Consider the following 132,028-nt stretch of genomic DNA (forward strand, 5'->3'; position numbering starts at 1 on the left):
GGGGAGTGAGGGAAATTATCTTACCCAGGGGATGTCACAAGTTTTGTTGACTGAGAGAGAAAGTTTGCGAGATCCTTTTATTAAAATTTGGTTGGAGGGTCACCAAGATAGTTACATCAGTGTTTTAATTAACTTGGCCATTTCAATGATTTTCTCTTTGCAACACTGATTTGCTTTATAGATAAGATCTTTATTTGATGAAGATGTTCTTTGACTAACTTAGCTTTTGTTACATGTGACATATTTTGGATCAGTTAGTAACAATGGTGCTTTATTTTTCTTGGCTTCCATCTACAGATAGGCACAAGCTACAGAACCTGAATCTAGAGTTTGAAATCTGCCCCTGAACTTCACAGATGCTGGGATCTGTGGATTTGATTCAGAGCAATATAGAAAGGGAACTGAGACACAGAATCTGATTCTAGACTTTGAATTTGTGTAAAAGTTGTAGAAATTTTATTTCTGTGGTGTTTGTTTCGATTCACCTCTTCTGAAGCCACCACCATGACTCTCAGTTTTAACTTCCAATCTGATTGGGCAGATAGGGGACAACTTATACCACCAAAGATGCACTAAAGCTTTGGAGTCACAGACAAGCAAGGATCTTTGTCTGTGATCTCTGTGAACAGCACTGAACCTTATCCCTGTCATCCAGGGAGAAAAACAGCCTCCAAGAACTAAATGTCTCTCTGTCTAATTGCCTTTAGATAAATCACTGGGGGATAAAGTACATCAAATGTGTACACACAGCTATGTACATTCTGTCTAATTTTCTCATTAAACCTGATTAGCGATTTGATCGTTTTTCATTTCTTCACACAGAACAAGGAGAAGGCTGGGACTTAGTCTAATTAGAAAATTTCATCTAACAAATTCTCTGGGAAGTTCTGACTTGGAAGCCGCCATTTCCAGTAAGTGATTTTTATCAGCCCTGATTGACATTCAGCTCCTTGAGAGCTGTATAAAGCACCTTTTATATCGTCACCAATAGTATGCAGTAGTACTTGTTAAACGTTACCATCTAGATGTGTGGCATTTTAAAGATGCTGCTGTGCTCATTCATTATCAGTAGGGCTTCTGATTTTTGGTTTTAACTGGAACACAAATAAAGTCACCCCCAATTTAAAAAAATGTTTATCCAATAAACACTGGAAAAGTGCACTAATGTGTTGCATGTTAACTGGTCCATGTAGCACCTGCAGTGCATACTTAAAAATTCCCTCCTGCGCTTTAACATAGTACTATTTGAAACAATACAACAGTTAAACTGCACTGGGGAACTTTACAAAGAGATTACTCACTACAGTGTATACAAAGAGAAAGCCACATGTGGCAGATATAGCAATTTCCTGTAGTATTTTTGGGAGATGTGACTGTGTTAATTTAGGTATCATTGCGAGTCAGAGATTGTATGTAATCCCATTGGCACTGTTCCCTCTACACTGTGCGTGTGTGTGCGCACACAGATCCTAAACCCCACGCACACTGCGAGCACAAAGATTTGCACAGAAGCACAACAATTTGCACAGAAGAATTTTTTGCTCACACAGCCTGTCAAAAATTAGAGGGAACATTGCCCATGGGGGAGGCTGACCACAGTTCCTCCAGGAACTACAAATAGCGGGGAGGTGGGTGGGAAGGAGAAGCGGGGTAGCTAGGCAAATTCACTCAGGTTATAATTCCTCTCGAGAGGTACCACAGCCTGGAGAGACTCTCATATACTAGTTCAAACTGGGTTCTCCGGAGACCAACAGACCCCTCCCCCAAAATGGATTTTTGGTATAAATAGCCTGAGTTTAAACTGACTCGGGACCTTCTTTCTGATCCAGCACATGGATGGGGCCGTCTGTCCAAGAGAAGGCCCAATCCTTCCTGGGAAGGGTTGGAAGGACTTTCGCCGACTAAGGCCCCATAAGACGGATGAGTGACCTTGGGTAAGTTTTCAGCATATAGAGTCTTTCACTCTTTTATATGTTTTCTCTGTAGTGCTTTTGCCTTAAGAATACATGTGTTTGCTTATACAGAGCTGTTTGGTAACCTATATAACTTGCAATTACATTGTTCGTAATCCTTCAAAGAGGAAGAAAAGTGCAAATGCTGCTTTCTGGAAACCTTGTATAGGCAGGGAACCATGTAGCCTGGAAAAACCCCAGTCAGGAGGGAGAGAGACTTGGGTGCAGCCTAGAGAGATGTTGGCTGAGGAGATGGGCGCCTAGAGTGGGTGCCCTCAAGGGACCACAGTGGGAAAATACAGGTGTAGTTGCTCCAAACTGTAACACCCTCAAACCCCCAATTTTTGGACATCTACATAAATCTCAAAAATTGCTAAAAATTATCCCCCCCCCATGTTAATAAATCCCCCAACCAGAAGCTCTAATTGTCAGTAGAGTACATTAGCCATGCCCACTTAAAGCATTTGCCAGAAGCTGGGAATGAGTGACGGGGATGGATCACTTGACGATAACCTGTTCTGTTCATTCCCTCTGGAGCACCTGGCACTGGCCACTGTCTGAAGACAGGATACTGGACTAGATGGACCTTTGGTTTGACCCTGGCCATTCTTATGTATTTGGCCAAACAGGGAAGAACTAAATGCCAGCAGGAGACATCTCCTCTGAAACGTTATTCCTGTGAGCCCTGATTCCTTCAATATGGCAGTTAAGATGCAGAGTGGGTATCTCTCCTTGTGGGAAGTGGCCCCATGGTTTTGGAACTGGCATTACAATGCCATCACTGGCTGCCAGAAAGATGGAGAAAGTGCTGCAGAATTAGAAAGAGACTTTGGCATGGTACTCTTTCCCTCCTCCACCCTTAATTCCTGCATATGAGTTTTCTGTAAAGTGTATATTTCAAACAATTCAAAAAATAAGTTTTAAAACTTTATTTAGAAGATGCCGGGTGGCTCAAGAGAATGGCAGTGAGATGCAGAGTTTCTAACCTCTAGGTCACTGGTTCAAATGCAGCTCGGGTAGCTATTGAACAAAAGTTCTTACTATTTGATTGTTATTCATCAAAATGTGTGAACTGAGCCTGGTGGTTCTCAATCCAGTACATAGCAAACACATGCCTTCATCACCAGACCACTACCACCACCAAAACTGACATCTTTGTTTGCAGTCTCATCAGAAACACCAGTGATTGAATGGGCATGGAAAGTAAACTACCCTCTCCCTCCCTGGAGGTGTGTTATTATTGCATCATGTTTATAGTATGTCTACGTTTCGATTTAGAAAGTCACCAAAATACACACATGCCTTTACTGAATAACAACCTGATTGTATGCTGTAACCTTTATCCCAGTGGTTCTTAACCTTTCCTGACTACTTTACCCCTTTCAGGGGTCTGAAGCCTGAGTCCTCACTTGGGGCTCAAGCCTGAGCCCTACAACCTGAGGCTGAAGCCTGTAACTTAGCTTTGCGGGGCCCCCTGTGGTGTGGGGCCCCAGGCAATTGCCCTACTTGCCACCCCCTAACACCAGCTCTGCACTTATGACCCCCCCTTAAATCTGTCCTGCAACCCCCCTGGGGATTGTGACCCCTGGGTTGAGAAACATTGATCTAGATGAGTTGACGTATCACCAAGAAGACCTTTGCATACCCCCAGGAGTACACGTAACCCTGGTTGAGAACCTCTGCTTTATCCGTCCTCTTCCCATCCCTTCCCTGCCATTGGCCATGTCTGGAAAAAGTATCAGATTAGAAAAAGTATTAACTAATATAATTTAAAATGTGACTTAGCACTTGGATGCAGACAAGGGCAAGTTGTGAAAATGTGTTAGCTGGTTATGATTAATCAGCACCCTTTTTCAGTATATATAACCCCAAATAAATATAAGATAGATTGTAAAGTCTTTGGGATAGGTCACCCAAGATCCTATTAGCCAAATATACTTTAACTGGGACTTCAGCTGGATCAGAACAATGAGAAAATAAAGTGACAACAAAAATGCCTCAAGATAGCACAGTGAGAGAGCACCTTGTTAACAACCTGCATCCAGCCTCACTATATTCTCCATCTCCAACCAATTCCCAGCTGTAATTGTCACCAGCTGGCAAGTCTTTTCAATTCTGCCAGTACAGAATATTTCAGATCTTAAATGTGCAGTGACCACATGCTTTCACCATAATTCTCACAGCTCCAGACATTGAATGTTGGAAAGGAGTTAGTGCTCCCCAGTTACTAAGGTAGGGAGCTCCCCTAATTGTTAAAGGAAAATCCCTCAGGACCAGTATCTGGTTTGGAAACTGGAGGTGGTAGAGGGAGAAACAGGAGAAACCCTTCGTTCAGTGCATTAATCTCTCCTACCTCACTGAGCTCTAGAATACAGCATCAACCCAGGTAATGTCTTTGAATTACATGGTCCTTTAATGACAGGTTTCAGAGTAGCAGCCCTGTTAGTCTGTATCCGCAAAAAGAACAGGAGTACTTGTGGCACCTTAGAGACTAACAAATTTATTAGAGCATAAGCTTTTGTGGTATGTAGCCCATGAAAGCTTATGCTCTAATAAATTTGTTAGTCTTTAAGGTGCCACAAGTACTCCTGTTCTTTTTATGGTCCTTTACATTTTTTTTCCTAGTAACTATCAAACACCCACTGCAGAACCTTCCCCCACACCCAACAGGAGGAATGCACTGAGCATACTATCACTGTGTGAGACATAAGGCTAACTCAGAATTGTTTATGGAAAAACTCCAGCAGTAAATTGACATTAGATATTTTAAAATATAGACAAAGATTTTCAGATGATTTATACTTTCCTGAGAGCTCTGTTTTTGGAACTATAATTTTGCACATATGTTACATTAATTTAGTAAGGATATTCTCAGGTTATCAACTGCATGAATGTCCACAGGTTGTACATTTACCATTATATTTTTTATTTATCTTATTATGGTGACAAAGACCAGGGATCTCTCCAGCAGGAGTTTTAACATGTGACAGAACTAGTTATATAAAAAATAAAAATAAAATTGTAATAAAATTAAAGACAGAATGCTCAAAAGAACAATAAAAACTTGAATACTTGGATGAATTAAATGTCATGAAAGGGCAGGACGATCCAAAGCATTTTTTAAAAATAAAAAGCTTTGTGTCAAGACTGAAGAGGTCATTGTGTCAAGACTTGATCAGGCTGCGCTTCTGTATTAATGTGCTTTGCCTTGTGCATTACACAATTTGCAAAGTGGTTGAAGACATTAAACTATAACTGTTGAATGCAATTGTGCAGGGCAGCTACAGAACATAATCGGAATGCATCTGTTTTTAAAGGTCCTGTTAGATTGATAAAGCTAATTTATTCAAAATGTTACTCCTGAGGGATTCTACATCAAAATAAATAAAGATTCTGCACACAATATTTTCAAATTCTTCAAAATTCTGCAAATTTTTGTCAATAAATAAATATGGAGACTCCAACATGACAGTGGGGAGGACTGGCTGCACGGAGGTGGGAGATCACCCTGCAGACCTCCCCATGAGGCACAGACTTGGCAGTGAGGCTAAACCCAGCCCTGACACAGCACAAGGGCCAGGCCTGCCCCAGAAACACCCCTGCCGCTCTGTGACAGGTGCGCCAGGTATGGGCAGCAGGCTCAGCCTGACAGGATCCAAGTGTGGAAGGGCTTAGTGTGGGAGGATCCAGGTGTGGGGTGAGACAGTTCAGTGTGGGGAAATCTGGGTGCGGGTGGGTCAGTGCGGAGTTTGGGTGCAGGGAGATCTGGATGCACAGGGGTTTTTGGGGGGTTCTGGCTGCAGGGGAAATGAGACTCTGCAGGATAGTCCAGGTGAAGATGGTTAGGGCTCAGAGGGGGAGGTCTGGGTGTGGGGGACTAAGTGGGGGGGTGTCTGCATGCTGGGGGAGTGGTGATTGGCAGGGTGGGGGTTTGAGTGGCTGGGTGGCTCACCGGGGGGGCCTGAGTGCAAGGGCAGGGGGGTGTCAATGGGGGGATTCACCAGCTAGGGTATCCCTAGCCCTGCCCCCCACCCAGTGATTTACCTCTCCACTGACTGCTCCAGGTGCCTGAAACAATGTGCCTGAATTTATTTCAACAGCTTTCACAATCCTTTTATTCATTTTCAGGAACATCAGAGTGATAGTTCACCAGAATGTTTGTAGAAAAAAAATGTTGCAAATATGCATCTGGATGTGAAAACTTGGGCAAATCACCACCAGAGATGTTTAGGCAGATGTGTGAAAAGTGAACTCACCACTAGAAGAGCCTCTCATAGCTTGGCATGACATAGCAGGTTCCTTCCCAACATTACGGTGCCTCTTATAAACAGCCATTCTGGACCTGAGGTGGTCTCTCTTCCTGTAAGTCAGCTCTCCTGCCAGGTCATTATATAAGTCCACTCTTTCTGGAGTAACAGAGTCCCAGAAATAAAAGTCCAAATGTCCTTACAACAAGGTTTTTGGACCCATCTCTGGGCCTTGTGGTCCTCACACCCTTTTCTCAGGGCTCTCCAACCTCAAGCTACCTCATCAGTAGCTAGCAGGGGATCCTGGGCCTTCTCTCTACACCAGTTTCAAGCCTAGGGACCCTATAACCAGTAGCCAATGTCTGCTCCATAACATTTCTTGCTGCTGCTTCCCTGGACTTCTTCCTGCCCCGCCTTGCTCATCAGGCCTTCTTCCCCGCAACCACTCTAAATTCATCCCCCTTTCACGGCCAGAACCCTGGGAGCTGTTCCCTGGAATCCCCCAACAAAATCTCAAAACAAGAAGTATAAAATTAAACCAACTTCCACCCTCTCACGTTTCCCCCTGTTCTATCCCCCATTTAAATGCCTCCCAGGGCTTTCTACCTGGAAATCCAGTTTCTGCCCTTTTATCAGGGCTTCCCAAGAAAGCCTGCTCCATTCTGGTGGCTGCTCTCTATATCATTCCTGACCTCTTGCCAGACTTTCTGTTCCAGAGAGGATCCCAGGGACAACTCTCTTCCTAGGCTTCCTCACTGCCCCTCTTGGTCTCTCTACTCTCTAATCCCAGAGAGTGACTGAAGAGTTTTTCTCCCTGCAGCCCCCTTTCTGCTCCAGATTCCCTGCCTTTTAACTAACCACCCATCTCCTCTCCCAGCTGGGACTCATCTTTAATTAAGCCTGGCCCACCCTCAGGGTGCACCCCAGTATGTTAATTGGCTCTTGGGCCTAAATTAATCTATTTGTCACATGTGTGAGGTATACACCCCATCACAGTGGGTATCTGAGTTTGATATTGACACTGACAGGCCTTCTCTATACTTGGGATTAGCCTCTCTCCACTCCCCAGTGGCCAGCAATTTAAATATCTGCACTAGTGTAAATTCCACCCGTAGACAAGGATAGCTGTGATTTGCACCAATGCAGTTAATTCTCGTTTCAAAATGGGTTAAACTCAACCAATGTACAATTAAGATAGCACTGGCACAGCGGCACACTGGTTCCTGGCCACCAGTCTCAAATATAGACAAGGCGTGTAGAGTAGCACCTTAATCCACAAGTAGTGCCCTGGAAGTCAGTGGAACTATATGCACAATGAAGTGTTTCTCAAGGTGGATAAAGGTGACGGAATCAGTCTCTGTGGTTTTAAGAGCCATCCGGTCAAGGGAGCAGAAACAAGATGATGTGACCGATCACACAGAACAAGTAGCAAATTAGAAGTAAAGACATCAGGATTTGGCCCAATGTTTGTACCTAATGAACAAGTAAGATCCTTGTGCTCATTTGCATGTCAGTAGCCAGAAGACTCTTCTGACTCACTGCAGTTTCACAGCAATGCTGAGTCCAAACTTAGGGGCAAACCATGCAGTTGGACAAGAGCGAGTGCTAAGCTTTTTTCTACAATACGCTATATGGACAATAGTATTTTGCATGTGTAGAGCGCCCTCCATCTGATGAGTTCAGCGTACTTTATAAAAAGTTATTAACTTAGTTTCCCAACACACCTGTGAGGTACAGAAGTGATACCCAGGAAGAGATCCCTTCCCCTAACAATGAAATTGGAATCACCATGACCTGCAATGCAGTAGCTGTTCAATAGAATACAGCAACATTACACAATAATTTAGTATGCAAAGTAAAGAATACTATAGTCTGATGGAAATTATAGTGGAAATGTAGGGAAGCAGAATGGAATTATCAAAGATAAAATTGGGTCAAAACAGACATTAAAAGTGCCAGGAGATATATTATTATCAAAAGTGGTCAGGGTTTTGTCTTTACATCAATAAGAACTGCAGGACAATGGCCCTTAAAACATAGGTTTTAAGGCTGGAATGTTGCTTCAGAGGAAAGAGTGCCACCTTCTGACTCACCAACATCACTTCTTGCAGCACTTAAATATTCTTTGAAGGTTTCCCATACAAGGACTGAGGTAGTCTATCCCTGTTTAGTTTGAGATTTCTGAGGCTCACACCATAAGGTAGTAAATTCTTCAGCCTGGTCTATACTTGAAAGTTGTACAGTTATAACTATAGGTTTCAGAGTAGCAGCCATGTTAGTCTGTATTCACAAAAAGAAAAGGAGGACTTGTGGCACCTTAGAGACTAACCAATTTATTTGAGCATAAGCTTTCCTGAGCTACAGCTCACTTCATCGGATGCATAGTTATAACTATGTTCATTAGGGGTGTGGTTTTTTTACCCATCTAATTATACCAATACAAGTCCTAGCATGGATGCAGTTATCCCTGTATAAAGGTGCCTTACACTGGTATAGTTATTCCCCTTCCTGTACTGTATAATATAACTGCATCCAAACCAGGGGTTTTTAAAGTTTCATTATATCATTAATAGTGATACTGGTACAACTTTCTAGTGTTGACAAGGCCTTAGACTGTAAACTCCTTAGGGCAGAGACTGTCTCTTACTATGTGTTTATATGTGTTTAAGGTAATGGGGCCAAGATCCTGACTGGAGTTTATAGGCGCTTCTGCAGTGTAAGTGTTAAATGAAATAAAGCATGGATGCTCTGCATGTGAGAAACCCCACTTTTAGCGAAGAGAAATGCAAATAAACTTCTACACTTTCATCAGCTTTGACAATGTGTGCTGATTGTTTCATTGTTGTTGGGGAAGTGGCTGGTATTCTGATATTTTATTTGCAGGTCAAAGGGATAGAGTTTACTCAGCAGGTGAGTTTATTCAAGAGTTCTCATTTAGTTCTTCCTTGGGTCATTTTTGAGATCAGTCTCATTTCTCCTTAGCATTGTTCCAGCCTCAGATGACTCTGGGAACAATCCCAAGTTTTAACTGGCTGCCAGATTTAACTGGCTACATATAATTTCATGAAACATGGCTGTATAGCCAAAGATTTTTATGTCTGATAAGCATTTGTGATGCTAAGATGTTGTGCCTCACAGTCCTTGAGATAAGATGCCAAAAATTAATTTCATATCTTTCTGTGCAATTCAGAAATTTCATTTCACCCCAGAAATCCCTAGAAACTAACTGGCACATTATCAACAATTTACATTTACTGAGAATTACCCTTTAGCAGACTGAAATGTTGGTATACGAGTGACAGTGATTTCAGCGGCTAGCATCATTTAACTTTAAGAACATTGCTGGATTGTCACAATTTCATTGGCCTAACCGTAGAGGTTAGTATGATACTTTAATGAAATTTTTAATGTTGCTGATGGATGAATGTGGCTGGCGTTTTTTGCTAGGGTTTTTGTAACCAGCTATTTTTATAGAATTTGAGGCTCCACTTTCAGTAAATTGGGGACACATGTTAGCTTAAGAATTTCCCCCCAGATGGGGTTAGCTTCCTCATATCTGATTTTGTGTTCTTCATTTTTGATATTTTTGGGGTATCACAATTTTTTAGTGCATGTAGCATTCAACCCCACATATATGGGGGGGAAGTGAAGTTTTGGCATAAGTGGGACTTTTCCAAACTGATGCTAGCCTAAGGATTACCTAACTCCAACTGGGCCTTGCTGTCAGAACTATCATTATTATTTATTTATATTATCATGGCACCTAGGAACCCTAGTGTGGTGGGGTCTTATTGGAAACCTGGGAGGTGGGTGGGCGCAAGCCCACCCACTTCTAAAGGCCCCTAGCAGGAGGGACCACTGGACCCAGGGACCAACTAAATGCAGGGGACAACTAATGAAAACCAGGGATCGGAGTGAAGGTCATAGATTCAAAACAAGGGTACTGGATGGGGACACCGAGCAGAGAACCCTGGACAGCACCCACTGCTCCTCAAAGCTGTCAAGGGAGCCAGCTGACGCTGCCCATTGGAATTCTGCCCGGATGTGTGAAACTAGGGAGGAACAGAAATAGGTCCCACAGTCACAGAGCACCCCCTCATCCAACATCCTCCTCCTGGCATTATAGTTGGAAACTTTGGCCACGGCCAGGAGGAGGTTGACGAGGAGGTCTCCCGACTTCGTGGGGCCACGGATAGGGTGTGCAAAGAGGAACAAGTGTGGGGAGAAGTGCAGCCAGAACCTCAACAAGAAGTTCTGGAGGAGCCGGAATAGGAGCTGCAACCTGGCGCATTTGAGGTAGGCGTGCGCCAGGTTCTCCCTCACACCGCAAAAGGGGCAGGCCTCGGGTGTAGGGGTGAACCGTGCCAGGTGCATGCCCGTGCTCATGGCTCCAAGAAGGAGCCACCAACTGATGTCCCCGGCAGGCCGTGGGACCAAGTTGGAATGAAGGCTGGCCCACCGGGGCTCCTCACCCTCTTTAGGTGGAAGACAGTCCTGCCATTTGGTGTCGGGGTGGGACACAAGGGTGAGGAAGTGCAATGTGTGGAGCACAAGTGTGTACAGATGGTTTCTGGGCGTGGTTTGAAACCGGAGCGGCTGCAGGGTATGCAGCCGGCTCGGAGTGTGGGAGCGGGGAGGCTGAGGGGGTTTGTGGTACAGGGCCCAAGAAAAATGTCTGGAAGGCCAGGGGTGAGGGGTGCACGGGGAATGCCCTCTCTCAGGGCTCGCCACAGGAAAGCAAGAGAATTGGGTGACAAGGTGGACTTCACCTCCTGGAGTACGCGCCTAGGGGTCGGAAGGGTGGAAAGCCCCATGTGTCGTCCGAGTGCACGGGGCTCCACCCAGTCCCCCCGTCATAGTCCAGGAGGTCTCTGACTCTGGTGGTTTCTGCCAGGACCAACCTCCAACACACCGAGGGAGACTCCTCCACCTGCACACATAGATCGAGGTTGTGTAGCAGGGGCTCCGCGAGGAGGTCTGCCCCCTCAGTGGCCACAAAGGACCTGGTCACTGAAAAAAGCTTCCAGGTCTGGAGGAGGTCATGGTAGAAGACTGGCAACTCGGAGAGGTCTCGCAGAAGGCCTCTCGGCTGGAGAAAAAAGAGCTGCCGGTCATATCGAGCCCTCGGAGGAAGGCGTGCGCCAACGTGCTCCATGCCAGACTACCTGTACCATAAAGGAGCCTCTGCAGGGCCTGGAGGTGGAAGACATGGACCTGGCTGCGCAAGCAAACCACGCCCTGTCTTCCCTCCTCCAGAGGAAGACTCAGGATCCCTGCAGAGACACAGTGCAGCCCCGGCCAGAAGATCTCCAGAGCCATCCTCTGGAGCCTGGCCAGGATCCTCAGGGCCAGGCTCAGGGTGTTGAGCCGGTGCCAGAGCATGGATATGACTAGCTAGTTCAGCATCAGTGCTCTCCCTCGCAGGGAGAGACACCAGAACAGTCCTGTCCATCTCTGCAGCCGCTCACCCACCCTGGCCTCCAAATCCTGCCAGTTCTCTGGCGGAGAAGGATGCATGGCGGATAAATGCCAAGATAGAGCAGTGTACTCCCGCTCCACCGGATGGCTGCCACCCGTCCCCGACCACCAGGCCAGAGCTCTTGACCCAGTTGACCCGGGTAGAGGAGGCTGCCGAGTAAACGGCCTGGCAGGCCTCCACCCGCACCAGGTCATCTGGGTCCTGGACCACAAAGAGCACATCGTTGGCATACACCGACAGGACCAGCCGCAGCTCTGGCTCCCGAAGCACCAACCCTGTCAACCTCTGGCGGAGGAGATGGAGGAAGGGCTCGATTGCCAGAGCATACAGCTGGCCCGAGAGGGGGCACCCCTGCCGTACTCCCTGTCCAAAGCTGACTGGCTTGGTCAAGGTCCAGTTGAGCCTGACCAGACACTCCGTGTCAGCGTACAGCACCTGGAGAAAGCCCATGAACTGGGTCCTGAAGCCGAATGCCCGCAGCGTGCCCAGGAGATACTCGTGGTCCACCCTGTCGAACGCCTTCTCCTGGTCCAGGGACAGGAGGGCGAATGACAGACCGCCCCAGCTCCAAGAGGTCCCGGACCAGATACAAGTTATCAAATATGGTCCGGCCCTGGACGGTGTAGGTCTGGTCAGGATGGACCACGTCCGTCAGCACGGACCCCAGCCGCAGCGAGATGGCCTTCGCTGCGACCTTGTAGTCTGTGCTGAGGAGCGAGACGGGACGCCAATTCCATAGGCCGCAGAGGTCCCCCTTTTTCGGCAATAAGGCGAGCATGGCTCACCTGCATGAGAGAGGGAGGACCCCGCTTTGCAAGGTCTCGGCCCAGACGATGACAAGGCCTGGGCAAAGGACGTCCCAGAACACGCCGTAGAACTCCACTGTCAGCCCATCCATGCCTGGAGATTTATTGGTGGGCATGCGGCGGAGGGCTTCCGAGAGCTTGGCCAGAGAGAGAGACAGCTCCAGCCGGTCTCGGTCATCCACGCTGACGATTGGGAGTTCGGTCCAGAGCACCCTGTGGACTTCAGTGTTGGTCGGATCCGGGGAGAAAAGGCTAGCGTAGAAGGCCCTGGCCCTTCCACGCATCTTCTCTGGATCCGTGAGGGGGGTAACGTCCTCCACCAGGAGACAGGTGACGTGCTTTTTTGCCCCCTTCCTTTTCTCCACGGCATAATAGAAGCGGGAGCTGCAATCCATCTCCCGAAGGAGATGGATGCGAGATCGAATAAAGGCACCCCGGGCTCGATGGTCCTCCAGGGCCCAGAGCTCCTCCCACTTCTCCCGGTACGCTGCATGGCGGGGTGGATGCTCGGGGTCGGAGGCCAGACGCCTCTCTAGCTCTAAGACCTCCCGCTCCAACTGCCCTATCACCGCATCCCTCTGCCAGGTGGCGCCCCGGGTGTAGTCACAGAAGAAGAGCCATGCGTGCACCTTCCCCACATCCCACCACTGCCGCGCCAAGGGAAAGGCACGCCGCTGCCCCCGCCAGGCTAGCCAGAACTCCCAGAAGGATGCCACGAAGCCCACGTCTTCCAGCAAGCTGTTGTTAAAATGCTAATAGGCCAGCCCCAGCCTCTCCGAACTGAGAGAGACTGTCATGGTCACCAGGTGGTGATCTGAGAACGGAGCCAGCTGTACACTGGAAGCATGGGCTCGTGCCAGATGGAAACGTGAAATATAAATGCAGTCCAACTGGGAGTGGCGAGACCGATTCTCCTCCACCTGGACATAGGTAAATGTGATAGCATCGTCCGGGTGGTGGTCGCGCCAGACGTCCACCAGGGAGTGATGGTCCACGATCTCCCTGAGGACGCCCGCGGCTGCCTGGGATGTCTCGACTCCTGAGTGGTCCCAGTCCTCGAGGGTGGTATTGAAATCCCCACCCAGGAACATGCACTCATGAGGATCCAGGGTGCCAAGGAAGGCCGACGCCTGCCAATAGAAAAGCACTCGTTCCGGGCCCGCGTTCAGGTCGTAAATGTTGACCTGGTTTAATATCAGCCCCTCCACACAGGCCTGGATGTGCAGCAGGTGACCCGGCACAACCTTGGCTACCCCCAGTACCTTGGATCGTAGCTCGGGGGACAACAGGATGGCCACCCCAGCTGAACGAGCGCTGAGGTGGCTAAAGTAAACCTCGTCCCCCCACTCCAGCCGCCAGCTAGCCTCGACAGCTGGAGCCGTGTGGGTCTCCTGCAGGAAGATCACAGAGTGCCCCCCCACTCCCAAAGAAAGGAGAGCACCTGGCTCCTGCGGACACCCACGCTACAGCCCCTGGTGTTCAACATAGCAAAGATGGTGTCCTTCATAGGGAGGGCTGGGGCGAATCCTCACGGGCAGGGTGATCGACAGCCTCCAGCGGGCCCCGCAACAACCCATGTTCGACCCCAAATGTCATCAGGGAGTCGTGGAACTTGCGGGCTTGCCGGTAGGCCACAAGGTCCTGCCTCCCGGTCCCTCTCCTCTCCCCCAAAAGGCTCTTCACAGCCCAGAGGACACAATGGAATTCCCCCCAGCGCTGGAGGGTGAGCTGCACCTTACCCTTTGAGCCATGGGTGTCCAGTAGAAAACAGCGCAGCTCTTCCAGCAGTGCAGAGCGGGACACGGCAGCCAACCCGCTGCTGTCCTCCGTTGGGGCCCCCGAAAGATCCCCGCCTGCAGGGATGGGCAAGCAAGGAGTGGAACCCCGGCACGGTTGCGCCGGGCAGCCCATCCCCGGCACGGGAGGGGGTGGCAGAGGGAATAGTACAGTGCCCATAGTGTTGGGAAGAGGGGACATGAAAACCGCCCCCTGATGGTTGTCAGTAAGTAGCGGGAACGAGACAACCTCGGGGGTGGCAATAGCATGGGAGGTGGCGGGGAAGGGGGTGAGCGACTCATTCAGAATGGAAATAGGATCAGGGTGGGAACAGGGCCAGGGACTAGGGCAGAAGAAGGGGCAGGAGCAGGGACAAGGGCTGATATCGGGACTAGGACAGGAGAGGGGTCGGGAGCACGCATGGGGCAGGAGTGGGGACAGGGGTGGGTTCACGGTCCCTGGCAGTCAGGCTGCCGGGATGCGGCTCCTCTCGACCAGGATTAGGGGCCAAGTGGACGGGGGTCAGAGGAGGGCCTTTGCCGACACCAGGCACAGGAGCTGTGACAAACAAGTCACCTGCAGCCATGGCGTCAGGGAAAACAGAAGCTTCAGTGGGGCCCTCCTCCGGAGGGGAGATTAACCGCTCTGTCCGGGTGGTGGAGGGCGCGCCCACAGCCTCGGGGCCCAACCACTCGGCATTGGCCGTCGCCCTTAGGGGCTCAATGGCCTCAGGTGAGGTGCCATCCGTGGCCGGGCAGATGGGAAGGGCCAGGGGCACCCCCAGGACCAAAGCGGGGGTACAGTTGGAAGTGAGGAGTAGGGAGGAGGAGACGGCGGTGGAACTGAGCCACCGCTCAGATTGAGGCCTGCTGCCTGCGGGTCATCATCCCCCTGTGTGACCGGGGTGAGACCCAGGGCCTCAATCTCCTCAAATATGGACGTAAATTCAGTCCCCGCAGCCCCAGAGTCCTCCCTGCCAGCAACCGGGGCAGTAACAGCCCTGGTATCAATGGTGGCGGGGGGCACAGATGGCAAAGGGGCAGGGGGACTCCTACAGAGGCCTCCTCAGGAGGGGACTCAACAAGGGGGGCAGTGGCGTCTCCATCCGCTGCCATGGCTACCATGGCCGGCGTCTCCTGCTGGGCTCCATCTGGGGGCACAACAGAAGATGTAACAGCGTCAGCCTCCCCCAGCATCTTTTGGGGGGCCTCCTCTCCCTCTTCATCGGAGTAGAGGGATTGAGCCCGTGATTTACGGGCGCTGCGCTTGCCCCGGACGAGCACCCAGCCCTCCGAAGTGGAGGTGGAGGGCCGGTCAGCAGGGGCAGGGCCAGAGGGCAAGGGCGATGTTCCAGGGCTCGGGGCGGCAAGGGCGGGACAACGGGGGGAAGGGAAACCTCCCCCTGGGGTGGGCCCTCTCCCTCAGCTGGCAAAGGTCTTGGGAGGAGGGGCAGTGGCAGTGGCAGCCAGGCTGCCAGGGTCGCCGGCGGTGACAGGGCCGGCGCCCTCCCGGGTCCTGGGGGTCCCGGATGCTTCTCTGGGCCGGGCCAGGGGGCAGTGCCTCCGGACGTGTCCTGTCACTCAGCAGAGAAAGCACCGGGCCTCCCCCGTTGAATAATGGTCCTGGTAATGGGCCCCCTGATAGGGCACCAAGAAGGATCCCTCGAGTGCCACCACGCCACACGCCAACGGCGGCACTTGAATCTGCACCTGCTGGCAGAAGGACAGAACGTGGCAGAGGGTAGGCTCCTTGCAGCCCAGTGGGAGAGGGCTGATGATGGAGATGGGCTTCCCCAGGGTGGAGAGGGCAGGCAAAAGGGCAACGTAGGGCAGGAAGGGCGGGACGGAGGTCAATACCACCCGTACGCCCAAGTCCTCCAGGGGTTCTAGAGGGACGAACACAGCCACCAGGCCTTTCTCTACCACCTCCTGAGCGGTGGCCTCCGACGCTAGGAAGAACACAACTTTACCATACATCTTGGAGGCTGCCACGACGGCCGTGGGTCCTACCACCCTCGCCAGCACCTGCACGTACGTTTCAATGTGGGGCGAGGCAGGCACTAGGAAGCAGCGAACGCCGTGCCTCCAGGTCAGTGAGGGGAAGGGGCCCCGGCTACCAGGAATGGTACCTGAGGTGGCAGTCGGGGCAGATGGCACGGTGGCACGTGGAGGGGCGGCGGCCACCTGGGTGTACGCTCTGGGGGCTAGGGATGGAGCGCACCCAGAGCTGGTGAAGGGAACGGCTGGGGAGGAAGGAGCCGCAGCAGATGTCGGGACCATGGCAGGGAGGGCAGCCCCGCCCAACAGGAGGTTTTGTTTTCTGAGCAGGGCCTTTGCCCTTTTTATTCCCCTGGCCCTTTTTGCCGGTGGAAGGGGCAGCCATGGCAGTGGTGGAGTCTGGGCTAGTGGTGGCCGAGAGGGTATCCGCTGGGGCGGGCAGGGGCGGTGGCAAGGGAGGAACCATGGGATCAGCAGGGGTAGGAGCAAGAGCAGGGGCAGGAAGAGGGTCCTCCTCTATGATGGCAAGAAGCAGGAGGAAGCCCTAATTTGGGGGTGGGGGCGCGAAGGGCAGCCGCTCCTCCCCGCTTAAGCAATATGCGGGGGAGGAGGGTCCAGTGGGAAAGGCAGGGGAATGTGGGGGACGGAGCTAACCACTCCTCCCTGTTAAGCTGTAGGTAGGGAAGGAAGTGGTAAAAGGGGGGGAAACACAGTCCCAGGTGGTAAAAGGGGGGAAACAATCAGCCACGTCAAGGGGCGAAGAGCAGGTCCAGTTGGTATATGGGATGGTGGAGGGGACAATCGTGGTGGTGTTGGTGGGTGGTGGGGGGGAGCAGATGGGCAAGTGGGAGGGCTCCACGCCTCTCCTCCTTGTTCCCCACAACAGCAATAAGGTCACCCCCCGCCCAGGAGCAGAGATGTCAAAAGTCACTCAGTTTGTGAATAAACCCCCTCCACAATGTCCCTCTGCGGGAGTCCTCTTCTTCCTCCTCCTCGGCAGCAGCAGTTCCCACAGTGGCAGCAGCGAGCAGCAATCAATCAGCCGGCCAGGCAGGAGGGACCCATAGATGGTGGAGTCCCGGCTTCTCCCTCCGGAGGTGGGGGGGGGATGGCAGGCCAGCAATGCCCCCCCTCACTCAGCAGCCGTCCAAAGGGGAAACTCCAGCCAGCAGCAACAGCTCAGGGCGACCAGAAAAGGGAGAGAGCTCCAGCCAGCAAGGCAGCCCGAGCAGACTGACCATCCCTCCTGTCACAGGGGTCACCCGCTCCTACCGTGAAGGGCTGAAAACAGCCCAGGAGAGGGCTGTGGCTGGGAGCAAGCAGTTCCCAGGCTGATTGGGGAAGCAGGCTCAGCTGTGGCCTCACCCCAATCAGGCCTCAGCTGGCCCTTATAAGAGGGCAGGGGGCCAAGAGCGGACAGAGTCTCCTCTAGCTGCGGAGGGAGATGGGCCTGGCTGCTGGGGAGTGCACCTGAGGTGGAGCAGGGCTGGGGGAAGGCCAAAGGACCTGGGGAGCTCTGGCCTGGAAACCTCACAGGCTGCAGGCCTAGTGTAAGGCCGGATAGGTACTGGAGTTGTAGGGGGCAGCCCAAAGGTAGGCAGAGGCAGTAGGTCGAAACTCCCCTTGTCTGTGATGATTGGCTTATACACTGCAGTCTGCCGCAGTGTGCGGGGGCTCAGTGGTTGACTGGCAGTAGCCAAAGACTGAGGTGAGGTGGGGATAGTGGGTGGGGGGTTCCCTGGGGAGAGGAGACCCAGATCTGGTGGGGTACTGCAGGTGGCAGCACCTTGGTGTGAAAGGGGGCACCAGGGTCCAGGAGGGACTTGGGGACCCAGTGGCAAGCGGGACACTGGCCTGCAGAGGGCGCTCTGGAGGCTGGAACGCTAATTCCCTGGACAACAGCAGGAGGTGCCACAGCGGTGAGTCTCACACCGTGACACCTAGTCATGGACCAGGACCCTATTGTGGTAAGCACTGTACAAACAGAATAAAAAGACAGTCCCTGCCCCACAGAGCTTACAATTTAAGTATAAGACAAGAGACAACAAATGGATGTAGACAGACAGATGGGGGAGTTACATGGAAAGAATGAGTCAATATTGTGAACACGATAGTCTGTGGTCTCAGCCCACCAGCAGCCTAGCTGTTGTTAGATCAAATATGTTATTACAGACACATTTTATACCCGATTTGCCTGTAGGCCTTGGCAGAGTAAGTCGGGATCACAAGCCAGAAGAATCAAGCGTAAGGCCAAGGACCTTTGCCTTTCAGATCAACAAGCCTTTGGGGGGTGGAGGGAAGACTGACATTCCAGCACCCTGAGACTGATCAGCCCTGGAGCAAGAAGTCACAAATGAATGGGCTACACCAACCTTTTACCAGTCTCCCTATACCTAAAAAAGCCTGCTAGTGTGAAGCACTGTGCCGGGAATACCATCATCTGCCTCCTTGATTGCAGCAACAACTCCTGACCCGCAGGAGTCCCAAAGACGCTGAGAGCTGAAAGTTCATGAGCTCCAGTATCTCGAGTATCTAGTTTTTCCTAGTTATGACTAGACAACCTGGCTGGCTTATCTAAGGCAATCAAAAAGTGTATAAGGACAACCAAGGCACACATTACGGAATACATAACAGGGTTCCAAGAAGGAGGTGGAGTGCTACTAAAAGCTGCAAGAAGACAAAAACAAATGAATAGTTTGGAATACAGAAATTGCTGAGTTTTCCCAGTCACTGAACAGGTGAGTCAGAGGCACTAACCACTCCCAGTTTAGATTTTGTTCAGCGTAGATCTATTTTAAAATGACTATTGGGCACTCCTGTCTCACACAGAGAGATTGGGCCTGATCCTATTAAAGTCAATGGCAAAACTCAGAATGACTTCAACAGAAGCAGCATTATTGTAACGACTTAGGATCAGACTATCCAGGGTTCTATGTGCCTGCTGTAAGGTGCTGAGCTGGGCAAATCCTGTAAAACATCTACTCACAAACATTAGTGTAAATAAAACCAGTGAACGGTGTGTGACGGTATTCACAGCACCTTTTTAGCCATTGTTTGCAGAGACTTGGAGGGCTCTGTTTTGTTTACACTGTTGGTGCAGGGGAAACACTTATTCCCATGAGTATGTTTGTTCTTGAGCAAATATCAATAGTTATGTAGGAATAAGGATCAGCTCCAGAAACTGTAAAAAATATGGTCATCCAATCTTATTACTTTGGTGACCAATCACACAGCTCAGATAATGAATAGCACAGAAACAATCCACAGGCTGAAGCATATATCAAACAGTTGTGAATACTGAAAAGATCAACAAAAATCACAGTCTGTTTGTAGCTGCAGAGAGAGGGCTAAATTCCACAAATTATTTGCCCACTGAAAAATTTCAACTAATTTTACTGCTGTCTCTCCTTACCTCTCCTTGAAATCCATTGGTGCTGGAGGGCCCTCAGCATTTTGCTGCACCTACACCTTCTTGTTGCCAGACAGTTATGGTAGGGAGTTCAAGCTGCAGAAACAAATATGAGGGAAGGTGCTATCGGCAGTGAGCCATATATAAATTCTCCAGCACTGATTTGTAGATCTGAATACTTGAACTTTCTCTGTGTAAACTTGTTTGCCTTGTTTCTGTAAGTGTCTGTCCAAAAGCTTACATTATCTCTTACTATGCTTAGCACAATAGGGTCCCAGACTCAGTTGGGGCCTGTGGGTACTACCACAATACAAAAAATAAATACTAATAGATGACATTTTCAACTAAGTTCCTCAGGGCAGATACTATCTCTTAGTTATGTGTCTGTGCAGAAACTAGCCCAGTAGGTACCTGATCCATGAACGGAGCTTTTAGGCACGACCATAATAAAAACAAATAATAATAATGTTTCAGATCAAGTTCATAATGGAGCCAATCATACAACATCTGGTTTTACTCTATTATACTGCCTGCAAAAGTTATACTCTCCTTGCAATGCATGATGTGAGCCCTAATATGTACTGACTGTGTTCAGTAAAAATAAAAGACCAAGCAGTGATCAGTTGAAGTCAATGGAAGTTTTGCCACAGATTTCAATGAGAGTAGGACTGGTCCACTTCTCCTTTCACTTTGTCTCTACCCTGGGCTTATAACTATTGCATTGCTGCCCTGGAAAAACAGCACTGAGTCCAAACGTTTAAAACAAACTGATCTATGCACTATTTAACATTCAAGTGTCAAAACATAGTGGGGAAAACACCTCTGAGCAGCCACAAGACTATAGAAGAGAAAGAAGATAACATTTGAAAGGAATTTTTTTTTATAATGATGGTTTGTAATTAACCTATTTAAACAAACTGCAACAGCAGCTGTGTAAATGTTGAAATGGTTTCAACATTTCCATCTGATTAAATAAGGAGAAATAATGGTTTCTGAGCACATTCACTAATCAACAACAAAACCTCATTGGAAACTACTGACATGCCATAGTTGGTCTATTATTAATGTTAACTACATTTCAAGCCAGCAACCATGCAAACACTGCTTTGGATATTTATTTTACTTTAAAAAAACACTTATTTTCCTTGTGTAGCAGCTGTGTCAGTCTGTATCCACAGAAAGAAAAGGAAGACTTGTGGCACCTTAAAGACTAACAAATTTATTTGACGATAAGCTTTCGTGAGCTACAGCTCACTTCGTCGGATACATTCAGAGGAAAATACAGTGTGGAGATTTATAAACACAGAGAACATGAAACAATGGGCGTTACTATACACACTGTAACAAGAGTGATCAGGTAAGGTGAGCTATTACCAGCAGGAGAGCCGGGGTGGGGGGGAAACCTTTTGTAGTGATAATCAAGGTGGGCCATTTCCAGCAGTTGACAAGAACCTCTGAGGAACAGCGGGGCAGGCGGAGGGAAATAAACATGGGGAAATAGTTTTACTTTGTGTCATGACACATCCACTCCCAGTCTTTATTCAAGCCTAAGTTAATTGTATCCAATTTGCAAATTAAATCCAATTCAGCAGTCTCTCGTTGGAGTTTGTTTTTGAAGTTTTTTTTCCTTGTAACAAAGCCCATTGCCAACTGTGTCCACATATCTATTCAGGGGACACCATCATAGGGCCTAATCACATCAGCCACAATATCAGAGGCTCGTTCACCTTCACCTACCAATGTGATAGATGCCATCATGTGCCAGCAATGCTCCTGTGCCATGTACATTGGTCAAACTGGACAGTCTCTACATAAAAGAATAGATGGACACAAATCAGACGTCAAGAATTATAACATTCAAAAACCAGTCGGAAAACACTTCAATTTCTTTGGTCACTCGATTACAGACCTAAAAGTGGCAATTCTTCAACAAAAAAACCTTCAAAAACAGACTCCAATGAGAGACTGCTGAATTGGAATTAATTTGCAAACTGGATACAATTAACTTGAATGAAGACTGGGAGTGGATGTGTCATTACACAGAGTAAAACTATTTCTCAATGTTTATTCCCCACCACCATCCCCGTGCTGTTCTTCAGATGTTCTTGTCAACTGCTGGAAATGGCCCACCTTGATTATCACTACAAAAGTTTTTTCCCCCGCCACTCCTGCTGGTAATAGCTCACCTTACCTGATCACTCTCCTTATAGAGTGTATGGTAACACCCATTGTTTCATGTTCTCTGTGTATATAAATCTCCCCACTGTATTTTCCACTGAATGCATCCGATGAAGTGAGCTGTAGCTCACGAAAGCTTATGCTCAAATAAATTTGTTAGTCTCTAAGGTGCCACAAGTCCTCCTTTACTTATTTTCCTTGGCTGGCATTTTTTTCTGTACACAGAAGGGTAAGAGATATGGAGCCTAATTCTAATCTCTCTCACACCAGTGCAAACCTGTAATAACTCCCCTGAAGTCGGCATGTTCCACTGATGTAAAACTTACATAAATGAGATCAAAGTTACTGCCAGATCCTCATGGCTGATGCTCCCAATGAACATCAAGGCTGTGAGCTGTGACACAAACCAATGGAAAATCACAAAAGGTTAAAAAATGTCTTTTGCTCTTGCTTGCATGCTTTTTAAAAACATATTTATTTCCATGACTGTGTGAGGTCAGGATGGAAAGTCATGGGGCTCATTAAGGCTCCAATTCAGCAAAGCAGAGACGCAAATATGCATCTTCAAGTAAGCAGTAATTCCACTGAAGTCAATGGAAATACTTTGTGCGTAAAGTTACACATGCTTCAGTTCTTTGCTGCACTGGGCCCTAAATAGCACAAGATAGAGCCAGCCATGGTGCAGAAAAACTTTGCTGTATACTTACTTCTCAAACGTAGCATAAGCAATCCATAACAACCCTAACTTAAAATTCTTCTGATGTTGCAGACCTGGCTTTCTCCTGTGAAAAAAAATTGCCAAATTGTGAGATTTTTCTGGGTTACTCACTTCACATACAAGATAGGTACTCAGATCATCAGAATTTAAAGACTAGGCATTCAATCCCACTATTACGTCTATTAAAAATAGATAACAGAAAGAGATTAAATATTTATTTCCATTAGTTCAAAGAGTTGAACAGATAACATTAACTTATGCACTTTTTTACTGCTTTAAAAAAATCTAAAAATTGATTTAACACTATAATAATAAATATGAATATATGCTTAAGGCACCAGCAGAGTTAGGAGAACATAAGAAGAACATAAGAACAGCCATAGTGGGTCAGACCAAAGGTCCAACTACCCTCGTATCCTGTCTTCCGACAGTGACCAATGCCAGGTGCCCCAGAGGGAACGAACAAAACAGGTAATCATCGAGATCCATCCCCTGTCTCCCATTCCCAGCTTCTGGCAAACAGAGGCTAGGGACACCATTCCTGCCCATTCTGGCTAATAGGCATTGATGGACCTAGCCTCCATGTCTCCTTAGCAGGGTGTATACAATCTAACTATCCGACTACCAGAAAAAACTGGTTGGGTATTTTCCAGCTACATATTTTTTGTTGGAAAACATAGTTTTGATTTTGCTGAATATGTGGGGAAATGGCCATTTTGACAAATCTCCCAATTTTTAAAAAAGAGAGAAAAATTTAAGTTGTCAAAATATTTTCAAAATGAAACATTTCGTTTTCTGGTTTGAAATGACTTTTGGTTTACAAGTTTTACTTAATTTATAGTAATTTTTTTTTAAAAAGAAGTTAGAAATTAGGGCTGTCCATTAATTGCAGTTTTAATCACACTGTTAAACAATAGAATACCAATTGAAATGTATTAAATATTTTTTATGTTTTTCTACATTTTCAAATATATTGATTTCAATTACAACACAGAATACAAAGTGTGCAGTGCTCACTTTATGTTATTTTTATTATAAATATTTGAACTGTAAAAATGACTAAAGAAATAGTATTTTTAGTTCACCTTATACAAGTACCATCATGCAATCTCTTTATCATGAAAGCGCAACTTACAAATGATGATTTTTTTGTTACATAACTGCACTCAGAAACAAAACAATGTAAAACTTTAGAGCCTACAAGTCCACTCAGTCCTACATCTTGTGCAGCCAATCGCTAAGAGTGCTGTGCCCAGAAGAGGACGCCACGGTCCGGGGAGTGACGAGGTCACAGAGTGGTGGAGACAGCAAATCGGGAGTAACGGCAAGTGAGACACAGCTGGAGGAGGGTGCCCCGTGGAAGGACTTGAGCTAATTCCAGAACGGCCAGCAGGAGGCACCATGCTGGTGAGTCTCACACAGCTACAGTTATATTTACAGGACATAATGTTGCCTGCTTCTTATTTACAATGTCACCTGAAAATGAGAACTGGCGTTCACATGGCACTTTTGTAGCAGGCATTGCAAGGTATTTATGTGCCAGAAATGCCAAATATTCATATGCCCCTTCATGCTTTGGCCACCATTCCAGAGGACATGCTTCTATCCTAATGATGGGTTCTGCTCAATAACAATCCAAAGCAGTGCAGACCAACGCATGTTCATTTTCATCACCTGAGTCGGATGTCACCAGCAGAAGGTTGATTTTCTGTTTTGGTGGTTCAGATGGTTCTGTTTGGTGGTTCATTAAAAAAATAATGTGTTAATTAAATTTGTGACTGAACTCCTTGGGGGAGAATTGTATGTCTCCTGCTCTGTGTTTTACCCACATTCTGCCATATATGTCATGTTATAGCAGTCTTGGATGATGACCCAGCATGTTGTTTGTTTTAAGAACACTTTCACTGCAGATTTGACAAAACGCAAAGAAGGTACCAATGTGAGATTCTAAAGATAGTACAGCACTCGACCCAAGGTTTAAGAATCGGAAGTGCCTTCCAAACTCTGAGAGGGATGGGGTGTGGAGCATGCTTTCAGAAGTCTTAAAAGAGCAACACTCCAATGCGGAAACTACAGAACCCGAACCACCAAAACAGAAAATCAACCTTCTGCTGGTGACATCTGACTCAGATGATGAAAATGAACATGTGTTGGTCCACACTGCCTTGGATTGTTATTGAGCAGAACCCGGCATCAGCACGGACACATGTTCTCTGGAATGGTGGTTGAAGTATGAAGGGACATATGAATCTTTAGCATATCTGGCATGTAAATATATTGCAAAGCAGACTGCAGCAGTGCCATGCAAATGCCTGTTCTCGCTTTCAGGTGACATTTTAAACAAGAAGCAGGCAGCATTATCTCCTGCAAATGTAAACAAACTTGTTTGTCTGAGCGATTGGTTGAACAAGAAGTAGGACTGAGTGGATTTGCAGGCGTTAACATTTTACATTGTTTTATTTTTTAATGCAGTTTTTTTGTACATAATTCTATGTTTGTAAGTTCAACTGTCATAATACAGAGATTGCACTACAGTACTTGTATTAAGTGAATTGAAAAATACTATTTATTTTTATAGTGCAAATATTTATAATAAAAATAAATATAAAGTGATCACTGTACACTTTCAATTCTGTGCTGTAATTGAAATCAATATATTTGAAAATGTGCAAAACATCAAAAATATTTATATAAATGGTATTCTATTATTGTTTAACAGTATGATTAATCGTGATTACTGTTTCTAATTGTGCGATTAATCATGATTATTGTTTTTAATCACTTGACAGGCCTATTAGAAATAAAATGTTTTGAATTTATTGAAATGAAATATTTTGATTAACTGGATCTGATTTTTTTAAAATCATTTTAGGAGAATTTTTGAGATTTTGACTTTTTATCGTGATTTGGGATGGGAAATTTTTTTGAAATCTCATTCTCTCACTGTTTCCCAACCCACTCTGCAATTAAATACCATTGAAAAATGTGCATTTCTGAAAAGAGACATGTGTTCACAAAGTCCCAGAGCTTAGAGCTCATTTTCTACTGTAGGTCGCCAGTAAATAATTTTCAAATGTTCCTAACTTGGTTAACTTCCTGCATAATTTTTTCACATTTAGGGTCAGACACTGCACTTTTTTCTATGGCCCTGATTCAACAAAACTACTTAGCACATTGCCTAGGCAGCCAACATGCCAAACCCATGAAAAAAATGCAGAAATTGGGCTTGTTTTTTACTTAACTGGCTTGTTAGTTGCTTGTTGGCTAGTTTTTGACTTGTAGCTTGTTGCTTGTTGTAGCTTGTTGCTTCTCTTTTTGTTTGGCCCCCGGCATGTGCTTAATGTTAAGCACCCAATTAAATGTTCTGCTGAATTAGGGCCCATGTATGGAACTCCTATTAACTCCAATTGGGCATTGTGAGCATGCAAGGAAAGCAGAATGGAATCCTAAAGCAAAAAAAAAAAATGGTTAGAAATGAATAAAGTAATGATCACTTGGAAGCAGGACAGAATCTGGATAAGCAAAGAGGGTTAAATTCAGCGCCAATTTCCCTAGCCATAGGAATAGTTACAAGAAGTAGACTCCTTGTTAATACAATGTGAATGTTGCACATTTAAAATCACAAAAGATCAGGAAATGGAAATATTAGGGTACCCACAGAGATGTCATATTGAACAGGTTGCACGTTGCATTTTCTATTCCTATTTTTCTTCCTAAGTGTGTAGCTTAGTAGGCCATTGTATATAGCTTTGCATTTATAAGGCCTCCATCACCATAGTATCTACATGCTATTGCACTGATGGAGATTTGTGCATTTAATATGCATTGAGGTTCAATACATATCATTTATCCTTAGCTAGAACTGACTATGAGATAGTATATACAAGAAAAGTCTTATTTGTTGTTATGTTACAATAGTACCCAAAATGTGCTAAACCACTGTACAAACATACAGGAGATATTCTCCCTTCTCCAAGGAATCTTGACAGAAGTTAGGCTGCTGGTGTGCTGAGACCACTGCCTATCATGCTGACCAACACTGTCTCACTGTTTCCTTGTACTCCCTCGTCTGTGTCTCTTGTCTTACACTTAGCTTGTAAACTCTTTGTCTTTTTCTTTTGTGTTTGTAGAACACCTAGCTCAACAGGGTCCTGGACCATGACAGTGGCTCCTACACTACACTACAACCATACAAATATGAATAAATAATAATCTAAATAAAGACTAAGACACACTAAGGGGGGGGGGGGAACCCATTTGGATAGATAGCAGAAGAGAACAGTGTACACAAAATCACATCACTATTTATGCATGTCTGTCAATGGGGCATAGCTGGGATTTACTGGAAAATTGAGAACTATAGTATAATGATCAACATTTTAACCTTTGAGTTATAAATGTCCATCACAAAACAAATGTAGGCCTCAATCCAAAAAATATTTATGAATATGTTTAATTTTACACACTGTGGGAAGTCCCAATAGACTTTCCCATTCTTCACCAGGACTACTCACAGTACACAAAGTCTTTGGAGGACTGAGACCTAAATAATTACAGGTATGGCACCACACTGGGCCTCTCTTTTAGGATGTAAGTGGGAGATATTAAATAGTTTCCAACATAAGAGTTATTTTAGCATCTTGCCAAGCTTATGTGCATTAGTGTGATAGCTTTCCTAAAATAAAATATTGGTTATGTGGAAGATATAGTCCCAGAAGATGCAGGAAGTTTAAATTAGAATCCTGTGCTCTCTGCTTTCTCCCAGCAAAGGAACTGAGAGAGGTATGCAACCCATACGAAGAATGTTAACATAACACAACAAACAGCCAGCCATTCTCCCTGGGTGCTCATAAATGATCATGGGCAACATATGGGTATCCAATAAATTCTCTTTTGTTATTTTCAGGATTCATTACCCAGAGTAAGCAAACAGTGTTCAGCCTCTTCCACAGCTTGAAAGTGCATTGTTATAGTGTTATGGTGAATTCTGAGCTATGCTGGGAACAAGACAGCAGTTTGTACCCCTTTCCAGAAATGTATTCTCTCTCTGAATTCCTTTACTGAGTTCAAACATGTCTGTAAATATACAGAGGGAATGCTGTTCCCCAGGCTTCTTAGCACAAGCCTAAACGTTTCTCCTTGTTCTGAAATCTCAGCATTCACTATGGATACACATGGCATTGCCCCTTGTTTGGAGTTCTGCTGAAGAAATCTGTGCTGTCTCTATGGAGGCATTTTCCCCCCAGTTGGTTTTAGTTATGAGTTGGTTACAAATCCAAATCATGTCTTTGCCTTAAGATTTCCCTGTAATACTTATCCTTAGGTTTTGCTATTGTGACCACTTTTCCAGGACTTCATTTTCATAATCAAAATACTGGAATCTTTCAGATGCCCTTGAAAATCTGTTGGCAGAGGTCTTAAAATCTTCTGCAGAGGAGATTTTCTCCTCAGTCTCAGCCATTCTTAGAGTATATTTTTCTAGTGCAATAATATCTAAAGTTTTAACAAAAACGTACGTGATTTTCAGCACAAATCTCTGCAAGCAGCACCCATTGTTCTCTTGGCTTAGCTTTTCACTACCTTGTGTAGTCACTTACACCTGTGCAATCTGGATGTTAAATAGTACCCGGTTAGAACGGTAGCAGTTTACCTCCAGTTCTGCACAGGTGCAAATGACCACACAAAGCGCAAATCAGTCTGGAAAGCAGTCTCTCTTGCTTTGTTTGCAGTAAGGTGTCTTGTCTCCCTTAGACTACAACATGAAATGTCAGTATGTAAAAAATCTTAGTTATTTTTTCAGATTTAAGCAGAAATGAGGAGATTAGGACTGATGTCTGCTGGTGCATGTCTGTCTCCAGAAGAAACCCGCAGAAATAAGGAATAATTCACAAAGGTTTGTAGTGTTACCTTGAGACTATGAATGTGAGAACATGCCATCTCCTCAACAATAAGAATATGAAAACTGGGGTGGGGGTGAACATGTATTTACTAACTAAAACAGAGAACAATATAGTTGCTAGTTGCAATATGGCCACTTTAGGGCTGCAGCTTCTTGGCTTTGTCATATTTAAAGAGTCAGCCCCAGAAAGGTATGCTGGGAAAATATTCCCCTACAAGATGTTAACCTTATACTAGAGAGAATTATTAGGGACCAAAAAATCATCAAGGGAAGTGCTGGGTTTTGCATTGTGCCTGTAACTAATAAATCGCAAAAATGACAGAATAGTTTTGTATGTGACACTCTAATGGGAAAGAGAGCCAATTTCTTAGAAAGAGAAGGGTATTAACTCACAAATGAAATTGTATTCTGACCACAGCAAAGAGAAACTAACACCTATGACAGTAAAAGAATTTTTGAAATAATTTTAAGGCACATGAGATGGGAACCACCTGTCTACTCAGAAACCCCCCTCCCCCCAGCTCCATTTGATAGAAAATAAAATGGGAACATAAAATGGATACTGTGCCAGGGGGCTGAGGTCCTGACACAGTAATGTTACTTTAGCAAACTGCATTGTCAATATGCTAGGGAAAAATAACATCAGGACTAGAACATTAGTACAAGGGGCATGCTGACCTCAGCGAAAGAAACTCAGCTTGCCAGACAGAGAATAACAGCCAGACTTTAAAAAGTGTGGAGGAACAAACACAACCTATGGCGTCTGAAAATGAGCACATTTTATCATCTGACTTTCTCTCCTGTAACATCAAAGTTGTTCACCACACCTAGGTGAGCACAGGTGCAGTCTGTCGTTTTTTTACCTTTGTCATTCACTTTTTAAAGTGTTTTAAAAGATATTTTGGTTTTAGACTGTTCTTGGCATGATTTATTGTGGTATGCCTCAATTTTTTTGGCTTCTGTGGAAAGGGAGTCTGAACTGAAGTCCATCTTGGGTGCTCAGTCAAAGGCACAGACCAGGAACTCTAGTCTTATATGATGTGTCCATGTTCTGATTATGACTGGCCCAAAGCACAGGAAAAGCCTAGACCCTACACAAGAGACAAGTCTGATGAGCAAAAATGATGCTGGCCATTTACTAAGCACTGTAAGTCCACTTGTAAATATGGATTCGCAACATTTCCAACAAGAATCAAAAATCACTTATGCATGTATGATCATTGTCTTTCATTTTAGAAAACTAATAACTATTTATACAAAAAGAACATAATTTATGAAAAATAAAGTAATTTTTAAATTAGCAGAGGAAACAAGCAAACACTATTGGTTGTGAATCTTTTGAAGGGGATGGTGTCTTCCTTCAAGCTTTTAGAGTATCAGTCACAACCCACTCTAACACAGCATGTGTCACATCATCTTCTATTTGACTAGAGGATGACAGTCTGCTACTACTATCAGCTTGAGTAGTTGAACTCTAAACTGTGATGATTAAGGCCCAGGTCCCAACTCAGCTGATAACCTATGCTAGAGGTTGTTACACCAGCATGTTGTCAGACCTCAACAAATAAATAATAAAAAATGTAATGTTTGATTTTAAACAAAGATCACTGAAGAGATTTTTTTTTCACAAAGTTCAGACAGATACAAATAACCTATTACTCAGGGCTGAGGACTTGCAGGCTAATTTAAAAGCACATGACTTCAATGAGATGACTCGTGCTTAAAGTTAAGCGGATGCATAAATGTTTGCAGGATTGTGGCCTTAATTATAAAATACTGATAAAGAAAGCAAGAAAGACGTGAATATGATGCTAAAATGCAGTAGATCTGGGGATTTATTACAGTTTTTATTATATTATCATAGATTCCTAGCCTGGCTGCTATTTTTTTTAAAGTACTTTGAAACTATGGTATTTTGTTGTACGTTTCATAAGCAAAACAGGCTCAGAAAAACAAATTCAGTGTTGCGGATAGTTTCTGAAGGGAATCACAAACATTTCGATTTGCATTCTGATAACTATTTCAACTCAGAACAGGAATTATAAGGCAGGTCATAAACTATAACTAGTGGGAGAATAACATTTCAAAAGCACTTTAAATCAGGTGTCAGGTTTGCTCTCAAGCACCTCCAGTAAAGCAGTTAGGACAATGTTTTTGCAATTAAACTGCAGAGTGCCTATGAATCATCTTTCTCCGCACCTCCTCCGCAAAAGAGTTGTTCAGTAGGGGAAGAGGGAACCCAGTGGCTTACTACAGGGCAGCTCTATAAAAGGGAATAACTAAGCAGCATTTAGAATACACAAGAAAAACAAGTCTAGGATTTATAGTACGTGTAACTAACCTGGGTGAACATGTCCATGAACAAAGTTTGAACTGTAGTGTGAAGCAGAAAGAGCAGTAGTTCTCAATGATATATATACCAGCAGGCATTTGTGACTGCTGGTCTAAGCTACACTAAGCTAAGCTATGCTTACTGACCATACCTTCGCTATGAGTTTCTATGCAGGGCTTTGTGCACTCTGGAGACAAACGGTGTACGTGTCTGTCCCATGTGGTTTTAGGACCCACCAAAACATACCCTAGAAAAGTTGATTTGAATGCAAGGAGTTCTGTATAATAACATACAGTCTGAGACTGTGCAGCATTCTGTAGGTCAGTGATATATTTTATTTATAATCTCTGCAATGTCTGGCAGGAAAACAGTGCAATGAGTGAAGTACAGGAGTAATGTCAATCCAATTCAGGTCAATAATATTTCCTTGGCACCACAAGCTGTACATATGTTGCCAAAGAATAAGAGAGAGAGAGAGAGACAGAGAGAGAGCACCTCAGCTCTTTGTCAGAGGTACTAGCACGAACACTAGGAATGACACAAATGGCTGCAATCGTAAACAGATGGAGGCAACTTACTGAGTAGCTGTGAAGGCCTCCAAATAAAGACAGCAGGCCATTCACCAGAGCTCAAGGCATGGATGAAGGGGCTAACAACAGCTCAGGAGAAGATTGTCTCAAGTATCACCATACTCTGAAGATGGAAACATATTTTCACTAGTGTGTGTCAAAACTCATTGGTTGTCTCAACCCTCCACAGAAAGCATGGAGCCAATTCTAGGCTGCTCTGGGTATTAACGCAACCCTGAGAATAATGTAGGCAGTACAGGGTGCTACTCTGAGATACGATAGCCTCCCCAGTTATACATATAGCCTTTGGCACACGTTAGATGGCTGTAATGGGGGGTGCTATGGCCCCATCCCCGCCCCCTTTGGCTTCACCTCCAGAGTGCCCTCTATGTCAGGCTATGCAAGGCAGTGGGGACAGCATAGAGCTACTGTGGCCTAATGCAGCTCTGTGGAATTCTTATCCATTCCCTTGCAGGTTGTTTACAATCTCTATATCAGACAGGCCAACTCTCATGCATTTATTGTGAGAGGCGGGATTTCTAACTGACATTAAGCCTCACTCATGATCTCACAAGAGAGCTATCAAATCTTAGGATTTCTTTTCAGCCCTGTGAGGAAAGGCTCCCACTGTCAGCTGTCACGTCCCTCCTCACGGGGCTGACAGTGGGAACCTGGCTGCCTGGACCTGACAGCAGGAGCCCAGCCACCAGGAGCTGACAGTGGGAGCCCCTTCTTGTGGGTTCCTGCTGTCAGGCCCGGGCAGCACGGCTCTGGCTGTCAGCCCCATGAGGAGGGGCTCCTGCTGACAGCCATACATGGCTGCTCCCCTGGCAGCCTGAGATATGGGAGAGGGGACCCCATGGCAGCCCCAAGGTGAGGGGAGAGTGAAGAACCCTAAGAGGAGCAGAAGTGAGGCTGGAGGGCTGAACTGTGGCCCGGGGGCTGCAGTGAGGAGAGTGAGGGCTGATGGGGTGGGGGCACTGTATTGATGGTGGGTTCTGAGCAGACGGGGTGAGTGCTGGGAGGGTGAGCTGAGGGCAGTGGGGGTCGCTGGGGTAGGGGAGCTGAACTGATGGGGTGGTGATGATGGGGGCTATGGGACTGTGCTGATGGGTGGCTGAATTGAGAAGGATTGGGTGGGAAGAGAACTGATGGAGGACGGGGGATAGGGAGACTGGGCAGGAGATGGGCAGATGTGGGGGTGCGAGCTCCTTATCCAATACATGTGGGAGAATGAGCAACACTAATTGTCACATGCACACACCCTGGTAAAGGGCAGGGGGAGTTCAAAAATCAAGAGACTGACCTAAAAAACCCACAATATATTTTTTTTTAAATGTCATGATTTTTATGCCATTCTCATGGTTTTTGATCTCTTGAAGTTGGCATTACTGCTGTGTGCTGCCAGAACAACATATACGGGACAAAATAGGAGGGCAGGATCCTTCCAAGATACTCCAGAGGGGCAGAAGGAGAAGTACTGCACATCAAAAGAGAAGAGAGAGGGGTTTGGGAGGAGATAGGCTAGGGTGAGGGGCTTAGTGGAGACCGGAGGGAAGAGAGCGAGGAGGGAAGGAGGAGCAGGACAGAAGGAGAAAGAAGGGAGAAAATACCCAAATGGGGAAATAGGAAAGAGAGGAGAAGATTGGGAAAAGAAGAATGCCTTAAATCAGAAGAAAGGAAGAAAGGAACGACCTCTCTGTGACTGCAGAGGAGTAATGGAAGGCAGGTTGCAACAGGAAAGAGCAGGTGAGGGAGCAGTGCTGGAAATGGAGACGGCGGCAAGTGACAGGCCACAGTGGAAGGTGTAGCAGTTCTGGGGTTGGAAATAGATAGTATGAATCAGGACACAGAGAGCAGGAGCAGATGAGGGACAGTGCAGGCGCTGGGAAGGATGGTGTGATAGGAGCTGCAGTAGCAGGGACTGGGTGGCAGAACAGTGCTGAGGCTGAAAAAGGAGGGAGAAGTGTAGGAGTTAGGGAGGGTGGAACGAGGCAGGCTGCAGACAGAGGGAGTGAGAAGCAATGCCACAGTCAGGGGGACACCAGGCCATAGTCAGAGGGAAGAAAAGGATGGACAGATTGTTAAGGGGAAGAGAGAAGATGACAAAAATAAGAGATACACTGTACATTCATTTTAAAATTAGCAGCTAACAGGGGAGTTTTGCGAGGGAGGTCTCCAGGTGAAGGAGGAGACACTACATGAGCCTTTGGCAGAGCCATCCCTTAGGTATGACGAATCGGGGCGACCGCCCCGGGCCCCACGCTTTGGGGGGGCCCATGCTTCGGGCAGGGAGGTGAGGCGGGAGGTGGGTGAGCGAGCAGGGTGGGGAGGCGAATGGGGAGGCGAGCGGCAGGTGGGCAGGGGGGTGAGGAGCCTCCCCCTCCCCACAGCGCCTCCTGCCCAGTGGTGGGCCCTCCTGACCAGCGTCTCCCCGTCCCTCTCAGTGCCTACTGCCTGCTGCGGATCAGATGTTTCGCGGCGCCAGGAGGCGCTGTGTGGGGAGGGGAGAGGAGAGGAGCAAGGGCGCAGCGCACTTGGGGGAGGGGCGGAATTGGGCGGGGAAGAGGCGGGGCAGGGGCAGGAAGAGGCAGGACAAGGGTGGGAAGAAGCAGGGCGGGGGTGGGGCCTTGGGGGAAGGGGTGGAGTGGGGGCAAGGCCTGGGCGGAGCCGGGAGAAAGCACCCCCAGCAGATTAGAAACTCAGCACCTATGTCCCGGGCCCTATACCCCGCCCAGGGACCGCCCTGCCCTTTGGGTGAGTTTGTTGTCTGTTAATTAGTTTGTCGTTGTGTGCTTGGTGGCTTGCCGTGTGCCTGCTTGACTGAACTTCAGAGCGTGGGCTGTTTTGGGGGGGGCTGTGTGCTGAGCCTAGCGGCCTGTGAGATACGATTGAGAGCTTCCTAACAAAGCTCTAGCCTGCTATCCTGTGATCCCTACTCCCTTTCAGATCCCTTGACAAGGGGGTGTGGTGTGGGTGTGCTAACTCAGGGAGACAAGGGGTTTAAAAAGCCAGCTCGTAAGTGACCAGAGGAGCTAGTGAAGCGGGGAGTTTTGTGAGGGAGTTTAGAGAGGGAGCTGTGAGAGTCAGATACACCTAATAAACATTCTCTAAGCTGAAGCCAATAACTCTCCCTTCCCAGCGCTCCCCACTAAAAAAGCAACCCGCCCCCTCTGCCCCCACCGCCCCCCCCCCACACACAAAAAGATCCAGCAAAAGTAAAAAACAATTCAGGCAGAAGTCCAGTTGCAGAGTGGGGACTATCACATTTATTGCACTGAATGCCGCATGTATGATTACCTGCCTTGTGGCCATACATGTGCATTTGGTGCAGTCATCTCATGGCCTCCAGAGACCGAGCACAGGCTCTTGAGACCAGAGTGGCTGAGGAGCTAAGGGAGATAGAGAGGTACATAAACAAAACTTTCTGGGACATTGCAGAGTGGTCCCAGCCCCAGTCTGACAGTGCCTGTGCTGTTAAGGAGGATAAGAGTCTTGGGAAAGGAGAACAATAAGCTGGAGTGGAAGGAAATGATCCCATAGTTAGCAACCTCCTTTCAGATGATGTCATGATATCCTCTTGCGCTGAGGATACCCCTCCAGAGCAGGGGACCCTTGTTATTAGGAAGAAACAGGTAATAGTAATGGGGGTTCAATTATTAGAAATATGAATAGTTGGGTTTGTGATGACTGGGAGAACCACATGGTGAATTGCTGGCTGGGTACGAAGGTTGTGGACCTCTTGAGACATCAAGACAGGCTTATGTGCAGTGTTGGGGAAGAGCTGGTGGTCATTGTACATGCAGGGGTCTGTGCAGGAATTTAAATTTGAATACTTTTGGAGGGGCACTAAACACACACAAATGTAAAGTTCGAATGACCCCCCCCCAACCCATATCTCATGATGCCACTGGCAGGGATGCCCAGCAGTGAGGAGGCAGCAGCCCCCACCCTGGCAGTGACACTCTCCGTATCCCCGCAGCCAGAGCAGGGAGGAAGCAGCAGGGCGGCTGGCTGCAGGGTCCTCCCCCCACCCTTACAGCTGCTGCTGCTTCTTCGTCCCTGCTGCTGGAGTCTCAGCATGGCTGCCTGTTTTGTTGACACCCACAGAGGTGAGTCAGGGGCTGGAGGCAGAGGCAACACATTGGACTCTAAACAGCAGGGAAGGAGAAGCAGCAGGCTGCAGCTGTAGAGGTGGGAAGAGGAGGAGCTCAGCCAGCTGCCCTGCTGCTTCTTCCCTGCTCCGGTGGAGATTTGGGGCGGGGAAGGGGTGTCCCTGCTTGCCTCGCCACTTGTGCATTCCCCTTTGTACATGTAAGTACCAACAACATAGGGAAAGGTAGGAGAGAGGTCCTGGAGCCCAAATGTAAGTTGCTAGATAAGAGATTAAAGTCCAGGCCTTCCATGGTACTTGCATGGTACCACCATGGTAACTTCATGGAAGCATGGGACTGCCATGGTAGCATCCATGGAAGAGTTAATGGTGTTCAGAGGGATTTAGGTTTATTAGGAACTGGGAAACCTTTTGGGAAAGGAGGGGCCTATACAGGAAGCACTGGCTCCACCTAAAAGAAAATGGAACTAGATTGCTGGCATGTAAAATTAAAAAGGTCTAGAGGAGTTTTTAAACTAAGGGTTGGGAGAAAGCCGACAAATGCGGAGGAACACATCATTTGGACAGAGACCTCACTTAGAGGAGGATGTATTAAAGGGGATACTCTATATCCTAGTAAAGAGAAGAGGATAGAAGTTGATAAAGCACAGGTAGGAGCTGAAGAGAAAAAGTCAAATGAAAAAGGGTCCCATTCAATTACATCACATGAAAGAAAACAACTAAATATTGACAAATTTTATAAGTGCTTGTATACAAATGAAAGAAGTTTAAATACTAAGATGGGTGAACTTGAACACCGGGTATTAAATAAGGATATTGTTATAATAACAGGTTTCAGAGTAACAGCCGTGTTAGTCTGTATTCGCAAAAAGAAAAGGAGTACTTGTGGCACCTTAGAGACTAACGAATTTATTTGAGCATGAGCTTTCGTGAGCTACAGCTCACTTCATCAGATGCATATCGTGGAAACTGCAGCAGACTTTATATATACACAGAGAATATGAAACAATACCTCCTCCCACCCCACTGTCCTGCTGGTAATAGCTTATCTAAAAGCCATTTCCAGCACAAATCCAGGTTTTCTCACCCTCCACCCCCCCACACAAATTCACTCTCCTGCTGGTGATAGCCCATCCAAAGTGACAACTCTTTACACAATGTGCATGATAATGAAGTTAGGCCATTTCCTGCACAAATCCAGGTTCTCTCACTCCCTCACCCCCCTCCAAAAACCCACCCCCATACACACACAAACTCACTCTCCTGCTGGTAATAGCTCATCCAAACTGGCCACTCTCCAAGTTTAAATCCAAGTTAAACCAGAACATCGGCGGGGGGGGGTAGGAAAAAACAAGAGGAAATAGGCTACCTTGCATAATGACTTAGCCACTCCCAGTCTCTATTTAAGCCTAAATTAATAGTATCCAATTTGCAAATGAATTCCAATTCAGCAGTTTCTCGCTGGAGTCTGGATTTGAAGTTTTTTTGTTTTAAGATAGCGACCTTCATGTCTGTGATTGCGTGACCAGAGAGATTGAAGTGTTCTCCGACTGGTTTATGAATGTTATAATTCTTGACATCTGATTTGTGTCCATTTATTCTTTTACGTAGAGACTGTCCAGTTTGACCAATGTACATGGCAGAGGGGCATTGCTGGCACATGATGGCATAAATCACATTGGTGGATGTGCAGGTGAACGAGCCTCTGATAGTGTGGCTGATGTTATTAGGCCCTGTGATGGTGTCCCCTGAATAGATATGTGGGCACAATTGGCAACGGGCTTTGTTGCAAGGATAAGTTCCTGGGTTAGTGGTTCTGTTGTGTGGTATGTGGTTGTTGGTGAGTATTTGCTTCAGGTTGCGGGGCTGTCTGTAGGCAAGGACTGGCCTGTCTCCCAAGATTTGTGAGAGTGTTGGGTCATCCTTTAGGATAGGTTGTAGATCCTTAATAATGCGTTGGAGGGGTTTTAGTTGGGGGCTGAAGGTGACGGCTAGTGGCGTTCTGTTATTTTCTTTGTTAGGCCTGTCCTGTAGTAGGTAACTTCTGGGAACTCTTCTGGCTCTATCAATCTGTTTCTTTACTTCCGCAGGTGGGTATTGTAGTTGTAAGAAAGCTTGACAGAGATCTTGTAGGTGTTTGTCTCTGTCTGAGGGGTTGGAGCAAATGCGGTTGTATCGCAGAGCTTGGCTGTAGACGATGGATCGTGTGGTGTGGTCAGGGTGAAAGCTGGAGGCATGCAGGTAGGAATAGTGGTCAGTAGGTTTCCGGTATAGGGTGGTGTTTATGTGACCATTGTTTATTAGCACTGTAGTGTCCAGGAAGTGTATCTCTTGTGTGGACTGGACCAGGCTGAGGTTGGTGGTGGGATGGAAATTGTTGAAATCATGGTGGAATTCCTCAAGGGCTTCTTTTCCATGGGTCCAGATGATGAAGATGTCATCAATATAGCGCAAGTAGAGTAGGGGCTTTAGGGGACGAGAGCTGAGGAAGCGTTGTTCTAAATCAGCCATAAAAATGTTGGCATACTGTGGGGCCATGCGGGTACCCATAGCAGTGCCGCTGATCTGAAGGTATACATTGTCCCCAAATGTGAAATAGTTATGGGTAAGGACAAAGTCACAAAGTTCAGCCACCAGGTTAGCCGTAACATTATCGGGGATAGTGTTCCTGATGGCTTGTAGTCCATCTTTGTGTGGAATGTTGGTGTAGAGGGCTTCTACATCCATAGTGGCCAGGATGGTGTTATCAGGAAGATCACCGATGGATTGAAGTTTCCTCAGGAAGTCAGTGGTGTCTCGAAGGTAGCTGGGAGTGCTGGTAGCGTAGGGCCTGAGGAGGGAGTCTACATAGCCAGACAATCCTGCTGTCAGGGTGCCAATGCCTGAGATGATGGGGCGCCCAGGAGTTCCAGGTTTATGGATCTTGGGTAGTAGATAGAATATCCCAGGTCGGGGTTCCAGGGGTGTGTCTGTGCGGATTTGATCTTGTGCTTTTTCAGGAAGTTTCTTGAGCAAATGCTGTAGTTGCTTTTGGTAACTCTCAGTGGGATCATAGGGTAATGGCTTGTAGAAACTCGTGTTGGAGAGCTGCCGAGCAGCCTCTTGTTCATATTCCGACCTATTCATGATGACAACAGCACCTCCTTTGTCAGCCTTTTTGATTATGATATCAGAGTTGTTTCTGGAGTTTTGTTGTTTTTGGAGGGGGGTGAGGGAGTGAGAGAACCTGGATTTGTGCAGGAAATGGCCTAACTTCATTATCATGCACATTGTGTAAAGAGTTGTCACTTTGGATGGGCTATCACCAGCAGGAGAGTGAATTTGTGTGGGGGGGTGGAGGGTGAGAAAACCTGGATTTGTGCTGGTAATGGCTTTTAGATAAGCTATTACCAGCAGGACAGTGGGGTGGGAGGAGGTATTGTTTCATATTCTCTGTGTATATATAAAGTCTGCTGCAGTTTCCACGATATGCATCTGATGAAGTGAGCTGTAGCTCACGAAAGCTCATGCTCAAATAAATTCGTTAGTCTCTAAGGTGCCACAAGTACTCCTTTTCTTATTGTTATAATAGGCATCACAGAAAATTGGAACAATTATAATCAATGGAACGTGGTAATACCGGGTACAAAATATATAGGAATGACAGTAAGTCACACTGATGGGGGAGTGGCACTATATATGAAAGAAAGCATAAAGTCAGATAAAGTAAAAAGCTTAAAAAAATCTAACAGTATCATAGAATCTCTATGGATAGAAATCCCATGGTTGAATAATAAGAGTATAGCAGTAGGAATATACTACTGACCACATGAGCAGGATGGCAATGGTGATTATGAAATGCTCAATGAGATTAAATCGGCTATAAAAATAAAAAACTCAATAATAATGGGAGATTTCAACTATCCCCATATTGACTGGGTACATGTCACCTCAAGGCAGGATGCAGAGATAAAATTTCTATACACGATTAATGACTACTTCTTGGAGTAGCTTGCCCTGGAACCCACAAGGGGAGAGGCAATTCTTCATTTAGTCCTGAGTGGTGCACAGGAACTGGTCCAAGAGGTGAATACAGCTGAACAGCTTGGTGATAGTGACCATAATGTAATTAAATTTAACATCCTTGTAGTGGGGGAAATACCAAAGAAACCCATCACAGTAGCATTTAACTTCAAAAAGTGGAAATGCACAAAAATGAGGAGGTTAGTTAAACGGAAATTAAAAGTAACAGTTACAAGAGTGAAATGCCTGCTAGCTGCCTGGAAACTTTTTAAAACATCATAATAGAGGCTCATATTAAATATATACCCCAAATTAAAAAAAAAAGTAAAAAAAGAAAATGCCACCATATCTAAACAACAGAGTAAAATATGTGGTTAGAGACAAAAGGATATCTTTTAAAAGTTGGAAGTTAAATCCTACTGAGGAAAATAGAAATGAGCACAAACTCTGGCAAGTCAAGTGTAAAAGTATAATTAGGCAGGACAAAAAAGAATTTGAAGAGCAACTAGCAAAAGACACAGAAATTAATAGGATTTGTTTAAAGTAGATCAGAAACAGGAAGATTGCCAAACAATCAGTTGGGCCACTAGTAGATAGAGGTGCTAAAGGAGCACTCAAGGAAGATAAGGCCATTGCAGATAAACTAAATTAATTCTTTGCATAGGTCTTCATTGTAAAGGATGTCAGGGAGATTCCCACACTTGAGCCCTTCTTTTTAGGTGAAAAATCTGAGGAACTGCTCCAGATTAAGATGTCAATAAAAGAGATTTTGAAGCAAATTGATAAACTAAACATTAATAAATTACCAGCACCAGATGGTATTTACCCAAGAGTTCTGAAGGAACTCAAATTTCAAATTGCAGAACTACTAACTGTGTTATGTAACCTATCACTTAAATCAGCTTCTGTACCAGATGACAGGCAGATAACTAATGTAACAATGATTTTTAACAAAGATTCCAGAGGTGATTCTGGCAATTACAGGCCAGGAAGCCTAACTTCAGTACCAGGCAAATTGGTTGAAATGATAGTAAAGAACAGAATAATCAGACACATAGATGAACGTAATATGTGGGAGAAGAGTCAACAAAAATGATTAGGGGTATGGAACAGCTTCCGTATGAGGAGAGATTAAAAAGACAGGGACTGTTCATCTTAAAAAAAGAGATGACTAAGTGGGGATATGATCGAGGTTTATAAAATTGTGACTGGTGTGGGGAAACTGAATAGGGACGTGTTATTTACCCCTTCACATAACACAAGAACCAGGGGTCACCAATGAAATGAATAGGTAGCAGGTTTAAAACAAACATAAGGAAATACTTCTTCACACAACATATAGTCAACCTGTGGAATTTGTTGCCAGGGAATGTTGTGAAGTATGACTGGATTCAAAAAAGAATTAGATAAGGTCATGGAGGATGGGTTCATCAATGGCTATTAGCAAAGATGGTCAGGAACTCAACCCCATGCTCTGGGTGTCCCTAAATCTCTGACTGCCAGAAGTTGGGACTAGATGACAGGGAATGAATCGCTCAATAATTGCCCTCTTCTGGAGCATCTGGCATTGGCCACTGTTGGAAGACAGGATACTGGGCTAGAGGGTCCATTGGTCTGACCCAGTATGGCCATTCTTACGTTCTAAAATTTATAAATGTATGTTAAATCCTATGTCAAAATGATAATGAGATTGTTTAATGTTCTGTACCGTGTATATAATGTATGTGTCATAGTATTTTACAGTCAGTCTAAATATGTATGTACATCACAGTGCTACTCGGCTCTTTTGGGTCAAGATTACTCCACAGCTTGCCTACAATATCTGCCTTAGGCCTTGTCTACACTAAAGGGAAAAGTTGATCTAAGCTATGCATGAATAGCGTAACTCAAAATCAATGTAGCTTAGATCTACTTACTACGGGGTCCACATTACGCGACGTCGATGGGAGATGCTGTCCCGTCGACTGTCCTTACTGTTCTCGATCAGCTGGAGTACAGGAGCAGACAGGAGAGCAATCGGTGGTCAATTTAGCGGGTCTTCACTAATGCATTGCTCTCCACAGCGATGATCCTCTGGTAAGTGTAGACAAGTAGCCGCGTAGCAAGGTGGAGGGAACAGGGGGAGCGATCCAAAAAAAAAAGGCACCACCCGCTGTGGTGCTTTTACTCACCTGGCGGCTCTCCAGCGGCAGGCCCTCACTTGCTCCAGGTGCCTTTGGTGGCACTGAAGGTCCCGCTGTCGAGGTGCCGCCAAATTCCCGGAGCAAGTGAAGGTCCCGCTGCCGCCGTGCCGCCGAAGACCCGGCGGGTGAGTAAAAGCTCCGCAGCGGGTGGCGCCTTTTTTGGGGGGATCGCTCCCCCTGTTCCCTCAACAGGGGAAAATTTAAAAGACTCCAAGACATTGACAAGGCGCCACTTGTGCTCAGTGGGGGAGCGGCTGCTGCCCGGCCCCCCCCAGCTACGCTACTGTAGACAAGTCCTCCCTATCATGAAAACACTGTTCAGGATGGACAAGGTATAGCAGTGATCCTTGATGATGGTAGCAACAAACCTCAGTTGGGTTGAAAAAGTTGCTGGTGAGCTATCAAAAAAACCCAACAAACCCAATACAGCCAACAACTCCCACTGCTGCTCCCTTCCTAGATGATTCTGAACGTCTTCAGAGATGTAGGCTATTAGATTCTTTTAGACTGATCTCTTAGTGGCTTATGACTTCATATGAGATGTCATGGTCTACATTCCACATTTATTTTGTCCAATATCATAACCCTTTGCAGTTGTGCATTGTTTATAAAGATAGACTGCTTGAACCAAACACATGTGCAATTTCATTTTGGCACTAAAACCTGGATAAAGTCAGGTCACTACCTTCTCCTCATTCATCTCCCTGATTAAGCCCCATTTCTAATTCAATGCCTGTGAGGCAAAGTCAGCAAAAATATTTTTTTATGTATTTTAGGAGTGAGGTATTCATTTATAGGAGGGTGGCAGGGAGGCAGAGGGAGTGATGGACGATGTGCAGGATGGGGTGGTATTTAGTGCTGACTAGATCAGCAGGGGTTGAGGCTGTGGGAAGTCATGTGTATTGACTGAAGTAAAAGTTAGGAAGCCAAAATGAGAATCCAAAATGTTTGCTGTATATGATGTCAGTTCTTCAGTGTTGTGAAGATGAGGTCCTGACTTCCGGTCCTTATGACTATTGAGGCAACAGCTGACTTTCTGGATCAGAGTCTTTTAACAGGCAACATCGGGGCTCTTTTGGTTCAGGAGTGTCTTGGAGTGGTTGCTGTAACATCTGGATGGGCAAGTGTGTGTGGAAAGGGGGTAGCCGGGTAGGGGTTGGCATACCAGGAACTCACTCCCAGTTCTTGGCTCCTGGAGGCAGTGGCCTGTTTTATGTTAATTTTTAATATCTGCCTTCTTACGAAAAGGATCTTGCAGGAAATTACAAGAAACCCCAACAGTGAGCAGTAAATTGAGTCCAGTCCAAAGATAGTCACACAATCCCTCAGGTGCATATGCATGAATGACCTTGTTCAAACAGAGAGGGAGTAAAAAGGGGGAGTTGTATCCAGCCTTAGCCCTTTGGACCCAGTTTCACACATCTGAATCTGTTAACCACTGTTTTGGAACCGTTGCCTAGTTACCACAAGAGCCTGCCTTCAACCTCAGGCAAGTTAATTTGACATTAAAACTTAAAAATACCAGATGTACTCCAGTGTTGAGACATGCGTTTCAGATGAAAACCAAAACATTGGTAGACACCAGCATTAAATCTAATCCGTGTACATTTTTTTTTCTAACCACCATTTTGTATTGTCTGCTGGAAAAACACAATAAAGCAAGTGTTTTATATACCAATAGATGTTCAGTCGCCATTACTTTACTAATCTAAAAGATCACAGTATGAATGTTTACAGTATATGAACTATGGCTATGAGGGGTCTTGTCACATGGAGAATGCAGTGGGCAGCATGTCTGGCTAGCAAAACTATGCTAGTGTAAAACCATTTATATTGCATACATTCAATTTTTAGTTCAAGTCTACATAAAAGGAACACTCTTAGGGGAAAACCTCCACTCTACACATGAGGAGCACTGTTTGTCCAGTTACACTGAATTATAAATGTGAACTTATACATATACTTAAGGCTTCCCTGAATTTGCTGACATGAGACGTAGAAGGAGATAGAGCGAAGGCAGCTGATGTTCTCACCCTTGTTTTTCTTATATACAGACTACAAATAAATATTGTTATCTTGTCACTTGGAAACCCATGAAACACATTAACAATGCTGTTCAAAAATGCTTCTGGTGATTTTCCCATAAAACTAAATATGTCCACAGTTCCGTGGGAGTTGATTGTTGCAAGGCTCTCTATTGCTGCTTCTTGACATAATCCTCATGTTCCCTCAAGTATCTGTTGTTGTGAAGTATGGAATATCCTTGTTAGGGAGAAAATCACTGCCCTAAAAAAGTCAAAGAATACTCATATTGTCTTGCTACTTGGGCACCGTTCTTTATCTTCAGTGATATATCAGCAAATCAAAAAGAGTATGTCTGCACTGCATACTAAGCCCGGGCTCTGACTCAACTTTGAGCCCAAGCCCCTCTTCCGTCTGCACACAAATCATTCTAACTCGGGTCAACAAGCAATCAGGTCCTTGGACCCTACTAGGCAAGAGAGTCAGAACCAGACCTGACTCCTGCTGTGAATCAGGTCCAAGCCCTGTTGTTTTGCAGTGTGGATGGAGGTCAAGCCACAGACCTGAGTCAGAAGGTCTTCATAATGCAGTATGGTTGCAATACCTTTGCAAATCTGGCCCTTAGTTACCCCTCCAGAGGATGCTGTGTGTATGTGCTCCTTTATGAAAACTGGATAAGGCCCCACCCTTCTCTGTACCCCATTTCAGTAGCTAACACTGTTAGTCTCGTACAGTCTGTCTCCTCCAGGAAGTGCACGGATGATGCTCTTCTCCTGTAAGAAAGCACAAGACCCCTAAGGCCTCCCTTCCCTAAGGAGGAGGCACAGCCTACTCCTACAACTCTAACTGTGCTGATTTTTTATAAATGGACTGTATTTTGTTTGTTAGGATCCTTCCATATCAGTGTTCTCCTCAAGTGCACGAGTATATATTTTATTAATAATAATACCTAGCTTTATATACCCATCCCTAAATGTTGCCAGTGTTTAAAAAAAATCTGTTAATATATGTATTAGTTTATCAGGGTATGAGAATGTACTATGGTATTTGGTTTTGGTCTGATGTTGGGCCAAGGTGATAGGCACCAACACAGAACAAGGCTATTTCTTCATTTGATCAACTGAATTTACCCATTGGTGTCCAAAAATCATAGGCTTGATTAGGTTATTTCCTTCACAAGTATTTACTGAAGCCAATTTAGTTAGGCCAAATCCTGCAGTCTATGATCACGCATAACTCCCATTGAAATCAGTGTAAAGGGTCCTTAATGTAAATGAGAATCAGGCCAAGTATCTTGTGGTTTCTGATTAAATTTGAGTTTCCCTAATTTTGGGTCGTATGAACGATTCTCTTCCTAACTCCCACAAATACGGCCCTTATTTCAACTGTTCTAAATCTGGATTTGATTATTGATAAGCAGCCTAGCTTAGCTTCTGATAATGGGTAGCCTAAAGAAAGTGCTGCAAACAAAAATTTAATGAGATACCTCAGAAGATGAGAAATCTTACATTTATGCATGCTGTATCCCTGTGGGGTTGGCAGGGAGCCACGAATCTTGATTTTGAATGCTGCTATGATAGAGAACAAAGGCAAAACTGTAAAAGAGAGAGATTTTTTAAGCCACAGATTTCATCCCAGCAGGCTCCTGAATGTTACAGGCCTAATTCTCCTCTTGATAGAAACTGTCCATATCATACTGAGATATTCCTTCGACACTCATTACTGTAATACCTAAGCATTATATGATATAAGGAGATGTAACTACAAAGAAAGTTTTAAGGGGAAGTTACAAGCCGTATTGAGCTAGAGGAACAGTAAAACTTTAGACTCAAGTCACAATTTCAAATGTTAGTAAATTTGTTTTAAGTTGTTTTAAGTTCAAAAAGAGTCTGATCAATTTTATTGACACCTTGCAACAAGAAATCCCCATAACCATCTGAGTAGAAAGAGCATTTTTCAAGCCAAACTAATTACACTAGTTATAGGGAGCCTACAAATAGGTCTTATGATACCTGATTGCATCCTTCACTACAGAGTATATAACCCTTCATAATAATAGCTGTAAAAAAGGTGTTAAGGCCCACCAGCGGAAGAGGAGGAAGAGAAGTCAAAAAGTCCAGTCTCCCCACTCTGTATGCATTTCTCTAGGCCATTTCTAGGGAGACTCTCTCAGATTTTTGCACTTCCCATTGTAAATTCACACTAATAAACTTTGCCAAATTTTCACATACAGTGGCTTTCCAAGCTACCACATGCTTCACTTTGAAAGATTTTGGAGTGTTTGAATTTTGGAAATATAGAAGTGCTCAGGGTACAAAATCATGCAAAACAAACTGATGAAAAGTTTGGGGCTAATTACTGTAAAAAAAATCACCAATTTCACACAGTTCTATTTTGTTTAATAAATAAAGAAAAAGTTATATTAGCAAAATTCTTATTCCTATGTCTGCTAAATTTCAAAACCTTACTGATGGATGCATCTGTGAAAGCTGAGAAGCAAGCATGCAGGTTGCACATAGAAGTTAGTATACATGATGACATTTTAAAACTGGTTTCAAACAAGTACATATTTGTATACATGGCTACTTCTGCACCATGAAAAATGGTTTAAGTGTCAATTCTGTAGTCACACTTTTAAAAGTAAAATGTATGTACAGTTTTCATTATGCCCATGCAAATTTAGATAAAAAGCATGAACTGGATAACTTTTAATGGATGTATGCATAAAAGCTGGAAAGCATAAATTCATTCCGCTGCTCAAATGCCCTCAGGTGCTGCATCAAAAGGCAACATCCCAGAGGGGAAAATATAAGGCAATAGAATGCAGTTTCAATTCCTTGTCTGACCTCAGAGCAATATGCTTCAGATAAGGACATAACAAACAGACCATTTTAGGATTACTGTAAGTAGATTTGAAAAAACAAACTCACAGGAGCTGTGCTTTACCTGTAATGATAAACACTACATCTTCAATGACATTTTACCAACAGATCTATTTTCAATTATAACTAAGAGTCTTTTCTAAGAAAAGGCCAATATATTTTCCTCTTACAATTCAAGTGGCAAGAAAACACCTGAATGTTATGAAACCTTAACAAAGTAGTTTATCAGTTTTATGAACCCTAGATTTTACCAAGATAAGTACATAACTAAATCTAAAAAATGAAGTCATTTTTAAAAGGGAAAGGATTTCATTTCTTAGAAATGCTAATATGTGATGTAAAAAGGTCATATATTTTGCTGTGCTAGCAAAATTCCTGGAATCATTCTGGCAAAAACAAATGTTATTTAGAAGCAATCTGAAAGCATATAAATTGAACAACATTTTCTTTCCAAAGGAGGGGAGCTTTCTCGTGTCACTTACTTGTGTGGTGTTAACTCCGTGTATGTCAAATTTCTGTTTCAATAATCACAGCTATTTACACTATTTAAAGGAGTACTTGTGGCACCTTAGAGACTAACCAATTTATTTGAGCATAAGCTTTCGTGAGCTACAGCTCACTTCATTGGATGCATACTGTGGAAAGTATAGAAGATCTTTTTATACACACAAAGCATGAAAAAATGGGTGTTTACCACTACAAAAGGTTTTCTCTCCCTCCACCTCACTCTCCTGCTGGTAATAGCTTATCTAAAGTGATCACTCTCATTACAATGTGTATGATAACCTGGATTTGTGCTGGAAATGGCCCACCTTGATTATCATACACATTGTAAGGAGAGTGATCACTTTAGATAAGCTATTATCAACAGGAGAGTGGGTTTGTGGGGGGGAGGGGAGGGAAGAACACCTGGATTTGTGCTGGAAATGGCCCAACTTGATTATCATACACATTGTAAGGAGAGTGATCACTTTAGATAAGCTATTACCAGCAGGAGAGTGGGGTGGGAGGAGGTATTGTTTCATGGTCTCTGTGTATATAATGTCTTCTGCAGTTTCCACTGTATGCATCCGATGAAGTGAGCTGTAGCTCACGAAAGCTTATGCTCAAATAAATTGGTTAGTCTCTGAGGTGCCACAAGTACTCCTTTTCTTTTTGTGAATACAGACTAACACGGCTGTTACTATGAAACCTACACTATTTAAGAAACACAGATAAGCACAAACTAAAACTCTTGATCTAAACATCCTTAAATTTTGCAGAGAATGTTGCAGAATCCCATCCTGGATCCAAATTTCAACTAGAAAGATGAGCCATTGTCTCTCTAACGAGCCAAACATAAACCCTAGATCATAAGTCCATGTCCCTCGCCAAGATATAGGGAGGGAAAGGGAGTTCCAGCTCAATCTCCAAGTGTAAATTTCCAAAGTTCAGTCCCAACTGCACTTATGAGCAGTGGTTAAAATAGGAAGGGTTATACTCAGCAGGCAGTATTCTCTCTGTGCTGTAGTTCCCCAGGTGTAAAAGTGTGTTAACAGGACTTCCTCATCTCACAAGAGTATTGTTAGGATAAATACATTAAAGACTGTGAGATGCTTGCAGTCACATAATCAGGGCCATATAAGTACCTAGCTAGACAGTACAGATTACCAGACTAAACTTTATGGAGCGTGACTGCCTCTGTCTAGTCCCTCGGCAATGGAAACACTCCTGATGTCTACAGGAGTTTGATAAAGATGGTTACGTCTGGTTATTCATAATAGATTGCATGTGTAACCCTTCTTCAAGGTGGTGTCAGCAGCAACAATACAAAACAGAACTAGCTTGACCCCACCTCTAGGCTCTAAGAGGCAACATTTCCCCACTTGCAAGCACTGAGTGTATGCATAATAAAAGAAAACTTATTGAAAGGCAAAGGGAACCCATCACTAATTTGGAAAAACACCACAACCATGATTCAAAAGCACGTAGCCATAAGCAAACAACCACCCCACAGTACCTTGAGCAGTGTCCTTTGTCTTTGTTTCCCACCTCGCAGTGTAGTAGTCCAAGAAATGAACAGCCCTTTAAACACACCATTCCCTTTTCCCTTCACTCCACCCCACCCACATTTGGTTGTTCTTAGCAGCAAAGAGATAGAGTTCAGATGTGCATTCACATTCCATCCCTGAAAGGGGGCATCCAGGAATGTCTTTGCTACCACCATACTTCTCTGTGACTAGCTTATTGCTACTGCCTACCACTGCTTCTCTGCCACTACTGCTTGCTGTTACTTCTGTACTGCCACATCCTGAGGCTTCACCATTTAGCCCAGCTCTCAGCAATTTCACTAGGTAACAGGCAACCTCACTACGAGCACAATTTCTGCATTAGGTAAGAACACCTAACTCCATGCCCTTTTGTTGGGAGTTGGCATCCTTCCCCTTCTCAGCAAGTTAGATTCAGTTTAGGGTGACTCGCTCAGTCAGGGCAGGCTAAGTACAGTTCTGCTGCCCTTTACTCATACAATAAGGACAACATTTAATTACCCTTGCATTTAATACTAGAGGAAATTGTAACTCAAAACCAGCCAAAATTGGTTACTTTGGCAAAGGAGCTCCATTTGCTGATCCTCTAGGCAGAGTAAGTGTGTCTATGCAAATATAATCTGCTCCTAAAGTCTTCCCCCCCCCTCCCCCCCCCGTTCATCACTATATGTCAGGGGAGAGCTCATTGAGACTTTGATTATACCTGTAGATGAGCAGTGAGTGAACTTTGGTTTCCAGGGCCAATAACTTCTACTTGTACAAATATTCTACTGAAAACTTCAGAAAAACAAAAGTGAAATAGTTGCCAGCCCACCTAAAATGTGAATGCAAACAGTAAGATAAACTCTTTTGTGTGTGGGGGGAAGAACCACTGCCTATTCAATTTAATATTAAGACTATTAGTCATTCTTAATGCTTGATATCAGGGAAATAAAAAGGGTTTATTGTAGTGGAATGCTGCATAATCCCTCTAGTTTATTGACAGAACTCATGATATGTTCATTCCCCAAGCTTGGGGAGAACTCCATAGAGTCACCAGTGCATATTAGTGCCCAGAATGTGAGCATTACAGTCAGGGTAATTAAACACCAGAGCTTACCAGGCAAAGTGATGGACTCGCCATCGCTGGGAGTCTTTAAAATAACATAAAATGCTGTGATACACTGAGATAAGATATCACAGCATTCTAAAGAATAGGCTTTAATCCAGTTTCTGGGAGAAATTCCCTGGCTTGTGTGTGTGTGCGGTAGGGATGGATAGTTATGGTGGTCCCTTCTTTCTGTGAATATGCAAATCTATTAATTTCCCTCTTAATTCCCTCTCTTCATGGGCCACAGAGAGAACAGGAAGCGCTGCATTGCCCTCAACAGGCTCGTAACACCAGCAGCTCTGCATTATGACAATGACTATAATCAAATTCCATGCTTTAGGGCTGCAGCAGGTCACCTGCAAGGGCCAGGATGGATTTTTTCCCCCCTGATGGACAACTGCCCAGATGTATTATGTGAGGTGGCTGGAGAGGAACTAGAGGATGGGGAGGCTGGATTAGGGCTGTCGGGGAGTGTAAGGGGGAGGATTTTGGAATCGTGAAAGGGCCCCCTATTTATTCTTGCACCAAGACCCTCTGGGACCTTGTTACACCACTGCACCCTTAACTTCACCCACAAATCTATGGGCAGCTAGTATGGACTATAGACAAGTATAACATGCTTATGGAGGCTGGTTGGGAATTTTCCGTCAAAACTGTTTTATGATAAAAAATTGGATTTTAGACTAAACAAACTTTTTCACAAAAAGAGCCTGCTTTCTGTGGAAGATTTTCTCTTTTTGTAACCCGCCCTCAAAACAAACAAACAACCAAAACCTAAACACTTAATGTTTTGACTGAAAACCAAAAACTTTTGGTTTGTAAATACTGCCACAGTGCCTCATGGGGATTGTAGTTCAGCTGCTCCATGCCCCCATTCTCTTCTTTGGGCTTGGTTCCTCTCTCAGACTACATCTCCCATGATGCTTCATGGCCAGGGACTCCAATGACACACTACAGGGGCTCAGCAAAAGGGGAGACCATGCTGCATCATGGGTAGGGTTATCATATTTCAAGTTCCCAAATAGAGGACACTGCTGCGGGGGAATCTGTAGGGGGGTACAGTGAGGGGGGTGTTGGAGGGGGTATTTATTTTGGGAGGTGCTGGAGGGGTGTGGGTGTACTGGGATGCTATTTGGGGGTTTTGGGAGGGGATGTATGGTCACCCTAATATTGGGAGATTGTAGTCTAGCCAGGAAGTCTGGGCCATGGAAGAGAATGGGAGCCTGAGGAACCCAGACTGGAATGCTCATAAGCCATCACAGCAGAGGCATTCCAAAATCAAAATTTTTATTTTCTATGTTTGATCAAAAATATAGTTTTTGATTTTTCACTGAAAAATCCAAATTTTCAGCAGAAACGGCCTCTTTCCCCATTTTCTGACCTCTTGTAATGCTTAATATCCTGCATTTTGCTCTAGATACGCCCTCTGGATGGATTTCAAGTATAGTCCTACGCAGAGTGCACTGCAGTAATCCAGCCGCAAGATGACAAAACCTGGATAACCCTGTCAAGGTCTGCGTCTGAAAGAAAAGGATGCAAACTTATTTGTCAAGTAATACGAATGCCAAAAAATTGCTCTTGGAAACGGCTGCTACCTGGATATTCAGGAGCTCTTGGAGATCTAACAAGACAACTAGGGCTGACACACTCTGTCATTTCTTCCATTTGCTGAAAGAGAATATAGATCATAGGCATTAGCGATATAGAAATTAGGGGTAGAAAAAAAATAATTAGCCAAATCTGAACCTTTTTGAAAATGCTGAACCTTGAAATAGCACCAGGAGTGTGGTGCAGGGAATGAGAATCAGGCGACTTGGGTTATGGCCTCAGTTCTGCTATTGACTCCCTATGTGACCTGGAGCAAGTCACTTCACCTCTCTTTAACTCAGTTTCATCTGTAGAATGGGGCAATACTGACTACCTGACTTTGTAAAGTGCTTGGAGAGCTATAGATAAGGTTGTAAGTATCGTTATTAGGTTATTTATTGTTTCTCTCATGTTTCAGATGGGAGGGGGAGAAAGGCCAAAGGTATGAGTTCATGAAAGGAATTTAAACGGGCTTTTGTGTTTATAATTTGAAACCTTTAAGGATTTAAAGGGATTTTTAACATTATTGTTAATATTGTTAAAATCAAATAAAGCAAAGAAGGAAAAAATGTGTTTTTCTGATATTTTCCATTATTTTCAAATAGAGCAGCAACCTTATTTTCCTTTAAATGAAAGCATTTGCTTAAAAAAATGACTGAGTTTAGATATAGATGTTGCATATATCCAAATATCATATAAACCTACTATACATGACTTACGCATTTAAACTTATCTCGTAACACCCAATGACATAAGGCATAAGCTTTTGAAACAGACATAGAATAAACTTCTAAGGACAATGTCAAGTAATTTTCTGTAGGTTTAGTGTTTGATCTACCTTAAAATTATTGCCATCTGAAATCCTATGGATTTTAAATAACATCCTTCTTCTTTAAGGAAATCCATGCTTTACTGAAAAATCTATCCCTCTGCCAGAGTGTTTATAAAATGCTCCTAATTGTTCTCTATAAAAGATAACACTGGGCGAAATGCCACTTATTTTATCTTTGTCCTCCCTCTTCCCCCACATATTATATACGAACACATCTGACATTTTTAGATGCAAATGTCGAAGCCCTCTTTCAGTCAGTAAACAGCTCATTTTCTACTGAGAAGGAGGACATTTTTGATTGAAAAGTGGCTTCAGTATTTGAAGTTCAGAATTTCATGTAATAAGCAAAATGGTCATTTCATTAAGTTTTGGGGATAAGTTAAATTTGACAGACATGAACTCACCAGAAATGCTAAAAATACCCATGAAAAACATTGTGGAAAAATACTGACCCATCACACACAGCTCTGATATAATAACTTGCTTGCACGCATTTGTGTGTGAGCTTATAAACACTGCCTTCTAAAGCATGGAAATTCAAACATTCACAAGTGAGTTAATTATGTTGCTTTCTAACGCCACCAGTGTATAGCCTTCTGAGAAGGCAAGTCCTAAGGAAGGGGAGTGTGAGGGAGAAGAGGAGGGGTTTGCTGAGAAAGAACAGAAAGCAGGAAGGGGAAAGGAAAAGAGGAAAAGTGGTACAGAGGGAATGGAGAAGAAACTGAAAAGGGAATGTATAAAAGGAGAGGAAAATGAACTACCTTCAGTGTCACAGTTTCATCAAACCATGACATTTTCACAGAAACTAGCTGGCTTTCATAAGGTTCTCTTCTCCGGAGTCTGCATTTGTGGATTCCTTAAAACCACTGTGAGCTAAAACAATAGAAAAGATGATAAAACAATGTAATAACAACACTCAAATACTTGCCAGAGGAAGTTTTCCTATTTGTCTTGGGATTCTTAACACATAATCGAAACAAGATTCAGCACGAGTTTTGCTTTTTCCACCAAGTTTTACTGCCAGAAGACTTACATAACTGTGTCTCAGCCATTTTACTTAATTCCTGCATTGTCATTGACCTCCAGAATGGAAATTCTGAATCTTGAACAGTTAGCAAATATTCCTACCTCTTCAACCTGGCTGGCAGATAAAAAGGAAAAATATATATTTTTTCCTTAGGAAAAGATATACTGAAGTAACTGTTACAACTCCACATCAGTTTAATGTATATGTTAAAAACACCAGAAATAAGAGAGCATTCTGACTGGCTAGTGAAGTGTTCAAAAAGTAAACGTACTGCTGCTCAGCTCATTCATGGTCCACACTGTATCCTTAAAAAGAAAAGGAGGACTTGTGGCACCTTAGAGACTAACAAATTTATCTGAGCATAAGCTTTCGTGAGCTACAGCTCACTTCATCGGATCCTTAGTGCATAAAAAACTCTCCCACACCTGAAAGGGATATTTTGCTAAAAGTCAAACCTGGGATATTTGTGACCTTGTTAATAGTAACGCTTAGAATTTGAGCTTGTCAGACCCAACAGCATATGTTTCAAACACTGGCTGTTTAAAATCTAAAGTTACCCTAAGTCATATGATCCCTGAAACACCAAGCAAACCTTTTGCTTAAAATGTTATCAGCATGATCTGCTAGGTGTAGGACAGAAAGCAGTAATGTAGCCATAAACTATGGGCAATGTAAATAGAGAGATAAAGGGAAAATAGACTGGAAAAATAAAATCCCATTTCTAAAATATCCCTAAAAGATAAGAGGCTTGCAAAATGCACTGTTATGTTTAACATGTTTTCCCTTTTTAAAGAGCTTATTCATTTTGAACTGTACAGAGCATGCAGTATACTATCCAACATTTTACTATACATCATTTTTAATTTACATAAAATATTGTGTGGGAGGAGAGATTTAATTTTAAGATTAAATAATTCTATTTAATCTTTACTTAAAAACCTTAACATTTCTTTTTTGCCAGGGCTGGCCCTAGAGCAAATGGCGCCCCAGGCAAGGAGCGTCTTCAGTGCCTCCACCCCTCCATTTGTTAAACTTTTGAATACCTTATTTTTGTATTGCATTTGTACCCCATTTCATGACTTTGATGCACGGTTTGCATGCATGATTTATCCCTGTCATATAAGATGATAAATGTGCACATTAGGATCTGTAAATCTGTATTTATTCATGCCATGTATAAGCAAATAAAAAATTGTTTCCTCTAAGCTTCTAGACACTTTTTAATTTTAAGAATAACTGAAATGGACTAACATCAAGAAACTGAACTGTGCGCCAACATTGGATGGACCCATATTAAATAGTGTTACAGTAAGTGACAGCCTTAGAATGTGTTAACCCTAGTCCTTTAGTTAAAAAGGTTGCTTTTCTCACCTTTGCCCTCATGAACTGAAGCAAAATATCAGAGAGATCCAAAGTCTGGCCAATGGCATTTTCAAGTGATAAAATAGCGAGCAATGTCAATCTCTCATCGGCCATCGTTGATCAAAGATATGTTTTAATGAGCCTGAGATTCAAAAAGCTGTGCTCTCCACTCATAACTGTGACCGGCAGAGTGAGCAGAATCCTCAAAACTCTCTACACGTTAGGAAAAATGTCCTTCAGCTCTGCGTCATGAATGAACTGGAGAACTTGGAGTGGAGAGTGCTTCCCATGTGGCAAAATGTGACAGATATTGTCCAATTTGACACAGAGGTTTTTATCATTGACATCTGAACATTCCCCATGTGTCAGCAAAGATCCGTACAATTATTCAAGAATGTTTTCCTGTCTGCTGGCAGCTTACCAAGGTCAGACAAAAACCCCAGATCTTTTTGTGGTGCTTCCTTTGTCCAAACCTTTTTTGATGGACACTTGAGCAATATCAATGAGTTAGCAAATAAACTCCCTCTTGAATTTTTCTTCTGAGTTTTCCATCACCTCTTCTCTGGCCTTGTAACCAAACTGCCTCTTCTTGAGATGAATATGAATTTCCTTGAAAAGAGGCTCAATTCCTAAGTTTTCTGCCATTTCTTTGGCAGCAGTGATGGCATCTTCAAATCTGTTGTCTCTGTAGGCCACAATGAAATCAAGGCAGCTTCTCAGCAAAGTAGTAGTGGTCGCGATGTCCATCGATTGAGGTTATAATACCTTGCTTACAAGATTTGGTTGGAACAGGATATTGTGCCAAACCACAACTGAGACCAGAAATTTGAAGTCAGTGATCTGGTTTGCGAGGCTTTGTGCCACATGTCAGATTCCAGCCTCAGCTTTATTCAACTACACCAGTTCCATCAGAGCGTCGGAAACTTCAGTCACTTGGTAACTCACTGGCCTTATGCTATCAATGCGGCTCTCCCAGCGAGTGTCACTAAATGGCTTCACGGGCAGATTTGTAATATTGTCCATGAGGATCTTCCACCTGATAGCTGATACTGAAAACAGGATGTATATCCTTTGCAGTACTCTGAAGAGAGATACTGAATCTAAAGAAGATGATGCTACATCTGACACAACCAGGTTGAGGGAATGGCAGCCACAAAGCATGAAGAAAGCTCAAGGATCCCTGCCTGAACACCACTGTTTCTTCCCTTCATGTTCATGCCATTGTCAGAGTTGTGGCCACGGGTAGTCCTGAAGCTTTATTTTATTCTCATTAAAAATGTTCATAAACAATTCTGTTGGGCCTTTTCCAGTAGAGTCAGCCACAGACCAGAAACAGGTAAAGTGTTCCTTTACTTGGATACAGCCATCCTCATCATAAACAAATCTTACTGTAAATGACTTCTTTTCACTGTGACTAATGTCAGGAGTGCAGTCCCTTATCACAGCACAGTACTTAGCTTTGCCGAGCCTTCCTTGCCATAAGGTCAATCAAAATAAGGCTCACAATATCGCAGTTGGGCTTTCACTTTACTTCACTTTGTTCTTATATCTCACTAACTGTATTGTGACGCCCTACCCCTTATATATCTGCAAGGGCATGACTGATAACATTCTTGGAGGTTTGAGGAAAATGTAGTTCTCTGAAAGTCTGGAAGGTTCCACAAGATTCTACAAAGGTCCAGAAAATTCTAGGAGGTTAGTGAAAAATGAATCCATATACAGAATACCTGAAACATTTTAATTCAAACATTCTATTTTCTCTTTTGTTGCTAACAACAAAAACAGCACCCTGAGAACTTCTGTTAGCAGTAATGCTGAATTCACACTCATTGGCCACCCTTAAAACTGTCTCTGCACCCCCACCCCAACCTGTATCCCATATCTCCATTTAAAAATTAGGAAGCCTCATTAGGTTTACATGGCTGGAATTGTGGATTTGAGAGATTTTTCTCTGTGACACAAATAGTTTCAGAGAGTAAGAAAGATGATAGGGAAGAAGGGTTCAAAAACTAGGGGACATGATGTAAAAATGAGGAAACTAGGAATAAATGGAAAGCTAAAAGAGAACTATTTTGCACAAAACTGACCATCTGGAATAAGTTACTGAGAAGGCAATACAGGATCACATAGATTGTTTCTGGAGAAGGAAACGATTAAGGAGCATGAAAAAAACCAACATGGTGGGATTAAGATTGACCATAAATGCTGGGCTAGATGGCTTTTTTCTGTTCTTATAATTGTGTATGTTCTCATCTTTCCCTATCCCCACCAACCATTTTAACACAGAAGAAATAAATGGAACCAGATGTTAAAGGAGAAACAGAGAGACCTGGGTAAAATGGCATGCACTGGAGAGAAATTTACGTATAGCGTATGGCTCACTCAGCGCTATAAACTGGAAATCTGAACAGGGCTGGCTGTCTTACGCAATAGTCCATCTGTTGCTGTTATGTGCTCCTCATGCACAGAACCCCCTGCAGGAAGAAAGCAGAGCACTCATTTGGGTGTTTTGATTTGACAGGTTTCTGGCTGCATGCCATGTGTTTGTTTTACACCAATTGTTTAGGTTGTTCCTAGAACTTCAAGCATATTCAACATGGTTTTTCTTTTACAAGCTGTAAATACTCCTGGCACTCCATTTTTTATTTAATAATGGGCACTGTGCAGCTGTTCTTTCCTTTTCAATGTATATCGACCTCTGCACTACAAATGTGCGTTGACTGATCTCATAGGTAGTTTTCTGCTGATTGCCCGGGATTCTGTATGTGTTTGCAGAACGTGAGGGCAAAAAAATCAACATTCCAAAATGGAGAGAGATGTTGCAAAAGATTTAAATTTTAAAACATCCATTTCACTCCTATTTGCCTAACTGCCAGATAATCCCTGCCTTCCACTGCGCACACAGCCAGAGTAGATGGGCTATTCACAGTGGATCTCAGAGGAGTTGAGGGAAGGAATCCTCCCAGTCAGCCCAGCAACTAAGTGCAGAGCAACTGTGCACTTGCTCTGCTGCTATTTCTACAGCCTGTGGGGCTGCAGTGTCACCTGAGGCCTTGCACAGTCACTACTGAGGTGTAGAGATCAGTGTATCCACATAATGGACCACCCCACTGTGCCCCCAAGCTCTCAGTCTATAAAATACTAAACCAGCCTTTACATCAGCATGGAAAAAGCCAATTGCTACTTTGGCTTTAGTTTATATTTCAAATGTTATAATAAAATGATCTCATTGTGTAGAAAAATATAATCTGTCATTACAATGAAAACAACAGATCCTCTAAATTAGGCTATTCACCCAAGCTGCCTTACTAAGACTTGCATATTATCTTTCTTTTTAGAGTTACTTAGCTGACAAAGAATAACTCCCTCCTCTTGTTTTACCCAGATTACTTTCCCAGCTGTAAACACTGAGCATTCACAAATCAAACCCATACTTCAGAAGTATAAGCAATGGTAACACATCTAAATTCACCTTGTGACAGGTCAATGTAAACACACTTTGAATTCATTTGTTGATGCCAAGTAGCTCTTGGAGGGTGAGGACTTCTTTCTGAAGAGTCCTTTTCGCCTACCTTATGGAGCTTTGATAGGGGAAAAACTTGCCAACATACTAGAGTAGTTTCTATTTTCTGTAATACCAGTTAATTACTCAGCAATTTGCTTCCTTGAGAAATATTTGACTACTCAAAGCATGTACAAGGACAACATTCCAGCACCTTTGTAGTAGATACAGGGCCAAGATCTTCCATTCTTCTTGTTCCTTCCTAATTCTTGCACCTTAGGCCAGCTGTAAATTATGTGGCTTGTAATAGCCTTCTCTGAGCCATCACACTGGAACAAAATAGACAGAGACACTGCTCCAGCCATGCCCTAACCTGCCCTTTTTCTCCCCTAGCCCACCCCTTACCTGGGGACAAAATGGACTGCATAGAGCATGACATCAGTTCTGGACAGACTGGAGAACACCCTGATGATAGAGTGACCAGAACAACACTAAGGGGCTGCTGCCCACAGCATAATGGAAAACTGAAACCAGCAGGTAATGGGGCATTCTGCCCTCGTTAGGAGCATTCAGCTGGCCTGTTTTTGAAGTTACTAAACAAAATTAAAATATATCTGATGCATTTGTGGTCTGATATTTGTAGAAAAATTAAACGAGGGTGTTCAACAAATACAACTTCAAGCAGCCCAGTGCTACTTCGGACAAGACAACCCAAAGAATAAAGGGAAAATACCCCGAATATTTTATTTAAAGAATATATAACATATAGGGCCAAATTGTGCTCTCAGACACACTGATGTAAATCTGGAGTAACTCTGTTGAAGTCAATGTAGGATATACATGTGTAACTAACAGCTAAATTCAGTCCTTACATAAAGTATAAACCTTCTATTTGCTCCAATTATAGAAACAGATCTTTCCGAAAGAGAAATATTAATTGCTCTCATGCTTGAAAGAAAGGACCCAATTCTGCTGATGAGGAGCTCCCTCAACCCCTACTGACTTCAGAGGGAGGCAAGGGAACCTACCACCTTCCAGCCTCTCCCGGGATTGGACCCTGTGACATTAAGAGGTGCAAAAAGATCCATCTGTGACAAACTAGAACTCATGCAAATTCTAAAGGCATCGTATTCCACATCATACAGTTACAAACCTCTCTCACTTTAAAAATCAGTTACAAAACATGCCAGAGAAATTATAAATATGCAAGCAAAACTTCTTCAGTCAGGAGATAAATATGCTGGTGAGAAAACCTGGATTTGTGCTGGAAATGGCCCAACTTGATTATCATACACATTGTAAGAGAGTGATCACTTTAGATAAGCTATTACCAGCAGGAGAGTGGGGTGGGGGGGAGGTATTTTTTCATGCTTTGTGTGTATAAAAAGATCTTCTACACTTTCCACAGTATGCATCCGATGAAGTGAGCTGTAGCTCACGAAAGCTTATGCTCAAATAAATTGGTTAGTCTCTAAGGTGCCACAAGTACTCCTTTTCTTTCTGCTGTAAATGTCACAACATACCCTAGTGAGTCAGAAGATCTGTGGGCATTATTAGGGTGCTAAGGGGTAGCTGGGATCTATAAAATACCATCACACAGGGTCTGATCCAAAGTCCTTTGAAATCAGTGTGAGTCTTCTGGATCACAATCTGCCCCTCCCAAATTCCCTTGTGACCAAAATATTTATCATATTTAAAGGTTCCATGCTGGATACTTGGCAACCTTATGACACAGAAGAGGAATTCCTCTCAAACATATTTCAAGAGGTTGATATCAAGTATCAGAGGGGTAGCCATGTTAGTCTGTATCCACAAAAACAACAAGGAGTCCGGTGGCACCTTAAAGACTAACAGGTTTATTTGGGCATAAGCTTTTGTGGGTAAAAAGGCCACTTCTTCAGACGCATGGAGTGAAAATTACAAAAACAGGCATAAATATATATTGGCACATGAAGAGAAGGAAGTTACCTTACAAGTGGAGAACCAATGTTGAAGGCCAGTTAGGTCAGGGTGGATGTGGTCCACTCCCAATAATTGATGAGGAGGTGTCAATACCAAGAGAGGGAAAATTGCTTTTGTAGTGAGCCAGAAACTGCTGAGGTACAATTCATTTGCAAACTTAACACTATCAATTTGGGCTTGAATAAGGACTGAGAGTGGTTGTCTCACTACAAAAACAATTTTCCCTCTCTTGCTATTGACACTTCCTCATCATTTATGACTACCCCTAAGAGCATGGTCACGTCTGAGCAAGTCCCACTATTTTAAACCAACTGGAGAGCATTTATTTAGCCAGTCACAGGCCCTTTAGAAGTGCAGATGGGTGGAAGTTCTGGCTTTTAAAACCACTGCTATGTTGGACAGTGGGTGACGATGTTCTCCCTGCAAAGATAGACACAGAACTCCCCTGGGTGAGTACATGCAGGTGTGGCAGCTGCTGTATCCTTTAATACAGTGCAGTGTGGGCACCCCTAGTACCAGCCCTCGACTCTGACTTCCCTCTGAGGAGGAGTGTGTATTTCTCTATTGTGCACCCTGATGCAGGGAGCCACAATACTCCTCTTGTACTAAAATCACTGGACACACAGAGTATGATTTTGTGGGAGAGATTATTTCTTGTGCTACAGAAATAGTGTTGCAAGTGACTGCACTACAATTATTAATTTACACACATACTAGTTAGGAGGTTTCCACCTGTAACTCCAGTGTTCCATTTTGAAAATACAGCATTTCCCTGAATGAGACCAATTTTTCTGTTTGCTTCACAAAGTAACATAGGCAGCTTTTATTTCTGAGGAGGATGTTTGTATAATGTTACTTATTTTTTTTCCATGAGTATACCAATGAAAGTTTCCATGGAAAAACAAATAAAGGGAGCTTGTTAAAATGTGTTCCTGAATTGGTCAAGTCATTCAGAGTGGACTGTTGTAAGTAAAATTGGATGAGAAAACAAACATACTTGTAATGTGCTAGGAAAATAGCAGTGGGGTCTCTGAGCTCATGCTTTCTGTCAACATGGTCCATATGATATGGAAGAAATGAAGTTTGCTGAAGTTGAAGCTATGATGATAACCAAAATGAATGGCGTTCCTTGAATTTGATTGCTTTAGTAAATTATGATACAAGGGCTCAGTCCTACAAATTCTTACTCATACAAGTAGTCCCCTCAATGAGACTATCTATCTATTGCTTTTATACTGCTGTCCATCATTGCAGTATCTGAGTGGCTTCCATGTAAAGTAAATAGCAATAATGAAGTCTCCATCAAAATTCATTGAGTGTCTGGAACACATCCCTTTTTGAGGCGGTCAAAACTTTGTGTGGGTAGGGTGGTTTCTGAGGGGACGTGTTGGTACAGGCTTGGGAATGGAAAGAGTATGCTAGCCCTATTATAAATGGAGGTTTGCAGGATTGGGTCCCAAATCTGTGTTTGCTCCCACTGATATAATACAATCTTTTTGTTTTATAAGTTATATCCTTTAAGTATTTTGATAATTGGAAATGAACAGAGCATTTTTTCATTTTATTCTTTTCATTCAATTTGGTGAGATTCAGGAAAGAATAGCTGGCAACCATAAGCAGGTTGACCATAAACAGCAAGAGACAAATGATAGGAAAGGCTGGATGGTGATATTAGGCCAGTTCACACCTGATGCAAGCCCACTGATTTTGATTAGCTTAGCAGTGATACACTTGGGCTTGTCATACTCTGAGCTTGTGTGATACTGTTTCATAGGTTGCCAGCAGGCTAATTCAGCCACATGCTAACAGAAATCAAAGGAATGTTAAAAGGTCATGGTGTATTGAAACCAATTCACGTGTAAGATGTAACTGTATTGTTAAGGTTGGCTAGATCCTGTTGTTTATTTGCTATTATGCCTTTTCCAAGAAACGCATAGCAACATGGACATTTAAAAAAGCCAGCCAACCAACCAACCAACCAAAAAACCAACCCTACCAATACAAAACATTCCATTGCACACACAACTCTCCTCCTGAGGTGAGGATGAAGGAAAGAACAAACTGCATGAGACCAATGTTAGTTACATCACTTACTGCACTACTGGACAGCAGTATGAGAACTTATAGAGAATAAAATAAAATTATGAAAAAGGAATAGTTAGTGAGCTGCAATCTATTCCTTTGGTGGATCTGCTCATCTGTGCAGCTAATAAGATATCGTGCTGAAGAGCTTGAGCAATAGCCCAGTAATATGACTGCAGGAATGGCCCTGAAGAGAACTATCTCTGAAAGACAGGATGGGAGAATCCTGTGTAGCATCTCATAGTAACCTGGAAGCCCTTTACAGTGCTGAGATGGAAAAGAGGAAAAAAGAGGAAACAATTTAAGCAATAGTTCAGTTTAGAAAAATAGCCATCACAGAATTGGAGGATGAGCTCACAACTAACATAGGGTCTTATTCAGCTCTGACTATGTTTTTGATATAACTGTTGTAAGTGGGAAGCAGTAAGAGGACAGTTTGGTGTCCAGGCCCATATAACATTATCTTATCTGCCTAGACCCTTAACAAAGGTGTGAACTGGTAGCAAATGTCATGGGAGCACTTGTCTACTAGAAGTGAACTAAGGCCCACTTTCACAGATGGTGCATTAGGCCACAAAGCAGCCAACAGATGGAAATAATATTTAGTTATTCCTTATTACTGACATGGGCTAAATTTGAATGACGATCTAGAAATGAAAGACTCTGCCTTCTATTACCAATGCAATGAATCCCACCTAGAGTATGGATATTCAGAGTCCTACTTTATTAGTGTGCCATCAAGAAAAAACTTCAGATTGGAATTACTAGTATCAGAAGAAAAAGATTCTGGACTAGCCTACTCATTTCTCATTAGGGTTATCAAAGCAAACTGAAGCTTTTTGTCTCCTAATATAAAATAACTCTATCATCAAGAAATAGGGAACCGCATAACCTAAAAAGATTAAATAAAGTTCATGGGAATATCAAAAGGTGTTGCTACTTTGTAATCTGCCTTTCTACTAACTAACCCCTTTCATTAGCAACCCAGATGACAAATGAGAACATGAGATCTGTGCTCAGAGATTCCACTTACTGCCTCACCTTCTAAATTCTTTTCAGCACCCAGACTTCTATTAATCATGATTATTATTTATTCATATTACTAGAATACCTAGGACCTTTAGTCATGCACCAAGACCCCCTGTGCTAGGCACTGTACAAACAAAGAAAATACGATCCCTGACCTGCTTTCAATCTAAGTGCCATGGGGCACAGTGCACTCGCCCAATTTGCCTCTCTATCTTGTTCCTTAAATGAGATGCTTAGATCTTTAAATTCTCTGCCTGGAAAACTTGTCTTGCATTTCCTTCTCTTTATTGTGCTCGGTTGGATCTGGAATGGCAACGAACTGACAAAAACACGATGTGTGAAATCCAGGACCCAATGAAGTCAATGGGAGAGTTTGCCATTGACTTCAGTTGGTACAGAATTTCACCCAACTCGATTTACAAGTAATCTCTGTGACGCTGCCTCAGGGCATCCAGGATGGTGAGTCAATTTGTTACTCCCCTGCCTCCAAATGAGGGAACCTTTCTTGTGGTACCTGGGTGTCAGCTCCTACACACCACCAGCATTTCTGACACTCAAGCACTCTCCTCAGAACTTTGCCAGCCCTGTTTTTGCCTTGGAGGTTAACACCTGGTGTATCCCAGTCCATGAACTTCTCACAAATGTCCCCTTATAATGTCCAGCCCATGTCACTGGACACTCACAGTAATTACTAGGTACGCTGTCCCCAAAGAGGCAATACACACACCAGCTTATTTGATTCAACTGAGTATCGGCTCCAATATAACAACACATCACTGTAAGCTATTTATACTGAAAACAAATATAAGTTTATTGACAAAGGTAAAGATTTAAGTAAGCAAGGATAATAAGAACAACAGGTTACAAATAAACAAAGTATAACATGCTTTTTAGAGATAAAAACTTAACTCTAACAGGCTACAGTCCTTTGTCTATGGGCAGGTCTACACTGAAAATGCTGTACCACTTTAATGAAGATGCTCTAGGCCAACATGTACTTAATCCATCTCCCTGAGAGGTGGTAGCTATGTCAACTCGATAAGCTCTCCCACCGACATAGTGCTGTCTACATAGGGGATTAGGTCAGTATAACTATGTCGCTCAGGGGTGTGGATTTTTAACACCCCTGAGGGATGTAGTTATACCAATATAGATCTGTAGTGTAGACCAGACCTAAGACAGTTTCTTGCCTAAGTCTTTTCTGAAGAGCTTGCTGGTTTTCAATCAAACCAGGATCCAAAGCATTACAAATCACCCCCCTCCACCAAAGGTGTTCTTTGGGGAAATGGCTTCTTGCTTTTCCTCATATTTCCCAAAACTCATTTTTTTGACCCCAGAGTCAGAATGACTTCCTGTGGTTTCCTCTGGTGTCTCCTTATCCCCCTGTTTACTCCAACTGCAGATTTGGCTTCCATTGTGATGCGTGACCTACATCAGAGACAGCGATAATTATCTTGCCTCCCATCTGAAAGAAACTTGCTTTTCCATTTGTTTGGAAAAACCTATTTGTCATCCCTGCCTTGGACACAGACTCTCAAGTATATTTTCAGTACATATATACATAACTCCTTATATAGTGTCAGTACATACATTTCTCAACTGTATTAATGGCCTGTGTGTCGCCGGCTTTCATACGATACCTTGCAAGACAATATTTAGGAATAAATACCATGGAAGTGGTGTGTTAGGTGTAGTGAGTTTGTCAGATCAGGTAGGAGTTACTGCCACAGAGAGTGGGAAACCCTTTGGCAGTTGGCACTAATGGTACTGTGTATCACAACCTCCTTCAGTAAAATCAGCTGCTGAGCAAATGATGTCTATTTTCCTGCTCCCTTGCCTCTCCTCTGCAGATAGGTCCCCGCTGCTGCCTCCCGCATGCTGATTATGTGCCACCTTCGGTCTGCCTTCCCCTGTTCCTGATCCCCAGAGTGCTGCAGATGGTTCAGGTCATTATAGCTCATAGTGTAGACATAGCCTAAGGGTGTGGTTCTCATCTTGCATACCCTTGTGCTAGCAGTGTAGCTGCAGTAGCACTGGACAGTGACCGCAGAGGCACACTTTAGCTGTGCTGAGTACGTACCCACAGGGTGCAGGTGGGTTTGTACTCAGCATGGGTAAGCCATGCCCCTGCTGCCCTTGCCCGTGCTCTCAGAGCTACACTACGGTTTATACTCACGCTAGCTGTCATTGAGTGGAAATCGCACTCCTAGCTCACAGTATAGAGGTAGGTATGAATCACATAGCACCATTGACCAGATTCTGTGCCTCTCCTGAGATGAACTGTGACCCAATCTCTGAACTCCAAATTATTTGGTTGGAGGAACCCAGCAATGAGCCAGCAGCGAGGGAAAGAAAACTGGTTTCACTGGAAAAACAGTTTGCAAATAACTGTTTTCAATAAATAGTTATTCAAACTGTCTGGCAGACACACACCAGCCTTTGAAAAGAAGGAGAGGAAAGGACCTTGCCTTGTGTGACTGGATAGCAGTATTCTCAGCTCAGCCAAGGACCACATACGCCTTTTGTGCTGCAGCAGATCAACTTTATGACATCAGTGCCAACTACGAATTTCTGTGCTCGTCGGCTTGCGTCACGGCCTTGCCATAGGGAGTAAAGTTCCACATTATGTATTACGTGATTGCAGACCGCAAAAGGGATCTTTCAAGGCAAACTGTTTGCCTTCATTCCCTGCTGAAGGTACGGAGCTAGCAGCAACACAGCTCCATCTGTTGGCTACTGTAAGCAATTGTCATCCACTAACTTCACTTAAAATATATATTTGAAACTCAGGCCTTTACTGCAGAGATTTTGGAGACTCCTCCTATCAGTGTTGGACAGTTTCTGACTCTGCTAATACTTATCATTTTAAAAAGCAGAGTAAGAAGTGGCTATTTGCATTGCGGCTCTCTGACAGCATCACTTGCTGCTATTAGTATTTACTATTTATATTGCAATAGCATCCAGAGGCTCCCATCGGGATCCAGGTCCTGTTCTCCTAGGCACTCTACAAACACAGACAAGAAAAGAGCTCCAGCCCCAGAGGAGCTTACATTCGAAAGCTCTGCTGACATTAGCAAAATTACCCATCTCTGAGAACAGATGTTGGCAGCTGGTGCTGCTCAAAAATGGTTTAACTGCAAGTAGAGTCAACCATGACCACTGAACACAGCAGGAGACTATCGGTTCAGCTGGTGTCGTGTCCAGCCAGCATGCTGCCGGGTCCCTTTATGCCTGTGAACATTCACACCTAGCAAGCCCTGGTTAGGGGCTGCATTTTCAGCCTCCAAAAAGACAGGAAGGTGGGCATAGGAAAGCATCTCCCTTCCTTCAACTATGCGGGCTCCTAAAAGGAATGGGGGATTTTCACCCCAATTGTAGAAGCAGCTATGGAATGGGGAGCCTGTCGCTCCTCAATCTGGCAGGCAGTTGAGAGCGTCATGGGGTGCTCCCTCCTCAGCTCAGCAGACAGCTGCCGGGTGGAGGTTGGGGAGGCAACTGGAAACAGACAGATCCAGCTGGCACATGAATGTACAGAGCCACATTGTAGCAGCAGTGAGTGCCGCTGTCAGGGTGCTACCATGGGAACGGATACGGGCAGGAAAGCATGTTCGCTTTGAAAAATTGTATTCCCATTCAAGCACAGTCTGGGGAGAAAAATGAAAGTGTCTAAAATGCTTCAATAGACTATGGGCTTTTAAAGAAAATGTATAGACAATTTAGAGACAGTGGGTGAAATATTGGGAGTTTTGCTATTGACTTCAAAGAGGACAGGATTTCGCCCAGCAGCTTCAGTGAGAAAAGTATCATTATCCCTTCTTTACAAACTGAGACACTGAGAAGGAAAGTGTCTTGCCCAGGTTCACACAGTGAATCAGTGGCACAGTCAACAATAGCTGTAGGTCTCCTGACCCTCCGTCTGGTACCCCATATGCTGGACTTGAAATTGTGAGGTTCTGTTGATGGTTTTGCACTCATGTGTAAAACTGTAATCAAACCATAATGGGCTGGTCCTTTGGTTGGGCTGAGCTTTGCTCCATGCAGAACTGGGGCAGAGGGAGGGGCAAAGCTGGCATTAAATCACCTTGGTTTTTCGCAAATGCTGGGACCTGCCAAGGACCAGTTCAGATTTCAGTTCAATTTACCGAAGCCTCAGGACTGCCTTAAGCTGTACCCTGCTGTCTATGGCCACAAGGAGCTATTTGCGGAGCTAGGGATAATTTGAGTGCCAGGGTACCCTGACCACATATGATGGGGTGTACAAACCTTGCACACCTGCAAACCCTGCACAAGCTGGAGGCAAAGCTAAAAAAGGGAAGCAGAGCAGCTCAGCGGTGGGCAGACAGTGGATAAGAGTAGATCTGCAGCTCTGGGGAAGGAGCACCACAGGAGCTCTTGTTGCTTGAGGCCCAGCAATAGTGACTTGACCGTGCCTGAAAAGGAGGGACTGGTGATTGTTTCAGAGGGCAGACACTTTATTTTGTATGCAGTTCTTTAATTTACCCTGTGGGGAAAAGGGAACTCTGGTAGGAAGTGAACCAGGGAGGCAGCTGCATAGCACCTTAAGATGCAAGACTTAGCTGCCCACCATTGGGCCCTGCATCATAGCTCAGTGGAGGGGGTGGGCCTTGGCTCCCCTACTAGCCCCTAAAGAGGGAAAACGATAGGACCCTATCCCTCAGCACAGAACGAAGTTCGGGAAGGCCCTGAACACACAAAAAGGTCCAGATGCCAAGTCCCTAGCTTAAGGAGAAAGCCCTGATCTGAAAAACTTCCAATTTGTGGACTTTTTTTGTATGGATCTTGAAAGGGCTGGACTGGAATGGGTGACCTGGCCAGTGGGCTGAGTCACAAAAAAGAGACAGACCACCATAGATGGATCTATAGTCAAAAAGGTGGATGTTAAAGAGGAACACAACCTGCTGCACCCTGCCTGACCACTGTGTGACACTGGTTGTGAGTATTCCTCTTCACACCACACCATTTTTTTCCTTTATGCCAGGAGCTGGGCAGCAAGGGATGGGAGTGCCATAGAGTTGCTATATTTGTTTTCTATTACCTGTTTGTAAGTTACCTCAAAGATTGCCTCTTACTCCAAGATCTGGACTATCAAAACAGCACTCAACAGAGACAATGGAACTGTCATCAGCATGGTTAGCACTCATAGGAGCTTTCTCAGCCCCTGGTCCACAGGTATGGAATGCCCTAACACAGGAGCTAAGAATGACCGTGGATCCTACAGAATTGAGGATGAAAGGTAAACCCCAGGTGAAATCCTGGCTCCACTGATGTCAATGGCAATTGCATTGCAGCAGCTTCAAAGTGAAGATGGGGCATTTTCAAACTGTTTATTTTAATCTTCAGTATTTCTAAATACAATTGTAAATACATGAAAATAGAAACAATATAACAATTTCAAAGAGAATGCAAACCGATCATCGAAACAGGCTAGTAAGCTCTTTGTAAAACAGACTCCCCATATGATCCCTAGAACCTACATTAAAATAACTTTCCTGTAAAATGTCTTGTAACAAAGTGTTCCTGTATGGGAACAATCTTCATATGTCTCTTATGAGGTTAAGCTCACTAATTAATGCATAAAGGTGCCTTAATTAATAACAAAATCTATGTCCTTCCTCACTTTTTGCAAAATATTAACTTCAGTGACAATACAAAATTCCCAGACACGAGATTACAGAAAGTGGCCTGCAGCCATTATAGCCTGGATAGTCAGTTAAACACGCAAGGTTGTAATGGTGGTGAATGAAGGAAGGAAGGTTACTCTAACTGTGACAGGATCACAAATGTTGCTTGTAGGCCCGAGAGCCCCCCCTATTTTTTTTCCGTGAGTGCTTGAGTTCCGGAGCACCCACAGAGTCAGTGCCTGTGGTACCTCCAATATCCCTGTTAGCACAGCCATAAAGACAGAGAAAAAGTTGTTAGCCTTATGGCTTTCTTGACCCTGAACACAGACACACAGAAAGCTGTTCTCACTCTGCCAGTTCCTTCCTGTTAGGACTGCCAGTATACATTTGATAACAGTGTCCCCACTTATCACAGACTGATTTGCTGTATCTTATATATTTATTCTTCTTCTCCTTTTGTTTATTGTATTAAATAACTCCACTTCTATCTCAGGGAGGATGGTTTTCCATTGAGAGAGTTTTTTCCCACAGCTGTAGATATGGCCTCTTTTCGGCCTTTCTTTTCACTGAGATCCTTTATCCACCTCTTTGCCCTATCTACAAGAGGAATTTTGAATTTTTGTCCCACCCAGTGTCCACTTAATTCCCAACAATCACTGTATGTTAGCTTAGTGCTATCATCTTCATTATTATGTAGTATTTTGGACCAAAACTGAAGTCTAGGAGCTTCAGTCTAAGAGTGATAGGTATTTCTGCTGCTGCTGCTATCTGCATTACACACAGATGTGTCTTAATGAGGGCGCCACATGCCATATGCATGCCTGTGCTTGGATACAGTCTAGTTTTCTCAGATTTGTTTTCAATGCTGACCTAAAGACCTGGCAGCCATACTCAGTATGAGTCTGATTAGTGCTCTGCGTAGAATTATCACCATTTTCTTATCCACTGCCCCAGGAGGTTCCAGATATGTTTTAAAGTAAATTGATTCTTCCTTTGCGCTTATCTATAATATTTTCAATATGATCCCACAAGGTGAGCTAGTTATCAAAATCACTTGTAAGAATTATCTACCTCTCTATTGTCCAAAGGCTGCTCTTAACCCACAGCAGCCCAGTCTAGTCACCTGAGCCTTGTCACATGACTCTACCCTTAATTCCTTTCACCTGGGAGCTGAGCTAAGCTTGGCAGAGGTGAAGCTCAACCACAAGTGTCTTAAAGGGCCAACTCACACCTGAGACAACACATATACATTGTAATGCAGGAAAAGAAGAAGAGTTTTTAAGAAACGTTTACAAGCTTAAAAGTCAATATACCTTTGATTTGCTGTGCACTACCATCTTGGCTGTCATAATTCTCAGGAGAATCTGTCCTAAAAAGCTGTGCTTGCATGACTGAAATCACATTAGGAAACATGGATGTAGCCAGTCTAGAAGTGAAGTAAAACTGTGCCAGCCCACATTGGCTTAATGTGGTAAAATGAGCTTAGGTATTTGAGGGATACAGACAGCTATTCAGGTTGAGTAGCTTGAGTTTGCTCATCTCAATGACAGAATGAATATAAGTTTGATTTATTAACTGCATTTTCAGGACAATACTCTGAGGTGGTTTTTAATAACATTTATTAGCTCACAGTCCTAATTTCTGGCTATGTTGATAGAAGACAAAAAGAAGAGGACTTTTAAAACGGAAAGGACTTTTAAGTTTGTTTACCACTATCTTAGTCTAGCCATTACTATATTGTTTTTACAATGTTGCTCATTTCAGACCTTGGCCAAAACGTTGTGAAATACTAAAGTGGGTCAAAAAGTTTCCATCTAAGCATTTTTTAAAAAAGAAAAATGTCATTTCAATGCAGAAATTTTCCAGTTTTTGGTGACCCCCCCCCCCAGAAACTGAAAGTTTAAATATAAAAATATTGATTTTCAAAAACCAAATCACAAACTTTTTTTCCAAAGCCCAAACATTTTACTGAAGCATGTTACTGAGCATGTTTTTTTTAAACCTGAAAAATTATTGGTTTCATTTTTTGTATTAAAAAAACGAAGAAAAAATTGAGTGAGGAATTTCATAGCTTCCAAGGCCAGAAAAGACCATTGTGATCATATAGCCCAGGGGTGGTCAAACTTTTTGGCCCGAGGGCCACAGCTGGGTATAGCAATTGTATGGCAGTCCATGAATGCTCAAGAAATTGGGGTTGGGGTGCAGGAGGGGGTGAGGGCTCTAGCTTGGGGTGTGGGCTCCAGGCTGGGGTGGGGAGGGTTGGGGGGGGGTGGTGAGAGCTCCAGCTGGGGGTGCGGGCTCTGGGGGGGGCTGGGGATGAGGGGGTTGGGGTGCAGGAGGATGCTCCAGGCTGGGACTGAGGGGTTTGGAGGGCAGGAGGGTGCTCCGGGCTGCGGCAGGGGGTTGGGACATGATGGGGTGGCTCAGGGGTGCAGGCTCCAGGCGGCACTTACCACAAGCAGCTCCCGGAAGCAGCGGCATGTCCCCCCTCTGGCTCCTACACAAAGGTGCGGCCAGGCGGCTCTACTGCGTGCTGCTCCTCCCACAGGCGCCACCCCCGCAGCTCCCATTGGCCGCAGTTCTTGGTCAATGGGAGCTAAAGGGGCGGTGCTTGGGGCGGGGGTAGCATGCAGAGTGGAACCCCCTGGCTGACCCTATGTGTTGGCTCCCCAGAGGGACCTCGAGGGCCGGATTAAAATGGTTGACGGACCAGATGCAGCCCGTGGGCCGTAGTTTGCCCACCCCTGGTATAGTCTAACCTCTTGCATAGCACAGGCCATAAAACTTTCCCCAAAATAATTCCTAGAGCAGATCTTTTAGAAAAACATTCAATCTCATTTAAAATTGCCAGTGATGGGGAATCCACCACAACTCTTGATAAATAGTTCCAATGGTTTATTACCCTCACTGTTAAAAAATGTATGCCTTATTTCCAGTCTGAATTTGTCTAGCTTCAGCTTCCAGCCATTGGATCATATTATACATTTCCCTGCTAGCTTGAAGAGCCCATTATTAAATATTGTTTCCCCATGTAGATACTTATAAACTCTAATCAAGTCAGCTCTTAGCCTTCTCTTTGTTATCCTAAATAGATTGAGCTCCTTGAATCTGTCATTATGAATTAATTCTTGTGGCTCTTCTCTGAACCCTCTCCAATTTGTCAACATCCTTCTTGAATTGTGGAAACCTGAACTGAGGCAAAATAACTTCTCTACTTGAGAACCTCCTGTTTATGCATCCAAGGATCTCATTAGCTCTTTTGGCCACAGCATCACACTGGGAGCTCTTGTTCAGCTGATTATCTACCTTGACCCCCAAATCTTTTTCAGAGTCACTGCTTCCCATGATAGAGTCCCCCATCCTGTAAGTATGGCCTACCTTCTCTGTTCCTAGATGTATACATTTACATTTAGCCATGTTAAAACACATTTTGTTTGCTTACACTGAGTTTACCAAGAAGGTCATTTATAAAGATGTTTAATAGCATAGGGCCAAGAACTGATTCCGGTGGGGCCCCATGGGAAACAGACCCACTCAATAATGAATCCCTGTTTAGAGTTATCTTTGAGACCTATCAGTTAGCCAGTTTTTAATGGACTTATTGTATGCCATGTTAATTTTATATCAGTCTAGTTTTTTAATCAAAATGGCATGTAGTACCATGTCAAATGGCTTATAGAAAGCTAAGTAACTTGTAATCTCATCAAAAAAGATATCATGTTAGTTTGACAAGATCTATTTTCCATAAGCCCATGCTGATTTGCATTAATTACATTAACCTCCTTTAGTTCTTTATTAATCAAATCCTTTATCAGCCACTCCATTTTCTTGCCCGGGATCAATGTCATGCTGACGGGCCTATATTTTCCTGAGTCATCCATTTTACCCTTTTTAAAAATTGGCACAGCAACAGCTTTCTTCCAGTTTTCCGGAACTTCCCCAGTGCCCCAAGATTACTGAAAATCAACATTAATGGTCCAGCGAGCTCCTGAGGCAGCTCTTTTAACTTGGATGCAAGTTATCTGGACCTGCTGTTTTTAAAATATCTAACTTTATTGGCTTCTTTTTAACATCCTCCAGAGATACTAGCGGAACGGAAAAAGTATTATCATCACTGTATGATGACATTGCATCATCTATTTTCCCCCAAATACAGAACAGAAATATTTATTGAACACTTCTGCCTTTTCTGCATTATTATTGATAATTCTACCATTTCTATCTAGTAATGGACCAATACCATTGTCAGGATTCTTTTTGTTCCTAATATATTTTTAAAATTCCTTCTTATTGTCTTTAACTCTGACGGCCATAAATGTCTCTTCATGTCCCTTGACTTCCCTTATCAATTTTCTATAATTCCTAACTTCTGATTTATATTCATTACTATCAACTTTTTTTTCATTTGTTATGTGATTTACCTCATAATTGTTTTCAGTTTTGTGAAACTGGCCTATTAAACCACCATAGTACTGGTCTGGTCTGGTCATTATTCTGCTTGCATATCATAAATGTCATCAAGTCATGATCACTTGTACCTAGGCTACCATTAACTTTTAGTTCTGTGATCAGTGCCTCTTTATCTGTGAGGACACAGTCTAATATAGAATTTCGCCATGCTGGCTTAACATTTTTTGAGTTAAGAAATTGTCATCTATAATGTTTAGAAATTCCAGGATATTTTAGTACTGGAAGCATATGTTTCAAATAAAACTATTTAATTTCAAAACTATCCCTAGAAAAATAATTGGCAATTTTTTTTCTAACTCTGTGAAATACATATTATATTTGTCAAGATATTCAGCCCTCAATACCAATTTTGCCTGAATACAATGCAACTATAAATGTTAACTTTTATGATGAAAACTAACAGTTAAAAATTACTTCCAAGATTGCTAAGGCCAAATCCTGATCATCTTAGTCACACAAGTAATTCCATTTAAGTAAAATCCAGCTCACCATTTCCTGCTTTTGGCACATAATAAATTGACAACATCAAAGGTCAATATTAATTAGTCTTTCACTAATTCCCTCTAGAAAGCGGTTTATTAAACACAATGGAAAGTTCATCTCTTTAAGAATATGCACCTGTTTAAGTAAACATCAGCTGAAGCAAATGGAGGGAAGGATTGAAAAAGAAACCCACAAATCTTCCACATGTCATTTGAGGAGATATCTTTTCAAAGACCAAAATAACTTTGGTCTGTGAAATGGAAAATTTTAGTTTTAAAAAATAAGCTCCGGGTCAAGGAAATCTAAAATCATTGTCAGATATACCTGCACTTCTATTGAGTCCAACTGAAAGGCAGTTATACCAAATCAGAAGCAGAACAATCTCAAGTCTTGCAGCTGTCCTGAAAAATATGTTCTTGGCATATGAGTCATTTGATGTTTGTGAACCAGTCACATACCATACTAAAAGTTGTAGACTATGTTAGCTTTCCTAGACTGCCTCTGCTTTTGGAATATTTGGCATTATTTTAGTTAGGCCAAAGCTTATAACAAATGTAACAAATCTGAAATAAAAGACAGTCCCATCACCACATTATACTGCAGCCTCCCTTGCCCTTTTCTTAAGATTGGCTACATTTTGCTGCCAAATCGATTCAAGGTGTTCCAAGATGCAAATTCAAGGTTGTGAATATCTAGTTGCTTTTTAAAACGCAAATCAAAATGAAAAGCATTCTATACACATACAAAGATATCCTAAAGCTCAGGCTCTGGCATTTCTATAACATGGCAGTGATCTGGAAGTGTAGCATCATGGGTACCATGCAAACTATGATCTCCCTGTTGAGAATGGTCATGTACCTTCCTTATTTTAACCTCCAAACTCATGGTGAGTGTAGGATTTGCCTATGTTTAAAATATACATAAATATAACAGCTATGTACTATACAGTGGTTGCCATTACAAAAGCAACATTTGCACCACAGTTACTACAGATATTTCTTATTGTAAGTGTAGAGGAAAACTGTGGTATCTCAAAAATAACAAGGAGTCCGGTGCCACCTTAAAGATGAACAGATTTATTTGAGCATAAGCTTCTGTTAGTCTTTAAGGTGCCACCGGACTCCTTGTTATTTTTGTGGGTACAGACTAACACAGCTACCCCCCGATAGTTGTGGTATCTCAGGTATAATTGTGGTCACTGTTGGTACACGGTGATTTTTTAATGGAAGTGAACACTGTCATTGACATATAATTATGGTGACCTATTTTGAAAAATCCAGGATAGACTTGCACATTTCAAAGCTCCTGGATTTGTATATATTTCAAAATTCCTCAAAAGTGATCAAGTTTCCTAGACTACAATAGTTTTACCTCTCAGAGCCAAACACCACTGTCAATGAATTAGCTGGAACCTGCCAAATTAAATCTGAAAAAAGCCTCAAACTGGATTCTCTAATAAATCAATAACTCTCTGCCCGTGACAGTACTGAGAGCAGATAAGCCTGCTCATTTGGCTTCCTTACTGATGAACCTGCCTCCCATGAGTCACTCTTATTGACTCCCAAAGATGTATTCTTACTCACCCTCCCCAGCTTTACTCCAAATACTTCCCCTGACTGGTCAAATTTAGGAACATAGGGATTGCCCTAATGGCTCAGACCAATGGTCCAGCTAATCTAATATTCTGTGTCCGACAGTGGCCACTGGGCCAGTACCAGATGCGTCAGAAAAAGGTGCAAGAAAACCCATAGTGGGCAATTCTGAAATAACCTGTCCATAGGGCAAGTTTCTTCTTAGCCTCCTCCAATTGTCTTATGTCCGGACTGGGATGGGAGTCATGGCCTCAGTGATACCTCATGGCAATCAGTTCCACATTGTATAAAAAAAATCTTCCTTCAGTCAGTTTTTAAAGTACTGCTGTTCAATGTCCTTGAATGTCTCCTTGTTCTTGTGTCACGGGAGAGAACAAATAGGACTGCTTGATTTACCTACTGTATAGGGAAGATTTTCCCAGCCCCTATATGGGTCTTTCCTGCACAGAGAAGCATGTGGCCCTGCATTGTATTATATATCCTACTTAAGCTATATGGTTGACAAAGATTAGGTTGAAGAAAGGATGTTTTTTCAATTCCCATATCATAGCTCTGTTGTTGTTATACTTTTGCACTCCACATCCTATTGAAGTCTATATAAAAACTCCCATTTGCCCTAAATATTTGCCATTAAAGAAATCACCATCATAGTTTGTTCCAAACACATAACAAGAGTACACATCAGTGGTCCACATAGATCCAAAGGAATGGGAGGTCACTAATTTTGGTGACTGTTATCCATGGTCTTGAAGTTATGTGGTGACATGGCTTTGCATCGTCTAGCAGTGATGGGACACAGCTAGGGAAAGAGAATGGAGACAAGAGAAGCAATATATATGAAAGGAGTTCCTGTTGCCAGGCAGATGTCTTGCCAGTCAAGCAGAAATATGTCTAGCCTGCTGCATGTGGAGCTGTGCAAGGCCATGTCCCTGTTGCAACTCCTACACACACACAAACACACTTCCTCTAAATCTCATTGTTTAGTCTTGCTTAGTTTGAAAAATTGAATTACTGAATTGATGTAAAAGACAACAAAGTTTCCAGGGGCCTTTCCCTAAGCAGTGCCCAGCACAATTTCTTACACTTTAGAAGATTTAAAGCCACTTCAAAAGAGATTTTATGCCAAATCTCTGTACTATATATTATGTATTGCCAGAGGAAAAAGGGAGCTGAGTAGGGGGAGAGGGTGGTTTGGCATCTCCTTCTCCCCCTCTCCTTCTGTAAGTGGGGAGGAGACAGTACTGGGGAGATCTCCTTTAAAAGGAGAGAAAGCATATAGGAGGACTCCTTTCATTCCCTGTTAGGTGCTGTCATAGGTGCTGGAACTACGGATGCAGGGGGTATTGCCACAACCCCCTGGCTTGAAGTGAAGTGGTTTCCATTATATATAAGGTTTACAGTTTGGTTCAGTGGCTCTCAGACCCACACTATACAAATAGTTCCAGCTCCCCTGGGTGCTGTAGCTGCTTCCCTCATGTGCAGAAAAGGCTGGGGTCACCACAAACAGCCAGACACCAGTTCCTTCTGCTGCTCCCACTTCAGGTTCCCCTGCCTCATAAGTCCTCACCTCATGAGCCCAGGCAGGGGAGCAGTACTTCCCAAGGCCAGGGAGAAGAGTGTGAGCTGTCTCTTTGTAGTTGGCAGAGGAGAGGGAGCTCCACACCCTAGTGCTCTAGCATCTCCTCCCCTATTTCTATAAGTACCACTATGCAGTGACTTTAACCCCATTATGCCATTTATATATTTTTTCTTTAATCCACGCAGTATTGTTCTGTTGAGTCAGAAAGAATAGCAAGTCTCATTAATGCTGTCAGTCACCATAATACTTAGTCCTGCCTTGAGTGCAGGGGACTGGACTAGATGACCTCTCGAGGTCCCTTCCAGTTCTATGATTCTGTGTTTGCTTGGTGTTGTGTTTTAACAGATTATCCACCAGGAGGAGCCAAATTTACATAGACATCATTAAGAAAAATATATATAACCTTTCACTAGACCATATCTAACTCACACAGGTCAGTGAATAATCACAGAGTGTCTCTACCAGTTACTTTCCCGTCAGGAAGACAATTCATGCTCTAGAGAGTGTTTGCCTAATTGCATTATCTGGCCTGTTCCTAATTATGTAGAGAACAGATGTTTTATGACTAGAAATAAACAACAAAGAGAAAGAACATCAAAGACAAACTATCTATGACAAAGAGCTATAAAATGAAATAAAGAAACGAACAAATTAAGCAAACCAATCACTGTAATACTCCAGCCTGCCAAGTCGTCTCTTAAACTCAATTAGCTGTGGTGCCAGACACATTCGCTGACATTTTCCCGGGATGAAGGTATGATTAGCTCCATTTGGCTCCTGTTATGGCTGCTGCATAAATGCTGGGGGGAAAGTACAATTAACTACAATTCTTGACAGAGCTAGAGGCATAGTTGTGAAATATGTGTGTAAAAACAGGTTTTTTAGCAATATTTTTAACTTTCCATGCTAGGGTCTCAGTGTGGTCCACAAACATCCATTGGGTGTCACGCTCAAAGTAGTATTATCACTATTTTATGGATGAGGAAACGGAGGCATGGAGAGACTGAGTCCCAAGTTTTCAGAAGTGTCCACTAATTTCAGGAGCTCAACCTGAGTCTCCAGGGGCCTGATTTTCAGGTGTACTGAGTCCCCAAAGCTCCAGATGGTGTCAATGGGGTGTGCATGTGCTCTGCACCGCTGAAAATCAGGGCCTAGGATACTCACGTTGAATATTTGCCAGAAGCTGGGAATGGGCGACAGGGGATGATTCCCTATTCTGTTCATTCACTCTGGGGCACCTGCCATTGGCCACTGTCAGAGGACAGGATACTGGGCTAGATGGACCTTTGGTCTGACCCAGTATGGCCATTCTTAAGTTCTTATAGTATTCAAAAATGGAGTCATGCAAAATTAGTGGACATGTTTTCAAATGAGTGACTTGTCTAAGGTTACACAGATATATGTGACAGAGCCAGGATCAAAACCCACATCTCCTGACTCTGAGACCCATTTACGTTCTACTTGAGCAATAAATTTACTGTGCCTTGTGGCTTTAAAGGCAAGGGATAAAATCTGGGCCCCATTGAAGTCAATGGCACATTTCTATTGACTACAAAGGAGTCAGGATTTCATCCAAGATTTGTTTCATTGTGTAATCACAAAACGGGTTTTGCTTCATTTTCAGTTGATTCGCTTTCTGTAGCTGCAGTGTGGTTTTCCCTCCAGGTATGCAGATTAGTGCACATGATTGCCCAAAGATCAGAGCAAGATAAGGTTCTTCTTCACTTTCAGATGTCCATTACTATATTTGATTTGTTCTTTGTGTTCCCACTTGCCTGCTGATACTGTAGAATAAAACTGGTTGAGTTGTTCATTAAGATTAATGATCCAATTAATTTAGCCCTTGTTCTGTTACTGAATCATTCATGAGCAGATGCTGGTTTCTGTGAATGTATTTATTTTTTAATAGAGCTGGCCAAAATGTTTGAATTGTGAAATTTCAATGAAATGTTGACATTCAAAAAAATTAGATGAAATTTGTGTGGAATTTCCCATATTTTTAACCAACTACAGAGCTGGTCTTTTTTTTTAATTGGCATTTAAATGAAATGTAAAATGATAAAAAGGAATTTAAAAAAAAAACATGATTTTTCCCCTTTCCTCAATCTGCTCTATTATCCACTAAATAATGATAATAAACCATTTTAAGTCTCTGAGTTGTTAATGTCAGCCATTTGTTATTCACTGTTTGTGATGTGCGATTAGTCACTGAAGTCACATGGTATTGTTTTTGTTCCCTGAATGGATGATTGAAACTTTAAGGCACAATAAATGACAAATAACAAATAATTATCAGTGAATGGCGAATATTCTTGATTATGCACAGACTTTTGTCCTCTTACATCAGTATTTGCATGGAATAGAGCCATTCTTCAGACATTCATGTAAAGAAAAACACATTCATCTGAATGTTTGAAAACACCAGGTAATAAAAGGTATACAAATGGTCCATTTGGAACGCCAACTAATGTTTGCTCACGCTATGTTTTCTGCATTGAAACAGCTCTCGTCACATATTGAAATTCACAGAAATCTGCAAGTTGTCTGAAATCTGGACTGACAATCTGTGTTCTATTTTCAGATATTAATCTTCAGAATACCATGGGCTGGTAAAGATAGACACTTCATGTGGAGCACTAAAGTATTCGATGGGGAGATTTTTAGAAATGTTGTTCAAAATGGCACATTCAAATAATAATCCATGAGCATCAAATACTTCTTGTTATTGCAATGCAAAAAATTATTTCCTAACCCTCCATTCTGAAGGTTATAGCATTTTTCTGGAAATGAATGGTTCATTTTGGTGCTTTTTTTTGATGTACACTGCAAAATGTTGATCTCTCTTATTATCTCTCTTAACATAGCTGGCCACTTGTGGCTTTATAGTGGTATCTAGAGCTGGTCAGAAATTTATAGGCAGAACATTTTCCCATGAGAAAATATCAGTTTGTCAAAAGCAAAACATGTCATGGAAACATGTCGATTAGGGACAAAATCAGATTGGAGCAGATTGGAGCATTCTGATAAGGTTGAAACAGAACTTTTCAGAATATAACGTTTCAATTTTCTGTTTAGAAACCTTTTATTCTAATATTTTTATATATTATAAACATTTCAAAAACTGAAATCTGAAGGACATTTTTCAATTTTATCTAAATAAAATGTCTTAATTCACCCAACACAATTTTTTTAGCATTCATTTAATGAGAAATCTTGTCTTTTTTAGCTTTTGTTTCATTTCAGAATGGACAATGTTTTGAAATTGCAGAATTTCCTGTAAAATGGAAAATCCATTGCCTGCCTAGCTCTAATAGTATCTCAGGGTTCTTAGTATCACACTTTTATTTGCCATTAGGAGTAGCCTCCTCAACAAATTCTAAGTTTGCTTAGACTGTATAGTCCTCTGGACAGATTTACTTTTACTATCCATCAGCGGTGCTGAACAATTTGTGTAGTAGGGTGCTAAGACCATTGAACCATTCTGTAAACCCTGTATATAGGCCTCTACCACATTCATGGCCATGAAAAACGCATCACAAACCATGGAATTTGGTCTCCCACCGTGAAATCTGGTCTTTTGTGTGTGAGGAGACCAACGTTTCTCAAATTGGGGGTCCTGACCAAACGGAAGTTGCAGCGGGGTTGTAAGGTTATTTCAGGGAGCTCACTGTATTGCCACCTTTACTTCTGCACTACCTTCAGAGCTGGACAGCCAGAAAGTTGCGACTATTGACTGGGTGCCCAGCTCTGAAGGCAGTGCCTCTGTCAGCAGCAGCAGAGAAGTACAGGTGGCAATACCATATCATGCCACCCTTACGTCTGTGCTGCTGCCTTCAGAGCTTGGCAGCTGGAGCGTGGCGGCTGCTGAGTGAGGGCCCATCTCTGAAGGCAGTAGCACAGAAGTAAGGGTAGCAATACTATACCAGCTAAACTCCCAGCCAGCAGCCACCACTTTCCAGCAGCCGCCACCAGCAGCACAGAAGTAAGAGTAGCAGTACTGCAACCCCCCTACAATAATCTTGTGACCCCCCCAACTCCTTTTTGAGTCAGGATCCCTACAATTACAACACTATGAAATTACAGATTTAAATAGCTGAAATCATGAACTCTCGATTTAAAAATTTTATGGCTGTGAAATTGACCGATATGGACCGTGAATTTGGTAGGGCCCTACCTGTATATAATGGAAACCACTTCAAGCCAGGGGGAGTGGAAGCACTCCTGGTTCTAGCATCTATGCTATTCATTGTCTCACAGAAGCCATTGAAACTGAAGGTCCTTGCTAGTGTCCTCCACTATTTGTGTTATCATTAATACTCCCTTAATTGTGTGTACATGACTTGCCCATCTTTGTCGCATACTTCTTGCCTCTTGGGTCCAGTTCTTTATAAAGCACAGATATTTCTCTGGCATACACACTAATATGCAGCCATGCTACTGCATAGCCATCATGTAGCACTGAATCTGAGGTGACATACTATTGAAATGCTGTTTAGATATTGCCCGTAGTGACTTACAATCAGTTTATAGTTCTATTTGTGGCAGCCTGAAAACACAGGAGGAAATTTTTCCCAGCCAAAGACAAGGCATAAACTACAATCAACTTGAGCAAATCTTTGCTCTGTCTCTCTCAGTAACCCTCCAACACATCTTCCCTATATGATGTTATAATAGGGCCACAACCCCATCTATTTTTATTTGCTTCCCGATAATCCGCAGAAGGGCAAACATTTCTGATTCAGTCACTGAACAGTTAGCTGCAAGCAGTTAAAAGCTTCCCAAAGAGAGGAATCCTGACAACAGGACAGTGTGGGACTGGAAGATCATTTGACAAATACAGCCTCCCTACAATGTAATAGCTCCTGAGAATACCACAGTAAAAGCTTTTTTGGTTAAAGTAAGAAAGCTGGAAAGTTAAAGGTGAAATATTGTCTAGCAGATGGGGAAAAACAGTGGGTGATGGGCACAGATACATTGGAGAAGAAAGTTCTGAGGTTATATCATGATTTTAAACCTGCTAAGTATTTTGAGGTTGCAAAACGTTTAGCCAAGCTAAGGGATCACTTCCGTTGGGTAAAATGCAGGCAGGGTGTAGAAAACTGGTACAGAAAAATGGTGTAGAAAAATGATGCTTACATTGAAAAAAAGAAAAAAAGCACACCCTAAGATAGGGAGAGCCCCTTATGGAGGCCGCAAGGGAGTATACTACTATTGATGAATTTAGGCCTCTGCCTGAGGCACAATCTGGTAATCAGTATATGGTTGGTAATCAATATGGAAAACTTTACAAAATAACCTGAAGATTATCCAATAGGGAATCAAGAGGCTGAGAGAGTGGCAGGGGTCCTAGTGAACAAATTCTTCACCAGATTTGGGCTCCAGAGGAAGTGACACAAAGATCAAGAAGAAAGTTTTGACTCCAAACTGTTTTAGCAAATTTGTAAGATTCCAGGCCTCCATAACCTCATACCACCCTTGCACACTCCCAATCTGATGAAATGATAGAAAGGTTTAACCAGACTTGAGGGATTCAGCTGATTACCTCTGTAGAGTAGCACCAAAGAGATTGGGCCTGCATATCCCATTCCTTTGGATGTGTCATAAATATAAAGGAAAGGGTAAACCCCTTTAAAATCCCTCCTGGCCAGAGGAAAAATCCTCTCACCTGTAAAGAGTTAAGAAGCTAAAGGTAACCTCGCTGGCACCTGACCAAAATGACCAATGAGGAGACAAGATACTTTCAAAAGCTGGGAGGAGGGAGAGAAACAAAGGGTCTGTGTCTGTCGGTATGCTGCTTTTGCCGGGGATAGAACAGGAATGGAGTCTTAGAACTTTTTGTAAGTAATCTAGCTAGGTATGTGTTAGATTATGATTTCTTTAAATGGCTGAGAAAGGAACTGTGCTGAATAGAACGACTATTCCTGTCTGTGTGTCTTTTTTGTAACTTAAGGTTTTGCCTAGAGGGATTCTCTATGTTTTGAATCTAATTACCCTGTAAGGTATCTACTATCCTGATTTTACAGAGGTGATTCCTTTACTTCTATTAAAAGTCTTCTTGTAAGAAAACTGAATGCTTTTTCATTGTTTCAAGGGTTTGGGTCTGTGGTCACCTATGCAAATTGGTGAGGATTTTTACCAAACCTCCCCCAGGAAGTGGGGTGCAAGGGTTGGGAGGATTTTGGGGGGAAAGACGTGTCCAAACTATGTTTCCCAGTAAACCCAGTTAGAGTTTGGTGGTGGCAGTGGTTATTCCAAGGACAAAGGATAAAATTAATTTGTACCCTGGGGAAGTTTTAACCTAAGCTGGTGAAAGTAAGCTTAGGAGGTTTTCATGCAGGTCCCCACATCTGTACCCTAGAGTTCAGAGTGGGGGAGGAACCTTGACAGGACGGTTTATAGAACAGCAATTAATGGGAGTGCAAAATGTACCCCAGTATTCCTCATGTTTGGGTCTGAGTTAAGGATCCCAGCAAACTTCTTGCATGGAGTTCCTTTAGAGGAACAAAGGAATCTGGACCATTCAGTGTGTGTAGAAACCTGAGAATCCAAAACTGAAAAAGCTCATGCCTTTGCTAGAGAAAAACTGTGGATAACCTCTGATGAAAGGAAAAGATTCTGTGACATAAGGTGGCTGCCCTAAAAAGGAAACATTGTGTCCTGGAGAGGCTATAGTCTGTAGAACTTGCCCTGGGGTTGGGAAAGGCTCAAGAGCAGGTAGGTGTGATCTGCCCCTTGAAGGGCCATGGGGCCTGGAGCCAGCCAGCCCTGTTTGGAGACAGAGCCTCTTTAAGAACAGTTGTTTGGGCCTGGTAGAAGGGATCCTCAGCCCCACCTGGGAAGGGGTTGGCTGATTGCCTGATGAACACTTGATTCCTGTAGAGGCTGCAAGAGTTCAGTTGAGAAAGAGGAGTTACAGGAAGTAGGTTAGCTCCTTCCACGGAGCAAGAGGACTCATGGGAAGATAGCGTATAAAAGAACTGGATCAGGGAGGCTCTGATAAGGAATCCCTGTGTCAGGAGAAAATAAGCTGTTGGGTTTAGGTTGAATTGTTTTATTGTGAGGTTTGCTGAAGATTGTATGTGCAACCAATACATGGTACCCTGAAGAAACGGCCAGGACAGATGCTGGGTGTAGCGTTAACATACCTCCCAAAGTTTCAGGTGGCTATAGTGGAACACAATGCCACTCAGGTCTGGCTTGTCCACCCCTCTGTAGACAGAGACAGAGGCATGGCTGGGCCAAACCTGAGTGGTGCTGTGAGCCCATGCCACTTAGTTTGGGGGCCCTCTCAAAGGAGGCTCAGGGCAAACTGCCCCTTCCTCCTCTGGGCAGCCTTGAATGCAGGAGAAGTTCTACTGCAGCCTGGGCAAGGGGTTTTGGGGCTCAAAGTGAGACAGCCCCACAAAACCTGGAACTGTTGGGAGGTTTGTGTTGATCCTTTCTGGACTGGGAAGACAGGCCAGCTGCCTACACCCTCCTTCTTAGCTTCCCTTTATGAGGCTATTAACAGGATCACAACCAGTCTATTTTTAAAAAGAAAAGGAGTACTTGTGGCACCTTAGAGACTAACCAATTTATTTGAGCATGAGCTTTCGTGAGCTACAGCTCAGCTCACGAAAGCTCATGCTCAAATAAATTGGTTAGTCTCTAAGGTGTCACAAGTACTCCTTTTCTTTTTGCAAATACAGACTAACACGGCTGTTACTCTGAAACCAGTCTATTTTTAGTTACTTTCTTTAGATTGGAAAACACTAACACTGGGCATGTAGCAAATAGCTGTTTTAGTTGATTCTATTCCACATGATGAGTTAGAAGCCACACCCATGCACTGTTTATAGGGTGATCAGCTGTCCTGATTTTATAGCGACAGTCCCGATTTTGGGGTCTTTTTCTTATATAGGCTCCTATTACTTCCCACCCCCTGTCCCGATTTTTCACATTTGCTGTCTGGTCACCCTAACTGTTTATAATAAGTCATATCCTGAGGATCAATGTTTTAGCTGTCAAATTAGGGATAAAATTGCCCATATAATTATCACACCCATGCCTTTTTATTTTCTGGGTTTGGCATTCCCTGTCCGGCTTTGCAGTCAGGCCTGGCTATACTATTGCTGCTATTAATCTGTCTTTCAGGAATATCATTGCCTGCTCAGCAAGTTATTACATTGGAATTTCAGCTCATATAATGCACTAACTCCAAGACTATGTGTGGGCTGGGGTTATGCCCCTTGCAGGCTTTGCCCAGATGACCACATCACCAACATAGAGTCAGACACAATTTGTCCATAGATCTCACTAGTGGAATATTTCTGGAACTAAATATATCTCCAAGGAAGTCTCTGAAAACTTAATCTGCCATAGAGCCTATGAAATCTATAAACATTTGCACATCCATGATGTGCTCATGTGATGCATCCAATTTTTGTAAACAGCTCTGCCTCTGCCATCTCCGTAGTTATTTAATTCCTTTTTGGTATTTAATAATACACTTGGCATATGTTCTCAGTAGGATCTTTGGCATCCATGAGTATTCTGAGGGCCCTCTTTTAAAAAAGGCACAGAGAAACAGAGCTTATCCCTGTAGAGGGCTTCTCTATTGGCTTTATGCCACTTAATATAACCATTCATAATTATTTTCTGAACTTTAGTCTTAAGAGCACCTGTGCTCACCCCAAAGTACCAAGACTGGAAAAAATGTGTCTACCTAGTAAATGCTACACGGTAATGCTCCAAGCCAGCAGAGAGTGGTGAGAGCTGTAAGTATGTGGTGTGACAAAGCTCTGTCCTTGCCTCCATGGGTCCTGCATTTCCTGGTGGATTTCACTAGCCTCAGAGGCTCACTGTGACCCTCCACATAACCCTTCTCTCTCTAGAGACAAGGGTCACAGTCTACTGAGCCATTTTAATCATAAGCCAGCGAGAGAGGTGAGGAGAAGTTATCCTTCCTTGCACAGTCTCTGTTGTCTCCCAGTCTCAGTGATTAATCAGGGGGCAAAGGAGGGGGAGCCCAGGCCTATCCTCTACTTGGGGCTCCAGCCCAGGGACCCTAATAGTATCAGATATGGTAGCTGACCTTTTAGAAACATGACATGTACAATTCCCTGGGCTACTTCCCCCACAGCAGCCCTCACTTCCTCAAGCTCCACTTCACCCTTACCTCAGGGCCTCCTTCCTTGTGCCTGATATGGTGTGTACTACTCAGTCTCTCCAACAGCACAACTTCCTCCCACAGCTCCTAACATGCACACCCACTTGACTAACTGGGAGGCTTTTAACTAGTTTCAGGCAGCCCCTGATTGGCTTCAGGTGTCCCAATCAACCTAGCCTTCTCCCTGCCTTCTGGAAAGTTCTTAATTGGCCCCAGGTGTCTTAATTGACCTGGAGCAACTGCCATTTCACTTATCCTGGTACCAGGGATTTGTTTAGCCTGGAGCTAATATATCTATCTCCCACTACTTTTCTATAGCCATCTGGCCTTGCCCTGTCACAGTGGGCAGACTTCTAGGGAGGGAATGCCTCCGTCACCTAACGTTTTATGATTATTCATGAAAATATCAGAACATGATTCATTCTAACCAGGCCTGAAATCCTGATATGTCCTCCCATCATTATGTAAACCTAGCCCAGGGCCACAAAATTTGTGAAGAGCCACATCTCAGCCTGATTGAAGAAGAAAATGAAGTGGCAAATACAGAAGTCAGAAAGAGTCAGCTGGAGAAAAAACTTAGCAGCAGGAAACAGAAAGAATACAGGAAACATAACAATGAATATTCATTGCACATTATCCCCTAACAGTGTACTAAACAAATGAACAAAACTAATCTCAGTTGTAACATGTTTCAATTGTTTTCTGTACATGTTTTTCTTTCTATTTCTCTATTCTTTTTGTCCTCTTTTTCCATGTGTGCCTCTCATTTGCATCCTTATTGTCATCCCTATAGTCAGCCTCTTTCTGTCCCCATTTTCCTTTCCTTCCCTTCCCACAGCCACCATCACAGAAAAATTGTCCCTCATATTGTGTAATGGGTGCTGGAACTAGGGGTGCTGCCGCACCCACTGGCTTGAAGTGGTTTCCATCATATACAGGGTTTATAGTTTGGTTCAATGGCTCTCAGCATCCCCACTATAAAAATTGTTCCAGGCCCCCTGTATTGTATATTTAATTTACCCAGGGGCTGATATTTTAAAGCTGAGTCTGACTTCCTGCACTTACAGGAAGTTAGGCTCTGGCATGTTCCCATTTGTGTACAGTTATTTGTGGGTGCAAAAGGGAGACTAGGTTAAGGTTCCTTTAAAAATCATAACAGTCTCTGTGTCTCAGTCAGTTGCTCAGTTTTTCAGGATTACGTTTCTTTATGATCTTTGTCTGAAACTTCAGCTGTTTCATATCCCTCAGTGTAGTCTTGTTTGCTTTTGTGTTGTGTCTGATCAGTACTGTGCCCTCAACTATGAGTGATACAGTCCAGTTGTCTTTACAGCTCTCTCTTCTGATTTCTTTTGCACTGCAATTTATTGTACTATCTCTGGAGGTGTGGTCCCTATAAATTTTATAACTCTCCCCTCAGCTTTCTGTGCATATGTGCACTACCAAAATTTTAAAGGATATTCTTACACAATGATTTTTTCCTGTATATACTTGACTACACGCAGCACATTGTTTTAGGGATTGCTTCACAGTTTGTCTCCCAAAGTATTGTAGAGAAAACACCCAATACAATGCTTTTCCCTCTCTTTGATTGTGTCCCCCCCTACTGCCATTTCAGTCCTGTCTGTGGTTTTGCAGGGCCTCTCCCAAAGGTCATAATGTGTTCTTCTCTCCATTCATTAGCTTGACAGATTTCTTAGTGAATCTTCCACTGTTAGCTGATTCTCTAAGCAAGTGCTCCCAAGCCTCCTTTATGTTCACCCCTGAGAACACTTGATCTCATATCAAAAAGGCTCTCATGACTCCATTACTTCAGGAATAAGCTTTTAATCTCACATCTGTGAAAAGCATCAAAGGTTTCTGCCATCTGCTGCATCTGGAAACAGAACATTGAGCATTTTGATGTTTCTATTTTAGTGCCGGTTAGAGAGAACAGCAGGCATCATGTTTGCTCAGGATTACATCTAAATTGGCTGGACTGTATCTATTAGCAAGTTCAAGAATATTGTATGTTCCAATGTTTGAAACCCTGCCATAGCTAATGATAAGGCAACTGTTAGTTTACCAAACTTCTTGTTTCCTCCAATGGCTGTAAAGTAATAATACCAGTTTGAATGCTTGCCAGCTGCTATCCATATTTCCAATTATTTTCAGGGCTGTTGTGGACTTACTCTTATCATATCCATTATGTTCTCCTCTATTTACTTTATGGTTGATTGGGTTGTCACTATGGAGTTCTCACACCCTTGTAGTACCATGTCATGGGTAGTCAGTAATCACCCAGAGCAGTAAGAAGTGGAGGTCTGAGGATTCAGTTCAACTCATTAAGGCTCATTTGTCATGAAAAGTGACACAAGCATTGCCAAAACTTAAAAAAGAGACTGACCCCTCGGGCCTCTGTCAGGGACAGTTGTAATCCACACAGGCTAAGGTTGCATGATGTGTTTGATCTCCTGTGTTCATTTGTCAGCAGTGCTCATTTCTGTACTGTTGGCAAGTTGCTACATTGCATGATGCCATCTCTCTCCTTTCTTCCAGGGTCAGAAACAGGCACTTTTAGATGAGATGTGTCTTATAATATGTGAATGTTTTTCTTACACTTGTTTGTATTTCTGACATTAGAGTAGAACATATCTCTCTATCTCAATCTGTCCTTTGTTACAGGGGATGCACAATCACTCTTCTCTGAGATCAGATGATGCATTGTACCTTCCTGTTTCTGCTTCCAGATTATGGTGATTTATTCTGTATTTGGTGAGAGTCTGCCTTCGTTTTGCACATTTCTGTCCAAAGGGTTTGTCTGCTAGTGTGATAGTTCTGTGTAGCAGTTTAATATTTTGCTGCTTTAGTTCTTCCTAATGACTCATTTTTGTGTTTTAAGTGCTGTTCTACCCTCTTGAGCAGGGTCATTTGCTTCACCAGTCTGGCGATTAGCACTGTTGAGCTTGGGAAGCAATGGATCATGGATCATGTTTTTACATGGACTTTATTTTGGATCCTCTAGCACTTTGTGGTGAAAGGAGCAAAGGAACATACTTTAAATAATGGCACTCTAGCCTTTAGTCATTATGGAGCCTTACTAGTTCCAATGAGCAGTAATGGCTAACTCTGTTGTAGGACTGTCCTTGGAGATTATGACAAGGGAACTGTAGCTCACCATGGATGAAATCCATCCTGCATAGACCACCTATGCAAGACTGGGCAAGAGGGACGGAGGGGAATGGAGAGGCAACACCAGGGGGCTTCTGCATTCCTTGAAAGTGAAGCCTGAGAGAAAGTCCCTTTTGTAGGGACCATTTTTGTAGGCTGGTACAAAGAGTATGTAACAAAGCATTGAACATTGGGGAACATCTATGCATCCCAGTGTACCTACTACTGCCCTTGAACCCTTTAAAACTGGGAGCTGGGTACATAGTTAGGATCCAAAATGTGACCTCCAGGAGGCCATTAATACGGCTTCTTTGCCTCTTAGCTGAGAACAGCAAACAGGTGAGACCCAGGGTCAGAGCAGCCCTCATGGTGGTGATGGTGCTGGGCAGGTGTTTCTTTATGGTAGACAGAAAAGGCTGCTAATGTATCTTCTCTCCCATGAAAGCTGGGGCTACCACAAGGGAAGCTGGTAGCCCCAGCTTTCATGGGATAGAAGACACATTAGCAGCCCCTTTAATATCTGTCCTGTCCTCTCACAGCTGGCTGAAGCTGGTAAGGCCTCAGCTGGTTATTACCCAGTAGTTTCAGCTGATTTGTTCTGGTTTTGAGTTTGTGTTTTGGAAATAAAGCAAGCCCTGAACAAAGGGAGATGAAGAGACCTGTAGCTGGGCTTTATTTTCTGTCCCTGCTTGGTGAATCAGCACACCAGCCTACAGAGTGGCATTGGAGGTGACCCAGGGCAGGAATCAGGGAATCCATGATTATCTGTTTGCAGTGCTCCCAGCATAATGCAAAAGTGGTACGGGGGAACCTCATCCAAATCACCAATACAGTTTTTGAACAAAACTGGGCATAACACAACCATTGTGTCAGCTCATTGGTCACCTTCCTCCTACCCCAACCCAATGCTTTCCCTGTTTGTCATCATGCTTTCTTTTACTGTCTTTCTGCTACCTTTCAGCCCATGTGACAGTGTGCAGGGCCAAGTCAAATTGGATTAATTTTGTAATTAAGATGTGAGAAACAATATCAAATTCTTTCCTAATGAGCAAATATCATATATTACAGCTATTGTAGCCCCTTTGATCACAAGTTTGGCAATTTCCCAGTCTTCCACTGACAAGCTGTGGTAAGCTCGATGTGTTGTCTGTGTGTTTGTCTGAAATCATGTGGGTATATATGCCATCCTGGAAAGTTTCATTTATGTATTAGAGTTAGGCGACAGTGGGTTGGTATAGACAGAGAACCTGTGGTATACCTGTGGTATAGTGACCTTCCTGCATCAGACAGTCTCAATGCACTGTGAAGTCATTACAATGGGTGACATACTCCTTTAAGGCTGCATTAAGCCATAAAGCTCACCCCTGAATAAGGGGCATTAGGAGGAGCTCTGGGGAAAAAAATACCACAGAGTCATCTTTCCTTCCCTGCTCCATACTTGTTTCCAGGATAAGGGAGAAAAGGAAAGGAAGTAATTACTGCAGCCCATAAAAAGCTTATCTCCTCTCCTGCTAGCTAGCATGTATGTTGGGTGGGTAGAAGGAATTCTCATTCTTCTCTGCCCACCACCTCAGGGGAAATATCATGCAGCACCTACTCTTCCCTGCTGCCCACAATTCAGGGAGCCCTCTCTTTACCCTCTTTCTCTGCATGGTCACATTCTGGCGAGGCACAATCAGACCCTTATGGAAGGTTTTGTGCTTTGTTCAGTTTGCTTAGTCATCCATAACTTGAAAGAGCTTAAACTGAGCTGCTTGCACTATCCCCATTGTTTCTCAGAGCCAGTCCTTGCCACTGACTTGCTAGGTGAAGCACTGGCATTCATGTTTGCTTTAGGGTATTGAAAGGTAATGGAATTTGTTGACAAGTAGAGCTGTGTGAATAACTGATAGTCAAACCAAAAAAATCTCTTCTTTCAAGCTGGCCCCAAATGAATTTTTTTTCAGTGAACCAAAAAGAAAAAAAAAATCATTTTGGGTCAAACAAAACATTTCATTTTGTTTTGGAGGGTTTTTACCTTTTAAATATTTGTAATAAAAGTGAAGCAAATTTAGTCATTTTGAACAAAAAAATTGAAAAATTTCACTCAGAATGTCAAAATGTAATGTTTTGATTTTTTTCAGAAATTTAAAAAAAAATATTTCCAGCTGAAACAGTTCAGCAAATTGGAAGTGAATTCCCAAAATGTTTTGGCCAACCTCAATCTGCATTTTTCAGTAAAGAAAAGTTTCAGCTCTATTGACTATTAAGACTGCCAACTTGGTCCCTGGTTGTCAGCAGGTAGCTGGTAGAATGGGCATTTCTAGATACCCATCCAAGCACAACAAAATAGTTTGTTAAATGAAACCTGCAACCATACAAATGTTTCTAGAACATCTTACTACTAAAAATCTGGTTCAGGCGCTCCTTAAATATTCCCGTATCTACTCCTACCCTTCAGCTGGAGCAATTCACATGGCTTCTGTGCATAGCTCATAGTGTGATTATGGATTAACAGGTGTGAACTCTGCATGGACTCTGATCATGGAATCACTAGTGCTATATCTTCATAGGCAAAACAGGCAAACATTGCTTTTTCAGGAGCTACAATGAGTTTAGTAAGAAGTACAACAAGCAAGCAAAAAACCTGAATAATGAAAGACTCAAGTTAGCACCATAGTCTATATCTGCCATTATTAACAGAGCTGCCCACTCCCATGTCTACTCTTTCATTGACTTTTTCAAGAAAAAAGCCTAATACCCATCACATTGTTTGCTTTGCACTAGGCTGACATAAACCAGCTTCCTCAGAGAAACATCTGGGCAATGCCCTTGGCCAAACTATTATCTGGCTCCTGATACTGCTTCTCTTCAAGTCAGTTTCTTCTTCCCTGGTTGAAAAAAGCATGCTTCTTGGGTAAACAGTCCAAAAGGAGTGGAAGATAGCAGATGAGCATTCCACTCCATTTAAATAGCAGAGGATGGAGTGCTGAAATTGGAAGTTGGGAACGAAAGCTGGAGAGGAAAAAGTGTTCTGCCAATATGGAGGAGTGGGGAGAAAACAAGTAAGAAGAGAAGGAATGGCAGTGGGAGGCAGGGATGGGTTTCCCCCTCCTAGATCTGCACAAGAGAAGTGGAAATGAGGTGTAGAAAAGAGAATGCCTAGAAAGGGGGAAAAGAACACAAGTAGGAACAAAGAAAATTGCTGCCATGGGCTGCCCCAAGAGACAGGTGTTTATGTAAAGCAGGGTGGGGGGAGCAGCAAGCACAACAGCACTTGTTCAGGAATTTCATTTTGAGTTAGAAGAGGCAATATAGGAAGGGGATGAGAGGGAAAGTGATGCACATGGTGTGACAATACAAAGGTAAGAGTGGTGCTGAGTGAATGGGAAGATGGCATTTGCACTCTGATACTTAAAGGGTTACCCTTACTATGGGGAGAACAGCGGAGGGTAGTGGTGCATCTTTTAGGTGACAAATCTGAGGAACTGTCCCAGATTGAGGTGTCATTAGAGGAGGTTTTTGAACAAATTGATAAACTGAACAGTAATATGTCACCAGATGGTATTCATCCAAGAGTTCTGCAGTTTCACATTTGAGTTCCTTCAGAACTACTAACTGTAGTTTGTAACCTATCATTTAAATCAGCTTCTGTATCAAATGACAGAAGGATAGCTAATGTGACGCCAATTTTTTAAAAGGGCTCCAGAGGACACCCCGGAAATTACAGGCCAGAAAGCCTGACTTCAGTACTGGGCAAACTGGTTGAAACTATAGTAAAGAACAAAATTGTTAGACAGATAGATAAACGTAATTTGTTGGGGAATAGTCAACATGGTTCTTGTAAAGTGAAATCATGCCTCACCAATTTACTAGAATTCTTTGAGGTGGTCAACAAGCATGTGGACAAGGGGGATCCAGTGGATATAGTGTATTTAGATTTTCAGAAAGCCTTTAACAAGGTCCCACACCAAAGACTCTTATGCAAAGTAAGCAGTCATGGTATAAGAGGGAAGGTTCTCTCATGGATTGGTAACTGGTTAAAAGATAGGAAACAAAGGGTAGGAATAAATGGTCAGTTTTCAGAATTGGTAAATAGTGGTGTCCCCCAGAGGTCTGTACTGGGACCAGTCCTATTTAACATTTATAAATGATCTGGTAAAAGAGCTAAACAGTGAGGTGGCAAAATTTGCAGATGATGCAAAACTACTCAAAATTGTTAAGTCCCAGGCAGACTGTGAAAAGCTACAAAAGGGTCTCTCAAAACTGGGTGACTGGGCAACAAAATGGCAGATGAAATTCAATGTTAATAAATGCAAAGTAATGTACATGGGAAAAAATAATCCCAACTATGCATATAAAATGATGGGGTCTAAATTACCTGTTACCACTCAAGAAAGAAATCTTGGAGTCATTGTGGATAGTTCTCTGAAAACATCCACTCAATGTTCAGCAGCAATCAAAAAAGTGAACAGAATGTTGGGAATCATTAAGAGAGGGATAGATAATAAGACAGAAAATATGATATTGCCTCTATATAAATCCATGGTATGCCCACATCTTGAATACGGCATGCAGATGTGGTTTCCTCATCTAAAAAAGATATATTGGAATTGGAAAAGGGGTTCAGAAAAGGACAACAAAAATGATTAGGGGTATGTAATGGTTGCTGTATGAGGAGACATTAATAAGACTGGGACTTTTCAGCTTGGAAAAGAGATGACTAAGGGGGGATACGATAGAGGTCTATAAAATCATGACTGTTGTGGAGAAAATAAATAAGGAAGTGTTATTTACTCCTTCTCATAACACAAGAACTAGGGGCCACCAAATGAAATTAGGCAACAGGTTTAAAACAAACAAAAGGAAGTATTTTTTCACAAAATGCACAATGAACCTGTTGAACTCCTTGACAGAGGATATTGTGAAGGCCAAGACCATAACAGGATTAAAAAAATAACTAGATAAATTCATGGAGGATAGGTCCATCAATGGCTATTAGCTAGGATGGGCAAGGATGGTGTCCCTAGCTTCTGTTTGTCAGAAGCTGGGAATGGGCACCAGGGGATGGATCACTTGATGACTATCTGTTCTGTTCATTCCCTCTGGAGCACCTGGCATTGGCCACTGTTGGAAGACAGGGTGCTGGGCTAGATGGACCTTTGGTCTGACCCAATATGGCCATTCTTATGTTCTGAGTCCCTTTCCCCCTTCAAGACTACAAATGGCTAAAAAGAGGCTTCCTTCTTCCTAAGCTTTCCATTCCTTTTGCCTCTTTCCTCCATCTCTCACCCAAAACTTCTTGGTTTCTCCCGTTTCCTCACACCCCCAAGCTTTCTGTCCCCCAGAATGCTGATGGTGGGCTCTGGGAAGATGTTACTGCCTAGAGCTACTTCTTCACTTTCTGTAGTGTGACTGCAGTGCATTGAGAGTACTAAGCACTATTCTATCCAGGTTCTTACCTCATGCACATCTCTGAAGTACTGGTGTGCCATAGGGTATATCTACACTGCAGTTCAACACCCACAGCTAGCTCTTGTCAGCTGGCTCGGTCTCATGGGGCTCAGGCTGCAGGGCTATAAAACTGCAGTGAACCTGGACAACTACACTGCAGTTTTATAGCCCCACAAGAGGAAGACCAAGGACAGGGTAGGCCCATTATTCAATGAGGAGGGAAAACAATAACAGAAAATGTGGAAATGGCAGAAGTGCTCAATTACATTTTTGTTTTCATCAAAAAGGTTAGTAGCGATTGGACATCCAACATAGTGAATGCCAGTGAAAATAAGGTAGGCTCAGAGGCTAAAATAAGGAAAGAACAAGTTAAAAATTACGTAGATGTCTTCAAGTAACCAGGGCCTGAAGAAATACAATGCCAGGAAGAACGATGCTAGAGGAGTCACCCCATATCTTTTGATGTTTGGGTGAGAGCCAAGATTACCCATAGACCTGTGGTTTGGGGTGTCAGAGGATGCAGAAAGCTATGAGACACATCAGCAATATTTTTCCCAACTAAGAGAAAAACTACAATAAAAACTTATTGCTTGGCTATGGCTGATGCCCACAAGAACTAAGATAGTAACATGCACTGGTATGATGCTAGGGTGCATTTGCAGGAGCTCCATCCAGGGGACAGAGTTCTGCTGCAAAATTTGGGTGTGCTGGCAAACACAAGATTGCCAACATATGGAAGGCAATACCTTACCTGGTGGTGGAAAAGCTAGGAGATCTGCCAGTCTACAAGATTAAACCTGAGTTAGACCCAGGGCAAATAAACATGGTACATAGCAACCTCCTTCTGCCTGTGGGGGAGTTGGTAGGCGCCTCTAATGGAATGGACCATGACATGGGACCTGGCAAAAAGAGGGTACTGGACCAAATCTACAACCCAACATGCACCAGTGGGCCTTGTGGGGCTAATCCACCCCTATCTAGTACCTCTGAGAGTGAGTCTGAAGAGGAGGACACTACCGCGGAGTACCCTAGAATGCATAGTGAGAGCTAGTGAGAGCTCCACTTCTTCAGGTCTAAACCCCATGGCAGAATCATTTAGGCTTGTTGCTGGCACACACACATACACACCTCCACCAACAATGAGACTAGCCTGGGATAATGAGCTTATCCCACCAACATGCCTGGAAGGAACACAGGCCTGTGATGACACACCTAGATTCTTGGACAGAGAGGACATACAAGTGGAAGGTGTCGGGACATTCCAGTACCAGAGCAAGAGATGCAGGGGCCTGTGCCAGTAGCGGGGGTACCCTCAAGGGAACCCTCACCATCCCTAGCCCAAGAAGAAGTCCCCCCTGTCCCTGCCATGCCCATTCTAAATAGACACAACAAAGTTATAAGGTCAGTAAACAGGCTAACTTAAAATGCACCTGGAGTGGTTAGTAAAGAAGTGACAATTAGTTACAATTAGCTTGTGGCAGCCATAGTGGGGTTCCTCAGACCCTTTGAGGAGAACTCATGCAGTTGGTATAATTTGGAGTGTGATTTGCTGGGGTGGCAAATTCTCAGCTGGAGGAAGATGTAAGCAGCATCTGAATGAGTTCTCCCCTGACAGGTAGCTGGGAAGGGAGAGATTTCAGGAGCAAACTATTTACAAAAACACACCTACTCTGCCTAGATATCCAGCAGACAGAGCAGTGTTGCTCAAAGTGATCAACTTTGGCTGGTGTTGGGTTACAAATCACTTTAGTACTGAATGCAGGGGTAGTGAAATGTTGTTATCAATGTTGATGTCTTTATTGTATGAATAAAGGGGAGCAGAACTGTGCTTAACCTGTCCTGACTCACAGAATCATAAAAGATTAGAGTTGGAAGAGACCTCAGGAGTTCATCTAGTCCAACCTCCTGCCCAAAGCAGGACCAACCCCAACTAAATAATCAGCCAGGGATTTGTCAAGCCGGGCCTTAAAAACCTCTAAGGATGGAGATTCCACCACCATCAGCAGAAAGGACCTTGTTAAGCCAGGGGCTCGAATGCCAGACCCCTGTGAAAGCAAGAGGGGTGGGGACAGGTGTCCCAGCCAGGAAGTGTGAACTCTCCCTAAGGGTCCTGGTCTGGTTTAACCTGTTCCTCCCCACTGTTCAAAGATAGAGCTAAATAGGCTCTATTGGGAGCCTTTTGTTATTTTAAATGCTCAAAAGAGCTGAAACCACTTGTGGTGGGACAGTGTCTTTGCCTAGCCTGCTAAGAGCTGAAAATCACTAAGAGCTGACAATCACTAAGAGACTGACCTGCAGAAGTCACAGCAGAGAGGCAGATGGCAGCAGAAGGTGACTGATGGACGGGCAGGCAGAGGGAGTGGTGGACAGTCGGCTGGCGGAAGCAGCAATCAAGTGCTCAGATGGCGGAGTAAGCCAGGTGCCTGCTTCCCAGGTTGGGAGGTGAACTCACACAGATACACCTTTGAACCCTGGGTCCTCACTGACCAAGGACAACCACTGTGAGTGGGGTATGGTGAGGGAGCAGAGGGAGGCACAGTAAAGGAACTTTTGGTTGTAGAACTCAAGAACATGAGGCAGCAGACTCTGCCCCACACATTCTGGGGTGGGTGTCCTGCTGAGTTTTATGTTTATGATTCCTGCTTGCGGCATTTCCCCTAATTATTGTCAGGTGACGTCCCTCCTTTCATTAAAAGTTTCTTTTCTACACTCAGATTCTGTGCTTGTGAGTGGGGAAGTATTGCCTCTCAGAGGCATCCAGAGGTGGTGTGTTATTTTCCCAGATTACTGGGTGGAGGTTGATCTGGTTCTGTGTTGTACTGTTGAAAAGGAACCCATAGATATTGAAGGTGACCCTGGTTGCTGCTGGCTCCACCTAGCAGAAGAGTTACACATGCCTCATGGGTTTTTGGCGGGAGGTGTTTCAGAGATCTAGCTGAGCTGCCTCCCATCCTGTGCACTCACCATGCTGCTATGAGAGGAACCAACCATTGTGTGCTTTAAGCCTTGGGAGTCTGAACAGAGAGCAGACACTGCCTCTGTCTTAGGGTCCACAGGCACATTCTCGGGAGGCAGACCCTCTAGTTGTCACCTCCTACTAATTAGCCGGGCCCTGGGACTAATGCTGACCTCTCAGATTACCATGTACCTTAAACACACCTTCTTCCAGAATGCCAGGCATGTGAGCATTCTGTGTCCATAGCTTAACTCTTCAAGGGCACATGGTAGGGATAACACATAACACACACAGACTTTAAACAGCATTCCAAAACAACATTGCCTTTTACTCATGCACACAAGAAATACATGAGTCTATACTAACAGCATAAACCCTACATACATTTTCCACTACCACAATTTTCTGACCATTATAAAGCATTCTTTGGGCTTACCTCTGAGTCCTTTAGGGCAATGGTTCTCAAAGCTGGTCTGCTGCTTGTTCAGGGAAAGCCCCCTGGCGGGCCGGGCCGGTTTGTTTACCTGCCGCGTCTGCAGGTTTGGCTGATTGCGGCTCCCACTGGCTGCAGTTCGCCACTCCGGGCCAATGGGGACTGCGGGAAGGGCAGCCAGCATGTCCCTCGGCCTGCGCCACTTTCTGAAGCCCCCATTGGCCTGGAGCAGTGAACTGTGGCCAGTGGTAGCGTGATTGGCTGAACCTGCAGACTTGGCAGGTAAACAAACTGGCCCAGCCCGTCAGGGGGCTTTCCCTGAACAAGCGGCGGACCGGCTTTGAGAACTACTGCTTTAGGAGAGTCCAGGTTCCTTCTGCAGCGTGTGTCTTTTGTTCTCAATCATGGAGCCTCTTTCTCCAGGTCAGCTTGCTATATGACCTTGGTTGGTCCTGCAGCTAAACTGGACCCTCCTGTTTCTATAACATACCATAGCTTACCAGTTTCTTCATTTCTTTTTGCCCCAAATTTCCTCTGGAGCTCTGACTCTTCCCTGACCCACTCAGCCTCTGTGATTTTTCTTTATTCTGCATTTAGGGATTCTCCACTCTCCAAATGCCAGCCACCTGCAGCGGGTAAGAGAAAATGGGTTCTCCTTGGACTTGAACTAACCCATAGTCCCAAAATGCTTTCCCCTGAATAGGTGGTTGCTGAATTTTGACAAACCCTCATTGTACCTTGCCTGGGAAGGCCATGACACAGCCCTTATCAGTGTAACCCTTCTGCCCGTCAGAGTTGGCAGCAACAAGGGCCGGGTTCAATATCTAGGGGATCCATTCCAATAACACAATGCAAACCGGCTCGAGCCCCACTCAGTGACCTGAGACAAATATATACCACCCCTGCTGGGCACCTCCAAGAGGCAATACTTCCCCTCTCACAAGCACAGAGTCTGAGTGTAGCAAAAAGCCTTTTAATAACAGAGAGAAACAATGTGGCATTATGTTGGGGAAACACCACCAACAGGATTCATAACACAACCCATGAGCAAAAAAACCCACCCCAAGCAAATTGGGGCATGCCCTTTCCCTTTGGTTCTTGAGTCCAGCAACCCCAAATCACCCAAAGTCCCAAAAGTCCAGTGACCCAAAAGTCTCTGTCCCTGGTCAGGGCAGCCCCAGAGTTCGAAAGTTTATCTGCAGAGCTTTACCTCCCAACCTGGGTGGAGATGGGAGCAGGGGTAAGAGGCACCTTACATGATCTGAAGCTGACCGCCCCACAGCTCCATAGGGCTCCGCTCCGCCAGCCGCCCCACGAACTGCTTCGTTCAGCTCCGCTCTGCTCTGTGGCCCACAAGCAGCTCCCGCCGTCCCACGAACTGCTCCACCAGCTGGTCCACAAACTGCTCCGCGTCCCACCAGCAGCTCCCGCCGTCCTATGAACTGCTCCACCAGCCGTCCCGCAAACTGCTCCACAATATATCTTCAGGCTCCCCCACTACTTAACGCAACGCTCAGTGATTTCAGCTCTTAGTCAGTTCAGCTCTTTGGTGAATTCAGCTTGTAGTAGGGGAGCCTCAGTGCTGGTGCACTATTAGCCCAAAGTGAGCTCAGCAGCCTGTAACTAGACTTCTAATTAAATCAAAATTAGCTCTGATATTCCCCAGTGGAGAGAGGAGGAAGTGCAATTAGCATGTAAGGCCCTCACCAAGGGGCCCATGCCACCAAGTATTAATACTTGTCCCCAGCCTCTCTCAATTCACACAGTTTTGGAACCCATGACCCTTGCCTAGCGAGTGCTACTTAGTTGATGGTGAGTCCCTCCAGCATAACAAAAGGCCAAGTACAGTTCCAAGCACAGTTCCCATAATCAGGGTAATATCAATTTATTCTTCCTGCCCCAATAACAGAGACACTGGGGATCCCACAGCAGCCAAAATGACCATTTGGGCAGCTATGGCCTCATTCTAGGCGGGGTGGGTGTGCCTATGCAAATGAGATCGGTTCCTGAAGTTCTTTTCCACAACTTGCCACACGTCACCACCAGATGTCAGAGCGGAGCTCATCCTGACACTGCTTACATCAGCAAGTATGGAATCCACATACACAGAGGTATTCATTGATACATCATCTTTCATAGTAACAACTTCATAATGTCAGCCAGAATTCATAAGTTGTACTGACGGATTCTCCAAATTGTCACAAGATGTAAGTTGACAAAAAAGGAATGTTTTTGTTGTAGAATCAGAAAATGGTTACATTTGTATTATCTTATATCTTAAATATAAGTCTTGAATTAGTTGCTTCACCAAAAACAAGAAGGCTGCCAGAACACTAAACTCAGGTAATTCAGGAATAAAAGTCCTTTTGGAGGAGCACAAGTTAGTGAGAAGGAGGAGCCAAAAGCTTTTAATGTTTTATTAATTAGCTAGTATTATTATTTTATTTCAGAAGCACTGACAGGCCCCAACCAAGACCAGGACCCCATTGTGCTAGGCACTGTACAAGCACAGTAAAAGAAAGTCCCTGCTCTGAAGTTTATAATCTAAGCAAACAAGACAAAGGGCAAAAGGAACAATACACTAGTGTCATTTTTCAGATGAAAAACGGAAGTACAGAGAGATTAAGTTTCAGCTGCAAGGTCATGCAGGTACAGTCAGGAACTGAACCCAAATCTCCCACCTCCTAGTTCAGTGCAAGTCACTTCCCTCCCTTGGCCTCCGTTTCCTCATCTGTAAATGGGGGGAATGATTCTGCTCTCCTTCGTAAAGCACTTTCATATATACCGAGCTAGATGATAGTCTGTTGATGAAGCAGAAGGCCATGTTTCCTCTCTTCCTAAGACCACAAGCAAGCCACCCTGAACCGGTGGGATGTGGATCCCTAATGATCGCAAAAAACAAAACCCTCCAACAGACAATCACAGTAGGTAGTGGCAGGTACAACAGAAGACATAACTAGCTGAATGGACAAGGACACTGACATTACTCCTGTCAAGGTTCCTCCCCCACTCTGAACTCTAGGGTACAGATGTGGGGACCTGCATGAAAACCTCCTAAGCTTACTTTCACCAGCTTAGGTTAAAACTTCCCCAAGGTACAAATTAATTTTATCCTTTGCCCTTGGAATATCCACTGCCACCACCAAACTCTAACTGGGTTTATTGGGAAACGTAGTTTGGACACCTCTTTCCCCCCCAAATCCTCCCAACCCTTGCACCCCACTTCCTAGGAAAGGTTTGGTAAAAATCCTCACCAATTTGCATAGGTGACCACAGACCCAAACCCTTGGAGCTGAGAACAATGAAAAAGCATTCAGTTTTCTTACAAGAAGACTTTTAATAGAAATAGAAGTAAATAGAAGTAAAGGAATCACCTCTGTAAAATCAGGATGGTAGATACCTTACAGGGTAATTAGATTCAAAACATAGAGAATCCCTCTAGGCAAAACCTTAAGTTACAAAAAAGACACACAGACAGGAATAGTCATTCTATTCAGCACAGTTCTTTTCTCAGCCATTTAAAGAAATCATAATCAAACACATACCTAGCTAGATTACTTACTAAAAGTTCTAAGACTCCATTCCTGTTCTATCCCCGGCAAAAGCAGCATACCGACAGACACAGACCCTTTGTTTCTCTCCCTCCTCCTAGCTTTTGAAAGTATCTTGTCTCCTCATTGGTCATTTTGGTCAGGTGCCAGCGAGGTTACCTTTAGCTTCTTAACCCTTTACAGGTGAGAGGATTTTTCCTCTGGCCAGGAGGGATTTTAAAGAGGTTTACTCTTCCCTTTATATTTATGACAACTCCACTGTCTGACCAATATCCCTCAAGTGGGAGCTTAGGCTTGAGGTATATTGGTCATACTGCTGAGATGGAAAGCTCACTCTCCTTTTCTGCCAATGAACTTTGATTTTTGCCCTACCTGTGGTTTCGTTCATGAAGATAACACAGTGTATCTGCTACAGCTGATATGAAGCTGGTTTCAGCACCTGGACCAACAAAGCATTAAAAAGAGCCCAAAACACACAGCATCACCCACTTTCCATTAATGGAATGCAAAACAAAGACATTTTAAAATTGAGATTTTTAAAAAAAGAATCTATGCATGCCAAAGAGAAAAGTAATGTTCATCATTGTTTAAAGAGATCAGGAACTAGTTTCAAACTTTGGCTGCTATAAGCCAGTAGTTAAGACTAGCAGTTGTTATAATAAGACAATGTTGACAATTCTAAATTACATATCACCTGATAAGAAGGGGGGTCGGAAATGAACATATACTACTTCATCCACTGGGAAAGTTTTCTATAACAGAAAAATTAAAAAGCCATGATAATGTTAAAGTAAAGAGTGTAATAAGTGCTAGCAGTGTTAGCATTTTACAACAGTGAGGAAAAAAGTTGCAACGGCTATTCACACTATATGGGCATACATAATGAAAATTAGAGTACAAGCTCTTACAGGGAGGGGCAATAACTATTTGTTTTCATGGCAATGAAACATGCTGTCAGTGCTGAATAAATAATTTACCCCTGAACATATTGGCTAGCCAGTTTCCTGCGTTAAGGGTGAACCTCTAGAGGTGTCCCTCCTGTAGATGAGGAAGGAGGGAAGTGGGATTTTGTGGGAAGTGGGGCTGGTACAGAATTCAGACACACCCTGCTTTACCCATGGAATGAGAAACAAAACATGGAGAGTGACAGCAGTGACTCTGTCCTGGCACAGATCCCAGACTTTGGAGGCTCAGCACTTGGCAGTTAGTTGGGTGTTTTAAAATGAAAATAGGGCTGGAGAGAAAGAAGGGTGAGAGACAAGAATGGACTTCAATGAAGAATTCAAAGGATGAATGAACTCATACTAAAGTATGCTTCCCTTTAACCAAGCAAACTTTAAAGAGGGGGAACAGATAACTGTCCAAAAAAGTTAAGTACCAGCCAATGAGATTATTCAAATTCCCATTAATATGATTAACCTTTAACATAAGAATAATGAAAAAGTCTGATCCCTTAGTCTTCCAGACATTAAAAAATATTTTAAACATTAAAAAAAAAAACAGCAAAATACTCCCAAAAGAAAATGTTATTTCACTTCAAAGGCCTGATATTTAGAATGGACCTTGCTTGGCCTCCTGTTTTTGCCTAGCAAATGCCTGAAAGCAAAAGTGAGGACACAAACTGCCTGATGTCTGAGCAGGTTCACTTAGAGCAGTGGCTCTTAACCTTTCCAGACTACTGTACCCCTTTCAGGAGTCTGATTTGTCTTGTATATCCCAAGTTTCACCTCACTTAAAAACTACTTGCTTACAAAATCAGATATGAAAATACAAAAGTGTGATAGCACACCGTTACTGAAAAATTGCTTACTTTCTCATTTTTACCATATTATAAAATAAATAAATTGGATATAAATATTGTACTTACATTTCAGTGTATAGTATATAAAGCAATATATATAAGCCATTATCTGTATGAAATTTTAGTTTGTACTGACTTCGCTAGTGCTTTTAATATAGCTTGTTGTAATATCTAGATGAGTTGATGTACCCCCTGGAAGATCTCTGTGGACCCCCAGAGGTACAAGTACCCCTGATTGAGAATCACTAGCTTAGGCCATGTCTATATGGGAATGTTAAATTGGATTAGTATGTTTGCTCTAAATATAGCAAATTACCTAATCCAACTGAAGTGTGGCCCACACGGCTTTATTATACTGTTGCAAGGTAGTTTGTTAATCACTGTGTCCACACAGCTCTGCACTTCTCTGAGCAATTATCCACCACTTGCCTCTATGCATTCTGGGATTTTCTTGCATTGTATTGCATTGCATTATGGAATGCCTACCAGAAGCTACAGGAATTCTGACTTGGGGACAAACTAATAAACTCTCATGATTGCTCCCCTGATATTCCATAATTCATCTGTATTTTGACTTGCTGTCAGGCAGCATGGAGGACACATTGCTGAGCATTGTGATAACGGCATCATTAGAACAAACAGGATGATGCACATATTGGCAAACACAAAGCCGGCTGGATTTGGGTCAGAGGGTTTTGGATGAAATGGAAATATGACTACTGGTGGAGGAGGAGCAGAAGGATGAAATTGAGCAGTTACTTCTGTAGCTTTACTCAGTAGAGTACTACTTCTGGGCTCAGTCGTCTAGCACTGACTGGGGGAACAGGATAATGCTACTGAACTGGGTTAACCAGCAGCAGTTGCATAACTTCAGGATGTGGAAGATTGCTTTCCTAGAGTTTTGTGCAGAGCTCACTCTGGAGCTGCAGCGGCAGAACACCAACATGAGCTTTCCCCTCAGTGTGGAGAAGCAGGTGGCCGTCACAACTGGGAAGTTCACCATGCCCGCTGACTCCTGGTCAGTAACTAATCAGTCTGGTATTGGTAGGTCAACTGTTATGGGTGTTGTCATGGAGGTGTGTAGTACTATTCAGGGGTGCTACTGTGCCACTTCATAAATCTTGGTGATGCCCAAATTGACCTTTCAGAGAAGGGACTGCCAGACTGTAAAAGGGACAATTGACGGGACCCATGTGCTTTTCCTTTCCACCATACCAGGCTGAAGTCTTTATCAATAGGAAGGGGTTTGTCTCTATGGTGACACAAGGCATGGTTGATCACCGTGGAAGGTTCACTAATGGTAACATGGTGTGATCTGGAAAGGCCCATGATGCCAGGATCTTTAGAAACTCACACCTCTTTTCTGGAATGAACAAGGTAATTTTTGATTCTCCCACCCAATACGGAGATAAATGAAGTTATGATTCCTCCTGTCATTCTGGGAGACCCAGCTTACCCTCTGTTTGCCTCGTGTATAAAAACTTTTACTAGACATCTGGACAAGAGACGAGAGCGTATTGGTGTTGTAGCAACCAGGAAGGTACTAACAAACTTCAACAGAACTTTATTTTTTAAGCGAAAATCTCTTTACCAAGCTGCTGCTGCACCCTTGGTAGCTCTCACTCTGCCTCCTCAACTTCCCCCCCATCCTTCCTGTTTCCTGTCCTTGCAGACTCCCAACAGCCAGTGCTCCCAGTTCTAGTAATTACAAGCAGCATCTAAACACCACAATTGGCTATACCCTGAATGGATAAAGGTGAAAATTTCTGAATATTATGGACAGCCAAACACAGTGCCTCTGAAAATTGCCCCAAGTGCTTAGAGAAGCAGGGACAAGGAGACATTATGCTCTTATTTTGAGGCCGTTAGACGTTCGGCTGCATGCATGTGTTCTTTCAGTGTGCTGCACTGGCTCTAGCCAGATAGCCCGTACAGCAGGCTCTGATCGAATTGCCCAATTAATAAGACCACAAGACTTGGTTTAATCGCGAAGGCACCTGGCAAGGTTTATTGCCAACAAAGCATGGTGCTAGTGCCCTGGGGCAATGGTTACAGGTACACTAACACATGTATGCCCAGGACAACAGACCAGCTCAGATGAAGGGTTAAAGCAAGGCATCCCATCATTTATAGACTGAGACAAAGAATCTGGGATAAACAACTGAAGTGTTTCATAACATGTTTGTTACCTACCCATGTACTTTTATCCTGATGTTTCAAACAAAATATCCCTGTTCACCACCTGTCTTTGTACTTTTACTCCAGATGCTTCAGACAAAATATCTCTACTCATCACTTTTGTCAAACCATTTTATTGTGTGCTAAGCTGGGGAGTCCTTGTATTGGCCTGCTGGAATGTGTTTACATATTGAGTGTGTTTTAGCAATACTAGAAATACTAGTACTGAGTTTGTGTACTGGACACTAACTTGCAGGCAAGCATCTGCTTTTGCTAGGGCCTGTCTGTTGCTCCGAGCATAACTTTTGCTGACTTTGGTTCAGGCCTCAGGCCCATGCTTCAGGCTCTCACTTCCTCCTACAGAGACCAGCACATAACTGTGTAATGAATATATTGTAACCAAGGAAATGACTGAAAGGTGTTTGTGTATTGATTTTATTAGGACTTCAGGCCATAAGAGTGATATTACATAATTGATGAGGGAGCTGTTCCATAAAGAATTTTTTCAGATGTTGTGAAAAGAAAGGTTTTAGCTAACAAATAAGACTACTTGAATAATAACTAAGAACACAATGCAAACTTAAGACTTAATGGAACCATGGCATGCTCAGCATACAGTGCTCACAAGCTCCTGTAGGTGGGGCACTTGAAACAGTTCTGATTCTCCATCTCCAGGTGGGTTGAGTGGTAATGGAAGCACCTGGAATTAGATTGATTGAAAGGAAGTTACAGAATGGTATGTTCACCATAGTCCGCAGGACAGCACAAGGATGGGGAACAGTGCTTGACCTTTGTAACAAAAGGTATCATAGCATAGTTGTTGGTCTCTGTATCATGTTCCTTTCCAGGGCCATACACTGCCTTTCAAGCCTTTGGGATTGCTCCTGACACCCTCTTTCTGCCTTTGTGGCCCTCTAGTTTGATGCAGGCATTACTTTCCTGAACTTTTCCGCTCATCTTTTTTCCTGCTTTGGCAGTTTGAGAACATTTTAGCAGGTGATAAGGCTGATGTATACAAAGGCAGTGGTGGTGTAGCTACTAAGAGAAATCAGGAAAAAAGCAGAACAGGAAAACCAAGGACACAGACTGTCAGAAGCTGGAAGTGATCACTCAATAATTGCCTGTTTTGTTCATTCTCTCTGAAGCACCTGGTGTTGGCCACTGGCAGAAGACAGGATACTGGGCTAGAGGGATCATTGGTCTGATCCTGTAAGGTGCCACAAGTACTCCTTTTCTTTTTGCGAATACAGACTAACACGGCTGTTACTCCGAAACCTGTATGGCCTTTGTTATTACTGTAACTAGAAAAGTTTAAATCCCCTCTCCCTGTACAGCTTATTGTAATACAGCACAATACTTACTAGCAGAGGTCCCCTTTGAAGTATTTCAGGGTGGCTGTACACGTGGGACTCTTCTGTAGTCTGAGGAGTCTGCCATGCCCTACAGTTCCTGGTTGCCTGGAAATCTGTGCTCCTGCTCAGACCTCATACTATATGTGAGGTCTAAAGACACTTACAATTCTGTCCTGGGGTGCTTGCACTGTTGTCTCATTTGCTTTCTGGAAAACAACTGTCGACCACATCACTCTTTGAGGGAGGTGGAAACAGTCAAGCTGCTCATAATATGGACAAGTAATACGAGTATTACCAGAGATCCTGCTCTTGTCCCCTGTCTTCAAGTACTTCTGCAGAAGCTCCTTTGTTTTGACTTGGTACTGGGACAAGATCTGGGAGCGCCACTCACCTTAATTTGCTCTGACAGTATCTTGTAGATGACTGCATTCCACTTACTCTTCTCTCCAGCTGGGACTGGATATGCAGCTCTCCATAGGTGGTAATCAAGACCAGGAACTGTGAACGGATCCATGCCAAGGCAGGCACTGTTGGGGGTTGGGGCAGCAGCATGGCTGCTATCCTGGGTATACAACTGAATGTGTTAACTCAGCACTACCTTGTATTGAAGAAGAGGGTATATACCTGCATCATGCCAGCATTTCAACAGAGGTAATGTCTGGTGAAGATGATACTCCTCCTCTGACAGTGGAAACACAAAGGTAAACTGATTCAGGCATAAAGCAGTGCACTATGGGATAGCAGGGAATGCCTGATAGAAGCTGAGTAGTTAGAAATGTGTCCATATGAACCTTAGAGGAACTATATCCTGAAGAGTTACTCCTGTTTCAAAGAGGATTAATTACTGTGACCTAAGACATCAAATTTGATTGAATAATGCTTGTATGTGGATACAAGGCACTTCAAAAAAACCCAACCAAACAAAAAGCAACAACCCCAAACTAAAATTAATCTTACACAACTTCTCAAGGTAGAGAAGCCCATAGAAATGTACAGGTACATACCTGCAAAATGGTACCTCCTGGTATAACAGTTGTTATAAAACAGAGGTGGGCAAACTACGGCCTGGAGGACTGTCCTGCCCAGCCCTCGAGCTCCTAGCCTAGGAGGCTAGCCCCTCCCTCGCAGCCTCAGCATGGGAGGGCACTGCACTGTGGGGGCAGCGGAGAGCAGGGAGGGAGGCTCACCTGCAGCCACAGGGGAGCAGGCGGGCCGCAGGAGCACCGGGTGGCCATGCAGCTGGCCAGAGAGAAGCGGCACTTGGAAGTAGAAACTGCCGCTTCTCTCCAGCTGCGCGGCTGCCCCTGCTCCTCCTCCCATGTTCGCAGGGCCGCATTCTGAAAGGGGCTTTGGGGGGGGGGGGGTGGATAGGTGTCGGGGCAGTTAGGAAGAAGGCAGGGCTGGGGTCCCAGGGTGCGGTTAGGGTCAGGGGGTCCCAAGTCGGGTGGTCAGGGAACAAGTAGGGGGTTCTGAGGGATGGCAGTCAGGGGCAGGAAGTGGGAGGGGGCGGTTAGGGTTTGGGGAGGTACAGCCTTCCCTACCGGGCCCTCCATACAGTTTTGGAACCTCGATGTGGCCCTCAGGCCAAAAAGTTTGCCTACCTCTGTTTTAAGAGAAACTGAATACAAAAAACCCAATCAAATCCTTAAAACCACAACCTTAAGTATCAAAGTAGACACAGTAGCAAGTGTCACAATTTAAGATAAGTGCTCCTCTTTTCCTTCAGGGAATCCTGGCCAACAGAGTGATTATATTCACTTTAACATGAACATATCTTCAGAATATGAATTAAATATAAATTGTAAAGTTGAACTCTTAACTTCTACTTAAGAAGTGTTGTGAAAAGTTATTCAAGGCAGCTTCTACAGATTTAGTGTGTTTTCTTCAGTACCTCCATCTAGAAGGTATTTATTTTTGCAGTAGAAGCAGAAGTGGTGGTGTTATTATATACCAGTGCTAGAGGACTAACCACAATGCATTGGGGATCATGTCATCTATCCCAAGATAGCTAGAAGTAAACACCACACATTTTGAAGGTTAGGTTGCAGCAAAACAAAACTATAGGAAGCGTATATTTGCATTAAAATGCAATGGTACTGTGAAATTGCTTTAGGCAAGTTAGGAAGCAGGAGTACCTCAACAAAGGTCAGTTACTATTCTACAACAGTGTTCTCTCCACGACACTTAAGTTTAAATGTGGTCTTGACTTAACTTCAACTATAAACAAAATTTAGGCAAGAAGTTAGGAAGAACTATTCCTGAAGTCAGATAGAACTATCTACTGCTGGGGGAATTCTGGGCCACTGAGCATGCAGAGACTTCATGTCCCCCGCAGATTTCTTTACTTCTCTGCAGAAAAATGACTTTCTGATCGGTGAAGCAAAGGGAAGCCACAAGAGGGGTCATGCAACACCCCCGCGCCAGCAAAAAAAATTGGGAGTTCCACACGACTGACTTATACCATCACATCAGATGTTTTTGCATATTAGACACATTCATTTCCTTATTTCAGATTGAGTATGGTCCATTGCATGTCATATTCATAGTAGAAAAGGTGCAGGGCCCAAGTTTAATAGAGAATAGTTTGAGTTTTACAGTTGGTGTTACCCAGGCTCACCCCTCAACCATCCATGAAGATTAATAGGAAGATCAATAGAGGATATACACAGTAATATTAATATGTACAGGAGAGACAAGCTTCAGGGTAGCTGGGCTCAGAATTAAAGAGAGCGATATAGTCCAGTATCCAGGTCCCCATGCTGTGAGTTGAGACCTGCATTCTCAAACTGGCTCTAACTTGATGTATTACCCTGGCAAAGAAGTCACATTGCTCCCATTTTCCTACCCAACGCTTTGTCAATTTAGAATAAGATTTTCAGAGCAGGGACTCTTTCACTAGACATTGTTGTACAAAGCCTAACAGAATGTAGCTTCAATTCTGGCAGTACTGTAATGTGTTAGAACTCCTCCCATAGCCAGGCTTTTAGGGGAAAAAAGGCAAAATAATGTTCCTTGTGTGTTACAGAACAAAATGTTACCTTATACACAGTGATGTCTGTATAACTGATCTTTTTATTGAAGTCTATTAGAAGACTGTTGTAGATTATGTCACATGGCATTAATAAGTAGTTATACTGCTTCAGTTCACTGCATACATTTTGAGTAAGTCTCCAGCCCATACATAAATACTGGTTCATTTGATCCTGTATATGTGCATCTTTTGTATGAACGAAAACAAGCTTCTTATAAGTGAATGCTGTACAGAGGATCAGTGTTAGGTTTAACCAGTTATGACTTGTACCAAACTCATAGCGAGAGCCACACAAACATAATACATACACTGAAATATTTAAACAGTAGAAAAGTGTAACAAAGTCTAAATAATGTAACAGCTTAAATACATTTTGTAAGTGAATGAAAGACAGCATAATAGAGGCCAAAAGAACACACTGACCTATCTAATGACATTTAGTTATTAATATGCAACATACAAAGCCAATGATGACTAACAACCAACATTTGTTTAGGACAGCATTATAGTTTGTTCCCTCCTCCCCAAAGGGCCAGTTTGTCATTCACGTTCCAAAAATATGAACATCCAGACAACATCCTCAATTTGCTGTGGGGGGACGGGGGAGACAGGAGGAGTAGCGGGAGAAGAGAGGAAATGAAGCAAGCTCTGCTGTAAAGATCAAGTTTCTTCTACTCAGAGAGGGAAGACCAACATATTTTGTTAAGGCTGCAGGCAGTTAAGGCTGCACAGCATTTGTAAGATGAAAAAAAGTGTGTACTATAAACAAGTTCAGTGTTTGTGACAGGCTTTCTTGGCAGTACAGTGTTTATTGGAAAACTCAAGTAGCTTAACGACCGACCAAGACAAGAAACTTTATGTTTTTACAACACATATCATATGAATTTGACTCAGAAGATTCCCCTAACTAAGTTAATTATAATGGAGAACTCCAAAAAGGAGTTAAACACCTTCCTGACTTTTTTTTTGTTTATAATTATAATGCAACATAGAAGATATTGAACATGGTGACCTATAACTGCTCCAGGGCCTCTATAAACAAGTTCACAACTACTTACTAAGAGAATACATGTAATCAAGAAAGTTTCTACAATAAAAACAAGAATTATAAGTTTTTGAATTCAAGAATTTAAGTGTATAAAGGACCACTGATACTATTTGAGTTGAGAAAGCCCTCAGTTTTAGGTTATGCTTATTTAGATATAAAAAGGTAAAATAAAGAGGGACTGAAAACTTGATATGATGGCCTCTATGCCTACTTTAGAGTCGTGTTCAGCAGTTAGTTGCATAAAATTTAGTCTGAAATACCATGTAATCTCCTTTTAACTTTGCAATTCAGTCATAACAGAGAACCATTTAAGAGACTTTCTTCTATCATGAAATTGTGAATGCAAGAGAACATGCATTCACTGATTGAGTTCTTTCAAAGGATTTACAGTAATTGATGCTGTAATGCCAAGAAACCAACTATTGTTACGCATACAACATGCAGGCCAGTTAGGTGTACTAATAGAGAAAACTATTTAAATCATTATGATGTTTTCAATTTACCTGCCTATGTAAAACATGAGTGAATTTCCCGATGTTGATATTTAAGTAATCCAGTACATGTGACCCAGCTGAAACTACCACAACAGAAGAAGTTAACATAAGTGCTAATTTACTAAGCCACCAAATAGCTAACAGTGATTTTCTAGTCTCTTCAGAAGTTCATATTAGAATTCATCATGTGATTAGAGGCGATTTTTGGTACCAGACAGTAGTATTGCCTGCCAAGGATGTGACCTTTTGAACAGGCACCACAGTTCTGACTGAAAATACTTCCATATTTTGCAAAAGGCAGAGTTATGGTTTCATACTGCAAGCTGAAGTCTTCCATAATGGAATTTTCTTATGCAGTTGATTTTTCAGTGATGTCAGAAAGATATTATTGCCCTTAAAGTTGTGCAAAAAATCCCCCCCCCCCGCAAAAAAAAAGGGCAGAAGACTATCAGCATGAGGGAATTTAAAACTGCATTTGTATAAGTTACTATGAGATCCCAATATGCTTAGCCTAGTTATTTTAAGAGCTGGTTGATTATGGCTTAAAGAGTTGCATTTGAAAGTTAAAAATACATATATAGTTGCCTAGAATGTTAAGTGAAGAATGACATTGTCTAAGCAAAATTGGGAAAAAAACTCAAGGATAGCGTTTATCAAGTCAGTTTCCTACTACTTACAGCATCTTTCTTTCCCTAGGGAGAAAAAAATATAAAAGGGCAAAACACCACACATACATGCAGAATAACCATATCTACTTTGCAGACAAAAATTCATTCCTATCAGTTCTGATATTCAACAAGATTCCTATCTTTATCTAGTAAGATAGCCATATAGATATTTACATATGTTTACAAACAGGCTTTGTTTCATGACTAGTCAAAACAGTGTGATGATTAATAGAGAATTAGCTACCCCCTCACTCTCACCTACCACTACCAAACCCAAAATATTGTTCTAGCAGCATTCATTGATTCAATAGTGCAAACTTGTTTCAAGTCCCTCTTTCCAAGTTGGGCCATCTTCTTGGAAGACTTAGTTCAATAGCACTTTCCACAGTTAATAAAACTTTGGTCAATGGAGGGAGAAATGTACTTGCACACATTTTAATTCAAATAAGCAGACACTCTGGTTTGCTCACCAAGTATATTTTTGTCTTCTAATCAGACTACTCATTCTGACAACTTTGGTAAATTGTACATCCATTTAAAATTCAGAATTCCTCATTTTGACATGCACCTACAACATGAGAGTTGAACTGCACCACAATAATTGTAATGTCATCTCTGTACATCCTAGCCAACTCTTCTGGAAGACTAAGCATCTTGGACAGCCGCTCATGATCAACAGTGCCAAACTCATTATTTCCCACTGCATGACGTATCAGATGAGTTGCTGCATTCTGATCTTCAAATACAGAGGAGATTCTGGCTCTCCTTTCTGTTAGGAGACCATGCATCTGTCCCAGAGTTACCTTATAACCACCAACGGCTATTGGCTGTTGGTGATGAACTCCAGTGAGATACTCTCCTACAATTCTAACCACGTCCTGCCTATGCATGGTCTCCCACAGGCCATCTGTAGCCAACACCAGGAATTTATCCTGTGGCCTTAATTTGTGATGTATGACCTCTGGCTCAGCTGTGAGATATGGAGGAGTGTGATAGTTAGGAGGGATAAACTTCGTATACTCATTGTCATTCAACTGATCTGGGCCCGATTCTATCACTCTCTTCTGAAGTTCAATGCTCCATTTGAATTTCACATCACCAAAAGCTCTGAAAGGCATCAATAAGCCTAACAGCCTATCTTGTTTTACAACACTTTTCTCTTCAGACTTTGGGTGCTCCACTTTTACTCGTTCTATTTCACTTTCATTCTGGGCATTATGATCATAGGACAGAGCAAGTGCAGACCAAGATCCATCTTCTTCTTGAACACCAAGCATTGCCCTGCTGTCACCAGTATTAGCAACATGCAAATCAACACCATCTACATGAGCCACGCAGGCAGTTGCTCCTGAAAACGCCACTCGCAGTACCAAGTAATTGAGAAAAGAGTTTGGATCTCCCACTTGAGCTTCTAATGAAATATCATTATCAAGCCTCTTGAAAGCATTAATTAAAGCCTCCTTTACATCAGTAGTCTCTCCAGTGTTGAGGTCTATGAGCTCCTGCCAGTAAGTTCTTAAACTGTTGAAATACAGTTTGGAAGCTTCCTTACTAAAATAATCATTGGGATGCTTGTGCCACTGTAAGATGGGCAACAGGGCACGGCCACTCTCCACTGCATTTTCTATTTCAAGTAGAGTCTCGTGAGGTAACAAAGAGACAGCAATGTAGTAGAAGAGTCTTTCGCTGACAGCCTGAGCACAAGCACAGCCTGCATGGCCATCAAATACACCTAGAAGCATTCCTCTTGTTTGTAAGCATGTCGCCGCACTCCTCCTGTCTTCTATTGGAGCATTAGCAGGCAACTGGTTGCTATCAAAGCCAAGAATAGAACTTACATTTTTGCCATCAAATTCTGGGACTTTAAAGCTGTATTCATTTGCCTTCAAAATGCTGTTGACCTGTGGAGGAGTGAGGTAAAATCTCTGTGGTGTGGAAACATAGCTCCTTGCATGGATAAACTGATTAAAATTCTCTTTTGGACAGAGTGTTGCAAGTTTCTTCTGAGGTGCACATCTCAAATGATTGTGAGCCAAATGAGGTGACAGACAACAAAGATGTTTGTGATGGCAGTAGCACACTGTATTGTATATCCTGCCAATCTCACAGTTACGAATCAACGGAAACAGTTGAGTTGGTGCTGGCATGGCATCAGAGAATAATGGCAGTCTGGAGCTTCTGACAGGAATTGCTGAAAGACAGGACGAGAAAAAAAAACAGTACACCACTAGGTTTAGTGAAGCAGTTAGCTTTAGCATAGATAGATTTGTATCATAGAAAGCTTAGCTATAGAACAAAATAAGTTAGCGTTTCAAGACAGTGAAGAAAATGGTAAAGTTGATGAAATTGTATACCATTATACACCCACACACGGAGTCCTTTTACAGAAGAGGAAGAGGGAAAGGCAGTGTGAAAAAAATGCTTGCAGAAGTGTATCATCTTGTTCAGGAGCAACATGAACTATACTGTACTTAAATATTTGATTTAGCTATTTTGGTCTTTTGTACCAGACATAAGGTAGGAAGTTAAATGAGTACCATCCTTGTATGGTTAGGCGGGTTGCCAATATAAATTCAAAGAAATTGGAGGTTAGCAAGCCACTCCTTGGAAGTCTGCTTTCATTTCCCAGTCTCACTTCCTGGGCCAACAGGAGCCAGAGGATGCTGTGGAGGGAGCAAAACTAATTCCAAACTAGAATGGTGAGGTAAGAAGAGTTCCTCAATGCTGGCAGATACAAAGAGGAGCTCTGAAACTCTTCAAACTGAGGGCACATCTACATTGCCCTGCAATTCGGACTAAGGGGGGCACAAACAGCACTGCACACCAAACTGCTGCGCTTTAACTCACCCATGTGGATGCTGCAGGTGCAAATGTAAAGGTCCCAAGTGCACCTTAAGTAGTCCTCTTTGAAGTTTCTACAGAAATATAATTAAGTCTCAAGAACATTAATTAAAGCCTTTTCTACATCAGAAGCCTGTCCAATGTGGAGGCTCCTTCCAGTAAATTCTTAAACGGTTTAGATTAGTTTGGAAGCTTCCTTACTAAAATTATTATTGGACTTTGAAGAGACCATTAGTGCAAACGCGAGACCTTTAGGTTTATGCCCACTGTCCACATGGGGGAGTTACAGAGCAACACTTAGGTGCACACTGTGGGGCAGTATATACATAGTCCCCTGTTTAAATTAGGCCTTCTAGAGGGACCTACACAAAGTTATCTGCACTGACAGTTCTATTAACTTTAGGAATGTCCCTTAAATCGAGAGTCTGAAAACCAAATATTATAGCATAAATGAGGCTCCCCCCCCATATCAGCTCCCTGCTCCCCTAAGTTCCCTGTGCAGCAGCCGCCCAGCAGGCTATCAATTGCTGGCAGTTCAGCTGTCCCTTCCCCCCCACTGCCATGTGCTGCTCCTGCCCTCTGCCTTGGAGCTGCTCCCCAGAGCCTCCTGCTTTTTGTGCAGGGGAGGGGAAGGGCAGAGGGGGGGCTAATGTCAGGGTGTCCCCCTACTCCTGCCCCCTGCTTACCCCTTCTCCATACAGAGCAGGGTGGGGATGGGACAGGATGGGGGCAGGGGAGGCTCAGGATGGAGAGAGCCCACTCGCTGCAGCTGCTATCTCAACTTCCTGATCTTTTTAAAGGCAATGTACTTAGAATGAGGTCAGCATATTTAAAGGGGCAATACACATCTCTCTCCCCCACACACAGAGTGTCTCTCTCTGCTGCCATGCTGTCTCCCCCCCCTCAATTTGTGCTACCTTGTAGAGTATGAGGCTACATTAACATGTTAACTCTTGAGGGTTAGCAGTAAGGCATTCCCTGGGAAATATCCCACCCTCTAAATTCACCACCTCGACCAAGCTTCACAATCATCATTGCTGTATACAGTATTAAATTGTTTGTTTAAAACTTATACCGTGTGTGTGTGGTGAAAAAAATTTCCCTGGAACCTAACTCCCGCTATTTACATTAATTCTTATGGGGAAATTGGATTCGCTTAACACTGTTTCGCTTAAAGTCACATTTTTCAGGAACATAACTACAACTTTAAGCAAGGAGTTACTTTACCTGCAGATTAGGTCTTATAATAATGGCCTTCTGTTTTGTAGAAGCAACTTGAGAGCATGTACATTTTCAATTAATAGATACTATAGTTTGTTCCAATGTCTTATTCTCAGGGAAAAAGTGTCCAGAATAAGATGTCAGTGTTCTTTACTAAAAAAATTCTCATTACAAAACTAGTCTCTCACTTATAAACTAAAAAGGGATTTTTTTTAGTTAAGGCTTTTATTTGCAAGCTTTGTGCAAGAGGTCAGGATGACAGATTTCAAATCCCCACCCGAGATTAAGAAAGTGGCTTCTTGCTAGAAAGGTTTAAGACAGGAGATCTAATACAAAGGAATCAAGCAAGAGTATTCTACCTAGCAACTGAATAGATTATTCAAGAACATCTCCCCTAGGAAGAAGCTAGCTTGAAGATACTTGCACTGAACACCACCGCATCCCTCCAGAGCATGGTCCCTGCTAAAGTCATACAATTAAAAATCAGTACATAATAAGTAATGTTACTAATCAGAGTTGTGTGATGCAACTAACTTCAACAGTATTAAAGAATGCATTTGCCCAGCTATAAAGGTAGTCACATAATGAGCCAAGTATTTGTTGAATAAACTGACAAATACCAATATAACATTTGGTGATTACAATTCATCCAGTCCTTTTACTTCTCACAGTTTCATTCTACTTTTCCCTATAAGATCATGGTATCCCTTTTCTTCATGTGTCATCAGCACATTTCCTCTTCCTTCTCTCCCTCCCCTCTCCCATTTTCCCCTCAAAAAGTTCCCCTTTGTAGGGGTCTGTATTTTTACACACACTTCCTCTTTTTAGCTTCAATCTCTCCCACCCATCCCACTCCCAGCCACATAGCTCAGAAGTTTTACCAGAGACCCAATATGCTGAAAACTATATTTCCTAGTAACAATAGACTGCCACCCCAATCCTAGGTGAACGTGCAGTGGAGCAGCCAGGGCTGCCTCCAACCACCAACTACTTTGAAAGGGCAGGGTGCTAAAATTCTTACCAGTATGTTTTCCCCAGACTCAGCTCAAGGACTCTATCATTTAGGTCAGCCCCCAGCTAATAGGTGTCTGATAAATTTGAAGCTGCCCTCCCCCGCAGGCTTTAGAAGGGATAATACTCCCTGTCATTTTCTTGGCTCCTGCCATGAGATAAGTGGAGACCTTCACACCCACTACTCTTCCCCTCCTTCACCTTTCTGTATCTGTTAGTCTCTAAGGTGCCACAAGTCCTCCTTTTCTTTTTGCGGATACAGACTAACGCAGCTGCTACTCTGAAAGCTATGGTGGTGGTGTCTCTGATACTCTACTCCTTTTCTAATTCTGTTTTTGGATCTTCATCCACTGTGAATAGCTTTAATGTCTGCCTCAATGAAAACTGACCCAATTGTTGTCTGTTTCCATTGCACCTTATGGGGCTCCTAATACCAGCTGTGAAAACTCACAAAACTGGTTAGTTTTCATTTCTGCTGTTGTCCACAACTTTCCCCAGCTTCAGCAGACTTACTGAAACACCTGTCTGTAGACTTAATAAAAAAGCACTGCACAGGTTTACACACAATTCATATCTGGACCATAAGGTCTAGTTGTTTGATTTATTTATTTTTAAAATTAGAGTGAAAGCTTATAACTTGTTAAAGTTAATGGCATTCGTCCAAGAAAGCTTCCAATTTGACTTGGGCACCTAGGTTGAAAAGGACAGGCTTGAACACACACACACACACACACACACACACAGCATTACATTACCACTTTGCTAGCTAACTGTAATAGTCCCTTCTATTACAGAAATATGCAGAAAGTTCTATATACATATTGTTTGAGTGTCATGTTCATGTAGCTTTTTTTTTTTTTGAGCAAGACAAAAGTCTCAGTAGGTTCTTTAGGTATACTTATGGTCAGAAAAGTGGATATTGGGTGTTATGTATTTGTTCTTCATCAGAAGTTTATTGCATCAAAATTTTATGACTGCTAATTTCAAAGTCAAATTGTGTTCATCTTCACAAATAACCCTACCAATTCTGTAGAAAGAACTCTGCTGAGTTTTTCTTGTTTGATCCATGATGAAGCAAAAATACAACTAATGTTTTGCAGCTGTATTGGTTCTGCAGTGCCACCAGAGGTTAAGTTAGTGAAAACCTTATCTTTATCAGTTAAAAAAACCACAGCCACCAACAACATAGGGAAGACATACAGAGAGAAGCTGTGAAGTTAAAAGAGAAAAGCAGTGAGAGGGCAGGCTCACGTTTTTCATTTTTGTTTTTGTAACTGCAAACATACTTAAGCTTTTCCTTGCCCTGTATACTTTACAGCAGATCACATCCTATACTGACACGTGCATAAGCAGCCTATTTTGAATGTCAGCTTTAATAAATCCTGGCTCATTATGCTACCAGTTAAGGGATGTGCTGAATTCACTGACAAGGTACAGAATTACTCCAAGCCTGGTCAGTTAACCATATAAACATTGACACAAAGTATGGCCTCAGACCACGACTAGACAGGATACTTTAATGGTGGTCCACACAAAGTATTTTAAGAACCAAGTAGTGAGAAATTTGGTACAAGACAAAGAAACAGGAAGAACTCAAAGGCAAAATTAGTTGGAAATATTACTAGTTAGCTTGTCAAGTGACTAGAGCCACACCTGCCTTAAAAGAGCCCCCAGGGCTTAAATGGCCTGGAAATAGCACTTTTCAGACCATAAATGCATTATATAGTGCGTAGAACTGTTTTATACCATTCTGTAGACATTGTGTTTATAGCTCCGCACATTCTGGATTTTTTTTTTTTACAGTGCTTATCACTATAGTAATGCGATATTTAGGTATGCATATATAGTGTTATAACTTTTTAAGGCACTATAAAATTTGTATTGGTCAATATATTAGAAATCACCATATTTTGGTGCTACACACAAAAAACTGGTTCCTCCCTATGAAGTGCTGAGGATGAATTAATCGCATCAGAAACCCCGGTATCTTACAATATGAAACCTACCCCATGCCAGTTTCAAAACTGAGACAGAGCTGTTCATGAAAATGAACTGATCCGCCTAGTCTATTGAGAAGGGATGTTGGGGAGAGAAGAACCATTAGGCAGGAGTTTTAGCGGCTCAGGTATCAGCCCCCCTCAGGAGCCAGCTCGCCCTTCTCTCCTGCAGGTGGTGTACCCCTTCCTTAACTCCCACCCGACCCCAGCCCCAGCTACTCAGCAAGGAGGAGGGCAAGATACATACCGATCCGCCTGGGCCCCGGACACACACACATTCTCCTGTCACAACAAGAAGCCGCCAACATCCACAAAGCAGCCAGCGCAGCCCAGGGAAAGCAAGGCAGAGAGGTTACCACAGCAGAGCGCGGAGAGAGAGGAGCAGCAGCCGCTCTCCGGCATTGAAGGGAGACAGGCGAGACACACAGAGGCGGCTTGTGCCGCCAGCCAGCAGCCTTAGCAGCCGCCGCCGCCGCACATCCTTGAGAAGGGAGCGCGAATAACCCTACAGCGGCCCCCGCGCCACGGCGCCCGCGCACATCCGCCACCCAGCGCGACGGGACCCGTCCCCCGTCACACACACACACACACACCCACCCCCCGCCCCCGCCCGGCTCCGGACGAGCGGCACAGCGGGGAGACGCCGCCCCACAGCAGGGCACAGCGGCTCTGTGGACGTGGGCGGCCAACGGGCGAAACCCAGCGCAGCCCCCTCCCCGCGGCTCGGGCACTCGCGCAGCCCGCCCCACGCCCGGGCCCCGAGCTGTGTGGACACGCACCTGGCCAGCTCTGTGGCCGCAGCCGGGGAGCCCCGTCCCGCGCGCCCAGGAGCGGCAGGGGAGGATGGCGCGGAGCTGCCAGACCGGCGCGCCCCGCTCCCGGCCGCCCCGCGCACCCAAACGGCAGCGACCGAAAGACGCCCCGCCGGCGGGGGTGATGACGCGCCGCGGATTATAACCCCTGGCCACCAGGGCCCGGCCGCCTATTGGCTGTGCGGGGGAAGGGGCCGCATGACGCAGGAAGTCTGGAGGCCTGGACTCACCGGCGGTGCCGCGGAGCGGTCCCAGCGCAGCGGCCCGTCCCCTTCTGCGCTCCCGGCCGTGACCCGGCCAGAGCAGGCGGGGGGGGGCCGGCGCGAAGGGGGCGGGGTGCCCGGAGCTCCGCCCCTTTGAGGCCGGACGCCCGCCGCGTGAGAGCCGGGTCCCGCCCCCTTCAGCCGCCGCCTAACGGGAGAGCGGGTGCCCCTCCCGCAGCCGCCCTAGCGCGGGGCACCGCCCGACCTCTCGGCAAGGGCGAAGCCTCCCCGCACGCTTGCCAGGGCCCCGCAGCGCTGCTAAACCGGGCTGGGGCGCGGCCCTGCAGCAACGTGCCTCCCAACGGGCACAGGCGCAGAGAGCCCGAGCCTCTGGGTTCCCGCCCGCCGGGACCCTCCGAGCCCGCCCGCTCTCCTTCCTCAGCGTGGGGCAAACATAGCCTTGTCGCCCCCTGCTTTCCCCCGGGGGCTCTTGCGGTGCTCCCCCGGCCTGTCGATTTTCTTCTGGCCATTTACTGTACTGTCGATCTGGTTGAAAAACTGAGCTACTCGTAAAGCAGCATAGAATCATAGAATATCAGGGTTGGAAGGGACCTCAGGAGGTCATCTAGTCCAACCCCCTGCTCAAAGCAGGACCAATCCCCAATTTTTGCCCCAGATCCCTAAATGGCCCCCTCAAGGATTGAACTCACAACCCTGGGTTTAGCAGGCCAAAGCTCAAACCACTGAGCTATCCCTCCCCCCCAATGTAACATCTGCCCTGCTGCCCGTCCATGGCCCCTCTTGTATTGTCCTGTTTTTAAATACCACCTTGCTGAAAATCATCAGAAGGTACCGCCTGGGCTGGGAAGCAGACTGGAAAACTAGAGTGTATTGCAAATTAGAGAAAACTCCTCTTCCTTGAATTTGAACGTCTGGTTTATGGACTGGCCTCAGCCTTACTGCTGTACTCTTCGTACATGTGTCTAAACCACTGTGCTCTTCCACGAGCTGCTAACCCACTCGCAACAGTCAGCTAACGTGCAGAAGCTTGGGGGTGGAGGAGGTGGTTGTGTTTTTCCCCTCTTCAAAGATGTTATGTATAAAGAGAAAAAGGGAGAAAAGTCCTTTCCGTCAACTTTCTCCTTCTTTGTACAACATTCCAATTTAATCATCTGTTCAGAATTAAATTTTGAGTTTACAGAATTAGAGATGGCATCTTCTTTTAACAATAGACATGTAAAATTAGGAGGGGCAGACATTAGGAGGATCGCTTCTGGGACTTCTACCAGCCACAAAAAATGGGTGATGTGAATAAGACTGAAAAGTTAAAGCTAAGGAAATGTCTGGCAGTGTCTCTTTGCTTCCTCGTGTAACAGTGTCCACATCGAAAAATCACCATTAAAACTGGCATCTTTGTGTTGTCTCGGGAAACAAAATTATCTTCTCAACCCTGGAAGTTGCTCGTCTTGATGAGATTGAGGGGAAGGTATGGGGAACTTTACTTGAAGCATTACCTTTACTGCAGTTGTTCTTTGAGGGGAAAGGAGGAATACTGTTTGTGAGCATAAATTAATTTTAAAATTACAATACAATTTTCTTGTGGTGTTCACAAAATACTTTTTAGTAGGAAAAAAGTATTAATGCTCACCTTAACATCCCAGCAGAATATTGGAGCCTGCACTATAAAGCTTGGATATTCTGTCTTTTTACTTAGCTTATTCTTGTTTTGTCCTCAGTCAGGACCAGAGACTTAAGTACTTAACATGAGCAAAGCTTTTGTTGACTTGCTCACCTCTATCTCTATACACATACATGGTCTTTTCACTGTCTCCACCCATTCCTATCTTTAGGCTGGCAGAATGCCCACTCACAAGTTATTTGAACCTTTGCTCTGGCATACTCTGGATGCATTTAAATAACTAGCCTGTGCAATGTTGGAAGTAATGTTCTTTTTGCAAATGAAGCACTTCTATGATAAAATTAAAACATTGGCACTACCTGCATTTTTATCCTTCCTTGTATCTGTTAGTATATTAACATTTGTGCAGTGAAAGCAGTAAAAGAAATGACAGGTTGTGCTACTTAAGTCCCTTTGAGATGTCAGAATGGATGTACTTAGAAACTACTGCTCACTAACACTTTGTGTGAAGGTCAAATAGTAGAGTATAATGGAACAATCCTTTAAAATGCTGCAATAGTCCAAAACATTACAGTTTAAAATAGTAATATTGTGTAATTGTGGCATAGTATCTATGTAGGAATTTATGCCATGTCCATCACTGTGGTATTATTGGATTGTATGGTTTTTAAAGCACATTTACTGATCAACAGGATAACCATTAAGGTGAAGGTGATTATAGGAAACATGCATAACCTAGCTATGTCTGACAAACACCTCTGTACATGAAGGATTTCATCAAAGAGCATAGAAGATTAATCATTTATATTATTTCTTTGTAGCACATAGATAAAAGTAGATTAGCAAAGTGTGCTATGACTATGACTTATCGGAGCTGATAAGTAGTATATAGGCAGGCACAATGAAGACATTAATTTCCCCCCACCAATGTGTGAAAAGATGAAAGAATGGAGTCAGACTGCATCTGAGTGTACTTGATTGATGATAACTACTTCTTTATGGGCATACAGAAATGGGTTAGTATAAAATCACCATTGATCTCATTCTATACATGGATGGAAGCATGAATTTTGGTCATGTAATGCCCAGCGGGCATTAGTTACTGAATAGTTTATCGCTGCTAGGGCAGTTCAGACAGCCAGTATCTGATAAATCCTTTGAGATACAAGAAGCATCCAAAAATCATGGCTGGTAGTCACAGAGCAACATTGCAGCAGCAGTGGTCCAGTTGTCATTCTAAAATGTTCAAGGTAGGAGCCACCATCATGTTAGAGGTAGAAATGGGCCAAAATAAGTGTTACTGTATTTTAGTATGTTACTAAATCTCCAAGTCCATTCCACTACAAATAGGAATATGAGAGGGGCAGAGTCTTGCCCAGTTCACCGTGACAAGGTAGTTTGCTTCTGGCTGTAAAATTGTCCCAACAGCACAGATGAGGTTAAAAAGAGCCTTTGGGCCCAGCTAGCCCCTCCCTATTATACCAGCAGCAAATGCCAGGCCTGGAGGAGAGAGAAAAGACCAGAGCCTGGCTCAGTTTGTGGCTGACTGGTGAAGAGGCAGAATCTAGCTGCTTCTCTACCTGAAGGAAGGCTCACTAGCCTGCCAGCAGAGGCAGCCACTAGGAACCAAGCATTATCTTTCTAGCCAAAAGAGACAGAGAAAGAGACCTAGAAGCGTGGAGATCTTGTGGGGGTAATGACCCACCAAATTTATGGCTCTCCCACCTAGAGGAACCTGGAATCACAGCAGGATTCTGCCTAGGGTGCAAAAGGGGCCACTCCTAGAGACATGCCAGGAACTTGGACTATAGGGGCCATGCTGCAAACTGAAGGGGCAACAGTAGGAAGTAGCCCAGGGCAGTGAACATAGACTCCCTGCTGGGAGCTCCCCAACTCAGGAGTTGATTTACACAGTGCCCTGAGCTGGGGCCCAGTGGAGTAGGAACGCCTGGATTCTCCGACCCCTTGCTTTAAAGACTGAAGCACCTTGAGCACAGAAGTAGGTGGCAGGAAGTCAAGCACTCCAACCACTAGGCCAACTGGCCCTTCAAGCCCCCTATTACAGAGGTACATAATCAGCCCTTTCTAGCCACGTGGTAGTTGAAGTCTGGTGGTGCCATTTGGGCTCATCAAAAACTGAAGGACTTGATGTTGAGAGGTCCTGGCTCAAATTTCTTTGCCATTCTCCCTCCTCTTTTGTAAATAAGTAATATACAGAAGCAGGGGCAAGCTGCCAGTTGAATGACTTGTGTCATACAGGAGATCAGATTAGCTAATCAGTCATCTTGAACTCTATGAATTAGCTGAACTGTTATTAATTAATTGTCAGTTTGGGGAATGTGGAGCTCTTGCAGCCTTGGACTTAGTCAAAGCCAAAATAACGATTAGCTGGGAGTACAGAGTGAGATTCTCTTCCTGACAATTGTACTTCAAATTTGAGAGTTATAGGCCTTGAGAAATTATTTGAAATGGGTTCTTGTCTCCACCTCTGAAGAAAATGATGCTCCATAGTCTGCTCAGGAAAGATGAAATACAAAATAAGAGATCATCATATGTAGCACTTTTACTCTTCAAAATATTTTACAACCATTAATTCTCTTTTTCATAATGCCCTGTGAAGTAGCAAGATCAGTATTAACTAGAGCTGATCAGGAAATTGTTGATTTTTTTTTTTCAGAAAATGCCACTTCCCAAGAAAAGTTTCAAGTTTGATGAAGGTTTTTCAGGTCCAGAATGGAATTTCTGGTCAAAGTTAGAGAGGGAGAGAATGCCACCCCCAAATACCCAAAAGATCAGTGGTTAGGGAACTCACCTGGTATGTGTGAGACCCAGGTGAAAGGTCCTGCTGTGCTCAATTCAGAGCTAGGACTTTAGCTTGAGTCTCTCACATCCTATGTGAGTACCTAACCACCTTCAGCCTTTTGTTCTTTTTTTAATCTCTCATATTGAAGCCATTCCACTGTGTATAAATAATTAAATATACATTGGGCCAGAGAGAGACTGACTCACTCTAGAGCACTGACTCAGGCAGAACAGGAACTTGAATATCAGTCCCCTACCTGCCAGTTGATTGCCCTACCCCCTGCACTATTGGCTATTCTGGGACAGGAGCTCACTTACTCATATTTTCATGAAAAGTTTCAAAGTCTCATTTTCACTCTGCATCGGAGCAAACAAACTTTTAAACCTCAGCTTATTTGTGCATGAAACAGAATTCATGTTTTATGGCCAGCCAGAAATGGGTGGGGAAGTTAAGTCACTCCACCCTCTTCCTCATTCAAGGCCAAGGTGGAAACTAGCATGACAGCTGTCAGAGAAGCGACGAGTCTCTGGCTCCCACTGTTGTGCTCAAACTACATATCTCGCTGAGAGCAAGACAGTAAATGTCCAGATAGCAGTGCAGGCAAAGTGTGATGCAGACTGGAAAAAGTTTGATAGTTAAGCTAGCAAGAGATAGAAAAGGATTTGGCCATAACAGTCTAATATAAATTCTACAAACAATAGATAAACTGTGGCCTTCAAATTCATGCTAGTTTATTGGCTTGCCAAGAATTAAGTTTCTCTATCTGAATGGAATGTTAAATTTTCCCTCTCCCCTATATTCTGGCTGACCAAAACTTTTTGTTCTCTTTGAGCAATGCTCATTTTTGTAGGAAAGGTACCAAAGAATAAAGATATGTTTTTCCATGATTGGTTAACATTTGATGTCACTTGCTGCTGGGGATGCAAGTTCCCAACACTTCTTATTACTTAAGACATGGAGCGTCTAGCTGTTTCTCTGGATGAATGGTTTATCATCCAAGTATACTGAAATCCATCAGTTTCTTTCTATTGTGTCTGCAGCCAACAGTGGATTGATTCTACAGTGAAGAATTAAGGGCAGCGATGCATTATTACAGCAGTCAGAGTGTTTCAGTATTCAGCCCTGAAGCCTCTGATACAGATTTCCAGAAGAACGTTAGTGTAGCTCTTCAACTCACGTTTTCAGTCAGGCATTTGTAATAAACTTCTGGTTTAAATATTCACATAATTTTACTGAAAGTAAGTTCAGGAACATTGAGCGATACTTCAATTGGTTTTGCATCCCCTGCCTACTTAATATTGTTGCAATATCCATCTTTGCATAGTATAAGAGGCACAGTGATTTAAAAAAAGCCAACTTGCTCCTATAGCTTCCATGCCAAAAAGCAGAACAATCTACTACAAAATCTATCTCAAAGTTCTGTGCACAAACTGAACGTTTCTACTTCGCAGGCCGTCATAACAACTGACACCCCAAAAATGTTCCTATGCAGAGGATCCATAAAATATTTTGGGGGGAGTGGGAATGGATGTGTGTGTGTGGCCTGAGGAAGTATGGGAGAACAGGGCAAAGCTAAATACTTTGGCTACTATTCTGGAAAAATAATGTATAAAGATGTAGTAGCACCTCTATATAGCATATTAAATAATATATGCAACCGTGCAGCTAGGGCTGAGAGTCTTGCTCAGATAATTTTCCTGGCTTTGGATGGGGAGGAGGGCTCTTTGGCTGCTGCATTTTTTTTTTAAAGTTGACAGATATATCGTATCTATGGGTAGAGTTTGTCCCATTGCCTTTTATACAATATAATCTTTCAAAAAAAGTAACTAAATTTGCAATTACTACTAGCTACTATCCAAAAGAGCTTGATAGGCTCCAAAGGGGGGATTTTTTTGCATTTTTCCTAAAGAAGATTAATAGTATGCTTAGTAATAGACAAAATATGTTGTTTTTATATAATCCTCCTAAGACTATGAAAAGCATCCAATATTTAATAATTGTAACAGAGACCCCTTGATAGTTCACCACTTTGTGTCAGCAGCTCATCTGGCCTCTCATACTCACTACAGCTAACACACTTGTTATAGTCTGTATCTAAAAGGTATCGTGTAAGATATAACTGGAAAATTAATAATTCACCGATCATTAGTATTCCCATGTGATGTATGTATGGGTTATGTACAAAGAGTTATGGATAGGTGCTAGACTTATATTTTAGAATGTGTTTGGCAAGCAATTCATAAACCCACTCTGCCCTAGACAATGGAATGTATTTGCTTGGCTGACTAGCTCGGTTGTCAGGCAGAGACAATGAAGGCATATTTACATAAAATGGAAACAAAGCCATCAACCTTGTGAGTGGGAGAGAAAGCCTCAACTATAAAGATGGGGTCTGAACCTCAAAGGATAAATAATTGAATTGATTGTATACAATATTACTGTATTATAACAGTGTATCATGTAAAGTCTTTTATGAAAGCTAATGACACTAATGGTGATTAATATAATTGTAAAATATATGTATTAACACTATATGAGGAATTATGGATACTCACTGAAATTATATTTTAAAGTCTGCCACCAAACAAAGGGAGAAAAAGGTTCTCTCCCAGACAATATAAATTAAGTATTATGGAATCAAAACAATGGAAGCCCTATTCACATATGAATCAGCATTGAGATGGGAAATCCACAGGAAGGGAAGAACAGCATGAGGTCACTCTGCCTCTTGAAACTCGGTCAATGAACTCAGAGATATGAGGGACACAAAGATTTTGGTTATCGTTCACCTAGGAAGACGAGGGAAACCAGCACCTTGTACTGTTATGGAAGGTCCTGACTTTGACAAAGTCATCCCTGGCTGGAAAGAAGAACGATTGGTAAGAAATCTACCTTGAACAAAGATTATAACTTGTTGAGTTAGTTCTTAGACAATAGAAAGCATATTTTATTTTTATTTGCTTGTATTTTTACTTTTATTTGCATTTTTGTCTTTATCTCTTGTACTTAAACTCCTTTAAAGCCCCCCTCTTTTTGATTAAATAGACTTGTTTTACTTTTCATCTAAACCCAACCCAGTGTTGTATTTAAATTTAAGCAATTGTTAATTCTAGTTGAAGTAATAAGCTGTGCGTTGGTCTCTTGTAACTTTAGTGCCCTTGTGGCCTAGATGGAGTCTGCTCTGCAGGTAGCTCTGGCCAAGAAAAGGTGAACACAGGAATGCAGCAGTGAAAGTCCCTTTCACCCCAGGGGCACCTGTTCCAAATCCCCCAGAATGAACACACACACACACACACACACACACAGAATACAATGAATATAGGAAAAGGAAATATTTATTTAGCAGGGGAAAGATAGGGAGAGCGGTAAAACAGGATTGCATTCAACACAAGGCCCCACAGGCCCAATAAGGGAGGATTTCAGGGCAGGTTGTGACACAACCTGGCTGAACCCCAAAACATCACAATCATTATCTTGTTATTTTAAAAATTGGATGGCTCAAGAGATTGGTAATTGGACATAAACTTTCATTTCTACTCCAGATCATTGTAATCAAGAGTTGTTACCATCTGGAAGATTGTTTGGTGGCCTGTGTGGAATGGTTTGTTGGTATTAGTTCAGTTCCCTGTGGACAAGTATATGTATTACAGAAACCACAACCATAATCAGTACCACTATGGACTTGCAGCAAAGGCAATCTAAGGAATGAGGGCCAGAACATGCCTGGCTCTTATATCAGTCCACAAGGAGAAGAGATGAAGAAGCTACCCCAAAGTGGGAAAGGAAGAGGTGGCCAGAACCCCTCATCCTTGCACTGGCCCAGAGAGCAGGATCAGTGCAGCTCAGTAGAATAACCTGTACTTAATGAAAAGGGATAGCAGTGGATGTCCTTTTGCCCCCATGCACTGGGGAGTTCAAGAAAGAATTCTTCTCCCCCAAAATGTGTGTGGCTGCAATCCAGGGCTGTTTCTAAATGGGACAACTAAGGCCTAAATGAGCATGGGGACTGAAATATCCACTCCCTGCTAGAACTGGTGTCACAGGTCAGGGTAGAGGCACATTGGTGGGCATAATGAGGAGGCTCACATTACTGCTGCACTTCCATCTGTTCTGTAAATAAAGGATTTCAGCGTTCAGGGGCTGAGCACTTTCAACTTCCACTGAGTTGAATGTTAGGTGAGGGCATTCAGCACCTTGCAGGACTGGGGCTCTGGGACTCACCAGTAAAATGCTATCTGAGCCTTTTCTAATAGTATGATTTTGCAGTTCTTACTGAAATTACCAATACAGTTTCACTTCGCAAAGCCTCCCAGTTCATTTTGACCAGCTTCCTGGTTCATGCAGTCCAAATCCCTTCTCTTTCCTGCTTCAAAACAATTCAAAAAATTGAATTATATTCAATATTGAATTGAATATATGTTCAGTGAAGCATTATGGTCAGATACCCACTCTGTTTTCTATTGTATTGCACTGCATTATACCCACTCATGCCTTTAGTCTGTTAGCTTAGAGCTAGGGACTTTATTATTCATTTGGTACATTTAAGATGGTATATATAGTTGATAATTTTGAATCCCATCAGAGTGATGATAGAATAGAGTGACCAGATGTCTCGATTTTATAGGGACAGTCCCGATTTTTGGGTCTTTTTCTTATATAGGCTCCTATTACCCCCCACCCCCTACCCCTATTTTTCACATTTTCTGTCCAGTTACCCTATGATAGAAATGTGTTCGGCTAGCACGCTAACTTGCTGACATTAGCATGAACAAAAACTTTGTTTAAAAAGGGATTAAGGGTAAATGTGACATCCCACCATTGTAAACTCTACAAAGCAAGTAAATAAGTTCAAGTTATGGGAGCACCTCTTAACTATACCCTAATGCCAAACAGCCTGCTTCCACTAACAGTTACAGACTCCAGACTGTCACCCAGAACTTTCTGTCTTCAGCTGATAAAGAAATAGCCACATTCATTTCTTTCATAGTATAATGCAAAATCTTAATTAAAAGCTTAACAACACTCATCAAATATCCAGGGTTGACATATGGGCAATAGTTAAGTGTGCTGTGCATTATGTATTTGTGGAGGAAGCTTGAGGGTGGGAGTAGGTGGACTAGAATGCACAATATTTAGCCAGTGTTCAGCCAGTGCAGTTGCCTCTGTGGAACCAAGCAGCCGTGAGTATAGGCCACCAGTACTGGGGAAGCAATTGGTACCACCTCTCAGCTAAGTACTGTCCAGTGCTTTTTTCTTAGCATGGAGGTCTACTTCTGAGTTGAAGATGCTTATGGAGATAGAGTTCAGAGTGGTTGCCATGTTAGTCTGTATCAGCAAAAAGAACGAGGAGTCCTTGTGGCACCTTAGAGACTAACAAATTTATTTGAGCATAAGCTTTTGTGGGCTAAAACCCACTTCATTGGATGCATGCAGTGGAAAATACAGTAGGAAGATATATATATATATACACACAGAGAACATGAAAAAATGGGTGTTGCATACACACTATAATGAGAGTGATCAATTAAGGTGAGCTAGAGGATAGCCCAGAAATTCAGATTTGGAGCCAGGCTTCGATTCTGAACCACTGCCTCAGAATTCAAAGTTCTTAGGAGCTGAGGTTTTAGTCTAGGTCCCATCTGCTCTTATAACAATGGAGATTAGAATATTTACTTGACAAAAGTGGTCTGTCACCCACTCCTGTTTATTTCAGTGGGAGTAGACAGATAGTTTAGACTCAAGATATATGACTGCTATGGAAATAACACTAGACAAAATCTAAAAGGATTTTTATAGGAGTTCCTAATTTAAAACCTACACACAACAGCCCTGTGCCCCCACCCCTTTCTTTTTTTAGAAACTTCTTTGATATTAACAGCTTGATGAGTTAGCTATAATGTTTTCCTTCTTAGTTAATAAGTAGAGCTATTATCTTATGTAAACCCCTTTCACATAAATATTTACTCTTTGCTTTAGACTTTGTCTATTTAGTTTATATGAATATTTAAAAAAAAATCAAATGAAAGTTAGTTGTTGTGCCCCTTGCCCCTAACTTCTGCGTACTTGTCTGGCTCACTGTCCTTGAAGTATGCTGGAATTATTCAGACTACAGATCCATCTCTGTAACATGCTTTTGGAACATTGTCAAGCTCTTTTTGAATTGACAGTATGTTATATAATCGGTGTTTTATTTTTCTTTTGCTTTTGATCATTTTGAGGTATGCTGACTTCTTAAATTTTGGCAGCCTTTAGCGCTTATGTGAGGCTCTTTTTTGCACTGTTGTAGAAGTTGGTGAGCTGCAAAGGTCATGGGAATGAGTTATTTAAAAACTGACACATGCTGGGTGCCAGCCAGTATAATATAGATAGACGCTTGAGGGGGCATTTTATGGTTTAAATTTCAGCTTTGGCTATTATTGACTAATCAGACTTTGTCAGAAAAAGTTTTTTAACATAAGTATTCCTCATATTTCTCATATGTGTATTTACATGGCTATAACATTAATGGTACTTTAAAATACCAAATATATTAGAATCATAGAATCATAGAATATCAGGGTTGGAAGGGACCTCAGGAGGTCATCTAGTCCAACCCCCTGCTCAAAAGCAGGACCCATCCCCAATTAAATCATCCCAGCCAGGGCTTTGTCAAGCCTGACCTTAAAAACTTCTAAGGAAGGAGATTCCACCACCTCCCTAGGCAACGCATTCCAGTGTTTCACCACCCTCCTAGTGAAAAAGTTTTTCCTAATATCCAACCTAAACCTCCCCCATAGCAACTTGAGACTACTACTCCTTGTCCTGTCCTCTTCCACCACTGAGAATAGTCTAGAACCATCCTCTCTGGAACCACCTCTCAGGTAGTTGAAAGCAGCTATCAAATCCCCCCTCATTCTTCTCTTCCGCAGACTAAACAATCCCAGTTCCCTCAGCCTCTCCTCATAAGTCATGTGTTCCAGACCCCTAATCATTTTTGTTGCCCTTTGCTGGACTCTTTCCAATTTATCCAAATCCTTCTTGTAGTGTGGGGCCCAAAACTGGACACAGTACTCCAGATGAGGCCTCACCAATGTCGAATAGAGGGGGACGATCACGTCCCTCGATCTGCTCGCTATGCCCCTACTTATACATCCCAAAATGCCATTGGCCTTCTTGGCAACAAGGGCACACTGCTGACTCATATCCAGCTTCTCGTCCACTGTCACCCCTAGGTCCTTTTCCACAGAACTGCTGCCTAGCCATTCGGTCCCTATCTGTAGCTGTGCATTGGGTTCTTCCGTCCTAAGTGCAGGACCCTGCACTTATCCTTATTGAACCTCATCAGATTTCTTTTGGCCCAATCCTCCAATTTGTCTAGGTCCCTCTGTATCCTATCCCTGCCCTCCAGGGTGTCTACCACTCCTCCCAGTTTAGTATCATCCGCAAATTTG

General features: G+C 43.4%; 1 protein-coding gene across 6 annotated transcripts; it reads right to left on the reverse strand.

The window, feature by feature from the left end:
• Window positions 1-50,948: 50,948 nt before the first annotated feature.
• On the reverse strand, window positions 50,949-120,305 carry PDP1 (pyruvate dehydrogenase phosphatase catalytic subunit 1). 6 transcript variants are annotated; one of them, XR_013345092.1, is made up of 4 exons: window positions 120,184-120,276; window positions 52,863-52,974; window positions 51,278-51,350; window positions 50,949-51,202 (listed from the first exon to the last, which is right to left on the reverse strand). XR_013345092.1 is itself a non-coding variant. In XM_077810009.1 (2 exons), exon 2 carries the CDS (start codon window positions 114,216-114,218, stop codon window positions 112,614-112,616), a length of 1,605 nt encoding a protein of 534 aa, XP_077666135.1. In that variant the 5' UTR covers window positions 114,219-114,262; window positions 120,184-120,305; the 3' UTR covers window positions 109,883-112,613. The 6 variants fall into 6 exon arrangements, 3 of the variants coding, with proteins under 3 accessions (XP_077666135.1, XP_077666136.1, XP_077666137.1); XR_013345093.1 differs by lacking the exon at window positions 120,184-120,276 and adding an exon at window positions 119,921-120,170; XR_013345094.1 differs by lacking the exon at window positions 120,184-120,276 and adding an exon at window positions 98,449-98,534.
• Between the last annotated feature and the right edge of the window lie 11,723 nt (window positions 120,306-132,028).

The sequence above is a fragment of the Eretmochelys imbricata genome, chromosome 2, assembly GCF_965152235.1.
Source record: "Eretmochelys imbricata isolate rEreImb1 chromosome 2, rEreImb1.hap1, whole genome shotgun sequence".
Taxonomy (NCBI): domain Eukaryota; kingdom Metazoa; phylum Chordata; order Testudines; family Cheloniidae; genus Eretmochelys; species Eretmochelys imbricata.

Coding starts and splice junctions, on each gene's coding strand:
- PDP1 (XM_077810009.1), bottom strand. CDS start 114,218: ATGCCAGCACCAACTCAACTGTTTCCGTTGATTCGTAACTGTGAGATT.